Source organism: Argentina silus (genome assembly GCF_951799395.1).
Source record: "Argentina silus genome assembly, chromosome: 1".
NCBI classification, from domain to species: domain Eukaryota; kingdom Metazoa; phylum Chordata; class Actinopteri; order Argentiniformes; family Argentinidae; genus Argentina; species Argentina silus.
Genome location: NC_139655.1, coordinates 11333833 through 11453329, shown reverse-complemented (window position 1 = coordinate 11453329; position 119497 = coordinate 11333833). Strand labels below are relative to the sequence as shown.

At 42.2% G+C, this 119497-nt stretch overlaps 8 protein-coding genes across 11 annotated transcripts; 3 read left to right on the top strand and 5 right to left on the bottom strand.

The window, feature by feature from the left end:
• Nucleotides 1-11425: 11425 nt before the first annotated feature.
• sec22c (SEC22 homolog C, vesicle trafficking protein) lies at nucleotides 11426-17742 on the bottom strand. Its single transcript, XM_083669270.1, has 7 exons — nucleotides 17576-17742; nucleotides 16596-16807; nucleotides 16003-16166; nucleotides 15529-15708; nucleotides 15315-15433; nucleotides 14908-14973; nucleotides 11426-14655 (listed from the first exon to the last, which is right to left on the bottom strand). Exons 2-7 carry the CDS (start codon nucleotides 16775-16777, stop codon nucleotides 14455-14457), a joined length of 912 nt encoding a protein of 303 aa, XP_083525396.1. The 5' UTR covers nucleotides 16778-16807; nucleotides 17576-17742; the 3' UTR covers nucleotides 11426-14454.
• Nucleotides 17743-18068: 326 nt separating this feature from the next.
• Nucleotides 18069-33851, top strand: nktr (natural killer cell triggering receptor). 3 transcript variants are annotated; one of them, XM_083672800.1, is made up of 17 exons: nucleotides 18069-18129; nucleotides 20551-20625; nucleotides 21599-21673; nucleotides 22856-22963; nucleotides 23172-23216; nucleotides 24261-24348; nucleotides 25652-25681; nucleotides 25920-26065; nucleotides 27098-27311; nucleotides 27547-27726; nucleotides 28039-28126; nucleotides 28551-28699; nucleotides 28960-31830; nucleotides 32170-32238; nucleotides 32486-32545; nucleotides 32764-32865; nucleotides 33126-33851. In XM_083672800.1, the coding sequence occupies exons 2-17, from the start codon at nucleotides 20568-20570 to the stop codon at nucleotides 33193-33195; spliced, it is 4353 nt and encodes a 1450-aa protein (XP_083528926.1). In that variant the 5' UTR covers nucleotides 18069-18129; nucleotides 20551-20567; the 3' UTR covers nucleotides 33196-33851. The 3 variants fall into 3 exon arrangements, with proteins under 3 accessions (XP_083528926.1, XP_083528925.1, XP_083528927.1); XM_083672799.1 differs by having other exon boundaries at nucleotides 28957-31830; XM_083672801.1 differs by lacking the exons at nucleotides 18069-18129; nucleotides 20551-20625; nucleotides 21599-21673 and adding an exon at nucleotides 23542-23567 and having other exon boundaries at nucleotides 22936-22963; nucleotides 28957-31830.
• A 1951-nt stretch (nucleotides 33852-35802) lies between these two features.
• Nucleotides 35803-55559, top strand: zbtb47b (zinc finger and BTB domain containing 47b). The gene is made up of 6 exons (XM_083672960.1): nucleotides 35803-35906; nucleotides 47416-48825; nucleotides 50150-50297; nucleotides 50821-50936; nucleotides 51151-51295; nucleotides 51527-55559. The coding sequence occupies exons 1-6, from the start codon at nucleotides 35904-35906 to the stop codon at nucleotides 51970-51972; spliced, it is 2268 nt and encodes a 755-aa protein (XP_083529086.1). The 5' UTR covers nucleotides 35803-35903; the 3' UTR covers nucleotides 51973-55559.
• A 2145-nt stretch (nucleotides 55560-57704) lies between these two features.
• Nucleotides 57705-61321, bottom strand: klhl40b (kelch-like family member 40b). The gene is made up of 6 exons (XM_083684158.1): nucleotides 59984-61321; nucleotides 59507-59667; nucleotides 58951-59058; nucleotides 58596-58781; nucleotides 58266-58415; nucleotides 57705-58094 (listed from the first exon to the last, which is right to left on the bottom strand). The coding sequence occupies exons 1-6, from the start codon at nucleotides 61148-61150 to the stop codon at nucleotides 57983-57985; spliced, it is 1884 nt and encodes a 627-aa protein (XP_083540284.1). The 5' UTR covers nucleotides 61151-61321; the 3' UTR covers nucleotides 57705-57982.
• A 1665-nt stretch (nucleotides 61322-62986) lies between these two features.
• On the bottom strand, nucleotides 62987-68042 carry hhatlb (hedgehog acyltransferase like, b; the record flags this gene model as incomplete). The annotated part of the gene is made up of 11 exons (XM_083682757.1): nucleotides 62987-63222; nucleotides 63378-63519; nucleotides 63647-63848; nucleotides 64011-64046; nucleotides 64161-64305; nucleotides 64491-64662; nucleotides 65330-65539; nucleotides 65803-65997; nucleotides 66537-66650; nucleotides 66755-66822; nucleotides 67937-68042. The coding sequence occupies 11 exons, from the start codon at nucleotides 68040-68042 to the stop codon at nucleotides 62987-62989; spliced, it is 1626 nt and encodes a 541-aa protein (XP_083538883.1).
• A 3226-nt stretch (nucleotides 68043-71268) lies between these two features.
• LOC310806051 (glycine--tRNA ligase) lies at nucleotides 71269-77210 on the bottom strand. 2 transcript variants are annotated; one of them, XM_083672002.1, is made up of 18 exons: nucleotides 77119-77210; nucleotides 76873-76986; nucleotides 76656-76757; nucleotides 76364-76466; nucleotides 75681-75822; nucleotides 75403-75491; nucleotides 74612-74688; nucleotides 74256-74401; nucleotides 73950-74099; nucleotides 73620-73782; nucleotides 73356-73520; nucleotides 73170-73276; nucleotides 72831-72977; nucleotides 72620-72705; nucleotides 72421-72530; nucleotides 72159-72252; nucleotides 71792-71982; nucleotides 71269-71692 (listed from the first exon to the last, which is right to left on the bottom strand). In XM_083672002.1, the coding sequence occupies exons 3-18, from the start codon at nucleotides 76737-76739 to the stop codon at nucleotides 71579-71581; spliced, it is 1968 nt and encodes a 655-aa protein (XP_083528128.1). In that variant the 5' UTR covers nucleotides 76740-76757; nucleotides 76873-76986; nucleotides 77119-77210; the 3' UTR covers nucleotides 71269-71578. The 2 variants fall into 2 exon arrangements, with proteins under 2 accessions (XP_083528128.1, XP_083528127.1); XM_083672001.1 differs by lacking the exon at nucleotides 76873-76986 and having other exon boundaries at nucleotides 77119-77198.
• A 1130-nt stretch (nucleotides 77211-78340) lies between these two features.
• LOC310806043 (glycine--tRNA ligase-like) lies at nucleotides 78341-84672 on the bottom strand. The gene is made up of 17 exons (XM_083671988.1): nucleotides 84400-84672; nucleotides 83792-83893; nucleotides 83414-83516; nucleotides 83184-83325; nucleotides 82600-82688; nucleotides 81848-81924; nucleotides 81497-81642; nucleotides 81216-81365; nucleotides 80968-81130; nucleotides 80690-80854; nucleotides 80484-80590; nucleotides 80144-80290; nucleotides 79953-80038; nucleotides 79737-79846; nucleotides 79468-79561; nucleotides 79101-79291; nucleotides 78341-78899 (listed from the first exon to the last, which is right to left on the bottom strand). Exons 1-17 carry the CDS (start codon nucleotides 84649-84651, stop codon nucleotides 78774-78776), a joined length of 2250 nt encoding a protein of 749 aa, XP_083528114.1. The 5' UTR covers nucleotides 84652-84672; the 3' UTR covers nucleotides 78341-78773.
• Nucleotides 84673-89856: 5184 nt separating this feature from the next.
• ctdspla (CTD (carboxy-terminal domain, RNA polymerase II, polypeptide A) small phosphatase-like a) lies at nucleotides 89857-115954 on the top strand. The gene is made up of 7 exons (XM_083677621.1): nucleotides 89857-90091; nucleotides 104689-104846; nucleotides 108937-109038; nucleotides 111445-111501; nucleotides 112343-112435; nucleotides 112775-112960; nucleotides 114478-115954. The coding sequence occupies exons 1-7, from the start codon at nucleotides 90016-90018 to the stop codon at nucleotides 114601-114603; spliced, it is 798 nt and encodes a 265-aa protein (XP_083533747.1). The 5' UTR covers nucleotides 89857-90015; the 3' UTR covers nucleotides 114604-115954.
• Nucleotides 115955-119497: the final 3543 nt, after the last annotated feature.

The window sequence follows — 119497 nt, the reverse complement described above, 5'->3', positions numbered from 1 at the left end:
CATCAGCTCATTAATTTCAAGGGAATACTAAGTGCTAAATGAATAGAGTCATTAACCTAACCTTGTTCTCTGTTGGATATATGTTTCTTTGGTGGGTTAGAAGGTGGTTGTACTGCTGCAGGTTTTTACTATAATTGCCTGTCTAATGAATTCTCCTGGTAGAGATATATATACTTTCCAATGTAGACTAGTCGCTAGAGGGCTTAACAACAGCCCTTGGAGACATTCACGTATTTACAACCATTGGGTATTGCCCTACTACTGCAATGGAACATGAATTTACACTAAAATTAAAGACTTTGTGAAGGAGACCCCATTTTCCAACTACTCTCTCTTGTGCTGCTGCTGATTTCATATCGCTATTATTTTCCTCATCTGACAATATTAGTATTTAATTCAAGATGTTAATAGTTGTAATATGGCAGACACGTGTATTGGTTTTCATAAGATACAATCCACCCCCCTGTGAGTTTTAATCCCTAATTTTCCTGAGGTAATTCTGTTTTCTCAGCCTGGTTCACTGCCTCTGTCACTACATGGAAGGGGTTGCTGTGTTTAAGAACCTGTAAATAACAAGAAAAGCACTCAGGGCCAAGGCAACCTGGGCTATAAACAGATTACCACACACACAATCCGCAATGCCTCTCTGATCAGCTGCCCTTGGGTTCGATATTGTATTAGCTCCTGTTTTTTATCTATCTGGTGGAAACCTGGCTGGTTATAATACAATCTGACACTCATAGATAGCAGTTTAGAGGATATTGTAGGTACAAGAGGGGCACTGGAAATAGTTATTAAGAAAGTAGCAGTGCAGTTTGCATACCATGTCAATGAGGTTGGTTTTGTTGTCTGTTTTACTGTACACCTATAGATAACATTATAGAAGCATTTTGTTAGAATTGATATGATTCATCAACTTTACTTAGTGACATTTGATGTTCTGTTTGGATTTGGTATTGTGCTCTTTGAAACAAACTGTTCTCAGTTTGCCTGTCATTGTTGGATGTTGCATTTGATGGGGCGAGGGGGCTGCAAATAATTTGCTGTTCCCTGGTGGAACTCAAAATGTGAGACAGGTGTCTTGCCCTAAAGCATCGTTGAAAATGTATGAAATTTATGAAACATTCATGGGACAGAGTGCTCAGAGAATGGTTCTGAATGACAATAATTAGAGTATGTTTCAAAGCTGTGATCTAACTCCCAACAATCCCATCGTACACTCCATGGTGCCCATGCAGAGTCTGATGCATCAAGACCATTGTTTTAACAAGCTGTAATCTGGTATGCTGTAATCTGGCTCTGACCAGGGGTCATGCTGATGAAGATCAGTGGGTTTTCCCATTTTCAAAGGCAATGCTGTTGAAATAAGTGATGAGCTGGTGATTCAACCTCCTTGATATTGTGCCTGGCATCCCCTGTGGGAATGGGAGTTTACGGTACGCATCTCTATGATAACAGTCACTGTCTGTCCAAATGAGGCAGGCTCAGTCATTCTCTTCTTCTAAGGCCCCGAAGGGTGGGCTGTGTTGTTAAGAAGGCTTTGAAGAACTTCTCTTTGACAAGCTATCCGTATAATAGTGTTCTGTTTTGTACCCTTGACTTAGTTGTTCTCCATGTGGCACTGCTGCCTCTATGTGGATGCAGCAGCCGCGCCACTCGGTCACAGCTTTTCATTGTCCTGGCGCCCCGCTGGTGGAACGAGCTTCCCACTGCTGTCATGACTGCAGAGTCACTACCAATTGTTGTACTCACCTCCACTACCCCCCTGTACAAGTTTCTCTCCTGTTAAAAAAAAAAAAAAAAAGTAATTTTTCCTTCTTCTAGCATTGTGACTGCCTATGGCCCCTGGTCCGAGCATTGATTACTTTATCTTATGATGACTGATGGATAGATGATTCACTTACTTAAACAAATGTATTTGTTGTAAGTCGCTTTGGATAAAGGCGTCTGCTAAATGCCATAAATGTAAATGTAACTGTAAAAATGCTGTATTCCTACTGTACATCTTCTCTGATCATGTCTCTGACTGGGCCTGATGTGTTAAGACAGATATTAGATCATCAGACAGCCAATAATGAAGTAAGCTGTTTCAGCTGGCAGTAGGATCTGTTTTTCATCCAGAGGATTACCTATCTATTGCCCATGTACTATAGAGCATGGTAACTAAGGTTATTTGGAAAGTGTTCTGCACGGATATGAAAAATTAATACAATGACAGGAAGCCTGATCCCCCTCTTGGCCAAATACATACATTATTCACAGCCAACTTTTCTATGGTCAGGAAAAGCATGATTCATCTGGTATTTGAAGTATGCCTTTCTGCATGAAGTGAGCGAGCTGCATGTCGGGTGGGTCTATTCTGGCCTACAGGCCCGGTGAAGGTTTTTAGTGAGTCATCATGGTAGAGAGCTGCATTAGGTCTAAGCGCTTAAAGTACAAGAACGTGTTCTCTATGGGTGGAATCCTAACTCGAGATCTGTGACCATAACTGTACACAATGATTTGAGTTATGCGTGTGGATCTCAAGTTAGGATTCCACCCTATGTTCCGTCACACAGAGGAACAGTGCCAACAGGATCTTTAGAGCCTCCACTAGGGCCACTGTGCCTGCTTGCCATTGTGCCTGCACCCCTCGGCACTGGATCAGCAGCTGGTATGAATTTCAGAGTGTATAAGATGCGTCACCAAGGCATGTTGTTGTGGTACATCTATGCCCGCTGTCACAATCTGACTGGCCCTGTGAGAACATGGCAGGGAACTGCATAATGTTGTTGGCTGTGTGATCCTGTACTGTAAAATCACAACTCAGTCAGTGAAAATACCTCAACTATTTTATCTTTGAAAGTTACTCGAGTGACTTCCTACAACTGTTTTATACTTAATACTTCCTTACAATATAATTCAACTAATAACTAGCTTGTAATTCAAATATTTTCATCCTTGTCAAAAATTGTGATGTTGACTCAAAATGCCTTAAAGTTGGATCAAAGTTTGGGAATTGCCTTTACATTGCCTTCCCTTTGATTTTCTCCCCAATATCCTCTCCAGTCGGAGGAGCTTTATAGATACAGTACCTCTGCCAGGTACAGTTGCAGAATTTCACAGCAGGTTGGAGCTTGGATGAAAGGAAAACATGCATTATACTGTACATTCATTTAGCCAGGGAGTGCGTGGAGAGGATTGTGCCGGCCTTGAGGTCTGTGGACAGAGAGAGTCGAAGGATGAGGAAAGAGTGGACAGGAGGGTGGAAGAGGCTGCATCAGTGGATAGAAGGGAGAAGGATTCAACAGAGGGTAGGGCAGATAACACAGAGGAAGAGAGAGCGGTGAGTGAGAGGGTACGCAGGTTGCGACGAGAGGATACAGTGTGGGTAGAGACTGACTGGGAGGGGGAGGATTTGAGAGGAAGGGAGAAGGATACAAAATGATGAGGGGTAACAGTAAGGTTGGAGGTGTGGGAGGATCTGGTGAAGACAAGGTTGAGCTGATTGCCCGCCTTATGAGTGGGAGGAGAGTGGGACAGGGTAAGGCCGAAGGAGGAGAGACGGTCAAGTGCTCCAGACGAGTGAAGCTTCTCCGACTGGATGTGTGCCGTCCTCAGGGAAGAAGCTGAGCAGGACATCCATCTCATCTAAGAAGTGTAATAAAAGTGTATAAATGCAGATTCTATGATTGCTGATGATTAGCAGAGTAGCAGTCCCTCCCTCCCTTAAGGCAGGATAGCCACAGCAAAATACACAAGCTACCAACTGACTTTAAACAAGATTAAACTAACTTACTTAGACTGGAGAACAGGCTTCACCACTCACTCAATCCCAAATGTACAGTCCTGTCTACGTAATTACTAAATTCCTCAACGATGGGCCTCCATGATTTCATCCAAACATATCTCAAATGGGGTGAAGAATCCATAAAGACAGGCTAACAACCATTGAGGTTTGCTTGGCCTCCAGAGGCTGATAACCTTCATATCATATCAAAAGATTTTGAAGCCCCTTGATGGTACCATAGACCCACACATCTCAAGGGTGTAAAACGACAACACACAAAAACATGAGTGCAAAACATTCTCTTTGTTAAGCCATTTCTTTATCTTGTTTTGATAATAGTTTTTATTTTTACAAGTGTTTTTGGTGAAGGCGTCCACAGAAGTTTCTGACTTTGAACAACGTCTATTCCCCAAAAGGTTTAATTTAAGTTGGATTTCAAACAATTTATTCAGCAAAAGACAGTCAGTGGAATCGAGGGACTGTTCTTTTTTTCTTTCTCTGTCTTCTTTAATTCATGTGTTCCCATGGTTGTACCATTCTGAAGGTGGCAGTGCAAGCCTACTCCCAACCAAAACTCAGACTCAGTGGTTAGATAACGTCTTTTTGGGGGCTACTTCAAAGGGGAGGAAAAGTTGTTTCAAAGTTCATGCATTTGATTTCTCCAGGGTTAGGGATTTCATTGGACATGGGTAAAGCGAGTAAGTGGTATGCTGTACATCAAAGATGCTGAGCTTGTCACTTGTTGACCACCCTAATAAGCTTAGAGCACACAGCCCGAAGGTCTGGAGATACAATTACCATGCTACTGCTACAGTTGCCCTGTATGAAATCTGTCAGTACTACAACATACATTTATATAGTATACATACTTACTGTACATACCTGTAGAAAATGTATGAACATCCATTTGATAATTTGACCTAAACTAAAATTCAGGATACAAATTATGGTATATGAGAGAGTTAGGTGAAGAGTTACGTGAAGAGTTAGGTGAAGAGTTAGGTGAAGGGGGCAACTTTGTTCCTTATGACATACATGGATTGAGAAACCCAGAAACCAATAATTAAAGTAGTTGAGTTGTATTTTATGATCAGTTGTCAAATTCAACTCTTCCTGTTTGTCCCTTTTTGAATTGATCCCTTATATTATTGAAACAATCGTAAGAAATTTAATTCTGGAGCTTTGGAGGACAGCATTAACTTCTAAACCACAATGACAGTTCCTTTAAATGACTTGATTGTCTGGCTTTGTCTCTGGCTTTTTCAGTGCAAAGTTTGTTCACCCCTGCTCTATAAGGAGAAAAGCAATGGTTTCAAAGCAAAGAAGAAAATATGATTTCCTCCCTTTTATACAACTCATCAAAGCAACTGCAGTAAGCAGAGCAGTGGGAAGGGAAGATAAATTATACATTTGAAATTCACAAAGTGTGGGCTGCTGGTTGGTGGGATGGGCGGTGAACCAAAAGCAAGGAATAAGCAGATAAGAGTGGGGCGACAAGATCGGTGTGACTCACCTTGATTAAATCAGTCAAAGCACAGAATAGAGACCACTTCTGAAGACTTCCATCCATCACAGTTGCAACCATATCACTGAAGTTGAGTTGGACATTCTGATCTGGTAATGTGGACTGGTGCATGATGGGATAGCTGTTCAGGGGTACAGAAGAAGAAGAAGACTCTTTATTTGGCCATGCAATCAATTCTCATCAATTGTAGGAATTTGACGCGTGCACACCGAGACAACACACACACACACACACACTGCACACACCACCCCCCCCAAGGGAGAACAGAGCTCTGGGCACAGGGCAGCCATATTCAGCACCGCTGGAGCAGTTAGGGGTTAAGTGCCTTGCTCAAGGGCACAACGGCAGTGGTAGGAGCCTTAGATAAGACGCCAGTAACCTTCCAGTTACCAGCTCACATGCAGCTCCCTCCTAGGGTGGGGATCAAACCAGCAACCTCCAAACCAGCAACCTGGCCAGCCTCTCTAACCTCTAGGCCACATAGAAGGTTGACCTCTCACACAGGGGTCAGGTGTAGTAAAGTAACCTACATTCTTAGGCCTGCATCAGTGATGCAATGATGCAATGAGGCTAGTAACTGTAAACTAGACCCTCAAAAGGCTCTTTATCACAGCAGCTGTTTGATATGGTGATTAGATAACAGATGTGATTAGCCTAAGGAACTATAATATATAATAAGGATTTATAATATATGATATAACCACAGGATACACAGTGGTTAACTTTCTAGAGTGGAAAAATAAGTTGATATTTTCGTCACGTCTGTGCATACAGTATACACTAAAATAAAGAGGACTGCACAATGGAGTACAAGTGCTCTGTTGTCCCTTGAGAGACAATAACAGAGAAAAGTCGACTTGTGTATAATCGGCTTTACAACTGAATTATTCAACATCTACGAGTAGTGCATAGACAGTTGAAAATAGAAATGCCTGGATGGATGCATCTTTTGTAACAACATGGGATTGAAGTGGTGGTTCTATATAAGGACGCACCAGGCTTTCTTGGAAAGAGAAAGTGGTAAGGTACCAAGTGCTGAATGTATCTCTGAGGAGAGAAGTGTGTTCAGTATTTCTGTGATTTCCTCAGCAGCAAGGCATATTTTGAGCTGATATGTAACAGCAGATGATGGCTGGTGTGTGGTTGTGAGAAAGTCAAATTCGAGACAGTCTGAAGCAGGTAAACAAACACACACTGTGCAACCTGACCAACACATGCTGCTTAAGCTTTGCATTAATGAGGAGTGAGGGATGGAGGGCAGCCACTCTTAAGAAAGCTGCACCCAATTAGGATGAGAATGTTTTTGATCCCCAGTGGACAAGGCATCGATCTGAAGCCAACCACCTCAGATTCTGTATCAGACTGTCCTGCAGGATCTTGTCTTGTTGATACTCAACGGCAGTGGTAATAACGTAAACATTTACATCGATGCCCTCTTGAGTGTCCTCTGGGCTTGGCTCTAAATTCCCCTCTTTGGGGAGTAATGCGGGGTGAAATCACTGGACATAACTGTGGATGTTTTACACCTAGGGAACAAGACAGACTGAAGATTCCAAAATGAATCAAAGAAGCAAGTAAACAAAAAATGTAACAATATAATATCTGGGTTATGGGTTCCCCTGAGGGTTGCAAAGTTAACTTCCAGCCAAAGGTCACCATGAAACATATAAGAGATATTGAATTCTGTAAATGGTGCACCGTCGCTCTGATGCTAGCCAGTAGAGTGGCTTCCCCACTTAAATCTAGGGAGCAAATGCACCATATTAAGTATTCATGACATTTCATACACTGTTTGTGACCTATGTCTACAGGTCAGTTTTAGAGCCCTGTCTGGCTGATCGTTTTGTACCATTGGGGTTCTCTTCACACAAGTTAATAATTCAAAGGAACTCCGTGTCTAAGAGGAAAACAAGAGGACCTCACAGAAAACCATACAATCCATGCCAAACAGCACCTCCGTATCAGGGTTCGTCAAATCCCCTGTACTGTGCTTTCAAAGCCAACGTCTAAAGAGACTTTTCACAGGTGTTTAATGAATAAAATAAAGATAGAAGCAAAATGGTGCAATCCTCTGAAATAGTGAGCTTGTCCTGCAAACTTCACCACTAGATCTGAGATGACACAAGACTCTCATAACAACTCAATATGAAATAACATCTGAGAGCATGACAGTATCCTGCTTATTTAGTTTTATCATCTCAGTGTATCAATGACACAATTATCTTCTAGATAAACAAAATAACTTAATTTACCAACATTGCAGCCTGGAGATAGCTATCATTTATATAAAATGGAGATAACATTGATTAAAGTTATGGAATAGAATACTCAAATCGTAATTACGTCATCTAAAAATGGAATGATGGTTTGGGAAAATTGACCATATGTGAAAATTCTTGTATCTGCAGTCATTAGGGAATAATAATGTATTTACATTTCAATCTGTGCACTGAAAATGGTCATTATAGCAAACCTTTGAAAAATATGTTTAATACACTCTTGAGATGTACATTTACAGGAAAAAAGTCACTGTATGAATTATGATGCTGTCCATTTTGACAGTAAGAATTTCTGAGCTAATCAGGTGTTGTGTTGATTGCAATTTCAATCCAAACACATTACATGGATGATCTCCGTAATAAAACAATTAAGGCACACAAATTCTCTACTAAAACATCACCCTTTCTCCAGTTTTGCATGGAGCGAGCTTAGTTTAGGCAGGACGCTGCAAGTCAGTGCTAGCTGTCTGTCAGGTGACAGATCAGCTGTTTACACCCGACACAATCAGATGTTACACTTTGATATGGCGGCCTATTTAAGTGGTCAGTCTACACACCTCTCTGTAGCCTACCATATTGTTGCTGATACTTTTGGTCGTTACTGCACTATGAGAATGTTGCTATTGTTTTTGTTCCCACCCCCAGCCTCCACCTGCTTTGGTTCTGTTCTGTCTGTATCTCGATAGATGTGTGGGCGGGGGCTTGATAGATGTATGAAGCGAGCGAAAATATTCAGACCTCTTCATTTTTTCCACATTTCCACACACAATACCCCAGAATGAAAAAGCAAAAACACATTTGCACTTTGCTATGACACTCTTAAAATGAGCTAAAATGCAAAAATGTCATCAACAAATCACTCAATAAGTTGAATTGAGTCCATCTTAATGCAAGGATAATAGTTCAGGTAATTTTGGAATTAATATCTTTGTTTTTATAGGGTCTCTGATTTGCATAGGAAACAATTACACACTGTGTAGATTAGGATGTCACTACCAACTCAGCAAATTTCATAATTTTCTCTTGATCCTGACAAACTCCTCAGTCCCTGCCAGTGACAAACATACCCATAACTTGATGCAGTTACCACTATTCTTCACACAGGAGATGGTGCAGAAACTGCATTGCATGTGCTTGATTTGCACCAAACTTAATGCTTTGTAGTAAAACCAAATAAACACATTTCCAGACACTTTCTTTGCTGTATCACTTGAAATCATTGTTGCAAACACAATTATGGATACAAGATAAATTATTTTCCATTACGGGATTCTTTTAAGCCACTTGGTTATAAACCAATTTTGTAGAGTGACTGAGATGATGTTGACCCATCGACTGTGCTTATCCCTCTCCACCATTCAACTTTATAGATTTTTGGAAGTCTCCCCGAGCCTCAGGGTTGCATTCCTTAGCAGTTTTGTTCCTCTCCATTTGCTCAGTTTGTAATGACAACCTGATCCACACAGTGTGTAATTGATTCCTATGCAAATCAGAGACCCTATAAAAACAAAGATATTAATTCCAAAATTACATTTTATCCTATTATTAACTATTATCCTTGCATTAAGATGGACTGAATTCAATTCATTGAGTGATTTGTTGATGACATTTTTGCATTTTAGCTAATTTTTAGAGTGTCATAGCAACGGGTCTGAATACTTATGTACATGAGGTATTTCTGTATTTCAATTTTACAGAAATTTCTAAAAACGTGTTTTCGCTTTCTCATTCTGGGGTATTATGTGTGGATTGATGGCAAATTCTTTTAATTTAATCCATTTTAAATTGCATCCATAACACAGCAAAATGTGGAAAAAGTGAAGGGGTCTGAATACTTTCCGAAGGCACTGTATTTAGCTTGGCAATTTAACACCCTGTACATCATCAGGACCCCCAGGGAAACCCACTGTGTGAGAGGTGATCAAACTACTCCTAATACCTGTAAATGTATTCTCGACTAGGCTGTGTGGAGTGAGTCCCTGCTGCAGATAGACATGGTTCAGACTCAATCTTCACTGGCTTCAATGTTCATGACCTCCAGCATTTTTTCTTCTTTTGGCTCTATACTGCAAAAGTCTGGATTTGAAATCAAACAATTACTATGTAATACTATGTAACAATTACTACTCTAGTTCAGCTGGTGATGTATTCTGCAGATTCTTTTCTTTTTAATGATTTTCCAATCTTGGCTATGTTTCTGAACGTTTTTTTTTCTGGATCTTTCAGCCTAATAATGGCTTCGTTGACGTCTCTTTGGTCCTCATGTTGACAGACACCAATAGCAAACTCCAAAGGCTAGATTCAATACTAGACATTGACAGCTCTCTTATGCCTGCACAAATTATGTGACAGAACACACCTGACTAACCAGAAAGACCTGTCTAGCCAATTTTTCCCTTTTTGTGTCCTGAAATAGGCTGACTATGCATAAAAAGTGTTTCTAAATGGTAAAACCAATATGTTCACAAATACCCTCAAATAAAAGCTGTGAATCTCAAAACTGGAGTACAGAGCCAAAAGAAGAAAAATACTTCACTGTCCGATTACTTACTGTATATGAGAGCTTCTCATACACATACAGGAGCAGCATCTCTGCTGATCCTACAGTACTACCTCAAAACACACACACACACACACACACACACACACACACACACACACACACACACACACACGTCAGAACTCACAATACTCCTTGCAGTCATAGCACATAGCCACACAATCAGTTGTTTAGCTATATCCACAGTCACCACAAATCTGGGTATGAAATACACTGACACACTAAATAGTTCTAATTTTCTAGTTCTCAGGGTCAATTAAGACACAGCCTCCAACCTGACTTTAGCAATGGGTAAACACTTAATTATTGACAGAGGTATTTGGCACCCTCCAAAAATATGATTAATAATGAGTGAAGTTTTCACATGGAGAATTCACCCGACTTTATGCAAACTCATTATTCAAGCTGTTTAAGCTACAATTGCTGACCTATTCAAACCAGGGTCAACAGTAAGATGACCAGCAAAGTTAATATGCACCATCTAACAAGCAACTTTCATTTGCCAATATTGTCTTGAGATTTAATCTTTCCAGCATGTCTTGATGCTGTCTGTCTCACAGGAAATGATACATTTGACTCATTTTAGAGCTAAACCTGAACCTCCAACATTGTTTAAAAGCTCTAATGTTATCCTTGAATATACTAATACACGATGCCCTGTTGACAAGATGTGTTTAATATTCAGGTTTAATTGGCTGAATATGTTATCTATAAAGTATCATGTTGCCCACTGTTATTTTATCCATTAATTGTATCATTAGTTTTGTCTACTGTTTATATTCTGTATTGTTGTTGCTGGCCTCCTTTGGAACCAAGATGATTCATCTTGGGTTTTCCACCATTAAAATGGAATTGGATAATTTCTGTAAATGTTAATAAAGGATCCTATCAACCTCTGATCAGAAATAGCCTCATAATAACCATGGCCTCCAAAAACAAGATCACATAATTGAGTGAATACAGATACTAAATCCTGAGAGAAAGACTATGTGATATCTCTATAAATGTCTCATTAATATGGCAGTGTGTATACACAACTCACTGGGTGTTCACATAATGGCCTGATCGGGTATCATTTGTTTCCTGACCACCCTTCGTTGTATTTTCTAGCAACTGCACATGCTGTACTTCGTTGTGCTATATGACCTCAGTAATGTTAGAGGGCCCTCTGGTGTTACAATACAGATACTACAGCCTTAGAGTTGCTTTTCTGCCTTTTCTGTGAAAAATATGATGTATTTAGGCAGGGTTAAAATCAGAGAATGACACAAAACAAACATCAGTGAGTGCAAAAGGATGCTGTATTTAATGACATGTAAATTTCATCAATGCAGAAACTACCACGCTAAAGCCTTGTCAAAATCACTGTATTTGGCAGTTATATTGATAATCAGAATACAAAATTACAACCTCATCCCCAAATGTAGCTAAAACACATTTGGTTTGATCAAGACAGTCTGCCTTACCAATCTGGAGGGAAAGTGGCTAAGCATGATTTGACTACAAACCAATGGCTTTAGTTCCTTGTGAATTGGTTGATTTGTTGTGGGGATAAAATTGCCCATGAAAATTGTCCAAAAAACCAACTCCAACGGATTTCTCCCTCAGTGAAACCTGAATATTTTACAGAATATTAATACGTTGGAGGGAAATGAACAGAGGGAAATGTCAGAGCTTGCTGCCCCTGGATGTTCCTACTGTACTCAAGACAGTACTTAAGAAAGTGTACTTCTATATTTAAATTAGCAACATACAATATGCATTGAGCAAACAATGTCATCCTTCATTTTACAAACCATTACAAACGTATCAGTACAGTGTATAAATAACAACATCTATTCATCTCTCTAACACATCATTTGGTTCTAAATGTTACTTAAGAACGTTTATGGCAACAATCACCAGCATCATTCATTTGGTCAACATAATTTATGCAACTCTCTGTTGTCAACGTTTCAATTGGAAAATGTGTGACTCTGAAATACAAACCACATTATATTTAAACCACAGGATAAAAACTGTTCTATTCAGCTGCTACTGTATTATGAAAGACACACCACAAACCTTTGATATGCTATGTCTCCGAAGCTAACTGTTGTACACTGTACAGCCTATGATTGAAAAGTTATATCTTTCTCCCACTTCAAGTCCCCCATTCAAATTAAATATTTAAGACATGACATTGAAGCAGCCATTCCTACACACAGCGCAAAACTATTTAACAAAAATAAATTAAAGTTATTAACTTGGTCTATCAGTTATAGCAGCTATCATTTAAGGAAATGTTCTAACCCTACATTTGATAGGTTATGTGTCTGAGAACTACATCTAAGGAGTACTATATAGTTTAAAAACGAATTAGTTTTTTCGCAAATTACTATTGCAGTATCAAACAATCAATTTCATACCCATAATAAAAAAATCTTCTTCTGACCCTAATATTGTACCCCTCTAGAGAACAAATTCAGTAGTCTAGGACCTAAAGAAGTCCAACTGTAGTGCAAGTCATTCTTTGATCTAGAAACATTGAAAATGTCATTACCATTTATACACAGTAGTAATTGAGTGCTTGTGTATTCGGCGAGCAAGTAAATATCTAGATACCTAACCCTAATCCTTGGGAGCTCGGTGTGGATTTCAGTAGAAAGGGCATGAAAAAATTATGTATTTGAGATCATTACTTTTCCGATCAAAAATACTTATTCAAGTGAATTACATCACACATTATGCATCCTATTCACCTGAGTACTATACTGAACTACTCTACATAATAAAAAGAAGAAGATAAAACAAAACAAGATTTCCTTAATTTCTAAGTCTTTTGATATGAAAAGAGTCCTTAGAATTGCAGGATTTTAAAATAATTGGTTAAGCACGTACTGGTAAATCTGAAGTCACCCTGTTATAACAATTAAATGAGTAAACTGAGTAAATACAACAGATATTTGCAGTGACATACAGTAAGGCATAAAAGATCACACAGCTTAAAGGGGTGGCATGTAGTTTTGCGTGTGCTGCCTTCTTTGGCGACACTGAAAATAAATGCTACACTTTCTTATAACGGCAAATATGTGCATATCCACAAAACAAACAGTATGTAAAGGCCAGTATTCGCCACGACACCAGATTTTAGAAAACGCCTTGTCTCCACCAAAACCACTTTTTTAAAGCTCAAATCTACACACTGGACCTTCAACATTGTTCTAGGCCTACAAATATACACTTGCAGCAACATTGCAATATTATATCTGTTGAATGTACGAACAAATTCTAACTAAATTTGGTGTTGTGTGATTTTTTTTAGACAGATTGTTAAGATAGATGATCAAGTACGCAACAATAACCACATTATTATCAAGCAAAAATAATATCACTTACATGTACAGTATAACTTAACTATTGGCTACAATATGTAGCCTACCCCAACAACCAAATAGATAGATATACTGTCATGCTATTAATATGATACCTCACTTTGCAATGTAAACTCTCAATCATAGAAATATAATGAAATTATATTTTTATGCTCTCAACCCTGACTCTCAATTTTCAATGAGATCAATGACCCTGGCTACATAGTATAATACTGAACTCAATGAAGGACAAGAATACATTTCTACATTTTCTACTTGTAAAACATAGTAGTGGGGTATGTCATGCTCAGGAAGCTTTCTGCATAACACTTCAGATTATTTTTTTTAACCTTAATTCATTCATGAGGCTAAAATACACAATGTGTACTGTGTGCAAGCCACCCGTCCAACCTCCAACCCTTATAGAAGGACCAGCAGCATATGAGCCATGCCGATTTACCAGAGCTGTGGTACACTATTGTTTCTCCTTCTATTACTGTACTTACAGTAGCACTTGTGGGGAACTTGGACAGCATCCTACTAAGCCAATGCCGGGGATTAGTTATAATAAACTCTTAAAGACCTGCCCTAAATCTACTCCCTGACTAACATCACATACAGTCCCTTTATTAAGTCCTTAGCATATCTATGGTCTAAGTTCATAGGCCTTTGCCTTTTAGTTGATTTCTAAGAGAAAATTTGAGAGTCATCCGACATTTTGGAGAGCTTCCCCTGTCCCATTCCTCATACCAGGAGAGGATGCAATGTAAACAGAGTGCAACTAATCATTTCATTAAATCTACCAATAATCCTTGATATAAACAACAACATCAACACAGACATGTTTCTCTTATCACCCCATTCTACTGGACATGGGCCTTTGTCTTCTAGATGGAATGACTTCTCTTCCTCCCCTACCTTCACTAGAAGGGATATAGTGGCCACACAGTAAACGGTCCCCGCATCCCTCAGACCCCACAGTCATTGAGCCTGTCCTGGAGTTTTCGAGAGAGGATGAGGAAGGTGGAGAGGGAGGCCACAGAAATGTGGAAAAGCAGCTGCAGGACATTCCTCAGGCCAAAGAGGAAGGCGTTGCATATGATGATCACACTCAGCAGGGTGAAGGATTTGGGCTTCTTCAGGGATGAGTGGAATAGATACAGATGGCACTGTTTGTACAGAATAAAGTGGTTGAAAGTTAAGAGATTGTCTAGACACTATAGAGACACTTAATGCCAGGTCATTCCATAAATTAGATAACCTAGCAGAATTTATGATCGACTGTAAATAGGATTAGAGATTAGAACAATATGGGCAGGACCTAGAGTAAAAAGCATTTTCAGTGGTTGTGATTTAGTCCAGGACTTGGTCATTCCGTATCCAGGAAACCACCTCTATGATGTGCTGAGTATGTACTGTACCTGACAAACACAGCAAAGAAATGCCAGAAGAAATGCCACAACATTCCATATTCCATCATAGTCATCCTGTGTAAAAAAAATGAAAAAAAATGTGTGATGGATCCTGGATTCAAATTCACATTCAGATTTCTGCAGGATTCCTCTAAAGTATATTCACAATTACAGCTCATATTCAAATGGGAGAACATTTAGTAGACCACTGATTTTGGCAAACTTGAACATAAGTATAACATCTAGAACACCACCTGACATTGGTATCAGCTAAAATACTGTAGAACATAACATTTCAAATACTGTACCTTACATTAGATTCATGCAGTATTTGGCTTGCAGCTAGACTACCACTTAACTAAGACAGTACAAGCCTGTGCTCAAGTTATGAAAGGGATCTGGCATAGGTAAAATACCTGGAATGTGTACTCTATGAGGTGGACACCCCGGATGAGATTAAGAGAAGCACACATGATGTTCAGGACCAAAGAGAGGATACCTGGAGCTGTTACAGGCTCCAGTCTCTGATTCTGACCTGGTGGATGACAAAACACAGCTAACATTTTAAACACAGCTCTCACACAGATTTCACATATATTGTAACAATTGTAACCTCTTCCTGATTCTTACCAGATTCAGGGACTTGCTCCACATGCCCATTGGCTGCCCCGTTGGTAAGCTGCACCTCCTCCAGGGTGAGGACTTGTGGTGGGCGGTTCTTGAGATCCTCCTGGACCTCTGCCAGTGTAACCTCCAACGCTGGACCACCACTATGGTTGTACTGCTGCTTCAGCTTCTGAATGGTGCCATCTGTTGATCAGAGAAAAACAACAAATGATAAGGGATATGTAATATCTGGATGAATTTGAGATAACCGTAGTCACCTGCATAAACCATATTGAGAACATTACAGTATATTTGCAAAAGGACTATGTACCCTTTTCCAATATCATTACATACATCAAAATAGTCTAAGATAAAAATCCCAAAACGTGATTGCCTATCCAATAATTTACACAGAAAATGCCATGTCATCTTATCTTGACTCATAGTCGAAGCCAAGATGCTATGCCAAACCCTGATCTCTCTCCCTCTGCCACTCACCAAATTCCAAAAATGGGTATGGCCTGGCTGCCAAGGCGACTGTGGCGCTGTTGAAGCATGCTGTGAACTCCCAGCGCAGGTCTTCCAGGAAGCAGAAGGCCATGGCTGCAGGGAGGCTGCTGTTGCACACAGTCATGTAGGACACACCCTCTGAGGAAATGAAGCTAAAGGGGTGAGAGAAGAGGGCATTTAGTAAACAAACAGCCCGGCGCAGCTTGACCACGTTGCAGTTCAGTTAACAGCATCTATCTGTCCATCCTCTCGAGCATCTGTCACTATGGTCAGCAAAAGCTGAAACTGGTTTCAATCTATTTCCCTGATTCTGTAATCTTAAAATTGCCTGTTATGTCTCACCAACTTTTCATCTTGTCAAACATGTCTAAGATGAACAACAAATACACATATGGCTTTCACAAGACACAAATCTGACAAAAAAAGCTCCCTGATTACAAAAGCGACGTACAGTTGATCCTTATGAGTCTGAAGCAGAGACTGAATAGCTGCCTTGACTTCATTATGTCATCATGTGTTTATTTCTACATTCTCTACTATTCATATCAGTCTGTGAAACAGTATCATTTTTGTTTTCTTACTATATGTTAAGGTCATGGCCCTTGACTGTCCCTCTCTCCGGGAACAGGGTCAGTGCCTTGGAGATGGTCCTCAGCTGCTGTTTCCTCTCATGGAGCTCCCGGTTGTGCTCAAAGTCTGTGGAGGCTGAGAGGGGGAGACCGTCCCTGACCCGCACCACAAAGGCAAATAGGATCAGAGACATGATCCACAGGGGCCCTGGGGGACACACAGTCTGCAAAACAGGGTAAGAGAGGTAGACACTTTCAATATAATAATTTCCTCAGTTATCAGTCATTTTGTGCACATATTGTACAGTACACTGTAAGCTACAGTCTCCTGACCAAATAAATAGTAAAGACTTGACAAATAGGAAAACACCATACAGTAGCTAATAAACATGGTTCATCTGGAATCAAAATATTAAACCTGTTAATGTGTTCATTAGTTATATCCTTTATATGATGATGTGCTTGACATCCTGGATAATGCATGGAATACTGATTATGCTTAAAGAATAATAAGGCCCATTCCAAATAATTGTCAATCAGAGCAGTTGCAGTAATTTATCTAGGTAATATTTCCAAAATCTAGCTAAGTTTATCAGATAGCTAACAACAGTAAGCACGTTGCAACGGTGGTCGATGGTCACGGAAATACTATGTGTTTGTATGTGTTGTTAGCCCTAGTATTAACACTAGTATTATTTGTATATTTTGCTACACCCTAATGCTAACATTATATAACAAAATTACGGCACAGATGGGGCTACTAATGTAATGTGTGTGTTCATCAAGCAAGTTGCCAGAAATAACATTGTGCTTGCAGGTGGCTCTCATTACACTTTGGAGTGCAGACAGACACACAGACACACAGACACACAGACACACAGACACACAGACACACAGACACACAGACACACAGACACACAGACACACAGACACAGCTTGTTGCAGAGCAAAGGCGACATGCTAGCCAGTGCTAGCTACTTTGTTTACCTCACCTCAACATCCTTTGATTCATATTGCTAAGCTCGAATTCAAATGATACAAAATGTGAAAGAAACTAGATACATTCCTGGATCATATATCGACTAGTTAACGTGCTAAGTGCGCAAAATCAAGTTAGCTAGCTAAATTGCAGGATACTTTGACAGGTCACCTGGCTTTGCCTGAACAGTTCATATTCTGCAAAGAACTGTGGGACAAAGCTCTCCTTCCTGGTTCCACACAGCGTTTTCTTAAAGAAACAGTCAACTGTCAAAACAATGCAGACACCTATCTCTGACTTTTATCCTCATGCAATTAGTATATATAAACGTGTATGGTACATGAAGAATTGGACTGTGGTACATCGAGAGTTGGGTATATGCACATTGCCAGGTATGGGCTTTGACCATAGCCTTTCAAACCAAAGAGTTGCATAAAAAAAAATCCTGGCCAGCTATGATTCGCGACGGAATCTCGAAAGGGACATTCTGTGGCAACTAACGACGCCTTCATTCACCATCATCAGTTTGCTAGCCAGCTGCTAGTACGGTGCGCAGATAACGGGTAGGTGAATTCTGCGTGTTGACACTGTATACGTAGTTTGCTAAATACGTATATGGGTTTATGAGCGTTGTGTTCCTAGATCCAGTTTGGGAACACTTTTGATATATATTGTTTAGTACGATAGATAGCTAGCTGGCTAATTAGATAGCCATCGTAAGTGTGCGCGCACTGCCACACTAGCTAGCCCGCTACGGAACTGCGGTAGCTTTTAGCGATATGTTTATTTTGCAGCAAACAGAAAAGACAAAGATGATACAAACGTATTGTCTTTGGTAAAGAGCAGCTAAAACTGATTGTCTAGGTAGGTGTGTAGCTGTCAGCTGAAACTACATAACCTTATGACGAAATGAACATGACACATATTTAATTTACATAACCAGACTGGAATGGTATGTTAGTTAGCTGGCTGGAAGGGTGTAAATAGAATAGATTGACAGGTATGTGGTTGAAACATCGAAGGAAGCAACTGTGCCCCAACTGTGACTAGGATCATATTATTTTTTACATGTGGATGTTGTAGGTGTATTATCCTAGGCTAGGATTATACACATTGGCCTACAACGTCCAAATGTAACACATAATATGATCCTTCACAGTTGGGACTAGGATGCACTGTGCTCCTGCTTTGCGCTTTATTTCCCCCTGCAGTGCAAGACTGCTGGATTGTTATTTCTATTATTAGTAGCTGAGCCTAACCTTTCACATGGTCACAACGCCTTTGGGTTTTTTTTATGGCAAGGCATCCAACATAATAATAGTTTCGCTGTATAGTGTTCAGACTAAAACCAAAACTAAAAATAGCTAGACCAGATTATGAAAGATATTTTATCAAACGCTGCATCTAAGCCTAGTACTTCCCTAGATTGAGGGGGAGGTTTAGGCTGTACTTGGACAAAGATCATCACAGCCACTGCTAAAGCCTCTCAGTGCTGCTGTGTATGTAATTTGACTCATCTCTACCTCAGGGTCTGGCTCTGCAGATTTTTGGATTGTAACATGAGAGGCTAAAAACAGGTTGTTCTCAGTACTTGTTGTATAGTTTTTGTTCCTCATTTACTTGGCACAAGAGATTGCACGTGATCCCTTAACAATTGGTGTCTCGAGACTGTGGAAACTTAAACCAAGCATTAGCTTTTTATGTGTAATTGAACTATGTAGGCCTAGCCTATCACATGGTTATCTTCTTTGTTTCTTCAGTGGCTTGCAGAGTGTGTTTAATTTGAACACAACAAGCGTCAGTGTAAAATGTTGAGGCTATATTAAATGTCCTGTTGCTTTTGCCATTGGCTTTTAGCATGCAATAGCCTACTTTTGTTTCCAATTCAAATTCCAGACCTCAGCCAAAGTTACCTGTGCGCCAGGAATTTTCATGATAGTGAACAATGGTGCTTTTTGTTCTTGCTCGTTGACCATTGACCTTGTGGGGATAAACTATCAGTCCTATCAACTGTTGTAGGCCTAGGCTATGTGAGATGTATGGAGAAAGAGCTTTCTCTGTCAGTCAGGAAGTTATTTTAGGTTACTCGTTGTGATTGCACAGCAGCAGATGAGCACAGATCACTTCCTCTGGTAAATCCTGTAGCTGTAGTCGGTGTTACTTTCTTCCTTGTTCTCTGCTAACACCACTCCGAAGCATGTTGTGTTACATTGTCATCAAGGCATAGGCTAACAAGTGTCCTCCAACAAAGACAAATATGCACAATAAACAAAGAAATATTCATACAGTATATGACTTTTCAAATGTTCTTGTCTCACACTAACATCTGCATTATAAGCCTACTGTTTAGTATGTCCACAATTAAGTGTAGGCCTGGCTTATACTTCCTCAGCAGCACCTGCTCAAATCCTCTGCATTTGCTGTAGCATGTGAGAAAATCCCCCTTAATGAAAATAGAACTGTTAGTTATAAAATAGCTTATCATTTGCTGCACAGCGCACAGAGAGCTGCACTCTGGTTTCACACCGTTTCTTAGTTTAGCACAACAGCTTTGACACCGTGGTTAAATCTAACCAGCGTCTGTTTACCCAACTCTCACCACATCGTTAACAAGGTCCAGTAGCGGGCTCTGTAACATTTTACTGACTTGACATGATGATACTCAGGGAGACGGAGGGGATGAAAAAACCCTGCGGTTTGGGGGCTGTGCTTGGATTTGCATATCTTTGCCAGACAAGGCATTTCCCTATAGAGTTTCCTGGGAGAAAGAGAGAGAGCTTTTTCCCTCTCTGCTGCAGTTCTCTGTCTCTCTCTCTCACACACACTCCGCAGTATGATCTATCCCTAACGAGATGACAATTATTCAGTGAGAAAGTGGGGACTGAGGAGCTCTTTTAGCCCCTACTTGGAGCAGACGCTGAACACTACACTGATACTGTTCCACTGTACCAGTTCCACTCAGTTCTCCACGCTCTCTCTTGCAGGTAGCCCAGACTGTGATCAAAATGGGGGTGAAAGACCGCCCTCAGTGCTACTTTGATGTGGAGCTCAACAGAGAGCCAGGTAAGAATTGCCTCAATGTCTGATTCATGTTATAGATGCCAGTCACTGATCAGTGCAGACATAGGACTATGCTTAGTTACTGAGTCTTGTCATTCACTTGCACGTTTTAGATGTGGGTTCATCTTAACTGTGCTATTCTAGTGTGAGGTGGTATAAGAAAATGTGAGTCCTCATAATAGAATCTCTGAAATGGTTATTGTTGATTGGTGTACAGGCTTTACTCATTGATGGGATATTGGGGCTGACTCCGTCATGTCTTTTTGAGGGCCTTCTAAAACCATTCTTGCATTGACATTCTCATTCTTAGTGAATTTAGCAAATTATGCAAAACAATTTTGCAAATCAGCACCTAGCAGCCAGCTAATTTATTGAAGTGGCATGATGTACTGCACACAACTAGACCTTTTTAATTCAAGAGGGGCCATTGATCATACATTTGATAGTTTGCCTGTTCTTCCTCTTTGTTAAGAAACTGAGCTAATTATTTTGGTCCAAGAATGCAATTTATAGCACGCCTACACTGTGCATAATTTTGTAACACCCCCACTCCCTTACGGGTTTGTTTTGATTAGCCACAGAGGTTTTTGTATGTCTGGGCTTCACCACAGGTTTCTTTTAATTAGGCGTTATAAAACAACAACAGGATATTATCATAAATCCAGGACTGCTGATATCAACAGCAATTGTTTTACTGTATTCAAGACTGGATACTTAGTTACTGCCCTAGTTACTGTTGTGTAGTTTATTGTTCTACTTTCAAGCAAAGCACAAACCTCTTCTCTTATGGTTCAACTTAAAAAAATCACTTATCAATATATTTTCTCTGGATTCTAAGACACAGTTTTATCTGCCATTAGAAGATATTTATTGGCTGAACCTGCCGGTCAAGGACATGATTTGAGAGGGAGAGAAGGAGAGAGAGACTAATGTTTAATGTTTCTTAAATTAAAATATTGCTCTTTGTCTATTGTAGTTGGGCGTATAGTCTTTCAACTCTTCTCTGATGTTTGCCCCAAGACCAGCAAAAACTTCCTCTGTTTGTGCACTGGTAAGTTATCAAAAGGCTGTTTGATAAATGTTTCATCATTCCAGCATGTGTTCCAAAGCAAGTTCCTAGTTAATATTGCATTAACCCCAACCTCCCTGTTTGAGATGAAACAAGCCTGTCGATTAAGTATTTCGTGTTTTGTTTTGTTTTTTTATCCATAGCACATTACCTCAATGAATACCATGGAGATGCAGCTGACCATACATAATTGAATACTGTCGATCAATGTTGTGTTGCATTTCTCCAATAAAGCTAGCTTTAGTAAGGTGATACTGTATGCGTCTCACTAGTAGAAGTAGAACAGGGAAGTGAACTGAACCCTATATATAATATCAAGCACAGTATAAATCACCTGGTGACATAGCAGAGAGATGCATTGGGAAGCAGGGGGCGGTGGTCCTCTTCCTCAATATCACTCATCCTTGTGTCAGGGACAGGGTGTACTCGGGGGAGGAGTGGTGTCTGCCTGGAGATGGTCATAAATCTGTGCGCAGAAGGCAGGGATCGATCTGCCCTCTCATTTTTCACTCCACCTGGTGGAAGGGAATGTGAGGCTGGCAAGGACAGACATGGGAGAAGGCTGGCTACACTCGTCTCCCTCTGCCAACGCACCCTTACTCCCCACCCCCCCCTCATTCTGTCAGCATGCTCTGGCTCTCAGGAAGCTTTTTTTAAGCATCTCTTTTAAGAGCTGTGTGGCTTATAGGAAACCAAAAACCTGTAAAGCTGCTGGAGCCATGAAGTAAAATCTCTGCAAACCTAAAGCTGTCCATCTGTACAGCCCTCTGGTCTGAAAAACACCCCTGCATACATTTCATTAGTACAGTGAAGAAGGGACACACGTCTGGGGTAGCCATGGCTCAATATCCCGTCTCCAGACCTTAGCCCTCAAGGGGAAGACCTCTGATGTTCGAATGAGTAGCGGTTCTAATGAGAGGATGTCTGAACAAGGTCATCTGGTTTATGGAAACTGGCCCATCCCTCATGTTGTTTCATTGCATCGTTAAGCATACGTTCAGCTCATGTGGCACCTTCCAAGAAAAAACTGATTTTGGAAGCAGCAGACACCATCCCTTTTCAGAACCTCAGTATACTTACAAAACACTTTCATGTAGGCCTGTTATATATAATTCAGACATTTGTTTTGTTTGTTCAAAGTAACACTTGTCTCTCTCTTTGCAGGTGAGAAAGGAACTGGCAAAACCACAGGGAAAAAGCTGTGCTTTAAAGGCTCCACGTTTCACAGAGTCGTAAAGAACTTCATGGTCCAAGGAGGTGACTTCACTGAAGGTATACATCAAATATTACATTATTACCATGATATAATCTGAAATCTATTATGGAAATTGTATTGTTATATATAATTGTACATTACTTTACCCGATAAAGTATGTAGCCTAAATAAAGTTGAGTATAATCTTGATCTTAAATACATTGGGGGATTTATATTGTCTAAGGGGAAGGGTCACTCACTGCTTTCAAACTGTGTTCTCTATAGGAAATGGAAGAGGAGGAGAGTCCATATATGGTGGCTACTTTGAAGGTAAGAGGAAAGACGTATTTAGCCGATAAACAGTGCGGGCAGTTAGTGTCTGTTTTAATTCACATCTACACATATATCTTTGGACTTTCATCTTAACTACCTCTGCATGAACCTAGAGTTGCATGGACAGATAGTGGTAAGCATGGGTTTCCTGTGTATATATGTTTTAACAACTCTACTGTTACCATCACTTTTTATTGTTTATCTCTACCCTTTATTTTGTCAAAGTAGTGGGTTTTTTGAATCAGCATGGAGGCTAGGTATTTTCTTTATTGAAAGCTCCAATCTTCCTGCCTAAAATTTCAACATATTCTTTTATTTATAGAGTGTGGTCTTTTGCAAAATGAGAAGGTAAGAGATGTACACAGCTCAGTAACACAATGTAAACATTGTCCCCTTCACCTTCTCCAGATGAATAAAAGGGCCCAAATGTCTGCCGTGACTAGTGTGTGTATCGATGTCAGTCTTGAGGGGGGTTTCCAGTATTTGGTCTCTCCATTCCTCTCTTACAGTAGATCCATTAGCAAAAGCACTCAAGCTTTGCTTATATTATGGGTTTACTATCCATTGGATTGCTGTAGAAGGTACTTTTATAAATTATAAGCAGTGGCCTGCCAGTTAAGAGACGTCTTTTGAGAACTGGTATGATTTAATTGGTGGAAAGACTTGTTCTTAGATTGCACACATTTTGAATTGTTGTAAAAGGCCCCTATCCTTCCGAAACATTTAGTTACAGCTCAGTTTGTTTGACAAATTTAGAATGAGTTTGTCATCTTTCAAAAACATGATTTTATTATTCTCAAACTTGGACAGTGTAAGCAGTTGGACAATGAAGATGATGTACTGTAGTCACCCTAAGGTTAATATAGATTGATTAGGTATTATTTAGCATAGGAAAAAAATAGCAGTAACACTTAGTCAGGCTGGACTAATATAATGGGAAACACTTGACCGTGGCCTATTTCTTTCACCCTCTGACCACCTCCAGCTTAATTCAGTGGAGAATTAATTATCACAGTCCCCTCCCCTCTCTCTCTCCTACAGACGAGAACTTCATTCTCAAACATGACAGAGCATTCCTCCTGTCGATGGCCAACCGTGGGAAAGACACCAACGGTTCCCAGTTCTTCATGTGAGTAACATTAGCTGTTGAGAAATTACTGTCCACAGTCATTCAATGTGTTGTCTGTGCCCTTTTCCATTCCTGAAAAGTCTCTGATATTTGCAGACTAAACTGTCTTTAACTGTCATGCTGCTATGTGTTTTCTGTAGGCCAAGTAAATTATGAGTAATTGAGTAATCAGACTCTTGTGCTGTTTAGCCTAATTTTCGATTTTCTGTTGGGAGTTGATTAGATATGCTTCAACTCAGTGTGGTACAGTAGATTGAATAACACAAACCAAATAGTTAAGAAGAAAGACAAAGATTAGACAAAGGATTGTAGCTATGTTTTGCTGTTCTCAAACATGTTATATTTTATTGTAGAAATCCTTAGATTAACTTTTTGCATGAGGTTTTGTATCTGGTTCATTTTAGGTTATTTCCCCCCTCATTTGATAACTGACCCTGTTCTTTGTTTTGAAGCTCTGCAGAATAGAATAGCAGTGTGAACGTCAACGTTGATAGTGCAGAGAAACATGGATTTCTTCTTTTTGCCTACAAATGTGTTACAATTTTTCTCTTGCCGTTTTTGTGTAAAATTTGCAGAAACTAGCATCCTGCTCTTCCAAGGTAATGTGTCTCTCCAAGGCTGTGTTTCTCTCTCCTGACTGTGTTTTTTTTTTTTTTTTTTATCATTCAGTAGTCTGTATTAGCCAACCCTCCTCTCTTCAAAATGAATTCTCTATTGAGTGTTTAAATTGGGAGAGCTCACCAATGTAGATTAACTCAGTCAATGACAGTTTAATTGCGTTTGTCTTTTACTGCAACAGGCCAGCAACAGAGTTTAGCCAACATTTCATGATACAATGTAGAACTCATCTGTCTATTGTACAGTATATGAAATGTTATTGAAGACAAACAAGCCTAATTTGTGCAATTCAAGCATGTTTGACATTTTATCCATATGATGGCACATCATCACTGCTCTGACATGGTACTTGTTTTTAAGGTTTGGCTGCTTACAGTTCCTGTACCTGAACACACAGACCTATCTTTGGCAATTTTACCCTCTTTAGCCTTTTTCCTTAAGCACGGGGTACTGTAATTGGACAACTATGCTGGTAATAAATTCCTTATCTCTGAAATAAAGATTTCAGAGACATCTGTTGCAGATGAATGCACATTGTCCTCATGATTGCACCTGTGTTTCATTGAAGTTATCTATCTTATTCTCATTCTCTCCCTCCTTTCTCCCTTTGTTTCCATTACTCAACCATTGGCCATGTTTGATGAACTGACCTGGCTCAATGAATGTATTGCTCTTCCTCAAATAGCACGACAAAGACAGCACCTCATCTAGATGGGTATGTCTGGCCCCTTTGCCTCTTTTTCGCCCTCTCCTCAAATATAATTTACGTTTACTTACTAGAAAAAGTACACCTGAGAGTATAATTTAAGATATATCAACTGTAGTCCCATAGGTGCAGGAAACTATTTGGAATGGATGTGGCCCACAGACTAATTACTTGTTGTACATTATAGTCTACACAGTATAGACTATGAGTTGCCAACTATTCTGAAACCCTCTTTGCGTCCATGCAGAGTCCATGTGGTCTTTGGTCTGGTCATCTCTGGCTTTGAGGTGATTAAGAGAATTGAGGGGCTGAAGACTGACTCAGCCAGCAGGCCCTATGCTGATGTCAGAGTGATCGACTGTGGACAGCTGATCACAAAGTCTGCTAATGATGGTAGGCTCTTCCTCCACACAGTGACACACTGGCATCTCTCTTCTTACCACACTAACATGTTTGTTAATCTTTTATTTAACTAGGTAGGTTTTTTGAAAATATGTTCTTATTATCCATAACAACCACTCATGAGCAGTGACTGAAGTGGGATGACTTTTTCAAATTGTTCTTATGCATCATATGCGGTGCATATTTCCAACATACTGTTTTGTTCATTCAATTAGGCCAAATGTCACTCTATTATCTAGATGACCATGGTCAAGTAATTAGCTTAAAGGATTTTGGATTTCCTTCCATACCAAGCAGAAAGGACTGTTGTTGTTCACAAACCATTGAATAGTTGCACCACAATGGATTTCAGAGACTCTCTCTATAAATAGCCCTGTGCCCTTTTTATTTTCTGTTTTATCTTAGTCCCCTGTGCAAAAAGGCTCTATGTTGCCTATCAATGAAACTGGGTCACTTTTTAGAGCTCATCCAGTAAGAGGATGGCATTTTGATGCTGGCGGTTTTTTTCGCCTGGCATTAGAGCGGGGCCTGTAACCTGATCTTCCATTCAGTGAGGATCAGTGATGCGATCTGTGCGGAGTTGAGTTGGCAGATGCCCCTGTGTTATCAGTCTCTATGATGGGCCTGCTTTTATGGACTCAAACATGGCTAAAAGAAGCCTCTATTATGGCAACATAATGCCACCCTGGAAATGACTGCAGGCATTTGAACTTGTCTTCACCTTTCATGAGGCCCTGTTTATTTTTGCTTCAAGGAGAATGCCACAGGACTGATGCCAGTGGCATAGTAAATCAAGTTATATATAGAATGCAATGCAACTGTAAAACAAAGCAACTGTTTTTCTCACCAGCTTGAAAATCAATACTTTTTGTATTTTTTTGAAAACACAGAATATGCCTTGATTATGTATCCCAGAAATGCTTATTATGGTATCCTATGCTTTGATATTCGTTGTGAAAATGAAAATAATGTTTTTGATGGTGGAATGTCGCAGTACATATGCTCGGTCTCCCTCTCCTTTAGTACTCGAGGGCAAGAGGAAAAGAACGTCCCATTCTGCGGACTCATCCCTCAGTTCATCATCTCAGAACTCTTCCATGGAGTCTGCAAGTGAGTCAGGTGAAAAGTACAGACATCGCAGGCACAAGAGACTCTCAAAGAGCAAGCACTTAAAGAAGAGAAGAAGAGAGGCCAAGAGGGAGAGCCATAACGAGAGGGCGCCATTTGGCCAAAGAAGGTGCGTTGTCACTTGTTGTTGTCGTTATTCATATGCATTTCAAACTTGCTATAAGTCTGTGTTATTCTATCAGTATTGTTTTTACATTAGATTCTTGTCTGATGCTTTTTAGCGATGTTGCTTAACAGCATTCTAACATGAACAAAGGTCCTCTTCAGAGCAGCCCAACCTTGCTTGTTTGCATTCCAAGGCAGTGATGTTTTGCATTGTTTGTGTTTTGTTGGTGCTCTTACAGCCCTGTGGATGGAGAGATGGGGGAGGAGGAGGAGGATGGAGAGAAGGAGGAGGATGGAGAGAAGGAGCCATGTGTGAAAAGAGAGAAGCCTGTGGTTCGGCCAGAGGAGATCCCGCCCGTGCCAGAGAACCGCTTCTTGTTGAGACGCGACATGCCAGCTCAGGAGGAGAAGCCAGACACGTTAGTCCCCTTTCCTCTGCTGTCCTGCTACTCTATTATATACATAGGACAGGGGTGGGGTCAATTACATTTACAGGAATTTCTAGTCATTGCAGGACTGAAATTCAGTGTAAAACATTTTTATTAGTAATTGCTGTAAAAAAGTCCTTTGAAATATTAATTTCCATACATTTTTCACTTTATGCATTGGCATTAATTGAAATGGTGGTAACCCAATTTAAATGGCATGGAATTTGAATTATTTCCACTTAAATATTTGTTTAAAAAAACTAAAGTAACACCTGATGATAAAAATGAATTTGTGTATTTCAGAACTGAGCAAGAGGCATCCTCGCTTCCAAATGAACTTAAGCCGGCGGTCACAAAGTCTGGACGGAAAATCAAAGGCAGAGGAACAATGGTACACATCCCTTACTAAAACTGAAAACAAGGTTTTCATGCTCATGACAACCTTTTGCAATGTTGAGGACATAAATAGCATAAATATTCACCAGCTCTCCAAGAAAAAAGGGCTCGTTAACTAAAATCCCTGCCAATTTCTCTCTCTTTCTCTCTATGCCTCTCTCTCTCTGCCTCTTTCTCACATCTGTCTTTGCCTATTTTCCTGGTATAACTACCTCTCTCTCATTTTGCACTGTTAGATTATTTTTATTTCCCACAAAAGCAAACCTTTGATGTTGACTTCATGGAGATAAGGTAATCATGCCCTTTGAGCTATATGGAGAAAGTAATAGAGAATAAAGGGAGGCACTGAAGTCTGCTGACAATGGCCACCGTTGCACTTTATGGTCAATGTATTCAAGTCTAGTTGATTCTTTCTGCAGAGATACCACACTCCTCCACGGTCAAAATCCCGCTCTGCGTCGGAAGAAGAGCAAGGGAGCAGTGAGACTCCACCACACTGGAAAGAGGAGATGCAGAGAACCAAGACTTATCAACCACCCAGCATGGAGAGATGGAGCAAAGGAGACAGGTATGGCACCTTTTCATATTTTGCATAAGGAGTTATGATAATTCATGTTAAGCAGTATACATACTTGACTACCACTGTGAAGAGTTTTTTCTTACCAGTGTAAACAGTTCCAAAGTTTGTGTGAATGGTAATTAAATGGTTTCCATCCAGCCTTTCACTGTAAGCATTTTAGTCAGAGTCTGTCAGATTTGATTAGATCACATTTTTGTTTTAGGGTGTGAATTCAGACTTAACAAAATTAATACATTTTATTCAAGCAGATGGGACGACAGAAGCAATTCTCCATGGTCCAAATCGCCGGAGTGCTCCTCGGACCACAGCTCTGAGAGGTCCAGCCAGCACCACCAACTCAAGAAAGAGAAGAAAAAGGCCAAGTGTAAGAAGAAGGCCAAAAAACGCAAACATGCCAAGAGACACAAAAGCACCAAGAGCAAGCCTAAAGAATCCTCTCTCTCAGAGGGTGAGAGGTCGCTGTCCTCTGGCAGAAGGTCAAAGGTGTCCAGTCACCAGGAAAGAAAGTCCCACTCTCTATCCCGTTCCCCTTCCAGCCACCGACACACCCCCAGGAAGCAGAGCTCAGGCAGGAGGCACCACTCCTCCCCCTCCTCCAGAGACTCACGCTCCTACTCTAGGTCCTACACACCCAGTCGCTCCAGATCCCATGGGAGGTTCAGGTCCTCCTCAAGATCCGGGAGTCTGTCCCGATCTAGAAGCAGATCCCTGTCCAGATCCAAGTCCCGGGCAAAGTCTCAATCCAGATCCAGATCTCGGTCCAGATACAGATCTAGGTCTAGAGAGAAGAACAAATCCAGATCCTCCAGGAAGCACAAGCTGGCTAACATCATCAAGCCAAAGCCAGATGCCTTGGTCCAGATGTCAGTGAAGGGTGCAGAGACCAAAGCCACCCCTGTGCCCACCACCCCAGCCCCTGAAAGTGTACCTGTGATCCCCATGAGTGACAGCCCCCCACCTTCGCGCTGGAAACCTGGCCAGAAGCCCTGGAAATCCTCTTATGTCCGCATCGAGGCAGTCAAGACCAAGACCACCCCCGCCTCTCTTGCCCCCACCGGCCAAGCAACTAGCAGAGCAACAGAGAAGGAGAGTACATCCTCCACCTCACAGAAGGGACACCCAGACATCACTCACAGGGAAATAGACCATGGCCATAAAAGCAACAGACACGAGAGACGTTCACATAGCGGGTCCTCCAGGAGCAGATCCTACAGCCGGTCTCACAGTCGCTCGAGAAGCAGAAGTCGTTCCAGATTGCGATCCCCTGCTCAGTCCGACAGCAGGTCATCCTCTTATAGCAGGTCTGGCTCCCGTGACTCCCACAGGAAAGGCAACGGCAAGAAGAAGTCCGTAGACAAGGGATGGAAACAGTATTACAGCTCCCTAAAGAGGATCAAGAATTTGGATAAATATCTTACACTGCCTGATGCCCAAAATCACTTGTCAGAGACAGAGGATGGCAGAGGCAGTGAACATAGTCCTGGTGTCGGACACAATGGCTCCAAGGGACAGAGCACTGTTGAGGCCTTATTAGAAAAGGTCTGTTCTCAGGCAATAGATAGAAAGGGTCACAAATCAAACGTATCATTGACACTGGAGGAGCGCAATAGTAAATCTGAATGGGACAGTGATGGGGATAAACTTGGTAAAAAGAACAGTACAAACAACTTGCTGAAGAGTTGTAAGCAAGGGACTAGAGCAGGTGGAATTCCTGAAAGGAGGTTGGTGGCCCTCGCTGGATGGGACTCTGAGAGTGACTCTGAAAAGGGGCCAACAAAGATGGTGGCAGCTGAGCTGAAGCATGTCTCTGAGAAAGAGGAGGGTGAGGCTAGCTCAGAGTCAGAACATGAAGCCTTAGCATTATCACACAGCAAAATGAGCAAAACGGCATCTGATGCTCTGGTGCCTACGGCTCCTGTGAATCCCAAAATCCTATTGAAGGAAATCCCCAACCGAGTCATAGAGGCAGAGAGACGCAAGAGCAGGAAGAAATCCAAGCGAAAGCATAAACACAAGAGGAGAAGCTCTGGCAAGTCTGGGTCTCATCGATCTAAGGGCAAAGAAAAGAGAACCAAAAGGAAACATCACAAGCTGAAAGAAACTTTTCACTGGCAGCCACCACTGGAGTTTGGGGAGGAAGAGGAGGAGGAGGATTCTCAAAAAGAGAAACGAATGGACCAGAAATGTGTTGCTGTGAAGGATGGCCCTAATAGAGTTGTCAGAGGAAGGTTAGGCAAGTCCCCATGTGTGGACAATGAGGAGAAAAAGGAGAAAAGTCCCGCTTCCTCAAACAAAAATGGTTCAATGCCGACCATTTGCAGCATTGAAGATGGGGGGGAAATGACCAAAAAGCAGAGTGCAAAGCAATCTATTCATGCAAACCCAAAACACACTGTACCTCAAAATCATACTGCTAATAAAATGGGTGCTAATAATGCAAGCTTACCAAAGATCCCAGACCAACCAGAGACATTAGATGATATGGAGATATGCACCCCAGAGCACGACATCCAAGAAACCATCACAGAGCCACCAGGCCCTCAGGCTTTCTCAAATAACACCCCTGAAATCGCCATAAAAAGCATAGTCCCTCCAACAAATAATGGTGATGTCCTCCCTCTGCTGCATATCAAACAACAACAATCTTCAAACAATGTTGCCCCTGTAATGCTAGTTAGCGGGCAGCATGTGGACATTGTCCCAGTAAAAGTTACTGGACCTGTGGCTGACCTCAAATGGAAGCCTCTGAAAGGTATGTCTGCCCTACAGGCAGTGAATCTGTCTCCTGTGGTCATGAAGAGAACCAGACCACAAGAGCACAAGGCGGGGAACAACCAGGCTGTCAGGATGGAGATCAAGAGTAAGAGCCGGGTCCGGCCAGGGTCACTGTTTGACGAGGTCCGTAAGACAGCCCGGCTGAATCAGAGGCCTAGGAACCAGGACAGCTCCAGTGAGGAGAGGTCCCCCTCAGCAGCAGGGAACAGGAGCAAGTCCCGCAGCCGGTCTCCTAGGAAGTCCCGCTCTGCGTCCAGCCACAGCCACAGGTCCCGCTCCAGAGGTCGGTCCCACTCCTACAGCAGGTCCAGGAGCAGGTCCAGGAGCTCCAGCTACTCCTCCAGGTCAGAGAAACACCTCCTTTGTTTGATTGAGGAAGGGGGTTGGTGATATGTGTGTACATTTTTATTCTAGAACTGTGTACTTTGTCAATTTTGGCAGAATTTAACTAACCATAGACTGCAGATGCCCGCATCTGTTTCATTACACATGATCACTGACAGATAAACAAATACATGATCATGAGAATAAGTGTCATTTTTGGTTTGTCATTTGAAAATTATTTCTACATTTCAGTTTATTGTCAGCCTCAGGTTAATAGTGCAATCATAACCAGAGCCGAAATAAAATGTGAACTTCCTGAAATGATGATGTGTGTAATCGTAAAACTCTTTTGCTAATAGGAGTCGCAGCCGGAGTCGGAGGAGGTATGGCAGAAGACGCTCACGCAGCAGCAGCTACAGGAGTCGCAGGTATGCCCCCAAACACCAGTAGGCTGCAAAACACATTATATTTTTTACAATGGGGGACCGTGCCTTTTCTTTCCACGCACCACGCAGAACAGAGACACTACTAAATAAGCCTGAATGATGGAACTGAGTAGCCCAAAATGGCATAATATACATTCCAATGACCCTAAACTGTTCAACTTTAACACCGATTGAATGTTGTTGTCAAAACTGGTCTCTCTGACTGATTCTTTGAATTGTCTCTTAACAGTCGGACATACAGTAGAAGCCATTCCAGAAGTTGCTCTCATAATCGACACCGAAGGGCCAGGTTTGTAGTCTACTGAACTCAGACCGCCATTTTAATCTGCTTTGACAATCCAACCTAGGAGGACGTCCTGTGTAGCATACTGTGTAGCAACCTAGTAGGACATGCATTTAATGGTCATGTATATTTTTGTAAAGTTGTACTAGCTATAAATAATAGTAATAATCTAGTAATAACATGCGTTACTGCCATGGTTCTTATCTGGCTTTATGGTGATGCAGGTCGGACTCTTATGACAGCGACTCCAGCCACAGCCGGAGCGAGAGCAGCAGACGAGGGCGCAGACGGAGTGACAGCTACAGGAGCTCAGACCGCCGCTCCAGGTAAGAGGCACAGCACCCAGGTGACCCACATCAGTCAGGTGACGGGTATCTGCGCTTCCCTCTCCATCCTCCCTCCCCTGGAAACGTCAGATCTCACTTTTATAGGAGAGAACTTTAACTACACCTCATTGAAATCGAAGTGTTTCCAACTTTACTCCCCTCCTACCTTGCGCTCCCTTATTCTATGGAGATCGACACGTCTTTGTTTGTTTATTGTGAGTTATATCTTTACCCCTGCCCCCAATCCTGTGTCTCTGCAGGTCCTACCGTTCATCTAGTCGCAGCACCTCCAGTCACAGAAGTCATAGCCGAAGCAGTAGGTACAGCTGAGCAGCACGTCAGGAGGGGCAGATCTATCTATCTATCTGTCTGCACTGATGATTCCTGTGGGTTTGATATGGTCAATATAGCTATGGGAGAGCCCTCTTATTTCCTCTTATCTTAAGACAAATATATAATTAATTTCTCTATGGTGAACTTTTATGGATACTTCTTATAGAGGACAAAGTAATAACCTGTAAATATTTTTACCTGTGGATATATCCACACGGACATAGTTTTATGTTGTTTTTTATTGACATGTTGTTTTCATTTTATACACTGAAATAATAATTGAATGTATGATAATCTGATTGTGGTTATGTTATGATTTTGAAAAAAGTCTAATGCATTTGTTATCTTTTTGAATTGTCAATTTGGTTATAAATGTATTTGATTTGTGTTGTGGTCACCGCACATCATGTGGATGCAGGATGAGGACATACCTTAAAGCTGCTTTAACAGGTTAGGGGAACCCAAAGTGCTGGTGACGGAAGGGAATTTACTGTTTTGTTTTTTTGCGGCAGACATAATGTTCTTAAGCTATTTTGCCATGGTTTGTTATTGATATATCATTGTTTATTGACTGTTGCAAAGGTATCAAGGAGTGTATCCAGCTGTCACTGAAATGGTTGCATTGCTTTCAACATTAAAACTAAATAAATGCCTTTGCATTTTTAAGTCATCTGTGTATTTTCTGTTAGACACCTGTCATTAACAGTGAAACTACAAGCATGGTCTATTTTAGTCCATTAGTTAAACTATTTTAGTCACTAAGGGGCCATTTAGTCTAGATCTTTTCTTTGGCGCCATCTACTCTTCCTTCCTGAATTGCATGTGGTCTCTTACTTATTCACGCAGTACCTTTTTTTTACACTCACCAAACACTTTATTAGGAACACCTGTACACATTCCCATTCTTGGCACACTTTGGGCCCGCTAATACCAATCAATCATCGCTTGAATGCCACAGCCTATTTGAGTATTGTTGCTGACCATGTGCATCCCTTCATGGCCACAATTTACCCATCTTCTAATGGCTACTTCCAGCATGATAATGCACCATGTCACAAAGCAAAAGTTGTCTCAAACTGGTTTCATGAACATGACAATGAGTTCAGTGTTCTTCAGTGGCCTTCCCAGTCACCAGATCTGAATCCAATAGAACACCTTTGGGATGTCGATTCACAGCTTGAAAGTGCACCTGAAAAATCGGCAGGAATTGCGTGATGTCATCATGGACCAGGATCTCAAAGGAATGTTTCCAACATCCAGTGGAATCAATGCCATGAAGAATTGAGGCTGTTTTGAGAGCAAAGGGAGGCCCTACCCAGTATTAGTATAGTGTTCCTAATAAAGTGTTTGTGAGTGTATATTCAATCATTAAAGAGAGTTTTCAATACATCAGTGGAACATACTGGGACTTGTTTGAATATTTAAGTATTTCACTGATGACAGAAGGAAATAAACCAATGACAGTGTTTGTCAGACAACAATGATGAACACAATTGCTTTAGTCTGATTAAAGTGGTCTGTATTCATTTTCTCAATTAGAGGTAATGCAATTTGAAGAAATGGAATAATGTATGACTTTAATTCCACTCCCAAAAGCCCACTTCACTAGAACAAGAGGGGAGGGGGTGGGGGACAAATGCATTTAATTATTAATCATGTTCAGCACTAATTGAAATGTTGGTTCCCTACTTGAAAATATTTGCATACAGTTAAAAGCAGTGCTGGTATTTCAAACCCCCTTCTCTCTCGGAAATGTCTGGCGGATGTGGATTCCAAGAAAACCAAAACCGTAAAGCGGCCTGTATTCATAACTCAGATATGCCAGGTAGCCTATTGAATTACTGTCAGCATTAGCAGAACAGACACTGCAAGGCAGTTTCCTTGGCTTGATGTCAGGCGTGATTGTGTTTAATTATGTTTTCAGTTACTTTGCTTGTTTGAGAGATAACTGTCAGTGACATGACTTTGCACTGTAGGTGAGGTGAGGCTGACACAGTGGCCTATCTGTGTTCATTGCACAATCCTGTAAGCCGTTTTGATAGGGAGCATAGTGGCACTAATGGTGTAGGACGTTCACTGTTGGAAAAAGGTCAAACCCATACTGTACCTACACATTTATTAGACTAACATTTTTATTTATTTTTATTTAACAGAGTAACAGGAAACAAAAGCTTTGTATATGAATCGGCCGCTCTGCGAGCGATTTTCGGGAGGCGTGATATGAATCAGCAACACGCCCTGTAGCATTTGAATTATAGTCTAACAATCTGTCTACTCTATACATCTGACCGTAATGTCCATCTCCGCTACGTCATGCGCACCTTAAGAGCGCAGAGCTGAAGACGCGCACTTTTGTTTTGCGCTGATTTGTCCGTCTGAAATCCCTATCGTTTGCTTACCACAAATTAAAGTTTAGCAAATGAAAATGTACTTGGGGTTTGAAACCTCATTTAATACAGTACCATGTCCCTTTAAAACGTCTGACAAAAAGCCCATATGATCCCCGAGCTCCAATCACCAATTCCTTCTGCAAAAGCAGCCTCTGCATTTTTGTCTGTCTGAATGCTAGCACGGCGAAAAAAGACTGAGGGTAAGGAAAAACTGAAGAAATGTGAAAATCCAACGATCATTTTCATGGCGAACGGAAGTCAGATGCAAAAGGAGTTATATTGGGACTCCTTTGTGCCTCGAAACCTTGGATCAAAATGGTACAGTAGAGCGCTGCAATTTTGTTTATTTTTTTGTCCCTTCTTGGTCTCTTGCAAATTTGAGCTACTTAGCTAGGCCGATGAAACTTGCCTTAGCTTTGTCTCATAGTGTTTTGTAGCATCATTTGTCAGTAATGTCTGCAGTGCATTTATTGCTTTATGGTGAAGTTTGCAACTTGCATGGGGCGCAAGTTGAAAATTGGAGCTGTTACAAGAATGCAATCGCCACAATAGCTACATTGTTGCAGAGAAAGAGTTAAATTCTTTCATATCAGGATGCTTCAGCAAGGATCAGGTCGTGACTGGTGCATATTTGTAGACATTGTGAACAAGTGAAACTATAAACGGGCCTATGTAAAAGCCAGCTGCCCGTGTTTATTTAGAGCATTGCAAGTTTGTTGCGCTTTGAAATGAAACGCATAATCTCAGATGTAGTTGAGGCAATAGGCGCTGTCAGATATTGCATGGGTTGTTTAACTTACAGGTAAGTCTTGTCTGAACTTCAATATGACCTCACACGACATCTGCTTAGGCTGTGGCTGTGCTTTAGAAATTAGCATAAAAGGCTCATATTACAGTCTTGAAAAACTGCCCACCCCATCCTCCTCTCACCCTTTTCAGAAAAAGGTTGAAAATGCATTATTACTGTTGTGGTAAAGCCTCGAGACTTGTCATAGTCTCGGGTACCTGTTTAGTTTGGATAAGGGAACAGCATTTGAAGCTCACCTTTTGGTTTAGGCTACATTTCAACATGGTCATTATTTACATTTTTGCCGTTGGTAATTCATGTAATATGTGTTTTAATGTTATAACTGAATTTTTAATGTTATAACTCTCCATGACCAACATTTCTGTGAGAACCAAATATTAATGGTAGCATGGTTAATAACCTTTACTTAATTTGTTGTGTATGTTTGTATTTACATTTAGATATTTATTTTTGGAATAATCTTAGGTGTAAAATCGTAATCTAAGTGTAAGTGTCTACCCTGTGTTGCTTTATTACACAAGATTGCAGTGGAATAACCTGGTCCTGAGGACAGAGAGTGGAGGTAACACAGAGAAGAGGGAGATAGAGGGAGAGAGACACAGGGTAGACTCCAGGGTCATTTTGGGATGCCTCATTAGGAAAGCATGTGGAGCTGGATGCAGTGGTGGAGTAATCCCATCGCGCGTTCACATCTGGAGGCTTGGGTTAATATCTGGGTCAGGTCACTGGGGTTAGCCCTGGTGCTTGCAGTGTGGCTTCTGGTGGGGAGAGAGGTTTGTTGTTTTGTTTTTTTCAATTTGCTTTTAAAATGCGTGAGGGTAAGCTGTGATAAGCACAGTGCAAAGTGTACTGGGTTCATTTCAGTGGCAAATGTAACAGAGACTGTGTTTTGTGTTATCTTGATGTTGTTGGTAAACATTGACATGCCCTAGATAGTTTGTGTCATTCGCTGTTTTAGATAGATAGACAATTAACTAATTTTGTGTATAAAGGGACAAGTGGCCTGTACTTTTAAAGGTTTGGATATCTTACAGTATATAGGAAATGTTGTACTGTTTAGCATTTATACTGTTTTTTTCCATCAATAGAAGATATTGATAGTTCTTGTCCTATGCAGTCACATTATACTATCTACCCAAGATGCATGAAAATATGAAACAATTCTTTATGTTATTGTTGCAAAGGTTCAGCAAAAGATATTGCTAGAAGAGACATTAAAATATGTACACAGAAGCTTACTATACTTGACAACAGGGGTTATATGGACACTGAAATGTTTGGATGGAACAGGTTTAAAAAAAAATAAAAAAAAGTGCCTTCCTTTTATGTCTCCTGAATTAACATTACATTTAAAGCATATACTCAAAATCGTGTCTTAAATAAACACTGGACCTTTAAATTCCCTAAATGACATGCTGTACAATACATCTATCAGGTACACTTCAGATCTTGAGTGCCTCTTTCTCTGTGTCCCATCATAGCAGGGTGCAGAGAGTTTTACGTAACTGCCTATTCAGGGCATTCCTGCCCACCCTTGACTTTGAGGCTTCGCTGTCTCTCCGTGCTGAGCAAGGGGCTGGCTTTAGTCCTTGTGACAAGTGCAGCCATTCCAGCACTGAGCAACAAACTCCGACAGACATCTCCGGCCCCCAGTAGGAAGCCACTCTCCTTGGAAACTGAGACCATAGGTGCTGCTAATTTATGCCCCAGAGATTAAGAACTCAGACAAGCCCTTCCAGTCTACAAGGTCGACCGCTTTGAGCTTATATAATTATTCACTTCTTTTTTGTTCTCGTCCCTGCTTTAAATGGGATGAGTGAGTATGATGTGTACATTAAAGATAAAGACATCTTCAATTTTGTACTTTTTATCCGTCCAGTCTAAGTGTTTTGAAAGGTCAAATTCAGTGCAATTTGCTTGGAGATGGAAGTTGATTAAAACATTTTCACTCTTAGATTTCCTGTTTGTCAGGCTCTTTCCTATTTGTGAAAACGTTTTGCAAAACACTCATCAAAATAAACAAATGCGTAGTCCTACTGAAACCTGACCAGACAACTATTTGATAGCAGCTTTTTAGGGGGGCATTTTTAGGATCCAGGAGATATCAAATGAGATAAATATGTTCCCTCCCGGGGTATTCAAGGGGCTTTCAGCAGAAATTGGGCCAGAAAGAGAGACTTAGAGAAGATTTAAAACAGATGGGCATGAGTTTCCACTCTATTTTAACTGAGTCTAGTTAATGCTAAGAAAAATAGGGTCTGCCAAGTTGTGATGCCACTACAAGTGGCATTTTGAATTGCACATGAAGTTGAATGGTTTGAATACATATGTTGAAGTATTTGTCTTATGTATCATGCTGCTACATCCACTGATTTTAATACATTATCTGAGGCTGATTGTCATAGTTGGATGCACTAGAAACCAATCGGATGTCATCTTGCTATTTACATTTCAACAGCTCTCAGCTGTCCATTGATAGGTTGGAACATAAAACGGATGCCCATCGAGTAGTTCCTCAGTGTCCTTGTTGACCTTCTCATCAAGCGTATCAGTTCACTCCACTCCAGCTTTATTATCACACCAGAGAGATTGTACAGATAAGCAACTCTTTGGAGTCTTTTATTAGCTGGTTTCCTTGTGTCATTGTATGAAAGAGTATAATGAAGATATCTTTGTTCTATCTCTGTAATTCCCCCTGGGTATTTCTTTGTCTGTCTCTCCCTTGACTAGACATCATATTGTTCTTTTGTCTGTGGAAGATCAGAATTGTGTTGGCTCCTTCTCTGGTGAGGCCCTTTGTGACATGTTGGTCCTGTCTGTGGATATTGGTGTGTGTTTGTGTTCTGGCTTAGTGGGTGTAAGTTTAGGACAGTTGGCTTGGGTGTGTGTTTTGTTTTTCTATATGTTTTGGGTGCAGGTTGCATCTTTGTGTTTGTGCTGGGTGTTTTACAGTACCTTGCATTTGCTCCGTCTGTTGCCTGTCTTGAGCAGTGTGTGTGTGTTTCTTGCTTTAGGTTTATGTGTTTTATGTCAGGGACAGTGTTATGATCTGTGTGTGTGATGAGTTCGGTCTGTGTGTTCAGAGCAGTGTGTGTCGTGCGTTAGGTTGATATGTTTTATGTTAGGGTCAGTATGTGTTAGGATAGGAACCGTGTGTGTTGAGTTCAGTCTGTGTGTTCTGAGCAGTGTGTGTGTGGAGTGTAAGCTCCATGTGTTGTTTCTTGTGTGTCATGAGGAGATGCCAGCTCCACAGGCCCCTCTCTTGGCCAGGCCTCCTGACTCAGCGCTTCCTCTCAGAGCTCATTGGCCCAGGCACAAACCTCCTGGCAGTGCTTCAGTGCGGACACTCTAACCTCTGAGGCAGCTCCACCAGTCGGCACCTTTGATTATTCAACCTGTGTCCCCAGTCATTCCAGGTCCACTCAGCGATTGATGTCTTCTTTCTGACTGTCGACCCTGCTCTGTTCCCAGGCTGGCTATATCGATCAATGAGTTTTCAATTTGCCAATGGGCGATACAGTAATAATAAAATAAGGGCCTGGCCAATTTTGCTGTCAAGGCAACTGCCTGCCTTCAGATTGTTAATTTTTGGTGTTGGTTGTTGAGTTGAGGCAAACTCTGTATTGGGAGAGTTCTGATCCTGTTTTTGTTTATGCATCGCAATTTCATGGTCCAGTAAACACATATCAATTGTAGATTGGGTTGTCACCTGTGGTTGCATTAACATATAGATGGAAATATGTTAAGATCTCACGTTGATAGCTAATGTTACTCCACACAGCTAGGCCAACTCATCACCTACAGATTACCCCAGTCAAATTACCCTCTCTCCAGATAACTGATACAGATTGGATGGGTGGGAGGTGGGAGTTGATAGTACTGACATGTCTGTGTAAGTGTAAGAGCAGTTGTCAAGACACTTTGTTGTAATAAGAAGTATTCACAATTTGACCCAGTTGAGCTAACAGAGGTTTTGTGGATCAGATACACATATGGATGCCTATACCAAATATGACATTATTTACTAGATTTGCCAGATGCCCAGAAAGCTTTCCAGCCTGAAATATATCCACCTGTTAATGGACATGGTTCAATTAGGGCTGAATGCTATTTCATGTATTGGGTGTAATAAGATATCCTTTGACACTATGCCGCATTTTTGCATTGTCAAACAGGGCCACATCTCCCTCCAGGATCTAATTATCCAATCCCATAAATCTTGTATTTCCTATGAATTCTATCGCACAGTCAAGTCAGTGTCCTTGATGTGTTCCTTGTGCTCCTTTGCTGTACAGAGAGAACATTTCCCATTGAATCAAGGTGTGTCCCCTGTTTTAGGCTCGCTAGTGTTGACCACGTGGAGTGGCTTATAGCAATACATTTTCATAGCTAAAGCTAAAAAATGTAAGTACCCTGCTACTTAGCTTTAGAGCAGTTCCACAGTAACAGGATGACCCTGCGACTCAATTTTACACTTTCAATGCAAGTGTATGCAACTTTTCGTATGCAACCCCCCCCCATTAAAAAAGGGACATTGATAAAAAATCAAGAAACATAAATCAGCCTTTGAAATGTAATTTAATGTGATTCAAATCAGTGACATTTGTTGTTCTCAAAGTTGTTGTTTTCTTCATTATATAAAAAAGTATTTTTGCCACCAAAAAACAGAATTAGAAAAGAAGAATCTGACTTAGGGACACCACACCATATGTCTCAGTGCACACTACATGGAAACCAAAAGCGTTCTACATGGAACCCAAAAGGGTTCCTTAAGGGGTCCTTCTACAGGGAGACCTGAATAACCCATTATGTAGGTTCTGTACAACCTGTACAAAAAGTGAATGTAGCCAATTCACTTTCAGTACTTCTGTTACCGATTTGATTTGGTCATTCTATTACAGATTTGGTAACAGAATATCCAGTTTTAATCACTTTTATTTTCTAAACTAAATCGATATCAGTAAAAACACTACAATTATTTGGTAGGTCTATACTTCTTACTTTTGTTAACTTTCATTGTCCTCACTCCTCCTGAGGCAGAGACATATACAAATATCTGATACTAATGTACAGTATGTGGGTTTTTGTAACAGAATGACCCAGAGACTGGGAAATAATTCTTACACAAAATATAAGTGTTGATATTAGTTGATTGAGTTTGAGGTTTGATGTTTTCCTAAACACCTTAAAGACCTTTTCTGATAGATGTTTTAGATGCTTTTCCATACGTTGGATAAGAAGTCAAAGCCTTTGCTTATCCCTATTCTTTTGATGGAAGATGGTTGAGAAAGGTATTTCTCACTTCATTTCCCCAAAATATAGACTCTTAGCTTTCATTTGCCACCCAGTTAGATATGCTCTGATGAATTTCACAGTTTTTGGTCCTCATGGGTACTTTTACACCGAATTACCCAACTTATTTTCACAGCCTTTTAAAACTTTTCTAAAATATGTTTTAGCTCAGACATTAAAATGTTCACAGTGAATAGAGACATTCACACTAGTATAACACATTTTTTTGCTTCAGAATGTACAGACCAGCCCAATATGCTTGGAAAGTTTGGTGAACCAATTCGTCAAACTTGGCCTTTGTTTACTCAATACAAACATTTAGAAAAACTCCTGATGCATAGCTATTGGCTTTTCTCCCACCACCCCCAGTGCGTGACCGCCACACATTTCTGATTTGGAACCACACCTCACAGTCGTGTGATTTGCTAATATCAAATAATGACATACATTACTCAGTAAGTTCACTGCCACTAAGGCCAGGTTTGAGTCATTGTTATTCCAGGCTTTTATGCACTGTGCGCAATAGCCTAGGGACAAGGTTAGCCCATCCCTAACATCTGCTCAGCCCTGAGTAACTCCCCATTGTACATACATGTATATACATCACATGGAACAACAACTGGGACCACCCTGTACTCAGTGGTTAAATGAGCAAGGGCTTACTCCACTCGCTTGTGGTGCAGTAGCTTGCAACTTGATGATGAAGGTTATAATTGTTAGCTGCATGGGTAGCATCTGATATAAAGCACTGTCATCCTACTGAGGGAGAAACGTTGGCGGGGCACTGTGCAGTGTGTGACCTCAGCGCTGTGAGCTGCTGCCTGTGGCTCTAGCTCAGTACAGTCATTGAACATTGATTTTTATTAGTAATTTTGATCATAGTCCCCTGAGAATCACTGCAGGGCCGTAAAAGTGGCCTAATATTTAGTGTAGCAAGAGCTTCCAACTTGTAATACTACTGATCTGTGACTGAGAGCAACATATTTGATGATCGAAGTGTATCTGGGATACAAAAAGCCACAGTGTTACACAGTTGTACACACACACACACACACACACACACACACACACACACACACACACACACACACACACACACACATATGATGCAGCTACCATACACCTACAGCTAACAGTTGGCGACTTATAACAGTGAGCATTCAAGCCTGTGCCGCCTCTATCCTCCTCTAGGGAGAGGGTGTGTGTGTGTGTGTGTGTGTGTGTGTGTGTGTGTGTGTGTGTGTGTGTGTGTGTGTGTGTGTGTGTGTGTGTGTGTGTGTGTGTGTGTGTGTGTGTGTGTGTGTGTGTGTGTGTGTGTGTGTGTGCGCGCGTCTGCTTTATGCTCCCTCTCCCTCAAGGTCAGTGCTGGGTTTATATCCTGATTGGATTGGGAGGAGAGGGGGCGTGCAGACTGCAGACAGGGAGAGAGCTTCTGGTAGACAGGAGCACACAAACACTGAAGGAGGGGCAGCAGCAAGCAGCAGGCAGTCTTTCCATGCCAGCTCAGAACCAGGTGTTCCTACAGTAGTAGCACTGATGCATAGAACTGAGGCGTGATTCTCACCAAGGTTGCCAAACGGCCTGATCTCTGTAGCCGTGTTCTAGCATCAATAGCAGACGTGGGCAGAGTTAGCACACAGAGGGCACTGTCAGTCATTACACTGATGTCTTTTTAATCACATTCTGATTGGACTCCCCTGGACATGAGGTTTGCATTACTGCAAGCATAGACTTGTACTTCACTTTTCCTTTTCCAAGACCATGAGTGAGAGAAGGATGGTTTATCATTGTTATTAATAGGAGTCTCTATGGCATCTTTGACTGATCCATATCCCATAGCATATTAGCATGCTCATGTTATGTACTGTATGTATAGTATCAAAGACCAATCAGCCATCCTAATCAGTTTTTCATGCTTATGCTAACCTCACCTCACCTCTGCTCTGATGATGACTCAGGACTCTCTCTCTCTCTCTCTCTCTCTCTCTCTCTCTCTCTCTCTCTCTGTGTGTGTGTGTGTGTGTGTGTGTGTGTGTGTGTGTGTGTGTGTGTGTGTGTGTGTGTGTGTGTGTGTGTGTGTGTGTGTGTGTGTGTGTGTGTGTGTATCAGTGCAGGGCTCTCTGCTGCTCTTCTCCCGTCTCCATCCCTGTGATGGGGATGAGGGCTGACGTGGTGCCCACTCTGCTTCCTAAGGATGTCACTCACACTGGGCACTACTTTGGACCCCTCAGCAGGAGTGCACACTCTGTAGGGTACTGCTGAGTGTGGATTTTACTCAGTGGGTGGAAGTGGCCTTGGTTGTTCTGGAATAGCCCAGACACAAGTTGCAAGCCCCCCACTGAGAGGCAGGCAGGCCACAGAATGAGCTCATGGGATTGCTGTCATAATCCGTTTGGATGGTTGGAGGATGAAGGATTGCTTTGTGTGATTTCCCAACTGGAGAGATATTATTGCTAATACAGCAGGTTGACAGTTGGTCTCTGGCTTGTTGCTGTTGTTTGTAAATTGATGTAGTGAGTTATTTGTACTAAGGATAATTGGCAGGAGTAGGTATAAAGCAAGATACAGAGTATGACAACACTTTATAGGGACTCAGTTTTGGTGGATTGAACATACTCATGCTTCATCAATTCACATTGTTAAATCACTGGATAGGAATTTGCATGTAAGTAGCCTAATCTGGGATGAAGTAGTTTGGAGAGTGAGTAATGAGAAGCATTTGATGTGAGCGGACATTGGTACCATCTCCACAGTGACCACATGCAAACAGGGTCCGCTGAGGACGCGGAGAGCTTTAAAACCCCATAATGCTTCACCCCAGGGACTCCCTCCTGTGCGTATACAACAGGCTCTCCCTCCCAGAGTATCGATGTGTCCGTGGTCTGACATTGGGACCTGCTAACGGTTTGGCTTGTTTGCTGTTTATCAGCACCTACTGTAGCCAAGATCTCCTCAGTTTCATAGCTGAGCCACAGTGTAAGTAGATACAAAACATTCCAAATACGAGGACTATGTGATTGGCTGTGAGCAGGAAATCTGACTAAGTACGATTTCACTACAGAAGGTTCCAACTTCCCTTACGTGAGCCACAGTGTCTCTGTCATGTCCACACCAGCGAATAGAGCTTTCAAAATGGCAGCTCTGAGAGGTCACTTCGACACAGTCTTCAGCTGCACTGTTAGGTAGATGAGGGACATACAGACTTTATGGTGTAGTAAAGCCAAGCAGGCTGGGACTGGTCAGAGGCAAGGGTGTGACAGAGAGGGCATTTTCACAAGTGAAAGTCAAATAAAAAGAGGGATTTCATTCCTCCGTCTGTTAAACGGTTCGACTCTGCTCTGTCCAGCTTGGCTCTGGGAATGGGGCTTCTGCCAAGTGCATACCACCAGGCTTGGCAGGGCTCACTGCGTGAGAATACACTAGTTACTTATGGGAGAAACAACTGTTATTTGAGGTATAGTGCCAGTTTGCTAAATTCATCCCTGTGTTCACTTGTTTGTAGGATTATTTTTGGGGGGAAACTAAGATTTATTTTGTACTGCCACTCATTATTATGAATGTCAGATTGTAGAAAAATGAAGAAAAAATGAACTAGAAAAGTTATGAGAGTGTGTCGCATTGTGAATGTAAATGCTCAGTGCCTCCATTAGGCGACAGAAATTGCCGCTACAACAAAAAACAGACACAGGCACCCGGCATAGTGTGTGATGGAGTGATGTTTGTGAGGGCTGAGAGGAGCTTTGATCGAAGCCTGTTTAAACGACACCTCTGGTTTGGGCGTGTCAGTAATCCCGCCGTGCCTGTCTTAGGTCACGCCACATGAATAATTCATCAGACGCTACCTGATTGAGAGGGTGGTTAGAGGTGCTGTTCTCTGTAATGACAGCAAACAAGCTCTCACACTGACATTTAGAAAGAGAGAGAGAGGGAGGGAGAGGGAGGGAGGGAGATAGAGGGAGGGAGGGAGAGAGAGATAGATGGGGTCGTAAATCCAAAGTGCTTGCTTGCTTTGTTCAGCTTCCTTATGTGATGAAATGTGACAAGAATGGCCTCCCTCTTTATTTGTGTTGCTGTATTACATAATGTAGTAGACACGACTACAGGTCTGTGGAAAGGGGCTGACATGGGATTGAGCTCTGCAACGCCATTCTGCATGAAATCATGAATGCAATTATGTACAGTCAGAAACCTGTTTGTCATTCAGTGGGGCACACAGTCATGTGTTGTGTTTGTGGACAGATTATCAATAAATATGAGTGTGCTGTCCTTTTTGCGTTGTGGAATGAGTATTATTTACATACAATGAAAATATTTTATGGCATGAAACTGAATATCCATTTACATTTGTATTTTATGTAGGTCTATTTTGAGGATTGTTTATTCATACAGCATGCAGTATTTGACAGTGTTGCCCTCTTTGCGTTGAAACTGCATAAGCAGATCATTATCACTATCCATGGAAGAAGAGGACTTTTCATTGGCAACTTTTATTGAATCTGATTTAGGGTGCTGAGTTATGCCCTTGAGCAACGTCTGTACCAGTGCCACTGAATGATAACCCAATCTGTGCTCCTCTCTCTCTCTCTCTCTCTCTCTCTCTCTCTTGTTCTCAGGGTACAACAGAAACTATGAATAAATCTAACATTAGATAAAGCTGTAATTGAAATCTTCAAAAAGAAACAACTCCCAAGGTTAGCCGCAAATGCGAATCAATTTTCCAGCCTGAAAACGCAAAGCCTTGTCATTGATTTCAAAGAGAGGAGTGGTTTGGCAGCAGACAAACAACAGGCATTTGTATTTGGTGTTGGAACTTTTAATTGGAGGAAATCATGTGCACTTGACTTTTGAGAAGATATTCATCCCGAGGTAGAGTGAAGAGCATCTGTTTTAATGCAATATTAATGACTGTGGAAAATGAAAAGAGGTGTATTGACCTAATCTCCTCCCTATTTTTCATGGCTGTTTCACCATTATTGCCTTCAGCCTACAGTGTTTATTCATAAGTGGTATATACAACAGAGATGCATCCTTGGTGTACATCTGTACAGCGTATAGCTATATCAACTCCAGCAAATAGGCAGTCAAAAATCACTAGTATAATTATTCCTATTCTGCCTGCAGGAGAGGCCTGGGATGATAAATTCCATTAATTGTTTGGAGAGTTGGTTAGTATTTATTCACCATGGTTTCCCTAATTATTTCTCCGGACGTGTTTAGTCTTGTGCATAATTTGGTTCTCCTGGGGGGGGGGGGGGCACTGAGAGAGAGAGCTAATGGGAGGAGATGGCACCGCATATCAATGCACAGCCGTGACAGCCCAGGCAGTCCTCTCAGAAAGACAAGGAGTGTGTGTCTGTGTGTGTCTGTGTGTCTGTGCACCCTGCTCTATCCCCACTCACTTCTGGATCGAAAGCTTGCCCTTCCTGTACTAAAATAAACCCACCTTGGGAGGTTGAGGTGTGTTTGTAAAGTGCAGACTACCTTTGATTTTTGAATGACCCCTGCTGTGCAGTTTCTTCTGAGTCTGGGACTTTGTCTGTAATCCTTTCAAAATGGGGGGAAAAACACAATGTAGTGATTGCTCAAGGGTTTTCTAGGCTGTGTTTCTAATGTTGTTTGTTTTATAATGACAGCACTACAGAACATAATCGTTACTAGCAATTGTCTTGTCATAGAAATCCCTCTTCACTGAATGATAATGGGCTCTGTTCTCTCTCCCCTCCTCAGCTCGTAGTGGAGAAGACCACTGACTACCCTTCCGCTGAGTTCTCTCTGGTGGAGGATGTGGCCCTTCACTTCACCTGTTTGATGGACAGGCTGAACGAGCAGCGCCTCTTCCAGCCTGACCTCTGTGACGTGGACATTGTCCTGGTGCGCCAGCGCAGCACCTTCCCCGCTCACAAGGGGGTGCTGGCCGCCTACAGCCCCTTCTTCCACTCCCTGTTCGCCCAGAGCAAGCAGCTGCGGCGTGTGGACCTGTCCCTGGACGCACTGACCTCCCAGGGCCTGCAGCAGATCCTCAACTTCATCTACACCTCCAAGCTGCTGGTCAGCAGCCGCACCGTCCGCGACGTACTCAACGCCGCCACCCTGTTGCAGATGAGCGACATCGCAGCCTCCTGCCGTGACCTCATCAGCAGCCAGTCACTGAGAGCCGGAGACATGGCCAATCAGGAGGGTCTGTGTGGCGACCCAGCTGCTATGGCAACACCTCCAAGCCAGCTGTACCGGGAGATCAAGCAGGAGGCGGAGATGGGGAGGGTGTACACCCGGGAGGGGAGCAGCCCATTCTCGGTGAGGGTGGAGGATGGGCCTGGAAAGATGTCCCAGCATCAGCACCACTCAGCCTCTCAGACCAAACAGTACTACAAGAAGGAGGAGAGTGGTGGGGGTGGGGGTGGTGCTGGTGGGAGGGGCATGTGTAAGATGGAGGGGAGCGGGGAGGAGTCAGAGGCGTCAGATGGCCACGCCTCCTTCAACAGAGACCAGATCATCGTGGAGGTCAACCTGAACAACCAGACCCTCAATGTGTCCAAGGGGTCAGAGAGCAAAGCTGCTATTGCCACGGAGACCGCCGTCAGGTTTGGCCGTTGCCATGGGGAAGACCGGGATGAGGAGGAGGAGGAGGAGGATGAGGAGGAGAATGAGGAGGATGATGAAGCAGAGGTTGGGGAGGAAGACGAGGAGGATGACCCAAAAGAGGAGGACATGGTAAACAGCAGTGAGGAGGAGGAGGAGGAGGAGGAGGATGAGGAGGAGGAAGAAAATGAACTTAACATTCCAGGAGTGGAGGCGGTGCTGTTGGAGAGGCCTCGTCGGGGCACCAGGCCATTAGCGGTTGCCGGTACCACCATCACCATGAGGCAAACCCTGGGCGACGCCACGCTGGCCAACCGGCGGAGAGGGCGTAAGAGGAAGCAGGACTCGGAGAGCGTGGGCCAGAAAGTGAGGCTAGAGGAGAAACAACACTTCCCATGTAAGAAGTGTCCTCGCGTCTTCAACAACCGCTGGTACCTGGAGAAGCACATGAACGTGACACACAACCGCATGCAGATCTGCAACAAGTGTGGCAAACGCTTCCTACTGGAGAGTGAACTGCTGCTGCACCACCAGACCAACTGTGAGAAGAGCATACAGGTAAGCCCATGACAGGTATGATGATGATGATGATGGTGAAGGTGGTGGTGGTTATGGTGATTTTGATGATGATGATGATGATGATGATGGTGGTGGTGGTGATGATGATAAAGATAATGATGTAGATGATGATGTCATAAGGTATATTTACCATTAAGAGACACCTCCATGTACAACAGCCATACTCCATACAATTTCCAAAATTGGTTGGATAAAAACATGCTAAATAAATCACATATAAATCACTTTCAAAGTCATCTCTCACTTTTATATAGCCCTATCTCATTTGTCCTAATGAATTTTAAATTGGCTAGTTTGTTCGAGGTATGACAGAAATATGGTGGCATCTCCTCTAATGCACCCTATTTGCAACAGATGGATCCCTGCTGTGGTTTTGCCAAGTCATTCCCTGATTCATTTTTTAATAGCATCCAGATTGATATGGAGAAAATAGTGCCTATTAATCATCATGTAATACACTGCACAGCTCTCAGTAGATTGCACTCATGATGATGGTAGCCCATGTTTTTTATTTTTTTATTCCTTTATTCCATAAATGGAGCATAGCGTTAGTTCAGCCAGGGCACTCGAAGTCAACAGCACAGCTGTCCAGGTGGCAGGACAGCTGGTTCACACGTATGACCACACAAACACCATCGCATGTTCAAGGGACAGAGACCAGTTTACGTTCCTCCATAGCTTTATCAGTTGTGGTTGTACTGGGAGTAGGTTTTGTGTGGTCATACCACCCACCGCCCCCAGCCTCCACCCACTCGGTCTCTCTGTATGTAGCCTACCTATGGGGGGGTTTGATAAGTCATGGGCTCAGTGCCATATTTTATTACTTGTATGTTGTGATCTAACTCCAGGCAGAGAGTTCTACAGAGCGGAGCCATCCAATTACGCCAAGCTTAAATGTATTACCATTTTCATGCAATAAAGGGTTAAACTGACTGAGTGTCCTGACTGAATTTAATTAAATCATGAAGTTACTTTAGATATCTACCTCCGTTGAGTGTAATTACAGTTTTGTGTGTGTGTGTGTGTCTGTGGTATAATAGATCAAACCATAAAAGAAACCGTAAAATGTACTTAATTTGGCCTGAGTGTTTTGATTTTGATTTATTAGTGAACATAATTGAATGTAACGTACTGTAGGGAAATGTATCATCCTCTTCTCCCTACATTATGTTACATTTAATTACATATCCATACTTTTCTGATCAATATTATTAAGTACAATCCCTGTCTCTATAAGGCTCTATAAGTTTTAATAGGTATTCGCTTTCCTGTGCTCTCTTTTCACTCTGCCTCTGTGTTTCAGTGTGTAACATGTGGCAAGGCCTTCAAGAAGCTGTGGTCCCTACATGAGCATAACAAGATCGTCCACGGCTATGCTGAGAAGAAGTTCTCCTGTGAGATCTGTGAGAAGAAATTCTACACCATGGCCCACGTCAGGAAGCACATGGTCGGTGAGTGCTGTTGAGGGATGCTGGGATAGCTCATGGTGGAGTCATCCCAGCCTTTGGGTTGTCCCTGACTAATCTAACTACCACCACAGGCTGGTGTCTCTCAAGGTAGACTGTGAGAAGACGTAAAAAAAGTTTTATGTAGGTTCATTAGACTTGTAGTGTCTCTGACCTTTCCCAAGCTGTTACAAGAGTGGCGGATGTCCAGACACAGAAACTATTGTTTAGTCTCCCTGGACACAGGACAGGAAATTGCTTATCCTGGAACTACTTCCTGCTAGATTAGCGATTTACATTGTCCTCTGATACTGGCAGTTAGTGAGCATGAGGAACTGAATAGTAAAATAGATTGTTAAAAATATATGGATAGTATTGTAAAGGTAGAGGTATACTTAAAGTGGTACTGTACAGTTGTAGTAGTTGTCGAGGTTATTAATGGCATTTTGTTGTGTTATTCCCCAATGTGTTCCATCGCTTTCAAGTGTTCTGTTCTGTGTAACATTTCATAATATGTGTGTCTCTGTAGCCCATACCAAGGACATGCCGTTCACCTGTGAGACGTGTGGAAAGTCGTTCAAACGTAGCATGTCCCTCAAGGTTCACTCCCTCCAGCACTCCGGAGAGAAGCCCTTCAAGTGTGAGGTTGGAGCCCCCTTAATAAATGATCTCTATCTACACTATACTTACTATATAGTTATCATAGGAGGAATCTTTAATGTGTGTGTGTGTGTGTGTGTGTGTGTGTGTGTGTGTGTGTGTCTGTGTGTCTGTGTGTCTGTGTGTGTGTGTGTGTGTGTGTGTGTGTGTGTGTGTGTGTGTGTGTGTGTGTGTGTGTGTGTGTGTGTGTGTGTTTCAGAACTGCAGTGAGCGTTTCCAGTATAAGTACCAGCTCCGCTCCCACATGAGCATCCACATCGGACACAAGCAGTTCATGTGCCAGTGGTGTGGCAAGGACTTCAACATGAAACAGTACTTTGACGAGCACATGAAGACACACACTGGTTAGAATTTAGATATGCCAACCAAGTATAATCTGTGTTTGGGGATGCAACTATACACAATATACTATATCTGTAAATTGGGGAGGTCTACTGTAATGTAATTTGTAGGTAGATTCCCCATATGTTCATGGGTGTAGACGAAGGATAAATGTCCTATGAAGTTTTGCTCAGTGATGAACTCTTGATACAAGATGTGCCTGACTCTGACCCTCCTCCATTCCCCCGCTGCAGGAGAGAAGCCGTACATCTGTGAGATCTGTGGGAAGAGCTTCACCAGCCGGCCCAACATGAAGCGCCACCGCCGCACCCACACAGGCGAGAAGCCCTACCCCTGCGAGGTGTGTGGCCAGCGATTCCGCTTCTCCAACATGCTCAAGGCCCACAAGGAGAAGTGCTTCCGGGTTAGCAACCCCATGGTTGCCGACGGCGACCCCCTCTGCCTGGACCACGCCATCCCACCTGCTGTGGACTCTGCTGCAATTGGTCAGGCGGCGTTGGGGGCGGTGCTCCCCGCTACGTCTGTGACCACACCCATTTCCACGCCCAGTCCGCACCCCCATCATGCCTCAGCCCTCTCACTCCCCCTCCTCCACTCCATGGGGGGGCTGCCTCCAGCCCCCCACTTACCCCCACCCCCTCCCCTGTTCTCTGCTGGTAGGATGAACTCCAACAACTAACGGATTTCAGGAGCCCATAGTGCACTTTGTGTTTGTTATCGTCTTGAAACCTAAACCCCAATGAAGTGCTCTGCTATAAGAGACTTGTGATACACACCAGTGATGTGTGAGGAGGAAGCATTACTGCAGTACGAGGAACACAGCCCCTACGTATAGTCTTGCAGTTTGATGAGTTCACAGCTTATACGGAGGCTTCTTGTGACATATAAATGCATACACCTACCATATGAAAATAGTTATTTTTTACTCTGTGTTGTTAATAATTAACCTCTGATTCCAGAAGAATATGTTCTCATCATGTATCTTGTTCTTTTGACATCTGTTGTGATATTTCATTGGGTTTTCCATAAGCCACACATACTTAAATAAGACCCAGCTTGTAGCACAATGTAATCTTGGTTAGATCCCTCCTCATGTTAACTAGATCTGTCTTTGAGAGGTTTGTAAGCTCTTCCCTGCTTTGGGTTGCCATGAATAAGTTCTCTCTGCAGTTTAGGGCTCCTGCAGTAATTGTTTACCTTCCTCCCCTGATGGAGTGCTGTGGTGCGAGACCATCTCCAGCTGAGCTGTGTCTCTCATCTGCCTCCTCTCCTCTCCTCTCCTCTCCTCTCCTCTTCTCTCCTCTCCTCTCCTCTCCTCTCCTCTTCTCTCCTCTCCTCTCTTTTCCTTTCATTAGGACGTGTGATCTGTCTGCTGTGTCTCTCCCCACTTTCCTCTGCTGTGAGCGACGGGCTCAGAAGGAGCTGAAGAACACAAATGAGTTTTCAACTTAGCCGCTCACAGGTCATCAGCCAAACGAAGGCTGCTTTTGTAGAACAGATCTACAGTATGAAGAGAAACCTTTTTTTCTGATTTGTTCCCCCTCTTTGCCAATTACTCAAGATGTAGTGTTTCTGATCTGTTCCAGCGATAACCAAATGCTGATATTGTTTCTAAATATGTGTATGGCATCGTAATAACCAAATCCTGTGAGCTCACATGCTATTGTTAGATATTATACAGCATTTATAATCAATCCTGCACCTTATTTCTAACCCTATTGATATTTTAAGATGTGCTCTTAATTGTGTCTTTACTTTTTATTGTGATCGTTTGTGTAATATGTGGCATGTAATGCCATTTGAAAGGTTTTCTGAGAGATTGTGACAAGGCAGTCCCATTGTGCAGAGCACTGGAGAATGCAGTAAGGTGTGTGATGATGATGATGGTGTATGTGTATGTGTGAACGGGGGGGCGGATGAGTAAAGGTGCTATGAAAGATACGTAATCATGGTGACACTCATTCACATTCAGCCAACCACCAATTGAGATTCCCAAAGTAGAGAGATGGAGAGAAAGTTTGTTGACTGCTTTTGTCTGTTGCTTATGTTAAGCAATCACTGTCATCTTGATCTTGTTTTGTCCAGCGGGATAAGATTGCCTGCATCGTGCATATCATGTTCCACACAAAGTATATAGCACACTTCTGCTCCCCTCCTTATTGTCCAATATTAGGAATTCAGAAGATGGCTTTCTAGCTCATTTTGTCCGTTATACAAAATGTCGATAAGAAAAATATAACCTCAACAAATGTATTATCTACAGATGAACTGTTTGTGAGAGATCCAAAAGGAGATCTCTTCTTTGAAAATGTTTTTGGTGGTCTAGAAATGTTGCTGAAAAGCAATCATAAGTGTATTGTACCCCTCAAATGCACAATTTTTGGCCTCACGTGCACTTTTGACAACTGTCATACTGAGATTATATGCTTTAAAGAGTGTAATTTATGAAATTGTAAATGGAACCTAATCACAAAAACTTTTGAGAGTCCATTGAATTGGACTGATTAATTTTCATATGCAAATAATTAGGTTAATAGAAGCAGTACTGAAGCAGTATTGTATTCCCTATCGTACACTATATGGATGTATGTATTCTGTAGACATGTATATATTGTAAGATGTATTCTTAGTCCCTTTCTGTGACCAGTTCCCTATGTTTACATTCAGATGAGAGTCTAATGTGCTCCCATTTGTGTGTCGGTTGGTACTAATGAAAGTTGTCGGAAGTTGTGGATAGGCTTTTGTATCTGTAATAAGCTGTAAAATGTTTCATTTCTTAAAGGAATAGCTTAAGCACCTTATCATATTGTAGCCTATGTATTAGTTCACCCCAACTATGTACATTTTAATTTCCATGGTGAAATGGTAGGAGCCATGCAATTGGTCAACCATGTTGTTTTTTAATGGTACTTTTTATGCTTCTGTTTCTTAATGTGTAAAAAAAAACACATTTTATTCTTGATTTGCTGCTTTGAAATGGGGTCCAGTTTGAGACTGCCCTATCAATTAGAGAGTTTGTGCTGTGGTCGTTTTTTTTTTTGTTGATTTGTTTTACTTTGAATGCCATGTGTTGGCTGTGCTGAAAGTATTGGGCCTGAGTGGGAGATGAGCCCAAGGCACAGGGTATTGACTGTTGGTTTTAGCCCCTCAATACTGCACAGCTCTGTGAGGGCTTTTGCCCCCTTGTGGCATCATAGCAAACTGCATTCCCACAAAAGATTTGAGCACACAAGACTTTAGACATCTGATCTGATCTATTACTGATTCATATTGCCCCAACTCTGATACCCAAGTTCTCCAGAGTGTATTATCAATCGCATGGAGAAAGACTGTTACATCAGCTGAGGAGATGCCAATGCCGACATTTTTTTTAACCTGAAAACCATGTTTATATTGGGGATCACAGAGAAAAGGTGAAGACATTGTAAAAGGATACAATCAAGTACAGAGTACTTTCCTACGTGACTGTTTTGAAATGCTCAGAGGCGATAGACAATTGTGAGAAAATTGGAAGTATGCTGATGTGATACTCAATCAGATTTGCCTTAAGTTTATAGATGGAATGGATATGCCATGGCATTGAATGTTTTGTTATTGATAGTGTTGGAAGGTATTGGTAAGGGAGGAATGGTAGTAATACTACTGACATAAGCACTTTGAACTAGATTGCCACACTTATTATAATGGGGAAATGTATATAGCGAAATTAGTAACAGATAGTGTATTATTGAATTGGTAGAGAATTACTTTCCACATCATAAGTGTCATCAATATTAACCTTGAAAACTACACACAAGCTAATGTCTAGAAATGCCATTTCTGTTCAACAGAATTTTTTGATGTTCATAAAAGTATTAGTGAGGACAAGAAGTAGGATTTTAGCTATCCTAAACGAATGACAATATCCAGAATTTGTTTCGTACAACAGTCTTTGTGACATTACTATAGATATTGATGGAGGGCCAAAATTAGAGATAGAAAAAACATATTTGGCAGTACTGTACAAGTAGACTGTGCACTTTACATTGTTGTTTAACCAGAACAACCAGGAAGAGTATCCATTTACCTGGCACCCTGCTGCCAAAGAGTGATGTTAGTCTTGTCCTTCATCTTCCCAATGAACAGGTTCCTGTGTGACTACAGTGTGAAGAACAGGGTCTAAAGGAATACACCGTTCTCTGTATAACAGATGGAGGCTATCTAGGCTGGTGGAGGTAGAAATCAGAGAACGGGCATATTGTGATGCATGGAATGGAATGAGGACTGGAGATACCAAGATACCATTCCTTATTCCATTCCATGCATTACAATGAGCCTGTCCTCCGATTTCTACCTTCATTAGCCTCCCCTGTTGTACGTCTACTGTATATATACAATATTTACATCTCTATAGATGGCTCTGATCTTGCCCATTGAGGCTTGCTGGGGAGCTGCAGCCAGTTTCAGCACCCCAGAGTAAGACTAGTGTTATAGTAAACCTGCCAGGCCTTGCACCTCTCTCTTTATTAAGTATCTGTGCCACTTCCCTCCGAGCACATAACTCCCTTCTTGATTGATTGGTCCTTGATGTGCTTCTCAAATCAATGTCTTGATATATTGTAGGAGGTGATATTGCTCTCTTTTGCCATAATGTTAAGATAGGGGTTCTCAGTATTGGATCTACGGGAACTGCATGGTCTGAAATGGTCTTAATAGTTACATTATGTTTATTATCAGAAGTTCTATAGAAATGCCACTTGGTGGTTGCCCTCTTAAAAAAAAGTTTTTTTTGTAAGCACTTTACACATATATAGGATGCTAGTGGTTCTAGAATTACATATTCAAAGGGCAGCAAAAGAGAGAGAATGGTAAAAGAGAATGGAAATCGAAAGGCCCTTGTTTAGTTTTCTTATTTTCTCCGCAGGTTGTTCCATGTTGTTGTTTAACAGTCAATGGCCAAATTCCCACAGTAAGGCTACAGTAGGCTACCAGCCAAAGTGTTGTATTAGCTGAGGCAAAGATGGACCTGCTCGTGTCCTTAAATGAGGGTAGGTTGAAATAGATAAGTAGGTGCTTAAAAAGCAAATGTTTGTCACAAACAAAACTTGTGAATGATTTTTTGGAGAGGGCAGAGGGTGTTTGTAAAGCCAAGTCTGTGTCCCTGTTGGGACTTGTACTTCTTGGGTTTAGCTGCTAGAGGGGTTGTTTATCCATAGGATCGATTCTGTGGCCTTCTTCAACTCCAAGAAAAGTGTTTTGAATTTCGACTTAGATGGTTAGCAGTTCTTAGTTATGTTCCCTCTGGCTGTTGAAAGGAAAGATTTTAAGGAGAATTGTTTCTGTAAAAAGGTAGAAGAAAGATAGGAAAATGTAGTTGTTTTTATCCTGCCCAAATGTTGGGTAAAAAATAGAATTTTAAATCAAATGTTTCAGAAAGAGAAGTTGTTTGTGTGATTTTGCACAGATTGGTCAGTGGGTCTAGTAAACTTCTTGTCAATGTTGAGTTTCCCATTTTGAGCAAAGAAAGTCCTAGTTATCATAGAAACCAATGTTAATCTCAAATAAAAGACATAAAATAATTTTCTCCTAGCACTTAAGGGTTTCCCCTGTTCCCCCTTCTTATCCATCCTGCAGCTGTATTAAACCAATCATATGTTTCTGTCATTTTGTTGATTATATACTTTACAATGTAAACACAATGTCTTATAGTTAACTCTTGTGTACATAGACCATGTGTAGACAGTAGTTGTCGACTATATAAACTGAATACTAAAACAATACAAGGACAATAGTGTCTAGAGGTGCTAACAACATTAGACTGTATTTTCTGTCATTTATCGTATCGGTTAGTGTTGTCTGTAACACAGGAGAGCATAATAAAAATCATTTCAATATTAAACAATATAGATATATTATTCCAAACTGAATGTGTCTTGTGTGGTTATTTCAACAAAGAGCTGTAGCTGTTACTGATAAACATGTTTTTTTATCCATCACTTCTCTCTCCTTCTCTACCAGGCATACCTGTGAGTGTCTTTTGTGTCTTAATGTTAATATGCCTCAATGCTGGGCAAGCCTGGCTACAGCATCACTGTTCTAACTGTTGTTTGGTGGCATTACTCTTGTGAAAAATAATAACTGCACTGCCCTCTACTGAATCACATGAAGTACTACATAGCACCTTTAGCAACATTTATTTGGCTTCCATTGTGAATTGTAGACAAGGCAATAACACAGACAATGTATGAACAGTGAGACACATTTCTTTTTATTACAGTGTAAAATGCCCCCCCCCCTCTTTTCTTTACACAGATTCCCAAACCATATTTCATTGGAGTGATATGCATACAAATATAAAATGTGATCTGTAACTGGTGCAAGGCCTAGGCTACAAATTGCATCATTTGGCTACAAATTGCATCATTTGGCTACAAATTGCATCATTGCTCCCAGGTCAAGTCAAACAAATTTAAGGTCCATCCTAGTAGAAAAGAAAATAAGCAAAAATAATTGTTCCAATTTACCATACATTGAGTACATGTTCTGGCGTCCTTATAAGGCAGTCCTTCAACACTGCTCCTGGCTACACTATTGAGGCCTCTTTAGATGCAGTGTTTCTGTTCTACTCCAGTTTTCAATGCTGTATGCACTGTGTCTTGGCCATTGGATTCCTACAATGTCTTGCCCTTGCAGCAGCACTGCAGCTAGGATCACATTTTGGTAAGGCGCAGAGTGTTCAGACGCACACCCAAGATGGTGGCTCCAGAGGCGTACTGGATTTCTCTCAGGACACCGTTCCACTTCTTCTCCCCCTCGTCATACCTGTAGAGAAGGACAGGTTGGTGTCAATACGTGTAATGCTGTAATGCTGTAATGCTGTAATGCCATCTTATAACTTTTAAGTCAGCGCTCATAAAAAACCCAACAATTGTAATCTAACACACATCATGGGGAATGAATGGTTTTGTGTTTTTTGGTTTTGGTGTTTCTTACCTCCAGATGTCGTTCATCTCTTTGGGGATAATCTCTTCTTTGTCCTCAGTGGGCATCATGGCGAAGCCGCCCACAGCGTAGAGCGACCCAGCCACAGACGACAGGCTCATGGAACTACGGTCCTGGGGAAACACCCCGAAGCCGGACCACCTGGAACACACACACACACACACACACACACACACACACACACACACACACAGACACACACAACAGGTAAACAGCATTTACAGTTATGCCTACAGCAGACTGCTTGTATATTACAGTCTCGTAAAAGAGATATAAGTGAGGGTGAATCATGTGACTCGTCAGAGTTAATGCTGCACTCACTTGTTGCTAGTGATGTCGTAGACCTCTATGGTGTCGGTCAGGCCAGTATCAGTGACTCCTGCTGCCACGTAGATCTTGCCCTTATGGACAGTGGCACCAAACAGAGAGCGGGCCAGGTTCATAGGGGCCAACTCCTTCCACTCAAACTGCCTAGCGTCGTAGGCACACATTCTATTCAAGCATTTCCTATTGGGAGAAGTGTGACAGCATTAGATCACATTTTTCTTTTTCAACTTATGTAGTGATTTGGTAGCAGTTTGCAGTAGTGTCGGTAGTGACCAAAGAGTGAACGCTTTAATGGAGGTGGTAATTACAGAGTTGGTAATAGTAATGCCAGGTCACTTTGGAGACTCACTTGCTGTCCTCTTTTCCTCCAATCACGTAGATGAGTCCGTCGTGAGACACTGTACCATGGCCATAGACTGGATATGGAAGGGGGTCTGACTCCCCCCATTTGAAAGATCTTGACATGAGAAATACAGAGAGTTTACTTATTAGACAGTTTCATTATGACCGGATCTCATCATGACATCTATGGCCCTGTGATTCATATCCCTGTAACATACACACTGCAGTATGTATTTTATATGTTCACAAACTGCTGAGAATGCAAAGACTCAGCCACTGAAACATAGCAGAGTCTTTTCTTACAAACTAGAAAGACATTAATCTGAGAGCAAGTGCTATGCCTCCTGTAGATTTCCCCTGAGGCCTGCCTTGAAACCTGGGTAAATCTCTCCAAATGCTCAGAGTGGCACAAGGCCATGCTATCAATCTATCTTCTATCTATTTATAAACCTTTGCAGTGAGGATATACAGTATCTATCACTGCATTTCACTTCCAATTCATAGGAATATTCACACACCATCAACATCCCATTCTGGTAGTTGCACTATAAATTCCAACTCACTGTCTATCGTAAACTAGGACAGAGTCCAATGTGAGATCCTGCTCCTTCAGCTCCTTCCCTCCAACCACAAAGATGGAGTTCTCAGCTTCGGCCAGCCCAAACAGGAAGCGCGGAGAAGGGATGGGGGGCATCCCCAGCCAGTCCGCACTCACTGGGTCATACTGTGATGTCACAGAGGTCAAATCAGTGTCAGAAGGGAACAGAGGAGGTGTCTACATGCTGTCATAGAGCACATACAGTACAGAGAAGTACATGCATGCAGACATCACATCTAGTAGATATAGCCCAACAACATAGTCTGTATAGCCTTATAGCTTAAAATAGTGGTATCACAGAAAACATGACAATATGTGTGTTTTCTTGGTCATGCAGGAGTTACATACAGCGATACAATATACTTAAATAGACATTTCTATATATTTTGTGTGTTACTATAGACATGCCACAATGCATTGAGACCATTCTTGCATAGCCTACCTGTAAGAAATAGGAGCAGAGTGGGTCCTCCTTGTTGAGTTCATTGTAGAACAGTCCTCCTGCCACAAAGATCTGGTTCTCCTTGGTGACCAAGCTGGCATGGTTCTTGGGGACCTGCGTGGACAGTGACGCTACATAGCAGTCGTTTCCGATGGGGTCATAGGCCACCGAACCTGTGTCACTGACCAAAAACATCAGGTCCCTGAAGAACATGCCAAATCGCATGTTATCATTCAGGATGCCGGGGAGAAGAGCCTCTTCCCCCTCCTCCTCCTCCTCCTCCTCTTCCTCCTCTTCCTCCCCATCTTTCTCTGCTTCACCATCGTCCTCTGTCTTTTTCTCCTCTAATTTCTTACTTTTGTTTTTCTTAATCTCTGGGAGCTTCCCTTTGTGGGCATCCCTGACCAGCTGCAGCCTATTGTCTATCTCTGGGTTGGAGCAGATCCACTTATGTTTCTCCACCTTCTCTGCCAGGTAGTCCTGGGGGACCAGGCGGAGACGTACACAGTCCAGCAGACCTGGTAGCTCCTTCACCCTGGCGTCTTCGTCATAGGCCACCCACTTCATCACAGACTCAAACACTGCCTCTTCCGTCTCCACGTTCAGGGTGTCTGGCATCAAGATGGCCGCCAGCTCACTGGCCCCCAGCTGGAGGAAGTCCTCGTCACGGGAGATGAGCTGAAAGCGCTCGCAGGCATAGTTGCGGGCAGAGACGGCCAGGCGAGGGCAGTCCAGCATCAGGCCCAAGCGGAAGATGGCCAGGCAGTTACTGAGGCTGAGGCGCTTCTGTAGGAAGGAGACACACACCGTGAAGATGGAGGGAATCTGGAACATGTTGGCCACAGAGAAGATGTCCTGGACGTTGTGCTCTGTCACATTGATGTTGGATGTGTACAGGTACTTGAGGATCAGCCCCATGACGCCAGGCTCTACGTCCTCCAGGACAATCTCTCTCTTCTTGCTCTCCTCCAGGTCGGACAGGAAGATGGCCCGGAAGAAGGAGCTGCAGGCACACAGGACCAGCCGGTGGCAGGGAAACTCCTTGTCTTTGATCTTCAGCACACAGTCCACCAGCTTGTCGTTCTCCAACAGGTCGTAGAGGCCATCCTGTAAGAGGGTCTGCTGGTACATCCGGGGCTCCTCTGTGGGGTCTATGGGCAGAGCCATGGTTCCAGGGGGTCACTGTTCGATCGTGATGCAGAGTGTGAGGGGCCCTCCTGGGGTCTTGATAGAAGGATCAAAGGGCCTTCTTGGTTCTTTATGGGTCTTCTGTCCACAGCAGAGCTCAGGCTCTCTGTCCAGCCAGGAAAGAGGAGGCAGGGGCAAGGTCCGTCTAGTATTAGCCCATGCAAACTGAACTCATGACTTTCTCAGCTGTCCTGACCCTTCAATTGAGCTCCAACTGGTGGGTTATTTATAGCCTATGCCCTCACTGTGGAGCTGTGGAATCCATTCTGGAACATGCGAAATGTAATATCCCCCTCCCATCCTCACCCGCCTCCTCCCTCCCCCAGCTCGGACAGCTGACACATACTGCTCATGGGAGATGAGTTCCTCCTGAGTCATGTGGGGCCCTGTGTTAGATCACTGTGTCTATTAGCAGAGTGCCCCCTAGCGGTGTGCTGGGACCGGGTCAGGGCTTTGTTCTAAAATAAAGGAAGAGAGCACACTCTTGCTTCAAGCTGCCTTCTTCAGGGTTTCAATTCTTTTTTTGAACTTTGACCTGATGTCATCATAGTAAGGTTACTATGCTGAGTCATGGTCTACCCTAAACCTTTATCTCAGACATCACAATATCCCAACTCAATCAAAGGCTGATTCTCAACCCTAGCTGTATCAACATTGGTTGTTGAGTTAATTCAGACCTCACACCTGTTCTACTATTATAAACACACCACATGTTTCAGGCCGGGCACGGTCACTTCCATTCCAGTGGACAGTGTTAAAAGTGTTTCCAGTGTGGATACATTCTTTCAGAGTTGAACAGGAGGAATCAGCTTATGTAACTATACAGAAATACCCCAGACCAAACAGCCTTTAATGAACACAGGTCTCACACAAGGGAACAGCCATATTTATAGTAGGCTAAAGCTCTCTCTCTCACCAACCTATCTGAGCTACAGAGTCAGAGCGGTCGTCATCACTGACAGTGAGACATAAAATATGATACCTTGTCTCCGTTTCACCTCTGTATTGGAAAATAGAGTATTCTTCTTCTTTATCATCATCTTCTTCTTCTTCTTCTTCTTCTTCTTCTTCATCATCATCTTCTTCTTCTTCTTCTTCTTCTTCTTCTTCTTCTTCTTCTTCTTCTTGATAACAATAGCAAAATCTGTCAGCTAACAATGCTACATTACCGTCATCCTTTCATGACTCCCTCATAGATAAAAAAACAAAACAAGTTTCCAATATATTTTGAATCTAATATCTAAATACTGTGAAAGTGAAATAAAATGGCACACATGCTGGTATTAGGACAATCTATGAGTAATGAGTCAAAAACTCTGATTCACTCAATCAATCAATATATTTGGAAGTACAGTACATTTTACATTGGGACAGGAGTGCATGTGCTCCATTTTCTCATCTCATCAATTAAAACCACCTTTTCACCTAGCAGCGGTGTGTACAGTATCGCAGGACACCAGAAGAGTTTATTTACAATCAAGGCACTTTTACATGATCAGCACAGAAACAGAGCCTCCGTGTAAAACATGATATAAAATCTAATATATCGATGACAACACTGTCGATCTGTGAACAGTATACAGTAAATGTTCTATGCTGTTCTCTGAACACAATTCTTACAATTCTCTCTTGCCTATACACCTTAGTTTACAGTACATATTTCTGATACCTTTCATTGCTATGAAGTACGGCTAAATTTAACTTGTCTATGAATTGTTGCCTTGTCAACCACTTTGTTAACCACATAGCAGAAACAAGGACTCATAAAGACAGTTTTGACTTGACAGACAAATCGACAGACAAAGCGCCAAATCTCTACTCGGCTTTCTCCTTGCTGGGGTCCACCACAGGCTGGGCAGGCATGGTTGTAGGTGTGGCTGTGGCAGCGGTGGTCATGGTGGGGGCAACAGCAGGGGCAGGGGGAGGGGCAGGAGCAGGAGTGGGGATGGGGTCAGGGTCATCAATCAGTGCCTGTCTCCTCTCTCTCTCTTTTATCACCTGCACCAAGCAGTAGGTCACAAACATCACGGTGATGGTGGATATAGGGAAGCCTGGAGGGGACACAGTGGAGGCTCCATTGTCAACATGGTTGAAAGTAACAGTTACATTCTTTACAATGGATGTATGCCAGAGCTGCACCCATTACAGTGACTTAGATGTTACAGATTTTTTTTGTGCAGCAGCAATACCAGTCTCAAGTTACTACCTTTCAGAAGCAGTCTCTTGGCAACCAGCTTAGCGAAGTCCAGACTGTTCAGGGCCAAGATGTTGTAAAGCACAATTGTCCAGAAGTTGAAAGTGTTAAAGATAGCTCTAATTCTGCGAGACATGGAATCTGACATAGCCATCTGTGGGGGTAAATATTTACACATAAAAAAAAAACATTACAGCAGGCTAAATATATGTAACTGTAACCTGCAAAACCTTTTATTTCATAAATCCCATATGGCATCTCTCAATCCCCATTTCACTCACCTCTAAGGAAGCAAATGGCTCCATGGAGAAGAACTTGGCGGTCCACAGCTCAAAGTTCAGGCCAAAGCAGTTGAAGAAGGCCCAGATAAGGACCACCTCACAGGGTCCCAGCCACAGTATGGTGATGCCAAAGGTACATAGCGTTGCAATAAGCTCATTCCATACATTGTCATGCTTCCCTCCCAGGTAGTCATAAACATATCTGCAGAGCAAGAGTGAAAGAGCTCTGAAGTCTGGGATGCTTCATGTGACATTCTGAATTACAAGCAATAGTAAAAGTACTGCAATAGTGTTACATCGGAAGTTCTTGCCCAACAGAATGGACATAATATTGAATACTTTCAAGTTACTCTGACACACTTACTTGCAGAGCCAGTCGTTGATTCCTCTGTCAAAGTGTCTGTAAGGAAAAACAAGGAAGTACATTTGCATACTGTACCAGTACTGTATATATCATTCCAAAAAAAAGTTAACTTTTCAATTAGCAAAAAGGGGAGAGATTTTGTATACTTACGTTTCAGCAAACACATAGAGCATGGTGATGCATTTAGGGGGTTGGGGCGGGTCGAGATGGTCCAGTCTGGATATTGTGTTTATGACTCCAAACATCACAGCTGCTTTGACCCAGTCATACACCAGGTTGGAGTACGCCAATCCAACTAGGGAACACAACAAGAGACGCACATATGTACATATTCACATACACAGTTACATACATACATAATTGAAATCAACCTATTAAACAATGTTTTAAGATGAATAAACACAATTAAATGCTATCAGCCACGGAAATCTGAAATCGGTAACCACTTCAAAGCCAATCTTTCAAAGACGATCCACAGACCTACGGCCCAGTCTGAGAGGTGCTTGAGCAGTTTCAGATCAGTGGGGATGGTCAGAATGTACATAAAGTGGAAGAGGGTGTCCACCACTAAAATAGCCCCCAGGTGCACCAGACCCTGCAGACTGATGTTCCACATCTCCCTCTCCTTCCTGGTCAGGTCAGGGTTGTTGGCCTGTCAGGGGCAGGGGACACACGCAGGAGAGAAATGGGTTAGGGTTAGCATTAGGGTTACCCTAACCCTAACCTTAGCCTTTTCTCAATTGTTACTGTAGGAACACGACTACTTGTGCCCTCTCCTCTGTCCTCCACTCACTTTGTCCTCAAAAGGCATTGGAGGAGAATACATATATTCTCCAATGCGTTTTCAGTAGGATGCAAGTGGATGGAGGAGAGGATGGGAGTTGTGCTCCTAACAATTGAGAAAAGGCTTTGGTCATTATTAGAAACTCCATTCCTTGCGTCCTCTCCTCCATCCTCCTCAAAACGCATTGGAGGAGAAGATCTAGATTCTGCCCCCTGAGATATTCTCCATCAATGCTGTTTAAGAAGGAAGCAATTGGAGGACCGAGGAGAGGGCGTGAGGAATCAAGTTTCTAACAATTGGGAAAGGGCTATTTATGATACAGACCTGTCAACTGCTCTCAGTCATTACAGCTTTCTGTATATTCTATTCTGCCTGTAGGGGGCAGGAGACACACTTGGGAGATGTTTGCATGAGACAAACTTCTCTCAGTCATTCAATGTATGTTTTGTGTGTGCATCTACCATTCATTAGTATGTGTTTGTTTCATGAAATATGTAATAGAGGTAAAAAAACGCCATGTGTAAAACATATTTACCTGAACATAGAATTTATCGAAAGTCATGATGGGTCCGAAGTAGAAGAAGGGGAGGTAGAAGTTGTACTTGAGCAGCTCCAGGATGCTGTAGTTCCCTTCTTTCTTCTCACAGTTCTCCAGTGCGAAGCTCATACAGCGCATGATAGTAAACCCACAGCCTCCGTAGAACAGGACGTGGCGAAGATCAAACGAACCAGTCACAAAACCACTCTGAGAGGGAGAGTTTAAATAGAGGTTATGGTTGATTTACTCTACCTCTAATCACAAAACAGAGATGTCATGGGACAAGGTAAATGGCACACATTATTAGATGACACAAACTGACATTGAATGACATGTCATTATGATAATACAGTACAGAATGATATTTTAAACTTGGTAGATTTGAACCCTCAACTAATTCGGAAAAAAAAAAACATTCCATACACAGTACAAACAGCTTTAGCCAGTGACAGTGTGTAGCTGTGACCCACCTGCCAGGACACAAAGGGCTCCATCTTAAAGGTGGCGAGGGTGGTGAGGCCGGCCACATAACAGAGCCACCTGATTTTGACCAGGGAGATGCTGTAGAGCAGGACACAGTGGGACAGGATGAGGGTGATGTAGGTCCAGCCCATACTGGTCAGCACCGCCAGAATCCCATACACCATGTACACCAGGGACCTGTACTGTGGGAGAAAAACACAGTGTCATTACTAGAGAGCCAGACAGAGACCATGGAGAAAGGATTACCTATACAGCTGTTACTGCATAGCTGAATATGTAAACAATACATTTATACTATCGATGTTTTGGTCATATATTTTAGCATGGCATTCTCTCTTGGAGAGGCTCTGCTGACATGGCAGTTAGGAGAAGGATGCTGGCCAAAACAAACTGTCAGAATCCAGCTCTGTCTAAGTATAGCTTTCTCTAACATGCTCTCTACTCTCTCAATCTCTCCACCTGGACCCTCTCATCGCTTACTCCAAATGACATTAAAAAGCTACTACATGGTATACAACATAGTATGATTCCAGACAGTGACAGCAATGCTTTCAAATGGCAATACTGTAAGTCCATATTCTTAACACATCAATAATGTCTTGCAGAAAAAGCAATTTGTGATAGTATCTATTGCCGATGAATCCAAACTGTGTCCATTATCCATGTACTCAATTCCAGACCTTCTCATTAGATAGACTTGTGATAAATGCAGTAAATGCACCTGTGGAGCCAACAAGGAGCAGATCTTGGCGAAGAGCACATGACCAGACAGGGCGAAGAGGATGTGCTCTCGGAACGTAGAGAACCACATCACCCACTCAAAATCAGCTGTATCCTGCAGCGAGATCATCCAAGAATTAGACCAATCATCACATATCAACAAAGTAATTTTGATCAAAGGTAGGGAAAAGATCATTTTTCAGTTCTGCTAAATCTCACCATTCTCCTGCCAAAGTAGTACCATCCTGGCGTCACACTGGACTTGAAGGCCTTTCTGTTTGAATTAGCTGAAATAAGAGACAGAAATGCGTCCTTAGACATTTTGATAAAACTCATATTTTCATAGCAACATCCTGTAACTGCAATATCTCATCTGAGATGAGAACATGAATGCATCTTGTGTGATATAGGTTTACACCGTCTGCTTGACATTTGGCCTGGGTGCAGTGATACATTTGCTTGGGTGCCTCAGAAGAAAATCTCAGATTTGCACCCAGGCTACTAAACACTGGCTCGATGTGATTCCACAGGTCAAACCTCAAACCAGGTGAGTTGGAGGAGCCCTCTACTGTACATACATTACAAATGTACAACAAAGTTCCACATGATATGCACACAAACCCTATCTATCTCCCCCTTTGTTTTTCTACTTGTCGCCCTTGAGTGCAGACTGGGTTGCTTTTGTCACTGTTGACAGGCCCACAGTAATAAATGCAGGGCCACACAACAATCCTATTTCTTCCCTCTCCCTGTGGTATTAATACAGAAACCTGATCTCCACAGCGTGGTCGGCATAGCTCCAACTCCTGGCCCTCACCCAGACAAACGCCCCCCTGCCCTTTCCCTGAGACAATACCATACTGGAAGACTTTCCCCTATGCACTGCCATACAGGACAGAGCTATGGAGACAAATGCCTGCGCCTGGATGGATGCATTATGGACAACACTTGGTATGATACTGTATATATACAGTAGTGCCTACGTGACTCAACTACTATACTTACTGTCAAATACAATTTATTGGTGCGTATATTTTAACATCATATGAAAAACACCTTAATGAGTAGATTAATATGAGCACATGCACAGATTTTACTTTATACTACACAGCTCAATGTTACAGAGAAAAGCAACGTTTGTACTGGTCTCTTCCTCTGAACTCCCTTCTACATCCAAAATAAACCAATGTTGTAGCAGAGGTCCCAGCTGTGAATGGCCGGGAAGTTGAAAGGGTTCATATTTACTTAATTCCTCCCCATCCTGTGAGTGTGTGTGTGTGTGTGTGTGTGTGTGTGTGTGTGTGTGTGTGTGTGTGTGTGTGTGTGTGTGTGTGTGTGTGTGTGTGCCTGCGTGTGTGTGTGTGTGTCATTGTGTGTGATTGTGTATGCCTGTGTACTCACAGCTAGACACCTCAAAGATCCAGCTGGCAGCCCAGAACATGGACAGATACAGGATGGTGTTGTAGAAGTAGAGCTCATACTTGGGAAGGGCAGCCTTGATCCCCATGGTAGAACAGACTCCCACAGCTAAGGAGAGACCTGGAGAGATGCAACAAGGGTCAGTTAACAGCCAATACACTGAATGTTGTCAATTCACTGCACAACTACATCAAAATGTACAATAATGTATCAAACATCTCAGGTTGTTGCTAGTTCTCTGAACAAGATGTAGGCCTACCACACACAAACCTTTGCACTCCTGTGACTCCTAGACAATCTCTGATCTTCACTGCTTTGAAGGTGGTATACACAGGCCATAGATATGCAGGACAGCATAGACATTACTCTCACCTTATCTAATCCTTTACTCTGACTTTTTGGTCCCACTGACCCAAACTGCAGAAATGGCACATAATGGCTATCTTTAAAGCTGCCAATTTATTTAGAACTGTTTGCAATGACATTAAACATGTGAGTCTAAAGATACTGTACCATTTCAATATTTCAATCAGAGACAGATAACAATTTAATTGTGTAATTTAAGTGTGCAATTTAAGCGTGCAATTTAAGTGTGTAATTTAAGCGAGTAATGCAAGTGTGTAAAAATAGACCTGTTCCTTCATTCCAGTTTCAATTTAGGATAGTGTCACATGTATAAACTATTGTATTCACAGTAACACGGATAAGAGCCATTAAGATAGTGTTATCAGCCGCTTTGTACCAGGAAACAAAGCATGCAGATACCTACGGGCTCTTTTCATGTCGACTTTGAAGTTTGGTCCAAGTTATTAGGCATGTCAATTCAAAGCAAATATCTAATTTCAACTATTAGATGGGTTAAGTCAGCTATCGTGTAACTACTGTATGTAGTTTTTCTACAGTATAAACACAAGAGATATGTATCTCCATAAAATGTAGAGGATATTGATTACTTGTCAGTGGGTGTTCAAACATAATGACTAACGTGACTTGACGTTAGTCAAGACGCCAGTGATGTCTAGACGACAATGATGTCCTTAAAATGTTTATCTCTGAGAGGTAGAGGGCAGGTTTCCACTGATTAGGATTTGAGTTGAAGTCATCTGCAACATGCAGCTGCTTGCTATTTTTAACTTTGAAAGTCTTCTCTATTGAATTGATCCATTCAATAGGCTACATTAAATGATCCCATCAGATAGGCTATAACATTATGCAAATTCACAGTGTAATTCTCACTCTCACTGCACAATTGACTGTAAAATAGATATTTCATTTCAAATTCATATTTGCATAACCATATAATTATAATCACTTTTACACTGTTTTCTTTGCTTTCTGGAAAGAACATCGGTGAATTTTTATCAAGTAAACATGCAAATTTAATGTACCACAATAATGTTATCCAATTGCTATATCAAAAAGATTCTCTGAGATGTAAGCTGTTCAAATGCCATACAGTCATGCTCTGTAATTTGTCGCCGAAAAGTCCTGAGCAGCACCTGTTGTGGGACAGTACTGACCTTGAGCGCAGTAATGCAGCTGTAAACCAAAATAAACAAGTAAACAAAAAAGTATATTCAGTCCCTCTGAGACAAAAAAATAAAGGAAAAAATAAATAGATAGAAAAGAAAAGAATGGAAAACAAGCGGGCTATTGCATCTGTTCTGTATCTACACAGCCGATGGGTGGGCGGTGGGACCCACTGACTCCCGTTGCGGGAGCTGAGAACAGTTAAAGGTGAGCATGGATGTATTTATATTTTGACCAGTGCCACAGCGGGGGGCGGACCCGTAAGTGCCTGTCAAAACAATGCAGAGATAGCGGTATGCATGGCTGCCCGTTACATCTCCTATTTCACCCATGCATCTCAAGCAAAAGTTCATTGGATTTACCTTGTTTTCTGACTTTCCAGCGAGGAGGACAGGTCCAGTTCAAAGAACGAGAGCTTTGTTAGTTGTGGAACTCCAAGCCAGAACTGTTGAAACAAAATGCACAAAGGCTTTTTGAGCATGAACAGGGGTATCAATTTCAAGTTTTGAATTTATTTGGGAGCCATCCTCTGAAGTTTCTTTGGTCTTTTTCAGATAAAATATTGACTAATGTTAAATTCTCTCTCTCTCTCTCAAAAAGTAAACTTGCATAATTAAATAGTGTCTGATAAAAAATTACTGATAGAGTAGGTGGAGGTGACTAAGAATTGAATTGGCTGATCTCAACCATCTCTGAAAATCAATGTGGTTGTTTTTACATGCCTTTGTATTGATAATTGATTGGCTCCTGGGGGGACAATGCCAATCAAAGGTATTGTGTCAGGGGCATAATAGGTGCCCCTGCTTTGAATTGAAAAGTGATGTAACTTTGAAGAACGCTTAGTTTTTCTCCTCTCTCATCTTTGTTATTTTCCATAGTCATGGCTGCCAGGTCTGTTTTGGGATGGTCTAAGCCTGTAGTCATTTTGCGATGTGGCCAATTCCATGCCACACATTATACATGGCCATATCAGCAGTGAAATAACATGCAGTGCCCACTAGTGACTACAATACAGTGTTACAATACTTAAGTGTCCTTGTCAATACAATATAGCCTTGTCATCACTAAAGCGTTATCAATAACAATAAGCATGGGTCAAACTGATTGTGTCGAAAGAGAGTTTGACACTTCAGCTTCAGAGTTTATTCATCTTATCATTGAATTTACCATCTCTTTGGCGCTCTCCAGCCATATTGACTCAGACCTCAGCATTCAGCATCCAACAATGATCCTTTGTAGATGTAGACCTCCTCAATAAAGAGCTAAGAAAAAGGCATCAGTATATCAATGTCCCATGGGTTCTGCTTATACCATTATACCCAGTGTAAATCCACGGGGAGTTCTTGAGAAAGGCACGGTTGCTCAGGAGATGTTATTAGCATGCCTGGAACAATGGAAACGGGACATGAGGGAGTCTCTCCATGTTAACCCACCAGTGTTTGTCACCAGTTGAGCTGTTTGTTCATCACGGAAACTTGCTCTACTGCTCTGAGACAATTCAAATGTAGTACTGTGTAATGTAAACTTCCTACTCAAGATTTGGTGCTTTTGTAATGTATTCAATTCTATTTTTGATGATCAGATTAGCAAGAGAGAGATATCACAATGTTAAGCATTTACTGTCTTCACTGAATGTAGATTACTGTAAATCAAGCCCCATGTGGAGAGAACACAAAACTCAACTGCTACAGTAGCTCAGTTTATAAGTTTTTCATTTATTCAATCTGATACTGAGACAATGGATATACACAGTAATCATAGTATGTAAGCACATAGTAGTTACACGTTTATTATTACTATAAGTAGGCACATTGTAATTACAATGTATTAATTAATACTGTATATTAACAGAACTTATGTGAGGATCAATGAGAATGCTGTTACTGTCCTTTGCTTTTGTTTGACAGTACATTATAGGATATTTATTGTTAACGTTGTCTTACTGATAATCGTATTGATTGTTGAGCTGATTATATTATTGGTGACCACGTGTATAAAAAAGTAAATCTGTAATAAACTCATAATGGATGCACATGTAAACAATAGCAGTGGTTTGAGCTAGAACTAATAAGAGGTAGTTCAGTCAGAGTAATTCTACTCCTTCTTGCTAGTCTCCTGTCCTTTAAAGATGGGGTACTTGCTCTCCACCTCAGCCCAAGACATGGTGCCATTGGCCAGATCACAGATAATCCCTGGCAACTCACTGACCTGGAGGGGCAACACAGACAGTTAACATTCTCTTTCTCTGAATGAAAATATTGACCTCTGTGATATGAAATTCCATTAAATCATCATTCATTCTCCTACCTCGGCCCTGATCTGTGTCATGGAGTCACGGTCCCTCAGAGTGGCTGTGTGAGGGGTCTTGTTCACTGTGTCAAAGTCGATGGTGATGCCAAAGGCCACTCCAATCTCGTCGGTCCTGGCGTAGCGCCTCCCGATGGATCCTGAGGAGTTGTCCACTTTGTGGGAGACACCGTTTTTGGTCATGGCTTCAGCTGCCAGGAAGGGACAAATAGTGATTTGGCATAAGAATCGTATAAGGTTCTTAATCAACCCTGCTGTATATAACTTCACTTTGAACAAAATATCATAAATAGTAGGAAAAAACATCCAAACTTTGTATTGAAATAACTGTTTTAAAAGCTATGACATGGATGAGATGAGTGCTCACATAGTTCCCGAACAAAAGGCACAAACTCCTGATTTTGGCTCAAAGGAAGGACGGAGCATTTGTATGGAGCTACAGTGGCAGGGAAGCTGAAATACTGGAGCAGAAAGAAAGAGAGAGAAGTATTGAACAGGAAGACTATCTATTTAACAGTTATTACATTGTAGCAACTGGTGTAACAAGAAGTTCAATGTTCTACAATAATAGTGTGTAGGTTATTCAGTGGGTATCATTGGGACTCGTTACCTCTTCAAAGTGGTCTTACCGTTCTTTGTTCATCGCCCTCCCTCACATGGAATGAGTGCTCGAAGATAGAGTACATGATTCTGCCGATGCCAAAGGAGGGCTCGATTACATTCGGGACAATCTCCTCCACTGTGAGAAAACAGAGAAAAACGTTTTCCCACAAAAACAAATACAAATGATTTTTTGTCTTCAACAAGGAGTGTAGAACCTTCTCTCACTGTGCAGAGTCTTCTGGAACCTCTTGACACTGACCATGTCTTTGGTGATTTTGAAAGATTTGCCATCTGTCTCAATGGTGAACAGCCTGAAGAAAGATAAGGGGTGCACAGTATTACTAACAAGCTTGAAACATGAACATTGCTGGTTGCTGGTCAGCATACATAAAATATGGATATGCTATACTGTATTCACATCGCTTACAACACTCACCCATCCTGATTGAGCACCTGCTCCTGGTCTGTGATGTAGCATTCGTCACAGATAGCCAGGTACTCCAGGACCAGCTTGGCATCTTTTTTATACGTCTGGCCAATGACTCCCTTGTTGGGCTCAAACTGGACAACGTTTACAACCTTGTAGGGCATAGTTAAGGAGAGTGACCACCGGAAAGGACTATGTGAACATGGAAAAACAGGAAAAAATAAATAAATAATAATAATTTTATTTTCAAGCTACTGATTGAAATGATCAATCAGACAATCACAGCAGAAATGTGCAATAAGATATTGCCTAATGCCTAGCTCTCTAAAATGGGTAAAGGAGGATATGGGTTCTTTCAGGGGCTTCTCGGCCACTAGAGGGATCCTGGTGGCTCTTGAATGGCATGACAGGTCATAGCAGGAACGGTCAGCACACCCCACAATCTCAATCCAGCCCTGTGGGGAATAAAACAGTGTTCAGCACCGACAGAGCTGAGGTGCAGTCATCAGGACAATATGGTTTTGGTGGACTTACGTAGGAGGTTTTGGTCTCTGCATCCCAGCAGTCGCAGGCATAGTGGGCCATCTCGTTGTCCATGTGCTGGCGGAAGCGCACTTTCTCTTTGGACAAGCCCACTTTGATCAAATAGAGGTAGATTCTCCCAATGAAATAACCTAGCACAGAGTTATTGATCACTCCCTGAAATAGAGACAAAGAGTTCAGACCAAAAAGCACAACATATTATTTTTGCTCCGGGGTTGGTTATGCTAATGCTGATTGGGCATTGTTTTCTCTCACCTGCTCTACTGCATCCCCCAGCCTCATGATGTGAGCAGACTGGCCGCTGGTCTGGGCCTTGGAGGAGTACAGCAGGATCTCCAGGTCAGCCACATTGGGGAACTTGGGGTGGACCTTCTCTGTCGGGTCCACAAAGTGCTCAATCTCAGCCATGGTAAACTCTCTAAAAGGAAGAAGGTAAAGGATCACATTTTAAACGTATCCTCCTGGCCAGACATGCTATTTTACATGAATGCTATGGTAAAACAAAGCTCAAAAGGAGAGAGTCAATTCCCTTAAAATGTCAGTCAATTCAAGGAAAGTCAGAACACGGGGGGTACAGTATCTTACCGAACACGGATGAGGCCGGAGCGAGGTGAAATCTCGTTCCTGAAGGAGTTTCCAATCTGGGCAGCACCAAAGGGAAGCTTTCCCTGGTTGAACTCCAACAGGCGTTTGAAATTGAGGAACATTCCCTGAGCAGTTTCAGGCCTCAAATAGCTGTGTTGGAAAAAAGGATCTAATAATCATCATTATAATGCACATTTTAATGCATCAAGCAATACACCATGGGCAACCTCTACTACATTTACTGTATTTATATTTGGGAACATCAGAACTCAATACAGATGCTCCACAACAGCAGTTGGTCTGTACCCTGCCATGTTCCCCCCGGGCCCGATGGATGTCTTGAACATCAGGTTGAAGGAGATGGGAGTTGTGAGCTCATTTCCTGTGGGGGGAGATTTTACGTTGTATTTCACAAAGAGGTCGGCCAACTGCTGCTGAGAATAGTTGTCCATCTGAAAAGATAAGGTGCACAGACCTTCTGTCAGAAGTCAAGGCAGTTGGCTTTGTGTCACGACAGCTTAGTGTGTAGAAAACATCTAATTAATACTGTAGATAAAAGACCACTTCATTGACACTAGATCCTCATTTATGCCTGAAAATAGGTGTTTTAATCATTTATATGGGAAGTGTAGACATGCTTTGATGTTTCGAAATGGTCACACCTGAGTAATGACGTCCTCCATCTCAGTTGCCTTCTCCGCTGAACATTTTTCATCTGACATCAGTTTCTTTAGGTGAGCTGAGTGAAGAAAGTTAACAAAAGTTGTCTTGATGTGAGTGTATAGTACCATGAAAACCAGAAAAGAGTGAAAAATGAAATATTACCCCCTTTAGTTTAGACACAGAATCAGTAGATGGATTGGAGGGTAAACACATTACGGACCTTTTTTTGGTTTCTTTTTTTTGTGAATAGCGTTTACCCACTTTTAATGAAAATCAATGGGTTTTAACGTTAGCATTTATATTAGTCATTGTCTCCGGTGTCCAGCATTTACCCACCTTTTTTATTACAGCTACAACCCTGAATAGTTTTACTGCATTGTACAACCTACCGTATATGACTCTCTTGGTTGATTTCACACTGACTCATGGTGAGTCGATGTGAGAGCAGTTAATATACGATAGGTTTTACTTTCATTCTACCTAAAAATTAAAGGTGAGCGTTCACTTTCTTTCTAGTATGATAGAAAAAAGGAACTAAACGTTATTTAATCCACTGTAGGCCTATTAGACCTTATATAGCATACTTTGTACACCAGAGGATCCAGAACACAGGTTCTCAACCAAACATTACAAAGCCCACATCCCCTCAGGGTGGAAAGCTGACACCCAGTATTTTAAAAGCTTACAGGAGCAATGGAGTGGGGAAGGCAGGGTAGTGGTGCACCTCGACTCTGATTAAAGAATTCTATGTTGACATTACTGGATGGCCTCATATATGGAGTAGACTCACCTTTGAGAATGTGGTCGGCCCGGAAGCACTCCCCTGTCTTGACATCTTTCACCATGTAGTCAGCAAACCTATCCACATGCCCTGATGTCCTGTAAAATAAATCCACAAATGAATGCAGGCTCTTCATCACATGTCCACTTGGTACCCTCAATCTGTGTACATGTACTTTCCAATCAGAAAGCATAAGACTAAAAACCCAGATCTCCATGCCATATCACCATACAGTAACAGTATATAGATGAAGTGAAAAGATGGAGCGCAAAGCCTGTGCAACCCACTTGAGAACCGTCTCCGGGGTCAGCATGGTGCAGTCAATCTCCAGGATCTGCTCCTCCTGGATGAAGTGCTGCCTCCAGGCCTGCAGGATGTTGTTCTTCAGGGCACAGCCCACAGGGCCAAAGTCATACAGGCCACTCACACCTGAGACACAGGCCATAGGGAGTCAGTCACAGCAGAAAATGTTGTTTGACAGGGAGTTGTGGAACATATACAATGAGAAATAAGAGACATGCCCTGATGTGTGCACTTTGGGATATGAGTGTCGTGCTGTGCCCCTGAGCAACTACTACACACTCTGTGTGTTATTATACAGTATGTGAGCTTTCTTTTCCTCCCTGAGAGAGGTATTGACATACAGGGATACTAATCTATCCTTGAGGTAAAGTAAGGAGGCTATAAAACATGGGTGTTCCTGTCCACCTCATTTTATGGCATGTTGGTCTTGATCGACAGCAGGCTAAACTCAAACTATGTTCAAACTGTGTTGGGAGGAGGACAATAAGTTACTGTACTAAAAACGATTCTAGACTAAACTATTGCAAAGTGTTTCTGTTGTCTTCATTTGTACAGGTAAAAATCAATACCTATTTTCTGTCTTAAAGAGGAAATTACATGATTGTAGAATGGAAACCAATAGTACTGCAGTGACACGGTCTACTTATAATGAAACTCAGTCTTTTACCTCCATATATGGCAAAAGCCTGATCATAAAAGAATCGTCTCTTCAATGTATCTTCCATCTTGGATCTATCAACAATGCCATCCTTGGGCTGCAAAGCCAGTTCCTGCAATGCAAGTTTGATAAGAAATACAATATATTGAGTTTTTCTTGAGAGGGAAAATGTACCTGATCATTTTTGAGAGAAACAATGAAATTATCATTTCCATAATTTCCTAATGATAGCTAATCAACTATGCAGAAAAGGGATTGTGCACTAATGTTTGACCTTAAATAGGGACCTTGACCCCCTCACCTTAGCTTCAAGAATTCTCTTCCGTGCTTTCAACTCTGCCACTCCTTTACTCATGTCCGCGTCAAAGGAATTCTCCTCTTTCATCTTGCGCACCAAGTCACCCTGGAAAAAGTTGTCATGTCAACACTCTTGTAATGTTTGTTTTTATTAAGTGACAGTGGCACACAGTCTTATTTAATCATAATTCAATAAGATTGTTTTGATAAGAATTTTTCACCTAGAACAGAACATTTTCGCATAGAAGACAGTCTGTGGATGTTGCGGAAATATTGGATGAGAGCGAAATGTAATCCAGATGATTACGGCTCCGCTTCTTTACGAGTCGGTTGTGCTTTGGTGAAATAAAACCTTATTCAAATCAATTAATCTTTATTTATACATTCACATGTAAATTATGTCGCTAATGCACAATTGATTCGCCGATTCAGAGCCGTTTGCTCCATCATAGACAAGCAGTTCTCACCTGTTCCTTCACGGATTCCCTCAAAGGAGCCAGCACCTCTTCCATATTGCCACTCATATTTCGGTAGACGATAACCTTCTCTTCTGACCTCGGATAAACTGCCTTATCTCTGAGGATCAGCCAGCATAAGGAAATGTTTGTAGACCATGGCGCGGAAAGTAATGGGAGGCGCCGGAGTGGCCTCGAGCGCGCAATTGGGCAGACTGGAGACTAGAAACCAGTGCTCGCAGTTGCATCAGCTCGAGCGTATATTTTTTGTAGAAAGAGTCGCTTTCGAGCAGTGGTCTCTTGCACCAGGCTGCAGGTGTGCATTATAGTGTTAGTCAATTTCAAAATGAAATCAGAGGGAATATACACTCACCGGCCACTTTATTAGGTACACCTGTTCAACTGCTTGTTAACGCTTTACTGTAATCCAATGGTGTGGGGAATATTTTCTTGGCACACTTTGGGCCCCTTAGTACCAATTGAACAGCGTTTAAACGACACAGCCTACCTGAGTATTGTTGCTGACCATGTCCATCCCTTTATGACCAGTGTACCCATCTTCTGATGGCTACTTCCAGCAGGATAACGTGCCATGTCACAAAGCTCACATCATCTCAAACTGGTTTCTTGAAGATGACAATGAGTTCACTGTACTCCAATGGCCTCCACAGTCACCAGATCTGAATCCAATAGAGCACCTTTGGGATGTGGTGGAACGGGAGATTCGCATCATGGATGTGCAGTCGACAAATCTGCAGCAATGATGCTATCATGTCAATATGGACCAAATGTTTCCAGAACCTTGTTGATTCTATGCCACAAAGAATTAAGGCAGTTCTGAAGGCAAAAAGGGGTCCAACCGGGTACTAGCAAGGTGTACCCAATAAGGTGGCCGGTGAGTGTATGTGCACTCTGCAATTTCTTCATAAAATCCATTCATTATTTACAAACAGCTGGATCTGCACAACCAAATATGGGACATTGACACATACATTCCTCAAAGGGGGCATAATGTGGATATAATATCAGATTAAGATCGATAACTGGATCACTATATGAATAAATGTTAAGCTTGTGTTAAACATACAAACTTTATATATGGACCATGTGTACAAGCCGTAAAATAATCTTGTTCTTGAAACCAGAACACGAGATTGCATTACTGGAGAGAAAAGTCAACCGACGCCCCCTCATGGGCAATCACTTTTCATTTTTCAGACACTTCACACAAATACATAGGCATTGTCCAGTAAGTGCTGGCTCAGTTTATTGAACCAAATTGCTTTCCATAGTTTGATTCAATCTCTGCCCATACCATGGAATGGTGAAAGCCTCTTCCCACACATGACAACCTGAACAACATTTCTCCCTTTTTAACATGGTTGAGAGGTGCCCTCCCGAAGCTCCTTCCAGGAGGTGGGTGAATATTTATCAAGGGAACAAGCAATTACTGTGTAACCCTTTTATAACTGTTAGGTACAATGATTACATAACATTTGTTTTGAAATTCAATTTCAGTGGTTGCAGTGTTGTAGAACACAAAGGGACATCATCTGTGCACATCGATTGCATCTTGAATTACAGTTGCAATAAAATTGTTCCTATGGATGCATATGTAAAAATGTCCATGGGTTTTCAAAGGAGTGATTGGCAGACGAGCAAGAGGTTTATTCCTCAACCGTGTCCTTCTTGCTAGTCTCCTGTCCTTCAAAGATGGGGTACTTGCTCTCCACCTCAGCCCAAGACATGGTGCCGTTGGCCAGGTCACGGATGATCCCTGGCAACTCACTGACCTGGAAGGGGAACACAGACAAGTTACAGTTACAGAATTACAAAGGGAGACAACACTTTTTGCTCATACAAAAGGATCCAGACCAGTAGGTCTTCATTACTCAAATGTACAGTATGCCTATCCATAGATTTCAGATCAGTGGTCTTAGGGAGGAAAGAGAAAAGGAACAATTCAGATCAAAATAATTATTTAGATCTCCTACCTCGGCCCTGATCTGTGTCATGGAGTCACGGTCCCTCAGAGTGGCTGTGTGAGGGGTCTTGTTCACTGTATCAAAGTCGATGGTGATGCCAAAGGCCACTCCAATCTCGTCAGTCCTGGCATAGCGCCTCCCAATGGATCCTGAGGAGTCGTCCACCTTGTGGGAAACACCGTTTTTGGTCATGGCTTCAGCTGAGAGAGAGAGAAAGAGGAAAGAACAAGTAAGTATTAGCAATTAAAATGAAATGACGTTTGAGAACATTACCAAAATGTAATTCTACAAAATAAATAAATAGTGTAGGTACAATATGTGCAGAACTCTGCAGACAACAACAGGACTAGGAACAGTGGATGGAACGGGTACTCACATAGTTCCCGAACAAAAGGCACAAACTCCTGATTTTGGCTCAAAGGAAGGACGGAGCATTTGTATGGAGCTACAGTGGCAGGGAAGCTGAAATACTGGAGCAGAAAGATGTCATTATTAGTGAGGAGGAAAATATAATCATATAATTGTTTTTGTTTTTTTACATGTAATCATAACTTATGCATACAAAGTATTTGTATCATCCCCCTCCCCCAGTTTTAATATCCCAGTGAATGTTTAATTGAGTTTCAATATCAATAATATTCCTACCGTTCTTTGTTCATCGCCCTCTCTGACTTGGAATGTGTGCTCAAAGATGGAGTACATGATTCTGCCGATACCAAAGGAGGGCTCGATTACATTGGGAACGATCTCTTCCACTGTGAATCAGAGAGAAACAAAAGGTAACACTTTAAGGTCTCCTGAATGATTTCACTGTGATAGATGTCCCTCCATCCTTCAGAACAGCAAAGAACCTTTTCTCACCGTGCAGGGTCTTCTGGAACTTCTTCACACTGACCATATCCTTGGTGAGTTTGAAAGACTTGCCATCTGTCTCAATGGTGAACTCCCTGTGGAGACAATGGGTTTAACCTTGCAGTGAGACTGTGTCTAACAGCACGGTCACATGCATCAAACTATCCAAATAATCACAGACCCCTGCTTACAGCACTTACCCACTCTCATTGAGCAGCTTCTCCTGCTCTGTGATAAAGCACTCATCACAGACAGCCAGGTACTCCATTGCTAGCTTGGCATCTTTCTTGTAGGCCTTGCCGATGGCTCCCTTGTTGGGCTCAAACTGGACAACATTTACAACTTTGTGTGAAGTGGTTAAGGAGAAAAAGAGGAGGAAAAAGGCCACATGGAACAGCATACAGATTAAGGATTGAGCTATTGAAGATTGAGCTAATCAAGACAATAACATCAAAAATGGTGAATGATATCAATGGCCTTACTGGTCTCAAGGTCTTAGACTCTAAAATCCTCTTCGTAAACTATGAATGAAAGGATATGGGTTCTTTTAGAGGCTTCTCAGCCACTAGAGGGACCTTGGTGGCCCGTGCATGGCATTGCAGATCAAAGCATGAGCGGTCAGCACACCCAACAATCTCAATCCAGCCCTGTGTGGAACACAAAGAACAAACCCAATGTTATGGTGAAATCATCACAAGATTAAACCAAAATGTTTTAATTCTGGACAACTGTTGAGTGTGACCTACATAAGAGGTTTTGGTCTCTGCGTCCCAACAGTCGCAGGCATAGTGGGCCATCTCGTTGTCCATGTGCTGGCGGAAACGAAGTTTGTCTTTGGCCACACCAACTTTAGTAAGGTAGAGGTAGATCCTCCCAATGAAATATCCAAGGACGGAGTTATTGATCACTCCCTGGAACAGACATACAGAGCAATAAGGTTATATAACACCTGACCTTTTCATGCTTTTTGAACTGAAGGTTATTATGGGTTGCTATTCAGAGGTGAAGGCTCTCCCTCTCTCACCTGCTCTACTGCATCCCCCAGCCTCATGATGTGAGCAGACTGGCCGCTGGTCTGGGCCTTGGAGGAGTACAGCAGGATCTCCAGGTCAGCCACGCTGGGGAACTTGGGGTGGACCTTCTCAGTCGGGTCCACAAAGTGCTCAATCTCAGCCATGGTGAACTCTCTACGTGGGAGAAAATTGCCAGTTCATCTACAGGTGGAAAAAAAGTTATCATGAAAGCTAAGATAAAGCTGTACCAACCACTCACCTGACACGGATGAGTCCAGAACGAGGCGAGATTTCATTCCTGAAGGAGTTTCCAATCTGGGCAGCAGCAAAGGGAAGCTTTCCCTGGTTGAACTCCAATAAGCGTTTGAAATTGAGGAAGATTCCCTGAGCAGTTTCAGGCCTCAAATAGCTGAAAAATGTAGTCACATTCAGTAAAAGCTTGTACACTGTTTGACAACAAATATGAAACAACATAAAAGCAATAATTTAGATGTGTATGTGTCAGTATAACACATTTTAGAGTGTTATATTGGTCCATACCCTGGCATGTTTCCCCCTGGCCCAATGGACGTCTGGAACATCAGGTTGAAGGATATGGGGGGTGAGAGGTCATTTCCTGTGGTGGGTGACTTGACATTGTATTTTACAAAGAGATCTGTCAACTCCTGCTGGGTGTAATTGTCCATCTGAAAATGTTATTGAACAAAAACATTGTCAATCACTTGTACTTGTGTTCATTTCACTTGCCATTCTTTTGTTTGCAGCAAGCGAGCACTAACAGGAATCAAATCTGCATGAATAATCTGTCCAAGGTGATGAGGGTACAGTATGTTCTCTTATACTATACTTAATGTACAATAATGTATTTCTCTTAAATACAATTGTACAAACCTGAGTGACAACTTCCTCCATCTCAGCCTTCTTTTCAGCAGCACACTTCTTGTCAGACATCAGTTTCTGTATATGAGCTAATTTTTCAGAAAGAAAAAAATAACCAGTTATAAACAGGCTATAAACGCAAAAATAATAAGGTCTGCTTTGATCAAGTATTAAATCAAGAAAAACAACAAACATACATTCTACATTCTTCACCAGAACCTTATTTTTGTTTTACACTGTAACCAGGTTAGTTGTGTTGCATTGATTCCAAATGGACATTCTTGATCCAGAAGAATATTGCATTTAAGTTAACGTAACTTGTCAACCAGTTTCGATTGCATATGGGGGTTTGAAAAAGAAATACCATGCCTCTCCAAACTTTGGCCTAGCTCCAGCCCCTGATCCCAGAGCAGCCTGAGAGCAGGCATCCCTGTACCTCTGAGAGCCCTGTGTGATTCCTGCTGATCCAGGCACTTCCCTTCCCCCTCAGGCAGGACACTGATACTCAGGGCCCAGCCAACTAACAGGGACAACAGACTGAACAGAGGCAGAGCTGTGTCCACCTCTCCTCAAATGGAGGTATGTCTACTGTAGTGTCAGTGTGACCTACATAGTTGGTCAATTCCGATTTGGTCCATAGTTGGTCAATTTATTCATTAGAATGAAATGCACATTATGAAAATAAGGCATTTGACCATCAATATCATGATTGAACTGTTGAATTGACTTTCAGAGGAGTATGAATTAGCTGGGAATAGACTGACCTTTGAGGAGGTGGTCGGCCCGGAAGCACTCCCCATTCTTGACATCCTTCACCATGTAGTCGGCAAACTTCTCCACATGCCCTGATGTCCTTTAAAAATATCACTTCCATTAATTAACATAAGGAAAATCAATTGATGCTATGACATTATCAAAATAAACACAAATGTTTCTGCAACCGGGCTATGGAAGCTACTTAGAGTGGCAGCTCCCATGCTTAAAATCACAGAGTTAATATGTGCCAGTCAATCAAAACCCACAGATCAGCATGGTCTAGCTGTCTCTAGGAACCACAAGGCACTCTACCTCCCCCCTAAACAGTGCACTAGGTCACATATCCTTAAACCCAAACCATGTACCAGATTAAGATTCCAATAACATTTTACTTCTAGTGCAATATTTGTAAACTTGTGAAATAACTTGAAACCAACTAGAGCAATATCTGTATTCTATTATTAGTAGAATACAATGACTTCCTCATATTCTCACTACATTTGATGACAATAATGTGGCTTCCTTGTCCTCACTCCCTAGCAGAATAAAGGGCTCTAAATGTGCTTTGTGGTGCAAAGCCTGTGCCACCCACTTGAGAACCGTCTCCGGGGTCAGCATGGTGCAGTCGATCTCCAGGATCTGCTCCTCCTGGATGAAGTGCTGCCTCCAGGCCTGCAGGATGTTGTTCTTCAGGGCACAGCCCACAGGGCCAAAGTCATACAGGCCACTCACACCTGAAGGGAATAACCACTGTGTTAAAAAGGTTTTTGTGTAGTGCATCAACCTGATCGTATGCACTTTTCACTGATTACTGGCTCTTACCCCCGTAAATGGCAAAAGCCTGATCATAGAAGAATCGCCTCTTTAAGGTATCCTCCATCTTAGTTCTGTCTACTATGTCATCTTTGGGTTGCAAGGCAAGTTCCTGCAGGAGGAATTGTTTTATAAGACACAAAAGCAGTAGAAAATAATTCGAAAGATGGATGGCTGTCTACCAAACTTACTGTAATGGTCAGTAAGCCACATACACTACAATTAGGTTAAGCTGTATATAAGGTAAAAACTAGTGGAAAAACATTTAGTCTACTCCAATACGTTCAATGAAGAGACATAACTGTATTGCATCAACCTCACATTGGAAACATGCTGTACAATTCAATCTACTTTGCTGGTCATGATGGATAGGAGAACTGAACTCACTTTAGCCTCAAAAGCTCTCTTCCTTGCTTTCAGCTCAGCTACAGCTTTAGTGACATCCACATCAGGGGCATTCTCCTGTTTCATTTTGCGCACCAAGTCACCCTGTAAGAGATATACAGATGGTCAATCACCTAATACTCAGAGAATTTCAGTGTCAAGTTTGGATTTCTGTTTCGGTGAAGGGCATCTGCTGACGTTTGGCGAACTTCATCGTCTCCTAGCGCTGCTGAAGACAAGAGCACAACGCAGTACAGTAGTGTAACCTTTCCACCCAAAAAGATGACACACTGATCTGGATCTGAGAGCGTGCTGAAACGTGGCACCCCTAAGGGAAAGCCGCAGCAGGGCGCAGGACGCAGGACGCTCATTGACAGAATATAGCAAGCAAGCTAACCAGGCTGATGTTAGCTAGCCACATCATGTCATTGTTCTAACGTTAGCCAGACGCTTTACAGTTAGCTGGCAACCTGACAATGGCATAGCTACTTTTAAGTGCTTGTGATTCTAGTGACACAATAAATGAATAGACGTTGCAGTGGGGGTCTCTACAACAGCTTTAGCAAATCGTCAATAATATAGATACAAATTGTATGGTACAATTTAGCTACCTGTTCTTTCACTGCCAGCCTGAGTGGGGCAAGCACCTCTTCAATATTCCCATCCATATTTTGTCCTTCGGAAAGCTCAAGCCAAAGACTTTTCTTATTCTTCTTTTTACGCAAGCAGACCGAGAGAGAGAACGGCCTGTTTTGGGGCGGAAAGAGGAGTGGCTGCGGTACGACTTGGACCCTCGGCACCAAGAATAGAGTGGTAATCTCAGTGCTGGTCCTCAGCAGTGCTGATGTTGCGGTACGAAGCATGGACCGAGGGCTGAGCGGTAATATGTGTGGAACAGAATGATGAAATCTCCGGAAACAAGTAAATGCAGCTCTAATAACCGAGTGGCACTTTCGCTATTTCCTGGGTTGCCAAGTCTTTATTTCAGGATCCACTATCAATACCCTCGACCAGTATTTACTTTCTTCACCAAGGGCCATGTCAAATGAAGTGTTTAGATTTCTGCGCATCATCCTGCTATGTGATTTCTACTGTTTCTATACAGCCACACTGTATCCACAGCCATGCACAGCACCACCCCTTCTGCAGCCACCGCACCCCCACACATGTATTTTTGTTCTAACCTGGCAACTCTGCAAGTCTACCAGGAAAATGCACTTGGTTTAGTATCAGCAGATTCAACGACTATAGATTTCTGCTCTAATTTCAGTGTTTCACCTTTCACAACCGCCGGATGGCAGTGTTACTTTATTCTGGCTCACCCAAAAACAAAACATTTCACCCTGTAATTTGGCCTTTTCTATTTATGCATTGGCATGGGTGTGGCTGTGGAAGCGTGTAGAAAAGGCAAAACAGAGGTAACAAAGTATCCTGAGCTCAAACAGTGCAGTCATACACTGGTGTTTGTCAACCTCCATCATCCCTCTCAGATGTTTTTCATTCTTGTATAATCCTTTTGAAAGTTGAGTATTGACTTTGGTGGGGATAGGTCAAATGTTAAAGTCTCTGGACATTTGATAAGCTTTCATTGTATAATTAAATATAATATATCTAAATTCGAAATAAAATGCAGTTTAATTTCATAATGAAGAACATTTCAAATTATGTGACACACATTTCTCCATGAAACAGGTAGAAATCTCACTTTGTATGGAAGGCATGCATATCAGCAGGCTCTTGGTGGGTGTAGTCCTCTTAGTCAGCTGGGCTCTCTTCAGGTCAGAGCACAGCGCTTGTTGTGTAGTCTTACTCACTCTTTTCTCCCTCTCCTGTACTAAGCCAAGCTTCTCTATGTGAATCATCTAAGAATGAGAAGTCACATGATATTAATATCAGGATAATTATAGTGATGATTATCCCAATGTTCTTGTATTGCTTAGGTTGACCCCTCACATCTTTAGTGCCCTTCCATAATGCTACAGTATAAGCCGTAGGACTCCAGTGAAGACAGGATATTTCTCCCAGGGTCTGGAAAGAGAGGGACACTTTGTCTGTCCCACTGCCTGGTCGTCTGACTATCTTCCTTATGACAAGGTACCCACAAGGTGGCGACATAGACAAACTAATAATAAGGGCATGGAGAAGCAATCGGAATCATATAAAGCTTCTCTCAAAGGTGAATGTTCCCTCAAATCTTGATAACCATAAACAATGCGGAACATTTAGGTTATACAGACCGTGTCCCATAATTCAATGTAGTGCTTGGTAGAATAGCTTTATTCTGACAGAACGTCATGCTGACCATAGGCAGTTCTTGTCCAGTATGATTAAATCTTTGCATTAGGCTACACAAGATGAAAGATACACTCTAAGGAACATTTCCATTACTGAGTTCAGATGTTTATTGGCTCACTGGCGGTATATTTTGTGGGAATAGAGAAGTGGGCTGAGGACAAGGTTTTACTGGAACAGTCAGTGAATGTACACTAGTGCACTTCAACTTATGTGTTGCTTCTGATGGCAGTACCATTTTCTGCACCGTTTTCTGAAAATATTGACCGTCACTACCATGAAACACTATTGTCATCGAACAGCATTCAACAGTTTCACTTCAGTTTATGATCCCAAAGTCATATCTTATGCATTTCAGACAGGAGGGAGACCTTGTTATCCATCAGCACATTGTGTCTGTCAATTACCCACCTCACCATGACAATCTTTTATTGAGAAGGACCACATTTATTTGACAAGTTTAGGATGAAAGGGTTCAATAAGTCCCAGAGAGGGTTATTTCGGCATTCAACTTTCAGACCAAACTCCCACCTTCATAAAACAGTCAATAGCGAGCAGCCTGCCAGCATACCCAAGTATACCCTTGTTAATTTAAGTTCAAAATATGTCACAGTAAGTGTCCTATCAATCTCTGTGAAATACTCACCACATCTTGTCTATTGGAATGATAAAACCATTCAAAATTCATTGTGCAATATGTATGTACCTCAACCATGGCTGATGCAAATATGACCAGCATTGTCAGGTTCAAATACATTTACTGTACAAGGAATACTATGGGCCTTCTTAATCAATAATAGAAGATACACAATCAATCTACTTTTTAAGGTAAAGGCCTACTCTAAATGCTCCAATAATAGTCCACAGGTTACACTTTGTATAGATAGTAGTATTTAAATAACCGATACTGTAATACTACAGATTGTTTAAGGTTCATTTGGTGTGGTCAGGGGTTACTACAGGGCAACAACATGGCAGGGGAGTTGCTGAGGTTATTAGAGGGCAAGCAGGGAGGTAGGTTTACAAATAGTTTATCTACACTAGATCTACAGTAAATAAATACCTTCCCCACAAGACAAGGCCCTGTATTTATGAATAAGGTGTATATTTTATATTATTAGCCGATTTTAGCCTTTGTGCTTCAATACTTCCATGTTAACTATGCCTACTGCTGTGCTGAGGCTGGCACGTTGTATTGACTTGAATGGGAAAGATAGGAAGTGGAACAGCTGTCCTAAAAGGGCTGCGCTAAAAACCCTAAATACAGCTTTTCAAGCTGCAAGTCATGATACCGTGCTTTTTTATATCGGTACTGTAATAACAGGACCCTTTCAAGGAGGAATTCCAAAAAGCTCCCTTTACCCTGCAGTTGTAATTTTCTAAATATGATTATTTGTGTGCCTGAGTGAGTCCATTAAAATAGTGCTGTGCTCAGACCCACAGTCTTGTCAATTAATTCTGTTTACTGGCTGGTGCTTGTGGCTTCTTTGGGTTCTCAATGACTCTCTATCTCAACAACCACACACACTTGATATTAAGTCTTTTGAGTGAAAATAAATGGTCTCTTTTGTTTCCAGTCAGTTGTACTCTAAAACATTTTTTCTAACTCCTCCAAAATATTGCTCCTATTTTGCCATGGAGAGAGAGAAAGCAGCACAACAACATCAAAGATACATTATGGGGAACATGAAAGGAACAAAATGATCTTATCAAATGTGTTACTTTGACAAACAGGTTGACAGTGAGAACTCCAAACAAATCTGATCTGCAGTTTGGGTCATTTTCAAACACATCAGTTTCAGCATAATGATGAAACCTGACTCATATTAGGCAAGGGTCCCTGAACAAATTCAATCTTGCATCCAGCAAAGTTGATGTAAACTAATGTGACAGGTAAAAAAATCCAATAAAATGCCTCTCTCTTGAAATAAACAACTGGCACTTTACAGTCTTCTCTCACTAATCTCTTTGAATAAAGAAGGAGCAGTGACATGTTTGTCATCTATTTATTTCCCCATTACTGGGGGGCATTTAATTATTAATTTGAATACTATCTGCTGATCCATCTTCCTATGGTCTTGAAGGAAAAAATCCACCCTAAGATATTTGATCTCTTCTCTTCTCACTGCATTAGGCAAACACCTCTTTAACCTAAACTAACATGTCCATAATGTAACACTCATATTTGATGAGATGAATCACCCTCATACAATAATAAATTGTAAATGAAGCATACTACACTCTAATAATATTTGTCTTGTTACTAGTTTAATGGTTTATAATTGAATTCAAGGTTTTATTCTGATGTCTCTGATAGACAATGTAATATTTCAGTTTTTTATTTTGAGTAAATTAGCAAACATTTCTAAAAACCTGTTTGGGCTTTGTCATTATGGGGCATTGTGTGTAGATTGATGGGGGAAAATAATTAATTTAATCCATTTTAGAATAAGGCTGTAACATAACAAAATGTGGAAAAAGTTAAGGGGTCTGAATACTTTCCAAATGCACTGTATAACCTGTGGATTCAAACCTATGAAAGTCAACACAATATTCATAAATATTTGAAAAACAAGTACAGTATTATGTAATATGTGTATTCAAAGCGACTATCAATAGTCAGTTTCTTATCATGGCAGCCATAAACAGATTGTTATTATCATGGTTTACAAGTAAGGCAACACCTTTCATCTTTGTGTTCGGTCATTTAAGGCAGTAGACATTAGAGCAATAGGTTCTAGAATTCTGTAATTCTGACTGCACAGTGTTGGCAACAGGCCAGTGAATCACTTTAGATCGCTCTCTCTCTCTCTCTCTCTCTCTCTCTCTCTCTCTCTCTCTGTATATGTATATATATATATATATATATATAGATATATATAGATATATATATATATATATATATATATATATATATATATATATATATATATATATATATATATAGATATATATATACACACATATATCATATATATATCATGTTTTCAAATGCACTTAAAACCAACCAGCATAAATAGTGTTCATATTTTTGAGTTCATACACAGTTCTTGGATGGTCTCTCTTGTTGCAGGTCAACCATCATCCTAAGAGAAGAATCAGAGGGTGATAAAGCAGGTTCAAGTTTTCTTTTTATTGTTTCTATATAATGTATAACTGGCTCAAATGTAATTTTGCAGTGTTTTAATGGTTAATTGACCACATTGAATCATTTAGTCCTTGAAATGGATCAGCACCCAAAATGGAAAAAGTATTGAAAAGAAAGCATTGAAACAATGAAACACATAATTTACGATTTAGGCGTTTTTAAGAATTACATATTTAATCTAGGCAAAATAATTGTCGATTAGAAATATTGGCCAGATTATCCTTTACACAAATGCATGCAGGCATGCATGCAATCAGATCATCAAATATACCTAATCTTTGAAAAAATGCCATCGTTCACCATAACTAATTGGTGTGATATTCCGTAGGCAAAAGCGACCAATGTGATGCCCTTCAGGACCACCTCCATGTAAGAATGTAGCTATTTGTGTCCACGGTTGATATTCGACAGGGCACAATAAACATAAAGAATTATCGCGCCTTGACCCAGCGTACAGTACTGTACAGCAGGAGGCGGAGGCTATTTTTCTACCACAACGGGGAGACGAATTCATTGCAGGGTTGATGCTTTGTTTTTCTCTCAGCTCTCTACTGTCAATCCCTAATGCTGGAGGCTGTGTGGAATGGTGACGGTTGTATTTGTTTAGTTTTCAACATAGTCAAAATAAAGCGACTGCATGCATGCATCGAATTAAATGGAATTTGAATGCAGCAAGATAGGCTACTGGACACTGTATGGTGGTGGTGTTTCATATTCGGCCAGACTGTAGCTAAGCTAGCTTGCTAGAAATAAGTGTGTAGCTGAAGACGAAAAACATCCCGTTTCCATGGACAACACGTCCATAATAACACAGGTTGCAAATCCAAAAGAGGAGGAAAGTATTTCATCAAGTCAAGAGAAAGGTAAGAAGGCAAATATGTTTTTGATATAAAAGGATATGGGTTATTGCTTATGAAAATATTTGAATTATTTTGGTTGAGTATTATTGCTACTCAGCGTTTGGCTGGCTTTTTCTGTGTGTGTTGCATTAGCAATGCATCCTACTAGACTACAAACATCATACAGTACCAGACTGCTGTACAGCTACTCGCGCGCCTGCAAAATAAGATGATGGATAGCTTGCTTTTAGCTACAGCACATAACTAACTGAACTTAGCATGTACAGTATGACGAATACGATAGCACATTTGGTTTATTTAAGATGGTTTGGTAAGAAGCTAATATCGTACATTTTTGCCTGTCAATGTCAAGAACAGAGACCTTGTCGCGAGCTGTCAGAAGAATGTCACTGTACTGATTCAGATTTCGGAAACGCGCTTCGCCCCCGCTTCGTACTGGTTTGCAATTGCCATTTAACGATATTTATATCAATATCTATTATTAGCTAGCAAACAGACTGGTGGTTCGTGCTACATTAGAGAAGTGTCATGGTTCCTCCTGTGGAATGTGAACGTTTGCTGCGGGTGTGTAGTGTGGGGGCGTTTACTCTTCCTTGAGCGCTCGTGCTTTATGTTGGACTCGGAATTGGGAAATAAATGCACCTTTTGGAGGTAGCACCTGACTTGTAAGGGCATATACACTTCCCCACTAAACACAGTAAGCGTTTAATGAATATAACATCACATGGAAGAGGTAGGCTTAGTGATTGTGTTGTTGTAATAAAAGATGAATGATGACTAATTCTCTAAATTATAGCATAGGCCTTATAGGGGGAAATAATTATTATACATGTATTTGTAATGTTTTTCTCTTTCCCCTTCGTTTGCCCACATGAACAAACCCAAGTGACCACTGAAAAAGATATTTGATCTGAAAAGAGACTTCAAGCCCTCACAACTTTGCATTATGTCATGAAGTCCTGCTGTAGATATACAGCAGCCTTTCCTTTTGAGATGGATCTTCTTTATTCTGAGTAACTAATTGTTGACACTTAGTGAGCCTGGCATGCAAAGTAATTCACCACAGAGTGTTGGATATTTTCTCTAGTGCCATCTAACATTGGAGTATTTGTGGTTAAACCAGATAAAGGTTCCCCTTGTTTTCTGTGTTATTAAATAAGGATTCTTGTTTGTTGGGGAGAAAAATATGGTCTTCTTTGAAACATTGCAGATGGTCGTAGTCTGAACTGTCGTACAGTCTTGTGCTGAAGACCTATAATCACAGACATCAGTTTATATTGTTCTTTATGATAAAATGTGGTTATTATAAGTTTGATATGCCAATAATCAATTAATGTATAATTCTGACCCTACAGGTTGAGTATTTCTCAAGCTGGGGACTTGGGGAGTCATGGAATATCAACATCGTGAACAGCTAGTACTTGTCCATCTGATTGCGCAACACTCGCAATAAACATGTTTATGCATGTATGTCAACAATCCCCTCTTTAAATGTGCCTGGAAATATCCCAACAGCTGCTATCCAGATTATGGAGGCTAAACACATTCCCCCTCTGTTGTTTCATCCATATGAGCCAGGGGTTTACAAATGCTTGCTTTTTCACCCTTTTGTGACATCATCAGTGACAAATACCCCAGAGGCTTTCTGTTTTGATTAAGACTGAAGGGTGTTGTCAGTAGTCTTCAGTGTTAAGTATTCTTCAGTTGCCAGTATTCTGCACTGATTAAGCTAGCATCCTAACTCTACACAGTATCGCACGATGCCAGAATCTTGCAATTTTCATTACACACTGCTTTACTCACATTGTCATAAATTGTCCTGTTTAATAAATGGTATGCTAACAGATGTTGGGACAAGCAGTACTGTATGCACAGTAGAATACAGGACAGAAGGTTCTGTTAGAGGGACTATGCCAGGGATAACCCAGTAGGAGGGCATGGTTCTAGGGACCAGACTCTGACCTTTCCCCTAGACCCCTGGAGCCAAGAGGGTGCCTGTGGGGAAGATGGACGGGCTCTCAACACACCCATCATCATCCTACTGGGAAAGGTCACCTTATAACCATCATTGACATTTGTGAACCAGTGTACTACAGTGTAACAGCCTAATGCACAGTGAGAACCCATAATGTTTTAACATAATTAACTTTTTTTGTGATACAGTACACCAAAAAAAAATCATAAAAAATCTGAAATTAAGTTCTAACCTGCACACTGTACAGTGTACAGCAACTCCTGACTTTCCCCTTGATTCAAATACATTAATCTAACCTCTTGTGTTTACCAGTCATTTTGAAACCAACCGTGGAAATGAAATGCTTTATCACGACGCATCATATATGCAGCCTCATGTATCTTGGTGGTTCGCTTCTACTGACAAGCCGGAACCTCACTAATTACAGCAGAGAAAGGTGCTCAGGTCATCACAAACAGATCAATGAAAATAATTACTCATGACAACCTATTGCTTTTGACCTGCTGGGTAGGTAAATCATCAGAGTTAACCTGCATGTGTGCAGAAAAGTTACTGTTTCTAGAGTGGAATCCAATCCACTGCCCGCTAGAATACCACTCCATTCACAAACTGCTAGCTGTCAGGTTAAAAGACGGTTGTCACTCTGGGAGACCCAGTCCCCTCAAGCTGCAGTTGTGAAAGAGATCTGAGAGAGAGGGAGCTCCTTGTAGAGCAACTACACTCCTCGAAATCAGTCCCGCTGTCACAGCAGTGAAGACTATCTAGCGTTGCGGACCCACTGATCCTGGATTCAGGCCACACATACTGAATATTTCAGAGCAGGGTGAGGCTATTTTCAGTGCCCTATCAGTTTCATTGTAAGCAAAGAAGTGAGTAATTGACTTGAGCGATGTTTTCAACTGCTTGTGCAGGTGGTTATAGATTTTTATCTTCATGCATTATGGATTGTGTTTAATGAGGTGAGTGTTGGGATTGCATGGCAGGGGGATTTCGTTTGTGTTGATGAGAAGCATCACAGGTAATGCCACAGGTAAAGACTGAGCAATGCTATTTAAAGGGCTGATGAGGCCACGTTCATCTGCTGCCCTGTGAGTCAGTTCATCAAATAGACAGAGCTGAACTAGAAGGAAAGCAAAGGTACTAACTAACATTTTAATTTTGGAATAGGCGACTTTTAATTTGTCAAAATGTTTTTACAAAATCTGCTTTCTCTCTCAAGGGATGAAGACAAGATGAACCTACACACAAACATTTCTTGTTAAGCCTTTATTTTATTATTTGAGATAAGCAGAGTTTATTTCAGAAGAGCCATAGGACATGAGGCTGAAAACAGAACTTTTCTTCCCTCCACACATTGGTGTTTTCCATCACCACAGTGGTTCAGTTTCACACTCTGATGCAATGAAATGTAATCACTGTCCAGACGCTGTAGCTGGCTGCTGTTGTGAGGCTCAGAGTCCCGCCCTAGTCTTGCCTTACAGATCAGCCAGGCTTTGCTCGGATATCTCAGACAGGTACCATTGGATGAGCCATTTACCTTAATCAGATTAGGACGGATCTGAGCTCGGCTCTTTATCCCTGCTGAAGCGGCATTGACAGCCAATCAGACGTCTCCCTAGCATTTCCTGCAGAACTTGAGTGCAGACTAAGAGCACCCAACTGATGACGAGTAGACTGGTGGCTTAAACGGTGACAGTTAGAGTTAAACATGTCTAGTTATAGCGCAACGAATGTTAGCGTGAGATAGGAACAAGACTGGCCAATCTATCAGCCTGTGTTCATTTCATACCCCTTTTGGTGAAAGCCACCTATTTTCTGGTTTATATGTGACTCTCTCACCTTTTTTTTCCAGACAAAGTGAGTCATTTCATTTCACCTTCCTCAATAATGTGGTCTGGCCTGGATCAAATAGAGGTGTGTCTGCTTCATATCTCTGGGCCTTTGTAGATCGACACCATCATTTGTCTTCATTGGGAAAGCCATCCATCACATGCATTGGACCTTGATGCTTTAGAGCTGCATTGAGATGAAGATATAGATCCTGCTAGTGCTAGCTGAGGCCATGTACTCAGTGGTTTGTTCCACATTGTACACAAAAATCTTAAACTTAAAATGCATATCATTAGAACAAGGGTTAGGGCCATTTATAAAAGAAACTCAAAGCCTAACATACAGTTTCCACTGCCACTTCAAGTGTTCTGATTTCAGAAACAAACAAATGCTCTGATTCTCCGTCTCTGACAATACTGTTGTCTCCCCACGTTACAGCACTAAGGTTAACCTCAGAAATATACTCACCCCTGAACAGAGAACAGACATATGTTATTCTCTATTACAATCACACCCCAATGGCTGTGCCAGGCTGCAAACATGACAGTCAGACAATATGCCTCCCTGAGAGTCGATTAACCTCCAGCAGAATCCTCCTTCAGAGGAGCCAGAAACTGTGTTGTCCCAGTCTGTGAGATGAGTGCCTCGCTACAAAATGAGTCTGTGCTGTTAATATGCATCACTAGGACAAATAAAAGAAGGTGATGTGTAATGGTTGTATGGTTCTTAACACACACGCGCACACAAACACATACACACACACACACACACACTGATCAACAAAAACTCACGCGCTAAAGTTTTGAGGTTGAATACAACTGGCCTCGTAATATGGGCCTCATTGTAGGGTCATGCTTTGTATCCTTTCCCATTCTCTGCACGCTAGGAGGAGAGAGTAATTACATTACCTAGAGAAAGGGAAAGATGGATACTCGATAGAGTTTTAATTATGTTTTTCTGAAGAATTCATTTGCATTCACCCACAGTGTGTCAGTGGTGCACTGAGGCTGGAATACATTAATATGGTGTTTACGAGGTGTGGACCACACCTGCAGGCTTGTGGGCAGTGTGAGGGGGAGAGACTGTGGGATTTGGCACAGCCAGCCACTCTCCTGTGTGTGTGTGTGTGTGTGTGTGGTGTAGTGTGTGTGGAGGAACCTAAACTCCTCTACTGGCCTGTATAATACATGAAAGAAAGTGGGTAGAAGAGAGGACGGATGCAAAGTTTCAGACACGTATACTGAATCATGCAGTGATTGCATGGTTTTTAATGATGTGTACGCCTTTAGGCCCGTGTCTAGACAAGTCAGTCTGGCAGTCTGGCTTATGCCATACTTTGCACACACATAACAGATCTTCAGGAGAGTGTGGGCCTTTGTCCTTCACCACCCTCAGGTTATTCAAACTGTTGTGCACTATAGACCTGCTAAACTGAGTCGCAGAGAGATGATGAGAGAGAGGGCCACTAACAGAGAAGCTGAAATCAGAGGTCTGTAGGGAACGTCCTTATCACAGATTTATGAGCCTATTTCAGCCAATGCCTCTCAGTAAAGCTGATTATCTACACCTCCAGGGGGAGTGTTAGATATTTCCCCTCCACATCTTTATTACTTCATCCCAATACAAAAATGACTGGCTGACTGCAGAAGGGGGGGGGGGGGGGGGGGGATAAGCCCCTTGACAGATAAGCTTGTTTAGTGTAAGAGTGGAATTGGCCTCCAGAATGGAAGTTCATCACTGTGTTTGCTTACAAGTTAGTGAGCGTGCCTTCCGTGGAACTTTTTATTTGGGTTTTTTACTTGTATGTTAAATACTTGGGCTCAGTCTCTAGGCCTATTCTTTCGGCTCTCCACATAATTGCATTGTAATTACAGAATGTTATGTTTTGATTATAGTAATCTTAACTTGATGTCACAATGTTACAACTTCAGCTGGTCCCTCAGACAGACCTCTACTGCACTGGCATAGCACAGTGTGAAAACACAGGGACTAAGTGCTTGTCTTTTAGTGTCATTCCTTAAAGCTGTGAGTGCTGCTCTTAGAGCATGGAGAGGAGACAGGAGAGAGAGATGTGAGAACGGAGAGAGGAGAGGGTGAGGAGTAGTTAATTATAAGGCATCCAGCAGACCTGTGAACAGTATGACTCTGATGGTTATGAGATGCAGCGGGGGAGTCGCAATCCCGCTGCAATCCGTCCAGAGAGAGGCCACCAGGGAGAAGGGAGTGGGTGGACTCTACCTCTGCTGGCTCCTACACTGCCTGCCTGCCTGCCTGCCTGCCTGCCTGCCTGCCTGCCTGCCTGCCTTCATACTGGGCTTGAGCTGATACAACCAGGTAGCTTCCTGCTGCAACTGTATCCTTCTCTAGAGTGTGTATGGGTAGGAGTGTATGGCTTTAGAGTTGTGAGTTGCCTATGCTGGCATAGCTAGTCAGTGAAATTACTACATAGCCTACACTCTACTGTAGTTCTAGTCAGTACCAAAAAAAGTACATCCTATGTTTACTTTGGAATTAAACATTCTCCGACACTTCAGCATAATAATGGCTCTGAGGACACAATTAGAGGCAGCAATAACAACACGCTTAATTAGCATAAAGGCCCTAACTATCTAAATACACACTAAAGACCTTTATCTTATAAACCGTTAGTCCCTTCTGTTTGAATAACAGAATGTAGTGCAAAGGTTAATGATAATTTGTTTAATGGCAGTCTCTCTACTGTTTCAGAATGGGTCTCTAGCCTTTAACTGATCTTTTAGTACGCATTATTAAATGTTACTTTAATTATTAAAGGAGAGCAGGAAACTTGCAAAATTAAAAATGCAAGGAAGAGATAAATTGAATCACTTCACCCCAAACAAACAGGCTAAATTAGATTTTTAAATTAGATTTTTCTGGGGGCATACAGTCACTTCATTTGTGACAGCAAGATTGATATTTCAGCGTGAAATCTTTTGACTTACAGTAGTTGATTATCACTGGCATAAGATGGCTTGTTGGATTATTCAAGTCTATATATGAAGTGTACACTCTTGCATTCAGTTGCTAGATGTGGGTAAAGGCCTTCATCAGTGCCCCACCATTGGTACTGCCTCTGGAGCTAGTGACCGCCAGCCACCTGGTAGCCCATTTCCTTCTCCAGCACGTGTAGGCCCTTAACTTGTTTTTAACAGGGCTGTTCAGCATGGGGACACTCTTGCCCACAAACTGGCTATTAATTGTGCGTCTGTCCAGCTAAAGGGAGATTGTCAAAACAGATCAATACTGAGAGACAGAAAGACAGAGAGAGACAGTGTGTGTGTGTGTGTGTGTGTGTGTGTGTGTGTGTGTGTGTGTGTGTTTGTGTGTGTGTGTTTGTGTCAGATTACTGTGCTGACAGGAACATGCACTGGTCCTGACAAGGGGATGGCCTCTGTGTTCAGTGCCCTATTCATTCTGGCACAGGTCTCTATTAATTGGCCATTAAGAAAGGAGAACATGTTTTATGAAAATGATTTTCTATCATACTTCCTCTTTGCTGTGTGAGAGGTAACTTGTCTGAGCTCTGCAGATTCTTGACATTACAGTGGCTACCTGGATGAATAACAGATAGGACCAGATAGAAAATCACTACATGAAATTGATAATAAGGCTCCTTCCCAAAACAGAATAGTTAATATTTTTATTTAAAGAAGGAAGAGCAGTGTGAATCAAGTTTAGAAAGAAGATAAAGAGACCCAGGAGGGAGTTTTTTCAGTCTCTCTATACGGTAGTTCAGGGTGAACTCTATTTAACAGTGGGAGTCTCCAGGGACAGTAAGTGGGACACGCTGTGTGTGGAGATGGAATGTTTCTCTGAAAGAGAGAGCAGTAGCAGCAGTAGTCGGCTACACACACACACACACATACACACACATACACACACACACACACACACACACACACACACACACACACACACACATACACTGTCCTTCGTGCAGCTGAACACTATTGCCTACCTTCCTGTCTGTTGTTTCAAACCAATGCATTTGCATGATCATGAATCTGTGCATTTCATTTGCTTAGGGAGGAAACAGTGCTGTTCATTATATTCACTTACCCTTAGTTACATACCTGCATTAATACAATGTTTTACACAGCTGGGGTACATATTATATTTGAGGAGAAAACTACTACACTTTTACTGTAACTGCTTGTTGAGATATTATCATGGCATTGTTGTATTAGTTTTGGGACAGGGTCCTCTTAGGTGACCATTGTACTATTGTACTAGTAGCCTATGTGTCATTGTGAACTAGGCCACAGAGAACGTTGATTGTGTGTGACATTCACATTAACTCTCTTCAACTGACAGTGATGAAGGATTCCCCATCAGTCACTTATCTTCTGCCTCGCGGCTCTCATTTGGAAACCAGAGAAAAATAAAAGAGAAATTCCAACTACAGCAGCCAGCGGCCCTTAACAACGTGGGCTGTGTTGCCTTGGATTGCGTAACTCAGTTGAATAGTCAGATCTCCCTCATTATTTCTCTCTGAGCCCTCGGTGGGCTTATTCCTCCGTGCCTGTCACATCCTTCATCTCGCCATGTGCTTGAGTGACAGCAGCCTTGCCCCCATGGTCTGAAGGCAGGCAGACGGGCAACGCTTCATACCACAACCACACACAGCCATGCAAACGTAGCTACGGCAGAAGAGGAGGGCCACTCTCGCCCAGTGATGGCAGCTAGGGGTCTTTATCTGAACATCATCAGTCAGAGATTAGTTCAATGGATCAAGCTGCTGTGCGCCAGGGGTTGTGGGTTTAAACCCTGGCAAACCTCATCTTGAGTGAGATGGAATCCAATCCTTGAGTCTCTCTGTCTCTCTGTCGGTGTTGTGCATGCGTCACTGTGAATGTCAGTTATGTAAGATGATGTCAGCTATATATAAGTCCTTTTCTGAATAATAGGAGTGTAAAGACCACAGGGGCAATGGAGGGTCGGTCCCTCTCTGTGACTAAAGGCATGTGCTGGAACCAACTGTGGCACCGAGGCCACTAGCCTCAGCTGTCCAAATGGGGATCGGAACAGAGAGGGTGAGTGAGAGAGGGTGAGTGAGAGAGGGTGAGTGAGAGAGAGTCAAAGATAGTGTGAGAGAGTGGTAGAGCGAGAGGGAGTGAGAGAGAGAGTGTGAGTGAGAGAGAGAAAGAGAGAGCATACAGTCAGGCTCAGCTGGCTTTGCAAAACCAACCCCACCCAGCTGTTTTGTTCTGCTCGCTGTGTGTGTTTTGAAACAGATGTGCTTGAATCCAACTGCTGTAGGAGCCGGTCTGTTGTCATAATTGCTGGTACCCTAAGTGGGAGTGTCTCCTATTTGCCAGCTTTGCAAAATCTGTTTTCATTTGAAGAGCAGGAGCTTCAGCTTAGGTGTACTTGTAACTCTTTTGTGGGATGTGATTTTCATCATGTCAGTTTGGTCGACAGTACATTCATTTGTTTTCTTCATTTTCACAACTTCTTTGCACCATGTTCTCTGTAGGGACTTCTGGAGCGTTCTTTTTACACTGACACAATGCACAACATGGAGTTTCCCATTGATGCTCCCTGCTATTCATTCTGTCAGGAGATGCTGCTGTTAAACTGACGTAAGAGGAAGCAAATCGTTTAAAGTCAGGAACATGAAGGAAGCAAACCGTTTAAAGTCAGGAACATGAAATCATAAATCTCACCTACCCACTGTCTGCCTTCTTAATACAGACTGAGCAAAGGATAGTGTGTGTGTGTGTGTGTGTGTGTGTGTGTGTGTGTGTGTGTGTGTGTGTGTGTGTGTGTGTGTGTGTGCGTGTGCGCACGTGTGTTTTACATGCCTGCTCTGGGCTGCTGCCCAAAGAGAATTATATCTCACATGGAATGTTATATAAACCTCAGACTAACAGCTGGTCCCACTTCTGATGCATACAGTCGATGCCTGAATCGCTGAAACAGGAGGAGGCAAATCGCTTTGAACTAGTGCTGAACTAGTGAACCTAGAGCCAACCTGATGCAGTATATCTCTGCCATACGGTCACATTATAGAGTGTTCCAAATCTCAGAGTTATACTGTATAAAGTAACAATCTCAACAGTGGTTGAAATCAGCATACCTATGGGTTTGTTGCTGTTTATTTTGGTGTGTGTTAAGTGCCTCACGGTGCCACATAAAACCAACCTGGTTTCCATCTGAATTATTAAACTGGCACCTCCATGAGGAAGCCTGCTTTCACAGTTGTCTCCATATCCCCCAGCTACTCCACTACAGTACCTGCTTGCTCTCATAAGGACCTTCTCCCTGTCATTTAACTGATCAATTAATGTTTCTTATTGGCCAGAAAGTGCACACACCTTGTCTCTCTCTGAAATCAGTCACTTTTTCAAAGGCAAGAATGAAAACCAGCCGACACTTGACCCGTAAGGACCGCAGTTGTTCCTATCACAAGGCCGAGTGTATTAACCCTAACGCTGATCCACAAAAAAAAAGAGAAGACCCACATCTAAACTTAAACTTGGTATCATATTCTTTTAAATTTGGCATGATGCTGACCGGCTCTGAGTGTGTGCCCATAACTTTATTTGCATGCTTTTATACAAAGCGTGCACATTGAGAGAGAGCTCATACATCTTTAGCTAAGCTTTGGATCATATTCTCTCCAACCTGGCGTTTTTCCATGTGGTGGGTCACAGGGTGAATATCTCTTCCTGTCAGGAATGTTGGGAATTTCCTGTGTTTTCCTGCTCTTCCGGCCCTGTTAGTGGCTCTGCCCGTGCATGTGACAGCCAGGGATGTGGTCGTGTGATTGAGGAGAGAGCCTACTATCAGGTTATCGAAGCTAATGCTCACAACACACTCACATGGGCCTGGTCTGTGTGCTTGGGTCACATTTCCACTGAAAATGTCTGCATGAGAACAAAGAACACAACACATAGGATGCTGCTGTGTAGCTTACACTATGGGCAGAGAGTCCTGCAGTGAGGAGGATGTAATGACTGTTTCCTGGGAGCTATTGTTAGATGAGCCGCAGAGCAACGTGCATCACCCTTTACCTAGATTTTAATAGGGTTTACCCCGCGCTCGAGCACAAGCACACTGTCAACTCTTTTAGGCTTGGATTCTACAGAGTGTCGGCCAGTATCTGATTTGTCCTTGAATTGATTTGAATGAAAACAGGAGTGTTGTTGTTGTTGTTGTTGTTGTTTATGTTTGACCCAGGGGCCAGTGGTGTTGATGGGGAATGTTGCACTTCAACAATTCTATTCCCTGGACCTAAGAGGACAGCGTTACCATGCAAACTGACTCCACACACATTCCTGTGGACAGTGAAAGAAAAAGGGAGAGAGAGAGTGTGTTGTGTGTGTGGGTTTGTGTGTGTGTGGGTTTGTGTGTGTGTGTGTGTGTGTGTGTGTGTGTGTGTGTGTGTGTGTGTGTGTGAGTGTGTGTGTGAGTGTGTGTGTGTGTGTGTGTGTGTGTGTGTGTATTTGTGCGTGTATTTGTGTGTTCTGTTGAATGTGTGTATGTGCTCTGGCAGCATTTGACTCTCAGCAATGTTGTTTGTGTCGGTTGAGAGAAAGCCCTGTTTGTGTAGGGTGGTGTTGCTGGAGGGGGTGGGGTTAGAATAAGACCCAAGTATAGGCTGCCTCGCCTTCGCCACTTTACCCCCACCCACTCTACACCCCTGTCTCCCCCACTCCCTCTCTCCCTTTCTCCCCTTCTCCACTGTCTCCCTCACTCTCTCTCTCCCCTTCTCCGCTTCTCCCCCACCTGCTGTTTCAGGCAGCTCAGTTGGGCTGGCAACCAAGGTGGGAAAATATAGACAGGGTCTCAAAATGGAGTAGCAGAGGAGGAGGAAAGACAGGGGGGCAGTGATATGGGGATGTGAGGGCTGGAGTAGGAGAAATGGGGATGAGACAAGGCCAGACAGGTCACTCTACCCCCAGATACTATTTTAAAGTCCCATTTAGAGTCACAGTCACTCTTTATGAGGCATTGCTAAACTGTCAGCTTGGTCTTAGTTTAGCCTCTGCTAGGAGGGCACCGTGAATAGATGGCTTCATTGCTAGTCAAAATGTCCAATGAGATTAGCATTGCTGCTCAGTGTTGTTTCTTAAACACCCCATGATAGTAGATGGTTGACCATTGTCCACTTCTGCAGCTTATCAAGGAAAGTAGCCTTTTATAATTACCGGGCTCCAAACCCACTCCAGAGTGATTCAGTGTTCTTGTCTGTCAGAGAGAACAATGGGGATGCTGCTCTACCCTAGTTTTCAAAGTTTAATTAAATGTGACTAATAATCACCTAATGAACTCACACCTTGCAGCATAGATGGACCCTCACACTGTCTCCTAGATGAAGTATGGTCTTACTTTATTAACACATACCCTGTGTCCAATCTCACACCTTCAGTTTGCTGTCTGTGGGAGTGTCTGAAATGAATTATCAGTAGTTATCAGTGCTCATGTAAAAGATATGTGATGATATCAACAGCTATGGTAGGCCTAATAGTAGTAGTACTGTAGTAGTAGTAGTAGTAGTAGTAGAAGGCTGTTGCTTTTTTATGGTTGGTGTGTTGACTGTTTATTTTCGTCACACCATTCCCCGTAGAGCTCTGTAATTACTAATTAGTGTGTGTGCTCTGTGTGCTCTGTTTGCTGTGTGTGTGTGTGTGTGTGTATGTGTGTGTGTGTGTGTGTGTGTGTGTGTGTGTGTGCTCTGTGTGCTCTGTTTGCTGTGTGTGTGTGTGTGTGTGTATGTGTGTGTGTGTGTGTGTGTGTGTGTGTGTGTGTGTGTGTGTGTGTGTGTGTGTGTGTATGTTGATCTGGGATCTTGCTCTCATGGGGTTAATGCTGTCTGCGTGTGTTGTTTTCCCATGGCTCTAATCAGTTCCCATCTGACTATACTCATGCATCAACTATTACTGCTCTCTGTCTCTAGATAAGGGTCAAGACCCATATACTGCACCTAACCCACATATTTAGCCTCAAAGAGTACTATTATGAGCATCGGGCCTATAACATTATGTAATATGCTATTATGGTAATATGATTGTGTAAAAGAGCTGATCAGTATGTAGTAGCAGTGGCTAGGCTGGTGGTAATACACATTACTGCTGATGTAGCCTACATCTCGAACAGTGATTTGATACCATTCCTCATTCCGTTCCATGCAATACAATGAGCCTGTCCTCCGATTTCTGCCTCCACCAGCCTCCACTGATCTCCAAGTGTATCACATTGTTTTGGGTTGAGGGCCAACTGTGGTTGGTAGGTATGAACACTTATGTAATCTCTGTGTGAAATGAGTTCTGTTCTGTAGGCTATTCAGAGCAAGCTGTACCTTTGGTTGTTTACATACAGTTAACTATACCGCTCTTCAGAATATCTGTCTGGCAAGAGGAGAACCAAGTCTAACAGCCAGACTGGACCGTAAGCACTGAAAGACCAGAGAGAACATGAGTGGATCCTTAGACATCAATTTGATGGCTCTCAGACCTCTCCTGGCTGGATGTTGTGCAGGAGGCCACAGACAGCCTCATCTCAGCTACAGCCATGAGTAATTGGGTTGACAGTGTCATATGGTTGGCTGCATTGTCCGTACACTAACAACATGCATGCAGGGACAGTCTGTGATGTGTATTTTCAGGCAGTTACATTGATCAAATCTCAGCAAAGCCCCTTTAAAGCTGCAGTAGAATGACACATTCCAGGGTTCAGCACAGCACAGCATTCAGGGGACTTTGAGTTTGTGATTGAAATGCAGCCCCAAAGCCTGTTTTTGGTTAGCCTGATACTTTCAGGCATTCTTAATTCATTTTTTACCAAGTTCTCAGTCCACAAAAACCATAAAGCTGTCTCATAACTCTTTTTTGCGATGGACAGGCTGCTCTGCATTACATTTGATTGCATTCGCCAGCCAAAATACAATTAGGGCCTAATTTATCCCCAGATCAAACAATTCTCAAGGGTTGTAAACACTCCTTCGCCTCTGTTGTCAGACTGAAAGTAGGCCGAGGGCTTCACAGGCAGATGATGTAACTATGGATACTACTGTAGCCTATGTGTCATGTTAGGCTCTTGGACAGTCAGTCAGGGACCAACGTCGAACAAAGCCTTGGATGTTTATTTCATGCTCTCAGTCTGCATGTCATTCTTCAATGTAGGTCTGGAACGCAAATGACTTCATGTCACTACTGATTACAATGGAGCATCTATTTTGCACGATGATGACTGAATGTTTCTCTCTTCATTAGATGCTCCAGTCCCCTTGGTATGATAGGTGGTCATTGTAGTGAAGGGGCGGGAGGCAGCTTGGTTGTATGCAATAGCAGCTGTGTTCACACAGTCACATTCCTACAGCCTACAGTACAGTATGCATCCCAATAGTCTAAAGCCATTGCTTTCGATGCGGAGGGACTCTAACAATAATCCTACCATTCTCTCTCTCTCTCTCTCTCTCTCTCTCTCTCTCTCCTCCTTGGTTGGAGAACCTTTGACGTTAATTAACTAGGCTACCTTCCCAGAGGGCAATCTGATGGTGGCTATTTCTGTCCCTGTGTTCCCTATTGCATGAAAAACTCAACTTTACGTATTGCATAAACACATCTCACTTCTTCTGTTACGAGGCATGACAGTTCCTTCCCTTGGTAGGGCATCACAGACAGGAATGCTAAACAACTAGAAATGCCATTTATCTTGATAACTTTGAAGGAACAGTGTCATGAACAAGACCATTCGGCTCCTGAGTGTCTAAAATGTGCATAATAACGAGACATTCTATCTGTGGTGTTTTTTTTTGTTTTTTTTTCAGTCTCACAGTCCAACAGCAGCCTAAAGAAACAGAGGAGCCGCAGCATCTTCAGCCCCTTCTTCTGCTGCTTCCGCCACTACAATGTGGAACCACCTTCCCCCAACAACAAGAGCCTCTCTCTGCCCCCACCCCCGGAGGAGAACGGCAGCCCCCCCAAGGTGACAGACACTCACTTGCCTGCCTGTAGTCTGGTGTCACCCTCTAGGTTGACTGGGAGGGATACTGTGGCATTAGCCTGTGTGGATGGAAATGGAATGTGAAAACACATTATACAGTATATTTATGTCAATATGCTAGGAGAAAATAGGAGAACATTGTATCCATGTGCTCTGTTAAAACATATCTGTAGTTAGCTAGCATACAGCTCCAGCTGTGTTTCTTGTATTAATGTAGGCTAGTCAGTGTACAGCAGTGTTTCATGACAAATGTCTCGGGTTCATCAGAAAAATCCAGTAATTACTTTGTACCTGATTCGTTTAGTACACTGGTGAGGGTTTACTCGTTCGAGTGCTGAGACGCAGGCAACACTGTGCACTCTCACTGAGCTCCCCAAAATTTTCCAGCTGTTACAAACCCGTTGAACCCAGTGGTTGTTTACCATCCACTGCTCAGAATGATGGGCATGGTTCCCGTAGTACATTCTTCGATATCCGCCGACACATGCACGCATGCACGCACGCAAACACGCACGCAAACACGCACACACACACACACGCACGCATACACGCACGCACGCACACTCCACACACACTCACACACACACACACACACACACACAAACACACACACACACACACACACACACTTCTGTAAGTACTGCTGGTCCTTTAATCCCCATAAAGTGGGCCTTGTGTATGTCTCGTGTGATGGATTGCCCAGCGCCCATGCCTCCCCCTCCTACAGCATACACACACTCTGACCAGTGTGGTATGTGTGTGAGAAGCGAACATTCTGCCCATGGAAAAGGTGCTGAGCCCAATCTCCTCCACAAACACAGCCTTCTGCTGCCAAGGCAGGTACACGCGGCTATAAATGGACCAAAATAATATCACATTTACACTAATGTTTGCCTGTAAATGGCTCACATTCTGAGGCGGAATGTGCGCCCGTTTTGCAGGTACATGTGGTCAGACCTGACCCATTCTGGACCCCTTGTTAACAAATGAGTTCCCATATATTCAGATGAACCTGGCGAACTCACACAGCCAGAGGGATCTTGGTTGGCGCTCAGAGCAAATTCTTAGTGAGCTGGATCTGAGCCCAGGGTCTCTCCTCGAGTCTTGTACTCCTGTTACTATATCTTTGTTACTATGGTTGCTCTGTTTGTGTTTGCATCCAGTGTTCTCGCTCTCTTTTTTTCTATGCATCTGTTGGTTGTTTTAATGTTGATGTTGTCTATATCTCTCTCTCTATCTCAAAGTGTTAATGCTTTTTTTTTTTCTCTCTCTTTTTCTTCCTTGTCTCTCTGTCCCTCTTTTTCTCCATGCCTACCTCTCTTTCTTCACTGTTCACTCCTCTCTCTCCCCTCTCCCTTTTGTTTTGTTTCTCAGTGTGACCAGGTCCAGGTTATCCCCATCCCTAGTGTATGTATTAGCTCCTTCATTTATCTTCATCTCTCTCTCCCTCTCTTTTTTCTCTCTTCCTCTGTCCCTCTCTCTCTCGTGCGTGACTGTGTGTTTCTTGTGACTTCATTCTAGGTTTCAATACTTGGCTCTCTTTTTTCCTTATGCACAACTTGCCTCTCACAGTTAAAGATGACCAATGTCGTAATTAAGCATCTTTGAAGGTTGAAATCACATGTCCTTTTTCTTCTACCCTCACTTTAACTGCACAAGTGAATCTAATCTCCATGCACTTCAAGAAGCCATACACCAAGTAGCCATACACCAATCTTAACCGTGGCTTCAACCATGAGAGGAATAACTGCCTTTATGAGGTTTGCTGTGGCTCTGACGTCTTAAGTGATAGCATGTGCAGTGACTTCACCCATCCGAAGGCTCTGTATTGGATCAAACTAGTCAGTTCCCCTTCACATTCCTTTACCAATGGAACAGAACATTTGATTCCACCCTCTTATTTAGTGATTTTCTCATTAGGTAGAATGTAATTGAATTCTGCATCCTTGTGTTTATCAACCACTATTACGTCCTGGCAACAACAGTCAATGAATAGATGACTTGCTGTCAAAACACTTGATTAGATTTGGTATTTGTCAATATTGCAGCAGATTCCATTCCTCACTGAACTACGATATAGGCTTAGTGAATTACTAGTTGAGACCCACAATTGTTTTATTTCATTTCTGATATCATGGGTTATCTCTCAAGTTTGTAAAAAGGTGGTTCCCCTCTTATGAGGCTTAAAGCTCTACTCATAACTTGTCATTTTGGAAAAGGGGAGAGCAGCTCACCTCTTGCCGTTGGGTTAATTTAGGATATTTACATTAGCCAGTCTACACTACATTACTCAGCCTACACTACATTACCCAGTCTACACTACATTACCCAGTAGAACCACTGTCCTCCTGTCTTCTCTGACAATAGCTCAGTAGAGACAGGATGTTCCTGTGGAGACCAGGTCTGGCGTGTTACTTCTAACTGTGTCCAGTCAAGGACTCACAGAGGTGGCTCTAACACCCTGGGTATATACTGTGTGGGCCTAACTGGCCCTAACAGCCCAATAACACCTGAAATCCCTGCTCTGTTCCAGTGCTACTAAAGTCAACTAAATATGACCCCAGGTCACAGGCTTGTAGTGAATGATACCAATGATAACAAACTTTTGTTAATTCAGGAAATTGATGCACTTGAAAACATTCTCATAGAGACTTTTTATAGGCAATATTCAATTATGAATTATTTAGTATAATTGAATTATTTATTTCAATTGGAGATCAAAAATTGAACTAGACCCAGACAGAGTTATAGATAGGGAGAGTTTGATCATTGCAGTTTGCAGATAGCGTCTCCCTATATTGCTCTGGACCCCGACATTTGTTGTCCATGTTGTCCTGATGGAGAGGTTTGCGATCTGTTAATCAGTCAATCAGTCTCTTAACTGTCCCAGTTAGTGAAGTCATTGCTTGGTATTAAACCTAGTGTGCTCCCTGGTGGCGCCCCCTGGCTGTGGTTCAGTCTGACTCACACTGGGTCCTGAAGGGCCGTTTGTCACTCTGCCTCTGCCTGGAAAATGTCAAGGTCTCACTCACTCTGCTGCTCTGCATGGATAAATCACACACATCAAGCCCTCATGGGATGTCATTCAATGCCCTTGTTTGAGTACTCGATCAGCATGCAGAGCTGTGCAAAAGGGATGATTAAACGTCACAAACACTAACAGGCAAAAAGTATGAAACAAAACACACATCTACATATGGAGTTAGATTTATTTAACACCGTATACACAATAATGTGTGTGTGTCTAAGTGTGTATGGATGTGTTATGTGAATGAGCACTTGTTTCTGTATGTTTGTGTGTGTCTGTTTAGCGTACAGTAAGTGCATGTCTGTGTGTGAGTTTGTGTATCCCCCCTATGGCGCTCCCATCTGGCATGCGCCTGTCTGCCCCCGCCCCAGGCCAGGTTGGCAGAGGACACGTCATCACATTAGTGTTTCTGCGTCTTCTCTGTTTGGGAGGAGTGCCAGAGGCGGTATAGTCACAGCCACACTAGGCTAAGTCAACGTGACTAGGCAGGTTAGACTAGACGACACAAGACTAGATAGGAGGAACCACAGTAACACATGAGAATAGGGAGCAAAACCATCTTTATCGGCCGAGCTATGACTCATTTCGCAATGTAACCTTGGTGTCGTCTACATGGCCTACCTGTACATGGCCTACTGGAAGGATACTATGACCATGAGGCACTGTATAACATACAGTGTGGCCTGCTGGGTAATAAGCTGCTAGTAAGTGTTTGGTATACTGTCAGGGCCTTGGACAGTGTTGTCTACTCTCCCTGTCCTCATCATCTCAGCGATGCCGCTCCCTGATCACTCACTCACTCTCCTCTAATTAGTATGTGTACAATGTCCATCTCTGTCTGTGCCAAAAGCTTTGTGTGTGTGTGTGTGTGTGTGTGTGTGTGTGTGTGTGTGTGCGTGTGTGCGTGTGCGTGTGTGTGTGTGTGTGTGTGTGTGTGTGTGTGCGCGTGTGTGTGTGTGTGTGTGTGTGTGTGTGTGCAGTCTCTATCAATCTCTCTCCTCTCTAATGACCTTGTGTGTGTGTTTGTTGTGTTTCTCCTTCCAGCCACCAGCCAAGTTCCTCTTACCAGAGGTCAGCATACCAGACTATGGCAAGAACTGTGTGGTGATAGATCTAGACGAGACTCTGGTACACAGCTCCTTTAAGGTAACTGGCATACCATACTGTTATAGAGTATTATTGCTATTCAATTGAGTAAGATGTTATCCAAGAGCATTGAGTGAGTCAGACAGTGTGAGTCCATAATACCTACCATACAGTATCAGCTCAGTAAGCCTGGATAATGTAAGACAGGTACACTGACAATGTTGAGTCTCTTATGAAACAGGAATGGGAGTTACTGCCTTATTCTAGTTCAGCTCTTTTCTTCAGCTCACACATGGACACACACTTCTCTCGAAAGTCCCCTCCAGGGACGCACCTGCCCACCCCAGTGACCCAGTTCTCTTCTCCAAACTGATTGTACCTGGTTTGTGTGTGTGTGTGTGTATGTGTGTGTGTGTGTGTGTGTGTGTGTGTGTGTGTGTGTGTGTGTGTGTGTGTGTGTGTGTGTGTGTGTGTGTGTGTGTGTATGCGTATGCGTGTGTGTGTGTTTGTGTTGGAAAAAAACCTACTTCCCGAAAAGAAAATATTTGGTGTTGATGTGCATCATCTGCCAGTACAGTGTTGGCTGGACTATTCAGCTTTGGTTGTTGGTTCAGAGAGGAGGGAGGAGGAGACTGTCTGAACGGGGCCCAGAGAGGAGAAGAAAGAGAGAGAGGAATGGCCCAATGTATTTACACACACACTGTATGTTCCAACACACCCACAACAGTCACATACCAATACAACATACACAGGCACAATACACACACACACACACACACACACACACACACACACACAGGGTGTGTCCCACTCCACAAGAGAGAGAGTGGGAGGGAGAGGGAGTGAGAGAGAGAGAGAGAGAGAGAGAGACAGAGAGAGCAGCCACTGGTAAAGGACACAGATGAAGTGAAGTGTGTTAGAACTCATTTAGCTTGTTTGGAGAAAGGTCGATGTGATTTCTGGAGAGATCAGTAATCCAAACTCTGGAACACGCTGTCACTGAGCACTCTATCCATCTCTCTTTCTCTCCATTGCTCTACCCTTTTATCACTCTCTCCCCCTTCCCCCTTCCTTCTAGCACCCCCTTTCTTTCTCTCTCTCTCTCTCTCTCTCTCTCTCTCTCTCACGCTCTCTCACTCTCTCTCTCCTCTTTTCATGCTGTAATTCCCTCACTCTGGCTGTCTTGTATCTGTGCCAATTAGAGAGAGTTGAGAGATAAGCAGCTGTTGTGCGCAGTCTTTTGTCAGCCAGATGATTGTATGATCCAGCGGAGGAGCAGAAAGGTCTGATCTAGCAGGAGGAGCCCAGGTCTCTGTTCTCAGATGGAGATGAGGTTCCCTCTCTGAGCCCAGCCACTGTTGGCTAATCTCATTACACACTGGCTGTGTTTGTAGATGGACGAGGCCACTGTCTACAGTACACACCTGTCCACAGAGGAAAGATGGTGTTCAGACAGGACTGAAATGGCAGAGCAGTGTTTCCTAAGCTGTGGGTAAGGACCTGCATCTGTGTTTGCGGATCACAGACAGCTTGGTCTTTGCTAATTCTTTCTGGGTCGTACAGTAGCAGAAGATGTAGTATGGTTGATATGGGTTGTTCATTTGGTGGGGTCACACAGAGATACCTAAAGCGTGTCATGGGCCACAGTGTGAGGAAGCCAGTGAGAGAAAACGGCTCACTGTGTTCAATGCCAAAAATAACTGTACGGTAGACTGTGGACTGTGATCAAAGGTCAGACCTCTATTTGCTGCATTCTAACAACAAATACTCCCCCTGCTGGACACTGTTTAAGTTGACCCCCTAGTCATGTGGGGATTGGATGGAAGTTTAACATTAACTCCCCATGGCATTGATATTTTTACTAAAGCTTAAAGCTGTTGACAAACCTTAGCATGGATCAAAGTTCAACAATTATGTAGTTAATGTTGTTTTTTGACTAATATTTGCATGTGTATCATTGAGCTGCCACCACGAACAAACTGTTTAGTGGCGGAATATCTTCTTGTTTTTTTTCTTCAAGATATTGAGAAGAAAAGCTCTTTGTCTCTTCTCTGTCTTACTTGCTCTTTGCCAAAGTGACAGCACTGCGCCACCCACTAAGTCCTTTCATCCTGCCGGCACTCTTTCTACCCGTCTTCCCCTCTCCCTCTCTCTCCTCCGCCTTCTTTAAAGATGAGTGGAGTCAGCCTGTGAGAACGACAGTAGTCCCTCTCTCCCCATAATCGACTGTCAGGCAGCAGCACACAGGTTCTCCCTTGAGGCTAACTCGTATGAAACACTCTGCTATAGGTAGCAGGAGTTAGTACTCCATCCACACTGTGCTAAAGGCATTTCACAGTCAAGCTTGTACTTTCTCTGTTGTGGAGAAGGACCTCAACAGGGTCGTGGTGGTTTTATTTGTTTGTTTTGAGAGAGATGAAGTTGAAGTTCTTAGACTTGTGTATGTCTCTCTCTCTCTCCTTGCAGCCAATCAGCAATGCAGACTTCATTGTTCCGGTGGAGATTGATGGAACCGTTCATCAGGTACAGTGAGTGCTATTGAGATAGAGGACAGCTGTGAGAACATCAATCTGTTTGTTGGATATTGTACTGTACACAGGGGAAATACAGGATTTCCTCAGAACATCCATGTACAGTTGAAAGAATTCAATAAACACAACAAACCAAGATTAATAATGCACAAGGCCAGTGATTAGAGAAATAAAAAGATCAACAAACTGTGATATAAATTAGATTTGATCCTATTCTCTCCAAAACGGTTCTCTCTAATGCTGTTGTTCCTTGATGTTGTTTCTTTTTCATTCTCTTTTATCTTACATTAAAGGCAATGTGGGAGGAGGGCCCAGGAGACACATCCTAAACTCCTGCTGAATCAAAACACTTCTGTTTGAATCTGTCTTCTTTGAAATCCTGCTCACTGCAGAAGAAGCAGGTTACCTTGGTCAAAGGTTACTTGACTTGGTGTCACCATCAAAGATCTCTAGTATCGCCAAATACTCTGGAAGCACTGAGGAGATACTCCTGTGTTTGTGTGTGTGCGTGCGTGCATGCCTTTTGGTGTGTGTACGGGAACTCAGCACCCTCTCCTATCGATTGCAGAGTGTTAAGCAGTGTCATGGCTGTGACCTGGTTCAAGTAATCCAGGATAGGCTCTGTGTCTGCGCCAGCCTATTCTTGGTTACTTGCACTGGGAGGCAGCAACTGGTCCACAGAGACAACAAGAAGAGGATGAAGAAGAGGAGAGAGAATGTATCCATTCGGTGATGAGAATGTGTTTTGGGTTGTTTTGCTCCGTGTCTGGGCCCCACTGTATGTGTTACTGTTTCCTTGCCCCCCTTAGATCAGGCATGTGTTTCTGTTTCAGGTGTATGTGCTGAAGAGGCCCTACGTGGATGAGTTCCTACAGAAGATGGGAGAGCTGTTTGAATGTGTTCTCTTCACTGCCAGCTTAGCCAAGGTTTTTTCAACTATTTTCCTCCTTCATGACAATCACGTCATAAGACATTATACAAGGGGGAAATTACTGTACACATTAAAAAGAAATTCTTTGATTGAGGCTTTTAAGGCTGAAATCTTGGCCTACATCACAAGCAATATAGCATTTTTCACGATGATTGTTGACGATTTTCGTGATGTAACAGAGTTTACAGGTAGACAACTTTATTCCAGAACTCCTGTGTTTGTTCCTGTACTTATTGAGAAATATGAAATATGTTTCAGGGCAGGGTGGAAATGTCATGGATATTTGAGTGTATGTGTGATGTCTGGCGGTAAGTGTGATGTCTGTGTGTTGCAGTACGCTGACCCTGTGGCGGACCTGCTGGACCAGTGGGGGGTGTTCCGAGTAAGACTCTTCAGGGAATCCTGTGTGTTCCATCGAGGGAACTATGTCAAAGACCTCAGTAGGCTGGGGAGAGAGCTCAGCAAAGTCATTATCGTAGACAACTCTCCCGCATCCTATATCTTCCACCCAGAGAACGCAGTGAGTACTTTTTCATAGATCTTGCAACACTATAGTTGTGTGTTGCAATTCCCACATGGACCATATATTCTACTAAATAAATGTGTTCACTCGAAACCACTTTGGATAAAAGTGTCTGCTACCAGAAATCTTCCCTGAGAGTTTGGAGGACTGCTACACTTAGGGCCAAAAAATGGAACTGGTAATGATGATAAGATTCCATCTCACACAATATGTGTCATGGTTCCATCGGATCACTAGAGGGCAGTAGGGACCACCCCAAGGACTTATTAGCACGCAGGTGCACTTCATTTCTAATTAAGGACCTCTCCCTACAAGTAGTGTGTTTTTCCTTTGTTCAGTGTCGTAGCTTGGTACTTGCCATCTACTACATTCACTCGAGCGGACCTAAGTTATTGTCCTTGACTATTCTCTTGTATCCAGTGTCTTTAGGTTAGACATCGTGTTGGTTATTTCCCCAAAGTCCTTGCCTGTTCTTCTCTGTGGAATAGCAAGTAAAGTGGCCTATTGCCTTTCATCCTCATTCCCTCGTCTGGTCTCCTATCTCTGTGCTCCTGGGTTCTACACTACACAACCTTACAATATGTGGCTAATGTTTGTCTCAAAACTAGCTGTTCTCTCTCTCTCTCTCTCTCTGTCTCACCCACACAAAGTCCTAATGGAGCAGAAGTGAGTAAGTGGGAGACGTAGTAATGGATGTAGTAATGATGCTACTAGATAGTTGTAGCACTGAATGATCATTATGCAGTCGTTGCAGTACTGAGCTAAATGTTTTATTTATTTAACCTTTATTTTAGTTATTTAACAAGGGAGCCCTGCATACACACAATGTACATACATCATACACAGTTACAACATTATAAAACATAATGCTGCACAGATACATGTACAGTCAGTGTTTCTCATGGATGAGCTTTCCTCTGTGGAGAAGAGGTGGCTGTGTTGCGGTGTAGCTGTCACTCCTGGGGTCTTTGATGCACTTCCTCATGAGTTATTTACCTCGTCTCTTGAGCTCCTCAGTTATGATGCCATCATTTAGCGTTGTCAGCTGCCAGCGCTTTCAATCAACTACAGTACACCCCCGAGCACCTAATTAGAAGCTATTGAGCATGGCAGCATCTCACCTTTGTGATTTTAGAATACAATACCCCAGTAATACAGTAATTTGACAAGCCATGCATTTACTCTGTAGCCCTGCGATATGTGTGTATACGGTGCTTTGGAGATAGATAGACATAATGCTATAACTATGTTGTCCTGCTGTAGATGCCAGTTAGGCTCCCCATCTTGGCCCAATTGTTGTGTGTTTAGCAACTGTTGCATCATTATTTTGAGTACACAGAGCAGATAATCTTATAATGTTCTCTCTCCATCCCTCCTCTCTCTATCCCTATCATCATTTTGCTATTTCTCTCTCCCTCTTGATGATTCACTTCCTCACCCCCCCCTCTCTCTCTTTCTCTTTCTATCTCTCTCTGTCTCTCTCTCTCTCTCTCTCTCTCTCCTCCCTTCCATAGGTCCCAGTGCAATCGTGGTTTGACGACATGGCGGACACAGAGCTGCTGGACCTGATTCCTCTGTTTGAGGGCCTCAGTAAGGAGGAGGACGTTTACAGTCTGTTACAGAGCCTGAGGGCCAGGTAGCACTGTCTGTCTCCAGCCCCTGGCCCCACTGGTCCCCACTGGTCCCCACACCTCGGCTCCACTGTACAGAGGCCCCATCCTGCTGCTGCCGACATGTGGCTAAAGTCCTGTCCTCCCACTGCCTACAGAGGGCGATACAGAGCTCCATACCTGAGAGCGGAGTCAGTCGACGGTCTCTCCAAGGGTTATCTTGGAACCTAGAATCTGACTTAGTGAGACTACTCCAAGGGTTATCTTGGAACCTAGAATCTGACTTAGTGAGACTACTCCAAGGGTTATCTTGGAACCTAGAACCTGACTTAGTGAGACTACTCCAAGGGTTATCTTGGAACCTAGAACCTGACTTAGTGAGACTACTCCAAGGGTTATCTAACACCAGAGAGAGGAGAAATGAGAGACTCTGTGGGTATAGTAATTATACAGTGCAGACAGTTTGAGGATGGATAGTCGCTTTTATGGGACTTCATGTTGACAAATCCTAATGTCAAGTAAACTTGTATATAGTATATGTTTCTAATTAATTTACAATGAATATGAAACAACCTAATTTTTTTTTGTATCAGATATAGGCCTATCAAGTTACTATCCAACCATGTTATTTGTATTTACCAAAAAACTAAAGTTATTTTCAGAAAGTAAGGTGGAGAGGGTTGAAGACGTCCACTTCCTCTGGTGTGCATCGTGCTATGCAGGCTGTCCTCTCTTGCTCACCGCTAATTCTAACAACTGTGATTTATCTTATCTTACCCAATGAAGTGCCTTCTGGACTGCTGTTTCTATGGGGAGACGTTACATTTTGTATGCTGCATATTTATTTACAGCAAACTCAAATCTTGAAATTAACATACACTTTACGAGTGGGAGATGAGTCTTTATTTTTAAGTGGTTATTTATGCTGAGAATGCCACAAATATCCATTCTGAATGGTATGTTATCAGTGGCTTATATAAGGCCATTGTGACTCATTGTTTTTGCCTTTGAGTTCATCAAATATAGAAATGTGTAAATGAGAAAGCTTTTAATGACATTTGAAAATACATGCTGTGACTCCTTCAAATTGGTGTGATTTATGGCTGACAATTGCTGTATGACATGCAATTTGATACATGACAATGGTTGTTTGTCAAAGGAGGACAACTACAATATAGTGCAAGTCCAATGCATAACTATTTAACTAAACAATGATATGTTTGATTAAGAAGCAATCACTATCCCAAATAACTGTCAAAGTTTTGTAACAACTACAATATATAATAGTAAAGAACCACTGTCATAATTCGCATAGTAGATTATATTAAATTATATTTATTGGAAAAACAAGATGAAGTACAGTATAAAGAATGTTGTTCAAATTGTGTGGCATTATTAAAGTTGCAAGTTTGCACACTGTCTCAATTTATGGTTCACTTTGTTGGAATGTGTGAGAACTCTGTAGTTAATATACAACCATGGAAAACTTTTTTAGTTACATGTGTGATCTTGCTGTGAATGTTTAGCCTCACTTCCCTAGCAACTACTGTAGTCAGATTATTAGGAATTACGGGCCCTTGTTCATCGCGTATCGAACCTTGGATACTTTACAATTTTACCACAGTTTCTGACTCAATTATGTGTATTGAACCATTTGTTTGGTGATGCCATTTGTGCCATTTGTGGTTCAAGTTTTACTCAAGGTAAGAAAAGCTACAGTGTGTGTGTGTGTGTGTGTGTGTGTGTGTGTGTGTGTGTGTGTGTGTGTGTGTGTGTGTGTGTGTGTGTGTGTGTGTGCGCGCGCGCGCGCGCGGAGTACAGCGGCTCTTCTAGAAAATTGGGGTGATTATACAATATTCTTTTGTCCAACTCCCCAACAGACTCATATGACCTACACCACTAGATGAATGGAGACAGGTGGTTTGTCAAACAACTGTCAAACATACAAATGATTTTAAAGGTGTGGCCGTTTTCTTCAGGGAGTGTAGTTCGTGCGTTTAGACAACTACTGACGTATAGAAGTACAGTAGGATTCTGAATGCCTACTGTACTCTAGTCTAGCATACAATGTGTTGGTATTTCATCAAGAATGTCTAACCAGAAAAACATATAACCTAACCGCCCGATTGTGTTACGGTAATCGGTGTCGGCCCAGAATTTTCACATAGGTGAATGTTCGCTCACTGAGCACTTTTTTAGGAGCACTATATTAATACTGGGTAGGGCCTCCCTTTGCTCTCAAAACAGCCTCAATTCATTGTGGCATTGATTCCACAAGATGTTGGAAACAGTCCTTTGAGATTCTGGTCCATGATGACATGATTGCATCACGCAATTCCTGCAGATTTTTTCGGTGGACTTTGAAGCTGTGAATCTCCCGTTCTACCACATCCCAAAGGTGTTCTATTGGATTCAGATCCGGTGACTGGGAAGGCCACTGAAGAACACTGAACTCATTGTCATGTTCATGAAACCAGTTGAGATGACTTTTGCTTTGTGATATGGTGCATTATCATGTTGTAAGTGGTCATTAGAAGATGGGTAAATTGTGGCCATGAAGGGATGCACATGGTCAGCAACAATGCTCAAATAGGCTGTGGCATTCAAGCGATGATTGATTGGTATTCATGGGCCCAAAGTGTGCCAAGAAAACATTCCCCACACCATTATACCACCTCCACCATGAGAAGGTGTACAGGTGTTCCTAATAAAGTGTTTAGTGAGTGTATATTCAATATTCGTAACAGGTATAACCTTTCATAGGTGTACTTTTGCATTACTCAAATGAGGAGGTGCAATTAAACATATACCATGTTTGTAGAGTTTTGTCTGTGATGTGGCTATAGATCCTTGATCAGCGATGGATGTGTTGTGGTTGTGCTACCCAAGGCCAGCTATGCCACTTTACCATGATCAGTCACTAACAAAAGAGAAATGTTTAGAACTGACTGTGATGCATGTATTACATGAAATAAATGATGTTGTATGATTCACACAATGATTTTCAGCAGTGGCCGCCCATACCAAAGAGCAAGTTGTTTGCACTGTTATTATGAATGGTTAGACTATCATGGCTCTATTTGTTGAGGGAGTCCTAGATAGGGTGAGTAGATTTTTAGCACATGTTTGATACAGTGAGGAATCATACAATTTAGGGTGGCTGCAAAAGTAATGCATGTGAGTCAGACATGTTTGTTTTATATTTGACCAAAAGGGGTTCTGTAACTAAGAGAGTCTGTGTCATTAGGAACACGCCTATACAGAATAGCACACTTCAATCAATCCAGCGCTCTGTGAAGGTCCCCTATTCCCACCACCAGACAGTGAGCAGCTGGAGGAGTGAACAGAGAAGCACACTCATTTGTCTAATTAGAAGAGGGATTGAGGGGGACATTACCCAGCCATAACCGTGTCATCGTGTGAGGGCCCTGAACTGAATAGAATTGTGTTGCACACTGCAATAATGATGACGACTTTCATGTGTGTAGAAGTTTAGAACGTTTACTGGTCTTTCTGAAATCATACGACATACACAGCACATCAGACATGCTTGTATCATCATCACTACGTCTTGTTCTGCTCACGAACACTGGTGTGGTCAATATTTACTGTATCACAAATATACACTCACCGGCCACTTTATTAGGTACACCTTGCTAGTACTGGGTTGGACCCCCTTTTGTAGCCCATCTGTTTCAAGGTTCGACGTGTTGTGCGTTCAGAGATGGTCTTCTGCATACCTTGGTTGTAACGAGTGGTTATTTGAGTTACTGTTGCCTTTCTATCATCTCAAACCAGTCTGGCCATTCTCCTCTGACCTCTGGCATCAACAAGGCATTTTCGCCCAGAGAACTGCGGCTCACTGGATATTTTCTCTTTTTTGGACCCTAGAGATGGTTGCGCATGAAAATCCCAGTAGATCAACAGTTTCTGAAATACTCAGACCAGCCCGTCTGGCACCAACAACCATGCCACGTTCAAAGTCACTTAAATCACCTTTCTTCCCCATTCTGATGCTCGGTTTGAACTTCAGCAGGTCGTCTTGACCATGTCTACATGCCTAAATGCATTGAGTTGCTGCCATGTGATTGGCTGATTAGATATTTGCGTTTACCGAGCAGTTCACCGGTGTACCTAATAAAGTGGCCGGTGAGTGTATATATATTTTGTTCTCTCACAAGAATATAACCTGGTACAAAACACTTCTCTCACGTTCACAAACATAGTGAAATACTGACAATATGCACACATTCACATTCCCACTCATATTCTAGGTCCCAGGTGGCTAATTAACATCTCACTATGACTCACTACCTGAAATACTAGTCTGCTTTACAATATGCAAATGAGCTCAGTTTGTAATGACAACCTGATCCACACAGTGTGTAATTGATTCCTATGCAAATCAGAGACCCTATAAAAACATAGATATAAATTCCAAAATTACATGAACTATTATCCTTACATAAAGATGGACTCAATTCAACTTATTGAGTGATTTGTTGATGACATATTTGCATTTTAGCTCATTTTAAGAGTGTCATAGCAAAGGGTCTGAATACTTATGTACATAAGTATTTCTGTATTTCAATTTTAATAAATTTCCTGAAATTTTAAAAACCTGTTTTCACTTTGTTATTCTGGGGTATTGTGTGTGGATTGATGGCAAATTCTTTTAATTTAATCCATTTTAAATTGAGTTTATAACACAACAAAATGTGGAAAACGTGAAGGGGTCTGAATACTTTCCAAAGACACTGTATGTCAAAGATAATACTCCAAAATAATAATATGAAAGGCAGTGTACATCTATTTTGTATGTATCTAATGTTACTATGTGTCCCATAATTGCAGTGAATGGGGACAGCTCTACTGCTGGCTGTGATGTAGAAATGATGGCAAGCCAAGCTACTGTAATGACCCC

Bases quoted from the DNA above. Each gene is read 5' to 3' on its own strand.
- sec22c (XM_083669270.1), bottom strand. From the start codon at position 16,777: ATGTCTCTGATCCTATTTGCCTTTGTGGTGCGGGTCAGGGACGGTCTC. The intron at 16,167-16,595 runs GTAAGAAAACAA...TCACCCCTTTAG, and splicing joins GGCCATGACCTTAACATATA to CTTCATTTCCTCAGAGGGTG. The intron at 14,974-15,314 runs GTATTTTACCTA...TTTTTTACACAG, and splicing joins TCATAGAGTACACATTCCAG to GATGACTATGATGGAATATG.
- nktr (XM_083672799.1), top strand. From the start codon at position 20,568: ATGGGGGTGAAAGACCGCCCTCAGTGCTACTTTGATGTGGAGCTCAAC. The intron at 26,066-27,097 runs GTAGGCTCTTCC...CCTCTCCTTTAG, and splicing joins CACAAAGTCTGCTAATGATG to TACTCGAGGGCAAGAGGAAA. The intron at 32,239-32,485 runs GTATGCCCCCAA...GTCTCTTAACAG, and splicing joins AGCAGCTACAGGAGTCGCAG to TCGGACATACAGTAGAAGCC.
- zbtb47b (XM_083672960.1), top strand. The intron at 50,298-50,820 runs GTGAGTGCTGTT...GTGTCTCTGTAG, and splicing joins CGTCAGGAAGCACATGGTCG to CCCATACCAAGGACATGCCG. The intron at 51,296-51,526 runs GTTAGAATTTAG...CCCCCGCTGCAG, and splicing joins GCACATGAAGACACACACTG to GAGAGAAGCCGTACATCTGT.
- klhl40b (XM_083684158.1), bottom strand. From the start codon at position 61,150: ATGGCTCTGCCCATAGACCCCACAGAGGAGCCCCGGATGTACCAGCAG. The intron at 59,059-59,506 runs GTGAGTTGGAAT...TCTCATGTCAAG, and splicing joins GTCCTAGTTTACGATAGACA to ATCTTTCAAATGGGGGGAGT. The intron at 58,782-58,950 runs GTGAGTCTCCAA...TTCTCCCAATAG, and splicing joins GGAGGAAAAGAGGACAGCAA to GAAATGCTTGAATAGAATGT.
- LOC310806051 (XM_083672001.1), bottom strand. From the start codon at position 77,175: ATGAGTGGCAATATGGAAGAGGTGCTGGCTCCTTTGAGGGAATCCGTG. The intron at 73,277-73,355 runs GTAAGTCCACCA...TATTCCCCACAG, and splicing joins CAGAGACCAAAACCTCCTAC to GGCTGGATTGAGATTGTGGG. The intron at 72,706-72,830 runs GTGAGTGTTGTA...ATCTTTCTTCAG, and splicing joins CAGGTGCTCAATCAGGATGG to GCTGTTCACCATTGAGACAG.
- LOC310806043 (XM_083671988.1), bottom strand. From the start codon at position 84,651: ATGCTTCGTACCGCAACATCAGCACTGCTGAGGACCAGCACTGAGATT. The intron at 80,855-80,967 runs GTGAGAGAGGGA...TGTCTGTTCCAG, and splicing joins TGGGGGATGCAGTAGAGCAG to GGAGTGATCAATAACTCCGT. The intron at 78,900-79,100 runs GTAGGAGATCTA...TTCCCCTTCCAG, and splicing joins TGACACAGATCAGGGCCGAG to GTCAGTGAGTTGCCAGGGAT.
- ctdspla (XM_083677621.1), top strand. From the start codon at position 90,016: ATGGACAACACGTCCATAATAACACAGGTTGCAAATCCAAAAGAGGAG. The intron at 104,847-108,936 runs GTGACAGACACT...TTCTCCTTCCAG, and splicing joins AGAACGGCAGCCCCCCCAAG to CCACCAGCCAAGTTCCTCTT. The intron at 112,961-114,477 runs GTGAGTACTTTT...TCCCTTCCATAG, and splicing joins TCTTCCACCCAGAGAACGCA to GTCCCAGTGCAATCGTGGTT.